We start from the raw sequence: 144,179 nt of genomic DNA, 5'->3' as shown, positions 1-144,179 counted from the left end.
TTGGCCGTCCGTCACAATGAAAAACCTGGTACGGCCAAACTGACCAGACCTCACTCACACAACCTCTCTGACGTCACTCCCAAAATCCGTCTGCAGTGTCGTTTCGCCGTCCGTCACAATGCAAAACCCTGGGACGGCTAAACTGACCAGACCACACTCACATAACGTAACCTAACCTAACCTTTTCCCCTTTTACATTCCCTTAGGGGGAAAAGGTGCCCATTTTAGAAGACTCTTACTTCATGCATAGGCTGCAGTGGTGGTATTCTGACCCGCCGCCCACACAGGTGTTACATTCATGGGGAAAAACCCCTGACCATGTGGTCGGTGCCGCGCACCCCGCCCTTCCTTAAGCAGAGAATCGTGGGCGCGGAGAAAGTCTTCTTGGGCGCCACAAAACCCAACTTTAAACGGGAAACTGACACGGCGGCTACAAATCCCCTGGTAACCCCTGGCTTCGGTTCCCGATAACTTTTAGCGGTATAACAAGTTATACCTTTTCCCAACTCGCAAGTTATCCTATCCCGTTCCTCCCGAAAACGTTCCAAACTGACTCCGGAATCTGGATCGTGGTGTAGAGACTTCCTAACTCCTGAAAACGGCAAGGGAACTTCACTCAACTCCGGAAGTACAATCGGAGAACCACTCAGTTCCGGCTGACCAACGCCGACCCGTTCTTTCCCCAAAGAACTTGAATCTACTTCCTGACTTTCCCCTACATCCCTATGAGCTACAAGGTCCACCGATCCCCCAACTGGAAGCAATTTGGGTGCCTTACATCGATTAGCAAAGTGGAATTTGACCTCCGAAGCATGCTTAAAATAAAATTCCTCCTGTGGGATATCTATAATAAGCCCCGTCTCCGCCATGAAATCAGCGCCAAAGATGGCGGGGTTAACCAAACCTTCGACAACCTAGAAACTAAATTCGCAAACTACCTGTCCAACCTTAACTTTCAAACTGACACGACCACTGACCGAAAAAGACTGGGAAGTAGCCAAGAACAACACCATGTTCCCAGGGATAATCTCCTACCCCTTCTTCCACGCTAATTCTAAACTAACCAAAGAAACGACACTGCCTGTGTCCAACAACACCTCCACTAACTCTCCACCTAACTGAGCCCTAGCAATGGGGCACTGACCGCGAGGAGGGACACTTATCTCACGAGACACAACCTGAACGACTTCTTCACTCTTTCTCTGATTTTGCTCCACGTGACCCCGTCGATTACATTCACGGGCAAAATGCCCTGCTTTGTTACAAACAAAACACCTATTGCCCTGTCCCAAAACGACGGATCTAGTCGGGGTGGTTCCCACCAGGGCAGCACTATCTAGTATCGCCTGATTCCGTACACATAACGCGTTGAGCTGAAGGAAGTTCTGCAGCCAGTTGGCGCTTAAGTACTGAGCCCTGACCTCGGGATCGCGCGCCCCTGACAACGCAGCGTCCACTATCTGACTTTCTGTCAACCCAGCTACAAAAACCTTTTCGATGAGTTTTAAATCTTCCACGTATTCAAGTAGAGTCTCACTGTCACCGTGTTTACGGTAGAAATACTCCCCGAACAGAAGATGACGAGTCCTGTCAGGAATGAACTGGTTCAGGATACCCTTATGAAAATCTAGCAAGGTTTCTTCGTCTTTAATGGCCGCCAATACTCTGTTAGTTAACACTCCATTAGCAAAAGGGAAAATCAGATGTAATAGCGAGGCCTCATCCAAATGAAAAGCTCTACATATACCCTTAAGCTGCACTAACACCCTCAGAAAATGCATGACTGCCTGTATACTACTAACGGAGAAAACCATCCCTTTCTTCAGAACGGATTCAAAAGGATTAGGCATGTTAGAAAAAAACAAGCTAAGGTAGTCCTTCTTCCTGTCGAGAATGGAAACTTTCACAGGGACTTGAGCTTCATTGGCCACCCCTGAACCCTGTTTCTGCTCTCTCGTGATCTCCTGGCTCCTACTCTTTTTCAAATTCGTTAGTTCCATTTTCACTATCCCCAATCTCTGCATTTCCTTCTCGAACTTTTCCCTATCTACAACTTCCAACTTAACCTCGAGTATATCTTTCAGTCGTAATTCCCAGTGAATCACCCTGTTCCATATTCTTCTAAAACGATCCTTCTGAAAATCGACTCTCAACTCCTCCAGAATTTCCGAAAAGGACTCCACGATTTCTACACATTTGAAAAGTTCACTAGCGATACAGTACTGGGGGTATTTCTGCGGAGTCTGCTGGGAAACGAACCCCGGTTCCCTAGCTTTGGCTAGGAGAGTAGTGACATCCACGTTCGAGTCAACCTCCGCACCATATGCTCTCAGCTGATATAGCAACTCATCTTTACAGAGGGCGCTCCACTCCACCATTCCAGCATCCATCTTGAAACACAAAAAACAACAAAACAGCACAAACCCAAGTACCTCGGCTTTGAGATTCCAAACGCCGATCATAACCACGCAACTCTGCTAACACTGAACCGTCGCTGGGTCTGGTTGGTCATCTTTGTTAATGAAATAAAAGATAAATATCTTAATAATACCAAATAACCCTGCCGTGAAACGTTATGATCAGGATGGTAATCTACGTGTCGAAGTAGTTCAGTAACAACACACACTCCCTATGTTAAACACAACCATTTATTTAGAATAAACAAAAAAAAATAAATAAATAAATTCGTAGCACAGAAAATATCTTCTTCACAGAGTAATGTTAATAAAATCCAGCTAATTATCTTACATAGGTAGGTACTCTCCCTCGCTGGCATCCATCTTGTCATACAACCTTGACATAACCAACACTCAGCACACACATAGCCGTTACACTCAAATTGGCCACCCCTCAAACGTCACACAGCAATGGGTGCCTTCATTGTGAATTTCATACTCGTCAAATTCGTTCTGCTGCAATAACTAAGTAAAACGTAAACCAAAACCATCTCACTGAACTCCTTGTAGTTTGTGGTAGACACAGCTAGAGAAACAATAACCTGAAATAAAAATACCGACCGGTATTTAACCAGAGTTGACTGCACGCTAGTCAGACAGAAAAATGAATGCAGTTCAAGATAATTAGTACGTCACAAAACTCTCCGCTAAACTCCACACGAATATCTTCTGCGATACACTCGCAGGTTCCCACAACACGTTGGACTACGCAGCTACTAGTAGACTTATCGAACCCGGTTCGATCCCCGGCCTACATAGGAGCTCATGCCCATCACAACACACGTACTACCTCCAAGTCATCCCTCTAGCGTACTGACGCCACTGCTGCAACCTCTGCGATACACTCGCAGGTTCCCACAACACGTTGGACTACGCAGCTACAAGTAGACTTATCGAACCCGGTTCGATCCCCGGCCTACATAGGAGCTCGTGCCCATCACAACACACATACTACCTCCAAGCCATCCCTCTAGCGTACCGATGCCACTAGCTGCGAACAACCCGCTTCGCAGGCGAAAAAACCAAAACCGTGTCTCTATCTTAACCAATCGGATAACGTAATGAAAAATACTAAATTCTCCCCAGGATATCAACCAATCAGCAATAAATACTAAATTCTCCCCAGGGAATCAACCAATCACTCGCCAGCCATAGGCTAGGCCCTTGTTTTCAACTCATCACAGATTACAAGAACGAACACCATAGACTACGGGGAAACAGAAAGGTGAGAGGAAAGAAGCCATCTACGAGAAGTAAGAAGAACTAGATCAGAAAGGAAAAAACTACAAGCCATCTATGAAGAGTTAGAATAATTAAAACTAACAGTGAAAAGTATAAAGATAGAAAAATGTAAAAGAAATAGAAAGGAAAAGAAAGACGTGCCGAAATAAAACGGCACAGAACTCGGGCCACCTGATTTCACGGCCAGACATGCTAACCATTACTCCACAGGTGTGGACTGAGGCGTTCAGATTCAAAGGCAATGTTATCCATCTGACATAGTTTTGAGTAAATAGCAAGAGTCATTTATAAAATCTGATTCAATCTTTGAATAAACTGAAAATTATAATTGAAATTTCATAGGAATAAAATTGATTATGGTAGGTACTTAAAACTTGACAGAACTGTGCAAAAGTACCAACAAAATATAAATCAATTTATATCTCAATTCTTTGGAATAAGAATGCCTTTGAAACTAAACTCCTCAAGCATTCCCTCTCTTGTCGAATTAAATTTTTTATCTTTTGAGTCTATGCCATTCTAGTGCTACAGTGGAGCAAGTGTTTCTGTTGATGAACTTCATAACAATAAAAACAACAAAACCGACTACTGACCGTCCATTGTAAATTGACCAGTGTTGATTCCATGAACTAGCAGTGTGTCACTCCTCTCCACAAATACTCTGATCCTTCCAAATTCCCACACTCCGTAATCATCTACAATGTCTTGTATATAAAGACAATGGCAATATTAGAGCTGAGTAGTTATGGAACATTAAATGTGTAGTACATACAAAGACATTGTGCTGGTCAAAATACTTCTATCAAATCCCAAATGCCATTAATTTAATGTGACACATATTCAAAGATAAACCACACATGTTGGGCCAATTATACAGTGTTCATAGATTTGATAAGAAACGTAAAAAATTATATATTACAGTTATATGAACACTAATAAATATAATATAATTATTAAAAAATTAGTAAAAGTCAGACATGTTTCGGAGATGCTTCTCCATCCTCAGTGACTTTACCACGACGGCTGGTTCAGGTGATCGAACCGCGTTGTTGCTTGGCTTAAAGGAGATTAAAAAATTCTATTTTAAAATGCACGTCATAGTAAAAGTTGACCAATTTTTCTTCACTAGCTTTTTTCATATTCAAAGATAAACCACACATGTTGGGCCAATTATACAGTGTTCATAGATTTGATAAGAAACGTAAAAATTATATATTACAGTTATATGACCACTAACAAATATAATATAATTATTAAAAAATTAGTAAAAGTCAGACATGTTTCGGAGATGCTTCTCCATCCTCAGTGACTTTACCTTTAAGCCAAGCAACAACGCGGTTCGATCACCTGAACCAGCCGTCGTGGTAAAGTCACTGAGGATGGAGAAGCATCTCCGAAACATGTCTGACTTTTACTAATTTTTTAATAATTATATTATATTTATTAGTGTCCATATAACTGTAATATATAATATTTTACGTTTCTTATTAATGTAACACATTTGCTACTGAAAAAAGGCTAAAACTGACCTATATGATACTAAATTGCTTGGGAATAGCTGTGATTATCAGCTGTGTTTTATTATGGAAATTTAAAATCTGTAACTTGAAATTTCTACTGCAATCTACTGTTTTTTTTTTTTTTCCTCCCAAGTTTGAATATCCTGCTTTTATAACTGGTAGAGCTGGTAACACTCCACATACATCACAACAACCGTTAACTGCACTGCACACGAAAAAACTCCCATGCACTGAATTACATGTTCAGATGGTAGGCCTACGCCTACCACATAGCATTCCTCATGAAGTCTTAATACAATTAGCATATACCTGCATAGAATTGGAATATATCAGTCCCCTAACTGCCCATTGTGCAACTAAAACCAAGAAATGGATTCGGAATACCTCAAAATCTGTGCTTCTGTGGCTAGCCATGACAATATCTTTGAAAAATATTGGAATGCAAGAGGTCAAATGACTTTATTGTCAAACACCTGGCATTAGAAAACAACAACAACAATTAGCATATTTAAAATTTGTTCCGTCAGATGCCTTGGTGTCCGATATTGTTAAGACAACATTCTGCAACATTTTCATAACAGTAAAGTCACTGGATCGAAACCACATGAAGTTATACATTAATAACATGTCGTAATTACAGGACGTAATAGAGAAGAAACAAATGATTAGGGAAAACACGAACATTTTACTTGAAGCAAGTAAAGCGATAGGTTTGAAAGTAAATCCCGAAAGGACAAAGTATATGAGTATGTCTTGTGACCAGAATATTGTACGAAATGGAAACATAAAAATTTGGAGATTATCCTTCGAAGAGGTGGAAAAATTCAAATATCTTGGAGCAACAGTAACAAACATAAATGATACTTTGGAGGAAATTAAACGCAGAATAAATATGGGAAATGCCTGTTATTATTCGATTCAGAAGCTTTTGTCATCTAGTCTGCTGTCAAAAAATCTGGAAGTTAGAATTTATAAAACAGTTATATTACCAATTGTTCTGCATGGTTGTGGACTCTCACTTTGAGAGAGGAACAGAGATTAAGGGTATTTGAGAATAAGGTTCTTAGGAAAATATTTGGGGCTAAGAGGGATGAAGTTACAGAAGAATGGAGAAATTTACACAACACAGAACTGCACGCGTTGTATTCTTCACCTGACATAATTAGGAACATTAAATCCAGACGTTTGAGATGGGCAGGGCATGTAGCACGTATGGGTGAATCCAGCAATGCATATAGAGTGTTAGTTGGGAGACCGGAGAGAAAAGGACCTTTGGGAAGGCCGAGACATAGATGGGAAGATAATATTAAAATGGATTTGAGGGAAGTAGGACACGATGATGATGATGATGATAGAGACTGGATTAATCTTGCACAGGACAGGAAGTGATGGCGGGCTTATGTGAAGGTGACAATGAACCTGCGGGTTCCTTAAAAGCCATTTGTAAGTAAGTAATAGAGAAGAAACAAAGAGAAACTTGAAAATGGCGAAGGAAGGACTGTGAAGAAAGAAGAAATGAGTAAGCTACGAGGTGGGAGGAAAAGGAAGAGAGAAAATAAGACAGAAGAGCTAGTGCTCTTTGCAATAAAGGTGGGTTTACACATGCAGGGTCAGTTAACATGCCAGTCGTACTTTTGTGCCAGTAAAGATTTACACAGATTTCTTTATTTTGCCTCGCCAGTGTCCTTTTCAAGAGCAAGCTGCTGACTGAATATTTCAAATGAAGTGAAACATGTTCATGCACTTTTCTGAAATTCGCAAGTTTGCTGATTGAGGTGATGATTTCTGACACTTGGGATAACGGGAAAAAAAAAACCAAACAAACAAAAGAAATGATCATATATGAGTGAAAAAAATGAATTGTTCGGGGGTAGCAAATATAATGAAATCTTCATCTTACGATGTTTGGTGACGTATACACGTCCGTTGATGTGACATATTAATGAATTTAAATACTATTATAGTCACAATCATGCCATGGTATGAAAGAAAAATTTCACAACCTCGAGCAGGAATCGAACCTGCGACTTCCTGTTCTCCGGTCAGGCGCTCTACCACTGAGCTATCGAGTTCGTCTCACGCCAAAGGCTTGGAATTATCCTTTCATACTGGCGACTCTGTTGCATGACCGGAGAACAGGAAGTCACAGGTTCGATTCCCGCTCGAGGTTGTGAAATTTTTCTTTCATACCATGGCATGATTGTGACTATAATAGTATTTAAATTCATTAATATGTCACATCAACGGACGTGTATACGTCACCAAACAACGTAAAGTTTCTTTCAAACCCATAAGCAGTGCTGACTAGACCAGACGCTATGGACAGTACTCTATAACAGAGTCGCCAGTATGAAAGGATAATTCCAAGCATTTGGCGTGAGATGAACTCGATAGCTCAGTGGTAGAGCGCCTGACCGGAGAACAGGAAGTCGCAGGTTCCATTCCCGCTCGAGGTTGTGAACTTTTTCTTTCATACCATGGCATGATTGTGACTATAATAGTATTTAAATTCATAAATATAATGACTTTAAGAGGAATGTAAAGGATCACCATTACTTGTAGATGGGTTGTTTACAATTAATATATCAATGTAGGTGACTTTATATTTGTTTATTTTATGTTGACTGACATGTAAGGGAGCCTGGGGAGGTTTGACCCATTATTTTTATTTTATTTTTATTTCCAAAAATAAATTTCCTTAGAGGTGATGAAAACATACCATTAGATAGACTAAGATCTCAGACATATATGGTAAATTACAGAACAGCCTATTCTTAATGTATTAAATTTCATATATGTTTTTTAATTATACTACTTTCTGGGTCAAACCTCCCCGCATAAGGGAGGTTTGGCCCACATGTTTGGAGGTTTGACCCAAGCCTACAAAACAGTACAAGTCTGCAATATTTAAATAAATTAGGAACATGAATACAAAGAACACTATTTCTAACAAAAGTACCAAACACAAATATTATAAAAATATAGAAAATAGTAAAAGTTCCACTGAGAAATAGCACTGTTTTCACTTAACGCACATTTAAATTAATAAATCTCACTGAGAACCTAAGTTTTGAAGACATTCTTTCAGTTCCATCTTGAAAAACTGGTTTTGGAAGAATTTTCATATCTTCAAATGGCACATAACTAGTGTCTTCAACATCAGGATACACAAAGCAGTCTGACCCGAATCGGTAGCACCGCATGAATTTCACTTTACACTCATATTCTCTGATCTGTATAACTTTTCCAACATAATGGCATGCTGTCGACTTGGTGCAGAACTTAACCAAGACGAAATCACCACTTTTAGCAGACATCACTCCCCAATCTTCATTATTCACCTCCTCGCAGTCGTCATCATCAGTTATATTTTCAGAAGCCTCGTCCTCATCAGCCGTAGGAGTAAAGTGAGATTGTCTTCTCTTTTTCCTCTCCTTTTCAATTGATACAGAGTCCTCACAGTCATTAGGAAATATTTTCCTAATAGTTTTGGAAGGAAGGGTAGCCTGATTTCTCTTCCTATTGACGCGTTCTTCGTACTCTTTCTCAATAGCTGCTTTGACAGGTGTGTCTGTCAACACACGACTAACAACCCTTTTGCGGCCATTTTTACTTTTCTTTGGACCAGCTTTCGGGAAAGGTCTTACTTGTTCTGGTGAAATTCCACTACAACTTGGCTGGGTAATCAGTGTTGGATGGGGTTCTTTGCTTATGGCTGCTGCATCTTCACTGGCAGGACTTGGTCGATAAGTTACATATGAGCTCATAAAATCAGTAGAATTGAAAATAGTGGAATCAAATGGCCAGATCCCAGTGCATTTAAAGCCACTGATTATATTGGCAGGAGTGAAAGAAACAGGAAATGCATTTCCAACAAATTTTGGGATCTGGTAGATAGTTGCAGTCTCTCCTGGATGAGTGGTCATGAAGTCATCAATAGCTTGATTGTAAACAGTTTTGAAGGGCCCAAATACAGTTCTATCAAGTGGTTGAGTTTTATGGCTTGTGTGGGGTGGCAATGTTATTAGTGTGATACCATTGTCCTTAGCGATCTGAAGTGTCTGTGGTGTTACGTGAGATTCATGGTTGTCTAAGATGACAAGCACAGGACGTTCTTTAGAGCACTTTGTGTGTTTGATAAAGTGTTCCCAGTAATGAACAAAGGTCTCTCCAGCCATCCACCCACTTGGACTAACACCAGCACAAGAACCCACAGGAGCACCATCAATCATTTTATCATTTAATCTCTGTCTTGGATAGACAAAGAATGGTGGAACAGCATTTCCTGTTGCACTTACTGCACAGCAAAGTGTAACAAGTGTCCCCCTCTCAGCGGATGTCATTTTTGAGACCTGTTTTTCCCCTTTTGGTGCAATTACCTTGCCAGGTTTCTGTACATTTGTTACCCCAGTTTCATCCAGATTGTAAATTGATTCTGGGCCAAATTTATTGGTGTGATACACAGAACGAAGATTCTGGAAGAACTCGCCTACACTTGTTGGGTTAAAGGCTGTCCCTCTCCCTAGACTTTTTCCCTGGGGATTCCGCAGTGACAGTCTTGGGTGACGATGCATGAATCCTCTCTCCCAATCATAACTGGCTTGATTGTTTTTCTTCCAATTATCACCGATTGGTTTACCTCTAGCGACTGCATATTCATAAGCAAATCTTCGCAACTCTTTAGGAGTAAGACCATAATTCAACCTAGCTGCTGTTAGAAGGTACTTTTCTAAATCATTTTCCTCTTCTGAACTAAAAATCTGAGAGCTGTTGTGGTCTGCCTTGAAAGCTGTTTCATTTCCTTCCTTTACTTTAGTAACATACCTCCCTAAAGTCTTCCTATCAACTTCATATTCAACTGCAGCTGCTCGAATGCTCACATTATCATCGAGGACACACTTTACAGCAGCTTTCATTACTCCTGGATCTACTTTCTTCCTTGGATTTTCAGTAGGTTTCCACTTGAAAGGCATCCTATTAAGAAATAAAAAAAATGTTATGAAATCACACACCATAACATGGGTCACACCTCCCTGCAATTTTGGGTCAAACCTCCCTCATGGGACTTTTTGTATATACTAAAATATTTATATACTTAATAATAAAGAAAACTACACAATAAATATATGAAATTGAACCTAAAAGGATGTAGAATCAAATGTAACTATCACTATTACCATTAAGATTGCAATTACTTACTTGGATTCTTATAAACAAGAGCATCAAACCAACATCAGCAAGCAACAAATCAAACAGGAAGTAGAATCTCAGCTGTTCTTGGTTTCACTGCCTTGATGAGCATAAATATTACCTCTGACATTAAAAGCAAAGAGAACCATGACAAATAGCAGAGATAAAAATGGCGGGATTTCAAATTATAGAGATGGGTCAAACCTCCCCAGTCTCCCTTACTATATTATGTGTTTTCAGTGTGATAGTATTTCTGTTAACAGTGACTTATTTAATATTTTTCTTCTTTAGAGATCACCAATTCTGGCCATCCTGTAGCTTCATCAAATTTTCTCCTGAAATGCATATCACATATTTCTCCTAACACCACCTCGGCTGTTGTGTGGACAATGAGATCACCCACAACATATCCAGACACTGTGTTCCCGTTGCTATCACCAAGTGTAATGTGGAGATGAGCACCATCCTTGCAAACTGTTCCAACCAATGAAGAAATTTCAAAATACTTGTTAATTGTCTCTACCTGTAAGGAAATAATAATTATTGTTAAAATTCATTAATATAATTTAAGAACTGTTTTTCAGTGAGCTATACAATGCAATTAGAATAATAGTAGCACTTCATTTGCTGTACGTATGAGTGGCAAAATTTGAAAATTGAAAGAACTTATACAAGAAGTAAGGAATGCCTGTTCATAGAAGAAGTCCTAATTTATTTTATTAACACTGAAACACCACTTATATGGAAGCTCCGAAAGTTTCTGTTAAACTTCGAGCATGAATATACCTAGAGAGACCATGCCATATGGGCCACTGGCGTAACTCAATTGGCTAAGATGCTTGCTTACCAATCCGGAGTTGTGCTTAGGTGGGGGTTCGATTCTTGCTTGGGATAATTACCTGGTTGGGTTTTTTCCGAAGTTTTCCCCAAATGTAAGGTAAATGTCAGCTAATCTATGGCAAATTCTCGGCCTCTTCTCGCCAAATATCACCTCGTTATCACCATTCCCATCAATGCTAAATAACTTCATAGTTGATACAGCTTTGTTAAATAACCAAGTAAAAAATTAAAAAAAAAATCATGCCATATGCCGACACCAGACGGAAGTGGAACCAATATTACGGGGCTTTCGATCAGCTGATGTTGAGCAAAACATATGTTTTGTATACAGTGTTTATATGGCAGGGTTTGTGTTCATTTTTTTATCTTTATACGATAGTGCCTATTATTCTTCTGATTCCAGAATGTCATTATACTATTACTGAGAGCAGAAGAGCTGTAAAATAATGTAAATTTTAAGATTACAATTTAAATTATGTGAATGCAGCACTGAGTAAGTGGAACATTTCGGAGATATGATTAAATGTGCTCTTTTTTTTTTTTTTTTTTTCAAGAATTCAGTTTTAATATATGTAATTTTCGACCATGAAGCATATCATTTTGTGTAGATCAGTGGTTGCTGCGCTAAAAATTCAAATTCCTCACATTCTACAGAATCATAATCCATACCATGAGTTCTGATTGTTTCAGTTTTCAACCTTGTAAGAAGAAGAAGGCATTTTAGGTAAAAGTTCTGTTATGTCTTAAAGCTAAGTTCTTCATTGCTATGAAAGTGCACATAGTTACAGCTACCCAATGTTAATCCAACACTGAGCTTGTAGGATTTTATGGGAGGTTTGTGTTTATAATTAAATGATATAGTCATACTCAGTGGCGGCCAGTGAAGTTTGGGTCTAGGTGTTGCACTTTCTGTGATTTTAATCCAATGCTGGTACTAAAAGATTAATATCAGTAATGCCCGTTCTTGTCCATGACTGTTCCCCATCAAACAAAATACACGGAAAACAAAACAGTGAGTTTTTCACTTCACAACCACAAAGCTAGTCATGATTATTGTAAATTTCCTTTCTAAAAATTCCCTTGAACTGTCTTTTCCCCGTAGTAACTGTGTGGACAATATTTAGATCAGGCAATGGTCTACCAAGTTCTTTAATTTTTTTATTTTTCTTCGTCAGAAAGTACAGAGAAGTTCTTGTTTTGTAAACTATTTACAGAATTCGTAATGGTAAAAGCATGTATATCACAAACTTGAAGAAAACATCACTTCACAATGCACTATAAAAATTGTGATAGCTACCACATTTCACATAAAACTCATTAAACTCCAAAAAAGTTCCTGTTCTTTAAACAACTTACAAAATTCATAACGTTATATGCCTATGTACTTATGTCACAAACTTGACGAAAATATCACATCCAATAAAAAAAAATTGTATTATGCAGCACAATTCACATAAAACTATTTAAATTCCAACAAAAACTAAGGGCCGTATTCATAGACATTTTTAGCGCGGGTTTTCGGTGGATGATCAGCGTTTTTCGTATTCATAAACCAGTGTTAGCGATAGGATATGATTTGAATTCTGTACTAGTAACCAGTGGATAGTCGGGGCTAGCTTAGTACGCTCGTAGCGCGTGCTGCGAAATGTCTATGAATACCACCCTAAATATTTAAGAGAGGATTAAATGGATTTCACATGATTATAAAACGACTGGACCACGTGCTCCCCTAGCTATACGTTGGTCAGGAAACAGGAAGTCAGGAAGTGAGAAACCACGTAAGAAACGAAGACTCGGAAAAAATCTGAAAATTTCGTCTCAAGTCACTATTCATTCAGCGAATGTGTCCATTTGGAATGGTCACTTCTGCAATCTACGGGCAAATACAAGAACTATTTGCTTCCAGTTGTTGCAGGAGCTTTGCCGCGACCAGCTGTGTTAACTGCTGGGATAGGGAACTCTGAACTGAGCCTAACTTCAATACCAGCCGCTACACGAATCTGGCTGTTACTTGAGCCTCACAACGACCACTTCTGAAGTATTCACAATTTGATGAATTTTATAAATTCTGATTATTTTATACTCGAATTCTGTTGTTGTTGTTATCTAATGCTGGGCTTTGGCAACGAAGCCATTAGCGTTCTTGCTCTCCAATATTTCTCTGTGGTGGATCCATCAGGTAGAACTTCACAGGTTATGAGATGATCTTCAGTCATTTCTTCTTCTTTGTTGCATAGAGGGCAATTTGGATTTGTGTAAATTCCTATTTTATTCAAGTGTTTGGCCAAATAATCGTGTTCTGTAAGCAGTCTGAATTTTGCTACTGCAGATTTACGTGGGATTTCTGGAATAATTTCTGGTTTTTTTATTAAAATGCTCCATTTTTTTATCTTTGGCTTTGGTACATAGTGCTTGGTTTTGCTTGATTTTATATTTATTTTTAATTAGTCTTTTGATGGATGTAAAAGGTAGGCTTGTATTTGTATTCTGCATTAAATTGGATCCTTTTTTGGCAAGAAAGTCAGCAGTTTCATTTCCAGCAATTCCGCAATGTGCAGGTATCCATTGCAATTGAATTCTTTTCTGTAGTTTTTGAAGTTGTTGGATCATTTTGTGACATTCTTTAATTTGGATTGACATCATTTTATATGAATTTATTGTATATAATGCTGCTTTAGAATCAGAGAGAATGACAGCATTTTGAAATGTATCTATTCTGTATAGTAGATGTTGGAGTGAGATATGAATAGCCATTATTTCCGCATCAAAATTTGTTGTATGATGTCCTGCTGGTTGATAAAATGAGAATAACGCACACATAATTCCTGATCCTGAGTTGTTATCGATAGTAGACCCATCTGTGTAGATATGTAACCATTTTTCTGGTGGGTATCTATTGTTCACAGCTTCTAATGCCAGCACTTTTAGTACAGGTTTGGAAGTTTCAGATTTTGTAACTGGTTCTTCTAAATCTAGTTGAATGTTAATTGGTTCGAAGGTTAGAGGGTTTTCTCTGCTTAAAATGTTTTCTTTAGATTTAGGGAGATTCAATTCTGTTTTTATTTCCGTGACTTTGGACAGGAAACTTGTTTGTGTTTTCAACTTGGTTGGTTGTAACAGTCTTTTTTCCCATTTTGTTGTTGTTAACCGTAGCATTTTTTCATGGTGTGTTAGTGCCTGCTCCTCTAGAGTGAGATATATTGGAGGGTTCTGGGTTAGGGCTTGCATTGCCGTGATTGGGGTTGATTTTGCTGCACCAGTTATTAGTCGCAGGGCCTGATTTTGGCATACTTCTAGTCGATTCAGGTTGAAATTATTTGCTGTAATTAATACCTCCGCATTGTAGAGAAGTATTGGCTTGATGAATGTTTTGTACGTGATGTTCAAAGTCTGCCGATTACTACCCCACTTGGCTCCAGCTAATCTCTCTCGAATTCTTGAATGATATAAGATAAATAAAAATATGTATATATTTCAATTGGACGAGAAGGAAACTTAAAATCTGTTTAGTTATTTAATATAAACAAAATTTTAATGTGCGGGAAAAACTTTGTCGTCATGCAACACTGCAACATGATCAGCGGCCGCCACTGGACTACGTTTTTAAGAAATGTATTTCATTATAAGCAGAATGTTACAGTGTCCTCAATCCAACATAAATTTAATCCCTTAAAGTTTTTTGAGCGAGCTTGTTAAATTTATAAGTGAAGCCAGATCAGAATTGGTTAGGATACAACTTTATCTAATAAAGGAAAGATTTGAAAAATCTGAATGATTGTAATAGTATATTTAAATTTCTTTGTGAATTCAGAGAAATGACAGAGGATTAAATAAAAAAATCTTGTTCTGATTTAGTCGTTTCCCTTCAAATGAATACAGAAGGTTCAACTTTCAAACAGAAGTATTCTATTTTGAATCTTGCGTACACCACTTTTAACACTTGAATATAATTAATTGATGAACTAGTGGACTTACTCGTGTTAAATATGTAATATTTGTCAGACTTACAGCTGTTTCAGTGCTTCACGCACCATTATCAGAGCCTACTAGATCGCTGCGTCATCTCGAACTTCTCTGCCTGTTAGGAGGGTGTGTTTTATTGTTGGAAGGTGTTGAAGTGTGGAGTCGAATAATGTGTGTGTACTGAAATTGATCTGTGTATTGAGGATTTGATCGGGGTGTGTTTTAGTGTGTTTGTATATTTCGTATTGTACTAGTGTGTTGAGTTTTTGGTTCTTGGGTTGTGTGTGTAGGATTTCCATGTCCGTATTTATGTTATTGTATGTATGGTTAGTATTGGTTATGTGATCGGCATATGTAGATGTATTGTGTCCTCTGGTTATAGCTTTAATGTGTTCTTTGTAGCGTGTTTGGAATGATCTGCCTGTCTGTCATATGTAGAACTTGTCGCAACTATTACATGTGAGTTTGTATACATCTGTGTGGTCGTATTTATTTGTTTGTGTTTTTTGTGTGTTGAGATGTCTTTGTAGTGTGTTTTCTGTTGTGTATACACAAAACAGAACAAGAACACAAGAAATACATCACACTAACATATGAAAACAAAAGCACACATAAGATCGCATCTTCATTCAGAAAACAGAAATACAACATAACATACACAACAGAAAACACAAACAAATAAATACGACCACACAGATGTATACAAACTCACATGTAATAGTTGCGACAAGTTCTACATATGACAGACAGGCAGATCATTCCAAACACACTACAAAGAACACATTAAAGATATAACCAGAGGACACAATACATCTACATACGCCGATCACATAACCAATACTAACCATACATACAATAACATAAATACGGACATGGAAATCCTACACACACAACCCAAGAACCAAAAACTCAACACACTAGAACAATACGAAATATACAAACACACTAAAACACACCCCGATCAAATCCTCAACACACAGATCAATTTCAGTACACACACACTATTCGACTCCACACTTCAACACCTTCCAACAATAAACCACACCCTCCTAACAGGCAGAGAAGTTCGAGATGACGCAGCGATCTAGTAGGCTCTGATGATGGTGCGTGAAGCACTGAAACAGCTGTAAGCCTGACAAATATTACATATTTAACATGAGTAAGTCCACTAGTTCATCAATTAATTAAGAAGTATTCTGGTACATGTCACAACATTCGGACTCCCGAGAATATTGCAGCAGTGAGGCATGCTGTCACCAAATCTCCACGATGCGACGTTTTCAGCCATTAAACATGCTCTGGTATTGGGAATATCTGATCGGAGTGTCAGACGAATCTTACACCTAGCCCTCAAGTTCCATCTCTACAAAGTTACGGTGGTTCAGGAACTTCAACAATGTGACTGGCTCATCCGCCAAGATACTTGCGAGACCATATTGAAAAAAATGTGCCAGTAGCAGTGGCGGCTCCTGCATGTTTCTTAAGAGGAGGAAAGAAGTTAACAGCACGAAATGATACCTTCTTGAATGAAACATGCTACAAATTAGCCTACATGCATACATGTAAGACCAGGTAGTGTTGGAGTTGGCCTTCCCTTCTGTATAGCAATAATCTGTGCTTGTAAACTGAGTTTCCTAAATTGTCTAAAATATATTATGTTTTCACTTCCATTCATTGTTGAATAATTGCACAAATTAACAATTACAAGGAAATTCACAACCTCGTAGCATTTTTCGAGCACACTACAGCATCACACGTGTTGGAAGAGACCAACTACTAACTTGTAACTGGAACTGTTTTACGGAAATAGAAATGGGAATGGGAAATAATCTGAGGAAAGCGAGAACACTGCACCCATCTACGTGGTCTGTGTTGCCACATGTACATTTTACAAGTTCAGTATCACATGCTTTTGAAGAATGTCAGTTCTTGTAAAGTCATACTATCATTATTGTTCAAAGCTGCCGGTGGCCGATTAATTTTTTATGTTGAAAATGATGTAGTTTGGAGTACCTACTTTCAATTTCAAATATATTTATACAAAACTGACAACTTGGCTCTTGCCCTGTCTAGTAAACAATGAATAGAAGTGAATTTCAGGGGCCAACTACGTAGAACTACTTCCTCTTTGTTTTACATAAACCCGACTTTAACTTTCAAATATCCACGAAAGTTTCAAACCATGAATAGTAGCCTATATAAAGTACAATGAATAATGTTTTTGATTTATAATTTAAAAAAAGTTTACATGGTGTCTTTCTGTTTTTATTGTGGTTCCTCCTAGATGTGTTATAGTCCGGTTGAATGCAACATCGTTAGATGGCAGCGGTAACGAGCTTGCTGCACAACCAGTCGGTTTCTATTTCCCGCCCATGCGCTGATTCAGAGGAGGAGCTCCTCCCTCTCCGTTCATTTACTTGCTTTAAAACTCTGCTTCTTTCTCTGGCCGCTAGTGCGCTGTTGTCTATGTGTGTTAACTGCAGTAGAGGAGGAATGGAGTTCCTTTCCTCCACACAGACAATCTCGCATCTTTCTCACAGTTTTCTACAGCACATGAGCTCGCGTCGTTTAAAACTCGATCAACCGAGTTTTTCATATAGCTGTGAACTTAAAAATTATTGAATCTTCCTCGAATTTCAAGGCACATATTTTATTTGGTATTTACTTTCAAAAGAAGAAAGTGTGAGGAGGACGTTCCTCCCTTCCCTCCCCCGAGGAACCGCCACTGGCCAGTAGTAACTAAGCTTATTCCTATTTGTCGGGCTGTGTCAATAAACAAAACCTTCGGTATTGAGCCCCAGAAATACATCAGTGACCTCTCCACAGAGTGCGTGTTACAGTTTGGGGTGCTTTTTTTTTTTGAGGAAGAAAGACGCATAGTCACTGTTCCAAGAGTGTATAGCTCGTGAAGGCAAGCATTTGGACGATATTTTTTTTTTAAACAAAGTGATGTCAAAATGGCAAGTATTCTTCTGTAAAATATTGTTGTTGTTTTCTAATGCCAGGCGTTTGACAATGAAGTCATTTGACCTCTTGCACTCCAATATTTTTCAAAGATATTATCATGACCAGCCACTGAAGCACAGATTTTGAGATGTTCCGAATCCATTTCTTGGTTTGAGTTGCACAATGGACAGTTAGGGGACTGATATATTCCAATTCTATGCAGGTGTTTGGCCAAACAATCATGGCCTGTTGCCAATCTAAATGCAGCTACAGACGATTTTCGTGGTAAATCGGGAATTAACTGTGGAGTTTGATGCAGAGAGTTCCATTTTTTTCCCTTGGGATTGTGTTATCAAATTTTGTTTGTTGAACACAGAGTAATACGTAGATTTAGTAACAGGTCTGTAAGTAGCAGTGCTGCCCTTCTTTGCTAAAGCATCCACATTCTCGTTTCCCAGGATTCCACAATGGGATGGTATCCATTGGAATACAATTCTTTTATTGAGTGATATTAATTGAGAGAGCATTTTAGTTATTTCTGCTGTTTGAGATGAAGGTGTGTGTTTAGAGACTATTGATAGAATAGCTGCTTTGGAGTCTGACAATATAAATGGTAAAATAAAATGTTGAATGGGATCTATGTTGTTCTCTTTATTTATGTTTCAAATTGAAGAGATTATTCTGCCGGACCCTGTGTTTTCCAATTTAAGTCCTGACCTGCAATTTACTTATTTTTAGATTCTGCAATGTTTCACAGTCCTGTTCCTGGCTATATTTTGTATTTTGAAGAGATAATATAAAAGCAGTAGCAGCTATTGCAATCATAATCTGAATATAAAATTACAATAAGGTGGAAATTTTATGAGCATAATATATATACATTAGAACCTCTATTATCCGTGGTAATGAAGGGGATGGACTGAACTGTTAATCGAAAAAATCGGATAATCCGTAAATAAAAGATTTTCATAAATTAAACTACAATTTCGTAATTTCCTCCATGATGATGTTTAACATGCAAGGTAATGAAACAGAACTTCAGTGATTTAAGTATCGTTGTCAATGACGGGTTTTAAGGACCGATAATAGGATAAATAGGAAAAGAAGAATTCTCGTGTTGTAGATTTACGTACTCGTACTTTGTACAATTTTATTCTTGTATTTTTTTAATAAATAGTGCACAGTAGTAACGTCAATCTCGTATTCTAATGCGAAATGAGCCACAGTTTCTTCCTCTAACCTCTCAATTATTTGTATTTTTTTTTTTTCGATAATTAGCAGAACACGTTTTCTTTTGACATCCATGGAAGATATTTTGCATAGAAGTACACAGTACGGTCACTCAAATAGTAAGGATAAGGTCTGAATGGTACATGAGTTGAAAGTTCTTGAGGTAATTTCTTTTAAAGCTTGCAGTGACTATTTTACAAGTTGTGGGGAAAAACACCCCCTCCCACAAGTAACTGTTCCTGTTGCCAGTAACGAAAGCATTCCTACTACATATTACGAGTATGTAAGAGTAAAGGCTTGTAATTAATAACTCTCTGCAGAACAAATATGTACTAACATAACGTACAGCACTTCATTTGTTCTCTGCAATAAAAGGAGCTAGAGAAAGACAGTTGGATAATCCGCCAATCGGTTAATAGGGTGACGGATAATCGGGGTTCTACTGTACATATGCAGAAAACAGGAAAGATTGGAAAATGCTGGGTTTGCAGTGAACGACCTGCCATTTTACAGAATACTATGTATGTATATGTAGATATATACAGTCGTCCTTTCCTACTTTTTCATTAGGAACAGCAATAAATTTCGCAGTAATATAATTGTATTGTATTGTACCGGTATTTCTTCATTCCCTGTACAATCTATTACAGATTATAGGTTCGTCATTAGATACAAACACACAAAATACATATACAGACACACACAAATAAGATTTATAGTATGAATTTAATTAATTTCAAATATGAATTTAATTTTAACACTCTTAAGTTTTCCAAAGAATAGTAAAACTACCAAAGACACAATAAATAACAACATTTTCCGTTTACAAGACATTAAATAAATAAATTAAGAGAGATTAGGTAAAAACAAGATAGTTCTACATTATTATTAATATTGTTTGGAGAAAAAATTATGTGCACCAGTAATGAAGGTAGGTATTTTACTTTATAGCTTTAATGCAAGAAATCAGTGATTTTGAATGGCATGGACTGGAGCAGAATAGTTTTTACCCTGGTTTTGAAACCTTCGTAATTTAAGTGTTTAATATCCCCTGGTATCTTGTTATATAATGAGATACCTGCATGAGAAGTACTGTTGAGACTTTTGGTAGTATTATGACAGTTTATATGCAAATTGTTGGCAGTTCTTGTGTTATGGTTGTGAGTTTCAGAGTTCCTTTTAAAATAGTTAAGATTCTTATGTACAAAGCAAACAGTTTCTAGGATGCAGATGCAGGGGAGTGGTAAAATATTTAATTCTTGAAAAATTTCTTTGCTTGGAGTGCATATAGGAACTTGTTTTATTATTTTTATTATTTTCTTTTGAAGTTTAAATATTTTCATAGCTTCAGAGGACATGCCCCAAAGCATTACACCATATGAAAGAATGGAATGTACATGGGCATAGTAGACTACTTTCAAGGTTGGAAGAGATATGCTTTTCGTAAGAATTCTAAAAGCATAACATAATTTGCACAGTTTTCCAGAGAGAAAGCTTACGTGTTGAGTCCAGGACAAATTCGAGTCAATCCATACTCCCAAGAATTTTGTGCACTCGACTTCTTTTATATTCTGATTGTCAATATATATTTGCAAGTTTTTATGCGTTTTATTTCGATTAAAATTAATAAAAACTGTTTTGTCGATGTTTAGATTAAGTCTGTTATGTATTAACCACTCTTTTAATTGATTATTAGCTTCATTTATGTTATTCTGTAGGATATGAATTAGAAGATGACAACACCCTTTGTTTTTTCAAGTAAATATATATTTTTTTAATTATTACAACAAAACGGTCGTTATTTCCTGGATCCCCCTCGTATAATGAATTAGAAGATGACAACACCCTTAAGAGAATTGTCACTTTGATTATCTTTCCCTTGTATGCTGATCACTGATCACAAAGTAAGCTCCATTTCTGTGTAGCATGAGAAGTAGTGGGAGAACAACGCCATTTTGCACGGCAATACAGAGTGGATCAGTAGCATCCAGCAGGGTGAGGGAGAAGGTCGTGCTGCTGTTTGTCTGCTTGTGAATGCCATTCAAAATGAGTCCTGCAATACAAAATCCCTCCAAGTGTTAATTGCGGGCAGTGATAAGATATCTGCTAACGAAAAACTTAAAGGCATTTGTACTTTGTAGTGTTTATGAGCAAAATGTAATGAGTGAGGGTGTTGTGGGACAGCGGTGCCTAATGTTAAAAAATGGACGAACAAATATTCATGATGAAGAAAAAAGTGGCTGGCAGAGTGTTGTCAATGATGACTTCATTCAGAAAGTTGATGAAAAAGTTTGTGAAAAACGTCATTACCATATCAGAACTCTCCAAACAATTTCCTCAAATTTCTCGAATCCTTTTGTATGAGATCACTACAGTAAATTTAGGGTACCGAAAATTCTCTCCTCATTGATTTTCAAAATTGTTTTCTGAACAACACAAGTCACATTGGATGGAATCTGCTTTAACCTTCCTGTCATATTACCACATCGAAGGATAATAATAATAATAATAATAATAATAATAATAATAATAGTAGTAGTAGTAATAATAATAATAATAATAATAATTATTTATTTACACTGGCAGAGTTAAGGCCATAGGGCCTTCTCTTACACTCTACCAGGTCACAAAGTATACAAACAATGAAAATTTAACAAAAAGTTAAAGAACAGAATACTAGCATATTACAAATAATAATAATAATAATAATAATAATAATAATAATAATAATAATAATAATTTATTATTACTGGCAGAGTTAAGGCCATAGGGCCTTCTATTACACTCTACCAGGTCACAAAGTATACAAACAATGAAAATTTAACAAAACGTTAAAGAACAGAATACTAGCATATTACAAATAATAATAATAATAATAATAATAATAATAATAATAATAATAATAATAATAATAATAATAATTTATTTACACTGGCAGAGTTAAGGCCATAGGGCCTTCTCTTACACTCTACCAGGTCACAAAGTATACAAACAATGAAAATTTAACAAAAAGTTAAAAAACAGAATACTAGCATATTACAAATAATAATAATAATAATAATAATAATAATAATAATAATAATAATAATAATAATAATAATAATAATAATAATAATTTATTTATACTGGCAGAGTTAAGGCCATAGGGCCTTCTCTTACACTCTACCAGGTCACAAAGTATACAAACAATGAAAATTTAACAAAAAGTTAAAGAACAGAATACTAGCATATAAACAAATAATAATAATAATAATAATAATAATAATAACAATAATAATAATAATAATAATAGCATAACAAAATCGATACTAAACAACATGAAAATAATATCATAATAGAAAAAGAAAGTAAAATACACTGGAATATAAAAAAAGCAACTCATTTAGTACAAGTAGTTAATATGGAAGACGTAAGGAAGAATATAACAAAATGGAATGTAATAAAATAATAATAAAAAAGAAAGAAATACGAAAATTAAATAAAATCCACAATAAAAAGGGTATGATAATAAATTCATCTGGTGATCAAGAGAACAAAAAAGGGGAAAGGAAAGAAAAGAAATATATATATATTTTTACAACACTATCGCAGAGAAAAGGGCTTATAATTGAAAGGAATCTGAATTGAAAAAGTGAAATTCTAGTTTATTTTTGAAACTAGACAATGTCCGACAGTCTCTGACATGTTGTGGTAGAGAGTTCCAGAGATGAGCTGCAGAGACGGTGAAAGATGAAGAGTGGAAGGATGTTCTGCGTTTAAAAATGGAGAGTGTGATATGGTGTTGTGAGCGAGTATCTATTTCGTGATATGAGGACAAATGTTGAAAACGAGAAGCTAAGTAGCTAGGGTTAGAGTTCTAAAGAACATTGAAGAGTAAAATGAGAGAGTGAATACTTCTTTGCCCTTTGAGACGGACCCAGGACAGCATATTTAGTGAAGGTGTGATACGGTCAGATCTACGGACGTTGCAAAATAAATCGAACACATGCATTATGAACACGTTGTAGTCTGTCTGTCAGTCTCATATTAAGGTCAGTGTAGAGAGTGTCACAATAGTCAAAATGAGGTATCAAGAGCGACTGCACTAAATTCTTCTTGAGACCCAACAGAAGGAAATTTCAGATTCTTTTTAGTGTGAAGAACTTCTGAACAAGGTTGTCACCAATGACGAGATGTGGGTTTTGTATGTAGGCCTAAACGTTTAAACAAAAAGTCAGTCAATGGAATAGGGGTCACACACACTCACCAAGAGAGCCAATAAAGTGCTGACCAGAAAACTCAAGGCAACTGTTTTTCGGAACAGTCAAGGGATACTGTCAGTGGACTTTATGGAGAGAGGTACAACAATCAATTCACGAGACTATTGTGAAACTTTAGAAGAGCCATACAGAACAAGTATCACAGTTTGCTGAGTTCGGGTGTGTTGTTTTTGCATGATAATGCCCGCCTCCATACTGCCTCTTTCACTCAGCAACTTCATTAACACTTCAATCGGGAAGTGTTCGATCATCCCCCATATAGCCCGCATTTGGCTCCCAGAGATTACCATCTCTTCACAACATGAAGTGGCTTGCTTCTCAGTGGTTCAATGAAGATGAAGTGAAAAGTAGTGCTCAACGGTGGTTAAGTCCCAGGTGGCAGAGTTCTATGGATAGGGGATTTCATGATAAGTACTTCAATTTGAAGGGTGACTATGTCGAAAAGTAGTGTAAAACTATAGCTTCAAGTTGTTATGATAAAATGTTCTATACCTAGATTTGCATTTTTTTTAATTACCAAACGGAGATTACTTTATGAACAGTCCTATATGTACAGTAACATAATAACTAGAGCAGTGGCGGTTCCTGCATATTTCTTAAGAGGAGGAAAGAAGTTAACAGCGCAAAATGACACCTTCTTGAGAGAAACATGCTAAAAATTAGCCTACAGGCATACATGTAAAACCAGGTAGTGTTGGGGTTGGCCTTCCTTTTTGTATAGCAATAATCTGTTCTTGTAAACTGAATTTCCTAAATTGTCCAAAATATGTTATGTTTTCAGTTCCATTCATTGTTGGATAATTGCACAAATTAACAATTACAAGGAAATTCACAATCTTACAGCATTTTTCGCGCACACTACAGCATCACACGTGTTGGAAGAGACTATAGCTACTAACACGTAACCGGAACCGTTTTACTGAAGTGGGAATGGGAAATAATCTGTTAGGAAAACGAGAATACTGCACCCACCCACGTGGTCTGTGTTGCCACATGTACATTTTACAAGGTCCGTATCACATGCTTTTGAAGAATGTCAGTTCTTGTAAAGTCATACTACCATTAATGTTCAAAGCTGCCAGTGACCGATTAATTTTTCTTACGTTAAAAATAATGTAGTTTGCAGTACTTTCAATTTCAAATATATTTGTATAAAACAGACAACTTTGCTGTTGTTCTGTCCTGTAGGCAATGAATGGAAGTGAATTTCAGGGGCCAAAAAGATCTGCGATAATAACGTAGAACTACTTCCTCTTTGTTTTTATATAAATCCAACTTCAACTTTCAGATATCCTCGAAAGTTTCAAACCATGAATACGAGTAGTAGCTTAAGTTATATAAAGTGAAATGAATAATATATTTTGATTTATAATTTAAAACAAGTTTATATGTTGTATTTCATAGATTTGCGTTAAAACTGTTTTTATTGTGCCTCCTCCTAGATGTGTTATAGTCTGGTTGAATGCAGCATTGTTAGATGGCAGTGGTAGCGAGCTTTGCTGCATGACCAGGCGGTTTCTATTTCCCGCCCATGTGCTGAGGAGGATCTCCTCCCTATCCATTCATTTACTTGCTTTAAAACTCTGCTTCTTTCTCTGGCCGCTGTCCACGTGTGTTAACTGCAGTAGAGGAGGAATGGATTGACTTTCCTCCACACAAACAATCTCGCATCTTTCTCACAGTGTTCTAGCAGCACATGAGTGCGCGTCGTTTAAAACTCGATCAACCAGGGTTTTCTTATAGTTGTGAACTTAAAAATTATCGAATCTTTCTCGAATTTCAAGGCATATATTTCATTTGGTATTTACTTTCAAAAGAAGAAAAACGTGAGGAGGACGTTCCTCCCTTCCCTCCCCCGAGGAACCGCCACTGAATTAGAGAACGGAATTTAGGCAAAAACCTATTTTTTTCTTGATACATATAGGCTTGAGATTTAATATTTACATATTTCATGGAAATATAGGTATAAATAAAGGGATTTTATAGTGCCTAAAATGCTTATTTCGATGTTAGTGCCTGTTTTTAAATTTTGCATTTTTCGTAACTGTTTACTGTTATTCTTTACATCCTGTACCGTTCACATTTCAAGACGGATAACAACGACTCCTTCCTAGCAGTGAACAACACAACAGAGAAATACCTCCGAGCCACTCCTTCTCATTCTTACAATACTTCAATCCTAAAATTCCAACTTTCAGTCGGGCTGGGTATCATAGTCGGTATAGCGTTGGCCTTCTGTGCTCGAGGTTGGGGGTTCGATCCCAGCCAAGGTCAATGGCATTTAAGTGTGCTTAAAAGAACACCTGCGGGACAAATTATTATTATTATTATTATTATTATTATTATAGCTTCCTCTGTCTGTCAGTAATTAACACAAATTTGCTGGGTTGTACCCGAATAAGCATTTTCTTACGTTCCAAGACAGATAACAACCCCTTCCTTTTTTCTCACCATTTGTAAGTACAGCAGTGAACGACACAACAGCCACAATAGATGCTGATCATCTACTGTGAAGCAAACTATAGAAATGTGATTGGTGAATGAAAAACACTCGTAGTGACATTCTTTAACAAAAAAAAAACCTATTTCTTATTTTATAGAGCCTAAATAAAAGAGTTTAAGAGCCTATTTTAGGCGCCTAAAATGTCACTTTTTAGGGCTTAAAATTCCCCTCTCTAATAATAACTTAATGCATCAGCATACCTTATGTTTCTGTTCTTCATTTGTGGCATAACGAAGAGTTGCTTTCCTTACACTACCACAGCAGGTGAGAATGAACACAGCTTTCAGTTGACGGGATATTACGAAGTCAAGAAGTTGAGATTTTATTTCCAGTCCTGGTGTAAGTCGCATTGCGTGGATTTTCATGTGTCCTTCATGTACTGCCTTAAAAAGAATGATAAAATTATGGAAAAATATGAAGTAATCAGAACCGATCCTTAAGTAGATACTTCAAAAGAATGAATATCGACGAGACCCTGGATATTATTAAAGTCAAACTCGCTGAAGTCCAATTAGATTCGGTTTTAATAAACCAAGTGATACATCTCCTCAAGATTTCATTGAAACAAAATTATTTCAAGTTTAATAACGTTGTATACCAACAGAACAAAGGCTTAGCCATGGACGACCCACTCCCTGGCTTATTGGCTGAAATTTTTCTACAAAATTTGGAAAACAACAATGTCCCAGCCCTTTCGAATAAGTTTAACATTACTGCCTATGTTAGATATGTAGACGATACACTACTCGTGTATGAGAACGATAGTAATATCAGTGATAGCATTACCAATGCTTTCAATCAGCTACATTCTAATATAAGTTTTACTTCCGAACAAGATATAAACAGATCTATAAATTTCTTAGCCTTGCGTATATTTATAATGAATTCCAAGATAAATTATGACATCTTTAGAAAGCCTATTTCTACTAACCATACCATAAATAGAGAATCAAATCATCCCGAAATACATAAATTCAGTAAATTTAGATACCTCTTTGATAGATTATTAATGGTGCCTTTAAGCAAAAAACGATTCAACAAAGAATTTGCCTATATCACAAAATTAGAAAGGTCAAATGGTTTTAATAAGCTAGAAATAAATAAACTGTTTCATAAACGAAAAAACAAGTTGTTACACAATCAGCATACCACATGTTCGGCAACTGAATCCACTACAGCTAAGAAACGAGTTAGCATGACATACTTTGGAAAAGTTTCCAACCAGCTTAATAACCTTTTTAAAAAAACATGGCATTGAATTAGCTTTTCGTACAAACAATAAACTCAATAATATTATTCCCAACAAGCTCAACACAATTGACAAGTATCAGAATAGGGGCATATATATGCTACAGTGTAAAAATTGTCCACATAAATACATAGGGCAGACTCGTAGAAATTTTAAAACTAGATTCAGTGAACATGTCGCAGATTTTAAATACAACAGGAGAAAGTCTAAGTTCGCGACCCATCTAATTGAGAATGGTCATGAGTTAACTAACATCAACGAAGCATTACGTGTAATACTCCCCTTAAATAATTGTTCACACATTACTGCAGCAGAAGATTTTCACATAGCCCGGGCATTTAAATTAGGCACACCTCTTCTAAACGAGCATATTCCAAATTTACATAACCCTTTATTTAACCTGAACGCACACAACTCACGTGATGGCTTTTCAACCTATCACCATTCTCCCCCCCCCCTTTCATCGTCAGCTGTGACATAGTTTACGTAATTTCTGTACACGCTGCGCACGAAACAGTTGCCTCCTACTCTCCTCGACCACAAGAACACCTCCGCAACACTTAACATTATAAGTTGAATTCGTATAGCTTTACTCTACAATATAGTCAATTAATTCCCCTTGTTTAACTCTTACACAAAATCCGGTCTTATAAAGTTTCAATAACATTTCATTTAACAGACAACTGCTCCATGCGCTTGCGTACACATAATCTCTCTACAAGATGTTCTCTATTTAGATTCATGTAACTTATTAAGATCATGGTAATAATAATAGCATTGTGATTTATATATGCACTTTGTTCTGGTATTGTACATCACTTTCTTTGTATTTTGAGTATAGATATTACATTTGATATTTTCTTCCCCCACAGTTGTTGCATCTAACCACTATCAGTTTTGGAATTCCACACAGACATCAACCCGATAACTACAATTGTTTTACAATTTTTAAAGCTTATTATGTAATAATTTTAGCATCAATATTTTAACACCTGAATATGGCTTATATAGCCAGTTTTATATAATAATGTAATATCGACATATATTTAATGTTTTACATAGAATCATGTTATTTGATATTATTTGGGTTTATTTGTATTGCATTATATGTGTACCTTTTTCATGCATATGGGCATAAATGGTTTTGATGATGGCTCAATAGAGCCGAAAACGTTCAATTCAAAGTATATGTAACAAAGTATTGAAAACCAATAAATTTGTTAAAAGGATAAGCATAGATGGTATATGAAATAAAACCTTGATTGTTATTATTAATTTCATTAACAGGCAAAGATTGTGCTATTTGTCACTAATATAAGGAGACTTTTAGCAGTTCTTAAAAATTCTGAACTTTTAATTGTCTTCAAAGTTTCAAAGTTCTCAAATTTTGCTAAAAACTGTGAATTACAGTTTTTGTCAATTGGTAATATCACAGTGTTATTTTGTGTTGATGATTTTTGAATTGAATGTATTGTGTAATAATAATGATGATTCCATTCTATTGGTATATCACTGTCATCTTTGTAATAAAACAGATATATTAACTTCTTAAAATATAATTATTTATTGTATTTAAATTATATTTTAAGAATGTATTCCTGAACTCTGTTGAATAATGACCACATTGCATATTTATTTGTCAGTGACATTAACCTTCCAATAAATCATTTTGGAATTAATAGACCTGTAATAATAGGGCCTGCAGTAGCCTACATATAGTTACAGATTAAGCAGCATGTGAAGTTAGTGCTAATTCTCAAGTAAAATTCTGTGCTTCCCGTTTTTTCTTGTTCCTGTACTTAAATGGAAGCTGTCAGAGATGCAATAATGTGCATTTTCTTTTTATTTAATATTACATATTTTGTAACAATTAGGGAAAACGCGGAAATTCTTGTTGAAGCAAGTAGAGCGATAGGGTTGGAAGTAAATCCCGAAAAGACTAAGTATATGATTATGTCTCGTGACCAGAATATTGTACGAAATGGAACTATAAAAATTGGAGATTTATCCTTCGAAGAGGTGGAAAAATTCAGATATCTTGGAGCAACAGTAACAAATATAAATGACACTCGGGAGGAAATTAAACGCAGAATAAATATGGGACATGCCTGTTATTATTCGGTTGAGAAGCTTTTGTCATCTAGTCTTCTGTCAAAAAGTCTGAAAGTTAGAATTTATAAAACAGTTATATTACCGGTTGTTCTGTATGGTTGTGGAACTTGGACTCTCACTCTGAGAGAGGAACATAGGTTAAGGGTGTTTGAGAATAAGGTTCTTAGGAAAATATTTGGGGCTAAGAGGGATGAAGTTACAGGAGAATGGAGAAAATTACACAACGCAGAGCTGCACACATTGTATACTTCACCTGACATAATTAGGAACATTAAATCCAGACGTTTGAGATGGGCAGGACATGTAGCACGTATGGGCGAATCCAGAAATGCATATAGAGTGTTAGTTGGGAGGCCGGAGGGAAAAAGACCTTTGGGGAGGCCGAGACGTAGATGGGAAGATAATATTAAAATGGATTTGAGGGAGGTAGGATATGATGGTAGAGACTGGATTAATCTTGCACAGGATAGGGACCGATGGCGGGCTTATGTGAGGGCGGCAATGAACCTACGGGTTCCTTAAAAGCCAGTGAGTAAGTAAGTATTACATATTTTGTGAATTGTTTATTTATTTTTCCAAGTTAATACATATTGTGAGCATGTACTTATAGTTATTCACCACCAGAGGCACTAGTGATGCTCAGCTAAGACTGTCACAGCACTATTAACACATAATTTCATATCTGTATTAATACTTATACTGTGATCCAATACCTCTGACTGAGGTTCTGGCTGATATAGACCTATACATCTATTATCAGGCAGTACATCTCACTTGACGCTATAACCAGAGGAAGAACAATTTTGTTTGTATGCATCTGAAGTCTGATTAGTGTAATATGTATATAGTCAACGATGTATGCAATGGAGGCGCAAAGGAACTAACCACCCTACCCCATTGTCTTCTGGCTTAGTTACCTCATCAGTGATGTCTTGTTGGTGTTACTTGTGGGGTCCAACCAGACTTCGGAACAACTGAGGTCCAACTATTTCGTGGTTGTCCTGATATTGTCTTGATTTTAGGCAGTGTATATTCAAGTCTATACAGCAAGAGAAACGAAACAAAACAACTATCTTTGAGCAGTAAAATTACGCTTATCGGTAAGGTTGTAATTATTAAACAAGGTCACCGTATTTGTTGCAACACTCAATCGGAACAAACTAGATGTGCATACTACTTTCGCAGCCAACAGCATAGCTCAGTCGGCTAAGGCGCTTGCCTGCCAATCCGGAGTTGCGTTCGGGCGTGGGTTCGATACCAGCTTGGGTTTTTACCCCAAATTTTCCTCAACCATAAGGCGAATGTCAGGTAATCTATGGCGAATCCTCCGTCTCGTCTCGCCAAATACCATCTCGCTATCACCAATCCCATCGACCCTAAATAACCTAGTAGTTGATACAGCACCTTTAAATAGTCTAACCAGGTAAAAGAAAAACTACTTTACATCGCGATCAAAGATAGATCTAAACCAGTGCATAGCAAGAGGAGTTCTGAAAACACTGACGGTATTGTAATTGCAAAAAAAAAGTTTATGGCTAAAGATAATAAAAAAAAAAAAGGGATTGTAATAGGGATGGTTACATTTCAAACATTCATGTTAATATGAATGTAACGGGGATGTGCAAACAAGTATTTTGAAATTCCCGCTATTTCCTGTGCAGGAAGTCGTTTGAAAATCCCGCCATTTTTGTGCATGTGGTGCTCCACTGCTGGTAAAAAGAAGCTTCTTGACAGATTACACTTAATCCGCCTTTTCAGCCTCTCTCTTCTATTCTATTCTACTCCTCTTGTGCAGTTAATACTTCATACTGACATTCCGCTTATAAATTTTCAAGTGTTTAGAACTCTCCGCTCAGTCATACCAATATAACTTTGGTGACATTACAAAAGTTTCACGCTAGTCTACACTCGCATATACGAATCTGTGAGAGGTTAGGTTAGGTTAGGTTACATTAGGCTTTTGTTATGCCTTGCAAATACGAATCTGTCCAGGATTTTTCAAGAACTGGGCAAAAACTGGTGGTTTTTTGTCTTATGACGTCAGTACTGGGCACTGGCAATTCCGAAATCACAGAACTTCGCTGATTCACCAAAGACAGTCTCAACACGTCTTTGGTCTCAACGTCGCTAATTTCAATTCATGTTGTTCATGAAAGTCTGAACTGGCAGTATCATTATTTCTTTAAATGAAGAACATGTAGGCTATTATGACTGTAAAGTGTATACCTACTACTTACCATTATTTGTTTTAAAATTATTTTGAGAAGTCTTATCCAAGATTACTAGATTTAAACGCCTATGTTATTTACCCTTATTACGTGTATCAATGAGGGTAGTTCGGGAGTTATCCACTTCAGAGTTGGCAACTATTACCCAGCCGTTGTAACCTTGGACTCCTGAGCAGTTAATATGTGACCTGACAGTGTTATTTGCGTTGGCAATCCTTTCTTTGAAAAAGTTGAAGAATGCTGTACGGTAGCCTTCTGAACCAATCACAACGCAGTATTTTCTATCAGCTGTCTCTGCAGCAAGCAGTGTCACCAACGCAATAGTACAGGGAACCTACGCTTGATTCTAGGGAAATTTCTTTAGATCGTATTTTGAGATTTTCTCGCTCGATGTATGCAATGGAGTGGGAAAGAAACTGGCCACCCTACCCCATCTCCTGGCCTAGTTGCCTCATAAGTGGTGCCTTCGTGGTATCACTTATGATGTTCAGATGTCTTTGGACAGTTAATTAAAAACAAAACACTCGTTTCCTGTAGGACTTCCCCAGCATTTGATATGGAATAATTCTTTTCGGGTTCTCAGCCAGGTGGGTTGGATACTTGCTTCCAGGCTTTTGAGGACTAGCTCTGCCATCTTCTTCAGGGATTTAAGTGTTGTGGGACCATGTCTAGCTGGTATGAGCGTCATGCTGTTAGCAGGGCTTGCTTCCCACTGCGAGCCAATCAGGAGCTAGTTCCTAATCCCGATCACCTGCTGTGTCCTAGTTGGTCGAAGTGTGTTGGATAATCAGGAGCTAGATCCTAGTCCCGACTGACTGCCTTGTTCTGGTTGGTTGAAGCGTGTTGATGGCAGGTTTCCATGCTGTACTCAGCTATAGGCCCCCATCTCTGTTGAAATTATTGCCATCTATAAAGAAATAGCTGGATTTCGATGGTTTCCTTGATGATCAGGCCCCTTTAACCCCGATGTCTTGTCCAAGACAGTGGTGGCATCAAAATCTATCTTGTGGCCCATTTCCAGTCTGTTTTGCACTACTGCCGACTTATCAGGGTAGTATAGTCTTATGCTGCATTGATGTACCTTGCTACATTCCATAATGGTGCATCCCATCTGCCCAATCTTCCCACACACACACACACAAGGTATTTTGTAGACACCAGGTGTCGTAAGACCAAGGTCGTCTTTAACTGGTCTCAGCAAGTTCTAAATCAGTGGTCGTCAGCACTCACTGAAATGTGTGATGGGTAAGTGGTGCTGTCCTGTGTGCACTGTCGTGCAGCAGGAAGAGGTAGAGAGCATACCCGCTAGCAGCTACGAGTGCACCACGGTCCACTGCGTTGTCCGTGGGTAAGAGACGCTAGCCCCAGGGTGCTCTGTGCTGACGACCCTTTGTGGGTGGCTTATGGATAGATGTTTTCTTAGCAGCCTGCCAATCTTGACTGAGGTAGGGCCTTAAAACTAGCTCCTGATTGGCCTGCAGAGGGAAGCCCTACTGACAGCTTATACACAGCTAGAAATGGTTCCACGACACTTCAATCCCTGAAGAAGATGGCAGAGCTAGTCATCGAAAGCTTGGAAACAACTATCCAACTCATTTGGCTGAGAACCTGAGAAGAATTATTCCACTCTTTTCCTGATTGAAAGTGTACACCCGACTTTATAAAAATTTTCATTTTAATGAGATGATATGAAAAACATGGCGTAATTATTCCACATTCTGTTCTTATCAAACCATGTACATGTCAATTGCTCTATTAGCAGCTAAATTTCAACTCGAGCAAAAAACGTAGGCGAAATGTTGTGAAAGATTTAGTTACTTCATACACTGAAGTGTATCACTCAACCATTTTTCTAATTACAGCTGGGTAAAACAGTTGTGCTTCTGGAAGGAAAACTTTTTCAATAATAAGACACATTTTTCATTAATTAAATGTTTCCTGACTTTTACCAACATTTTCTCATAGTGAGATTATTGCCAGTTCAGGACTTATCCAATAATAGACATTTCTCTATATCTTTCTATTTGAATGATATACTTTGCTCGCCAACCAACAATATCACACAGATTAGAAATGTCCTTTTATTTTGCACTCGTTTTCATACAGATCTTTGAGATAGAATTTTATTTATTATTTGGATGTATTGAAGGGCAGATCTGAAATAGAAACTATTTATTTTCTTTTAGTATTACCTGCTATAATTAAGCATTCTTCTGTCAGGATCTTCCTCTGAAAGTTCCTGTAAAAGTTGAATTTTATATGAATGTTGCTTGGCATTTTTAAGAATTTTCATCACGGAACTTTGGTTTATATTAGATTCTAACGTCAAATATGTAGTAGGGTCATTCCATAGTAACACTTTCGAAGTAACTGACGTGATCTTCGCAGGATATTTAATTAAAAAACTTAGTAGTTCATGAAAAAGACATTGCTAAATATAAACACAAATTCTTAATGAAAAGGAAAAATTAATACTGTAAAAAATATGAAATATTATATGATGTGACACACGAACATTTTCTTGCTACTTAATTTATTACCAAAATGAAAATGTTCATATTATTGTGTCAAATGATATAAAAGCATTCAGTTGTTTTCCAAACTATTAAGACACTTGTGTAGTACACATAACTTTGTCGAAAATCAACACATGGTAACAGGAGGGAATAGTAATGAGTTCAGGAACCCACATACTGACGTACGAGGAAGTGTAAAGATGTTGGTGCAGCAAGGAGAAGAAAACAGTAACATGAGCGTGCAACGTAAGAGGATTCCTAGTCTCCATACGATGGCGGTAAGGTTAGCGCACTCCAGAAGGAATGCTGACAATAACGGAACAAACAACACAGGTGCTAGAAAAAAGGCGAGAGGTGATAAAAAGAGAAACCAAGAGTCGGGAAGTGATAGGGAAGAAAGTAGTGAAAAGAATAAGGGTGCAAGTGTAAGTGGAAATCTACAGGGGCGGACGCAGGATTTTTTTTCGGGGAGGGATTTGAGGAGATAGTAAAAATGGAGTAATGAGAAATAAGTTTATATACTCACAATTTGTTTCTGAGTCACAAACATTTACAAGTTGGCCTGAGTAGCGTAGTCGGTATAGCCTTCTGTGCACCCAGCTTGATGGCATTTAAGTGTATTAAAAAGCGACAGGCCTCATATCAGTCGATTTACCGGCATGTAAAAGAAGTCCTGAGGGAAAAAATTCTGGCACACCGGCAACGCTGATATAACCTCGGCAATTGCAAGCATTGTTAAATAAACCATAATTTTTTAATTTTAACATTTACAATGACTGCAATACAAAAACAATGACAGAATGACATTTGCAGAAGAAGGCGACGAGGCTTCTTAGACATTTCGTCTAGTACTTCATGAGCTTTTACTTCCACATTTTTATGTACAGTATATACATCAAGGCCAGTCCATTTAATTTGTCTGCTCCCATCGTGCTCCTCAAGTAAGTCTTCAAATACCGCAATGTTGAGAACGATCGTTCTGGTGTTGCTGTAGTTACAGGCAATGTGCAGAAAAGTTTCAGCGCCTTGTGAGTGCAGGGAAAAATAATTTCATTGCACCTGTTCAAAGATGATATAAAGTCAGTAAGTATTAGGTGAAGATTTTTCTGATCAAGGAAATTTCTTCTCCACATCTTCAATTCATTGAAGAAAGACTCTGATGATGCATCAACATCATTGGGCCACTGATTTACTATAGCCTCAACAGCAGTTTCTAATCTTCATCTGATGCTCGTACTACGTTTTTAGGCAGAAAAGTTTGTATGGACTTTAGGATTCCCTTATGATTTAAAAACCTGTCCTTGAGCTGACCAATGAAATAGTCTAAGAAGAGAAGGAAAATTAAAAACCTAAAATACTCTTCATGACTCTCTGTCTTGAAGTAACAACGCTGTGTTTGTCTTCCTGCAGTTCTTGGAATGTAACACTTTAGCAAAGAGAATTTACGTGGAAAACTCTCTAATTCCTATGTACATTCACGAAGTAAAATTAATATTATTTTTGTTTCTTGTTTCGTATTTTTCTCAAAATTTCGGGAGGGGATATATCCCCTTAATCCCCCCCCTTGCATCCGCCCCTGGAAATCTAGTATGTGAAAGTGAAAGCATGGGGGGGGGGAAATAAAAGAGGAATAGAAGAAGAAATAAATAGAAAGGAAGACAAAGTCAGAAATAAGGCAGAGACGAACAGTAAAGAAAGGTCAGAATTTGCGACAGTTGAGGATTTAGCAGAGATATTTGATATGTGTAAAAAAAAAGTGGGGTTGTGATCAAAAAGTGCAAGTATAGTGAAACTGGAAAAAATCGAGAAGTATAGGGGAGAGAGAAAGTGTATAAGCAGATGTGTAAAATAAAATATAAGTATTTATAGGAAGTGAGAATAGTGACAATGGATTAGGTGTAAGCAGAATAGTGTGAAAGTGAAAGTGAGCGCAAATAGAAATGAGTGAAAATAGTGAGAAAGGGTTTAGAGAAAGAAACAAGTGTCAGCACAAAATTAGTACTAACATTTGAATGTTGGAACAGTAATTGAATAAAAGGTCAAAGAGCAAATAGGCAAGTAATTCAATATGATAATTTATAGAGAAAAATTGAAATTGAGATTTTAGTGAATAGTAGTTAGAGGAAAAGGAGGGTGTGAAACAGGGGCGTATTTTGCGGGCTACCAAGGAAATTACAAAAGAAAAAGTTTATAATATAACATAATGTAATAATTTTGTATTATTAGTTTTACCATAGTAATTAAAATTAAAGTAATTGTTAGATATATTTTGTGTAATAATAGGGTCAGCGGTAGCCCAAACCCTTTAACCAGTATACGCCCCTGGTGTGAAAGGAGTATATAATATTAGATATATTAGGATTAATGAACAAATAGAGAATAGCAAATGAAATGTAGAGAAATAATGAAGGGGAGATTGACCAAGTAATGAAAAAGGTATATAGCGGAACTGAGAGTATGTGTGCAGACGTGTACTGCAAATAATGTGTTATTGTAATAATATGTTAATGGTGGCACCAGATACAGAAATTTGAGGTACACCATTACATGTAAAGAAGTGCTGTGAAGAAATATATATCATATCATATCAGTACACATAACTGTTAAATCACAAACATAAAAAAAAAAATAACAGTGCCATTAACAAATAAAATATTGCAAATATGTTGTGACACACAAACATTTCTGTCATGTTGATTACTAATTGTTTTAAATGCACTATAATGCATCACTTCTTGTGAAAGACACTGTGCCTACAGTTCTTATACAAAAACACTTGATTTACTAAAATACACTTTAAGATTTAAAATATTCACGGTTGTTTACAACCATATGTGGGATGATATCTCCTGTGTAATGTCACGTGATGAATACACCAATATGTCCACTTTTTCTGCCATTTGTAATACTTCTCTTCCTTGAACATCACAGGCACTTTAAATCCTTCGCCACCACAAGCTTTTGTAACTTCCCCAGGATATATGATGTCTTTTTTTTTCACTTTTTTTTTAATTGGTTATTTAAGGCTGTATAAACTACTAGGTTATTTAGTGTCGATGAGATTGGTGATAGTGAAATGGTATTTGGCGAGATGAGGCCGAGGATTTGCCATAGAATACCTGACATTCGTCTTACAGTTGAGGAAAACTTCGGAAAAAACCCAACCAGGTAATAAGCCCAATCAGGAATCAAACCCGCACCCGAGCGCAACTTTGAATCAGCAGGCAGGCGCCTTAGCCTACTGAACTGCGCCAGTAGCGTATTTGATGTCATCATATGTTACAGCACATCAATCTCCTCCTAAGTTACTTTCTTTATTGTTCTATTACTGCAAAAATCATCAAGTTTTCCTTTGTTAAAAATTTTTGCCTAAGGTGTTGTGTGTTTTGAAACATTAGATATAACTGAGTAACACTGAGTGCACAGTTGATCATGTTGCCTGTTGTTTTTGTAGTAGAGTAGACCTACTGTAGCATTTATGGTAACTGGAGAAATTGGACCAGTTATCCAGTGGGCTGATATTACCTCATTTTTTTGTGCTCACTCAAAGTAAATTTATCTAACTTAAATTCTTGAAAATATTACTTACTTACTTACTTACAAATGGCTTTTAAGGAACCCGAAGGTTCATTGCCGCCCTCACATAAGCCCGCCATCGGTCCCTATCCTGTGCAAGATTAATCCAGTCTCTATCATCATACCCCACCTCCCTCAAATCCATTTTAATATTATCCTCCCATCTACATCTCGGCCTCCCTAAAGGTCTTTTTCCCTCCGGTCTCCCAACTAACACTCTATATGCATTTCTGGATTCGCCCATATGTGCTACATGCCCTGCCCATCTCAAACGTCTGGATTTTAAGTTCCTAATTATGTCAGGTGAAGAATACAATGCGTGCAGTTCTGTGTTGTGTAACTTTCTCTATTCTCCTGTAACTTCATCCCGCTTAGCCCCAAATATTTTCCTAAGCACCTTATTCTCAAACACCCTTAACCTATGTTCCTCTCTCAGAGTGAGAGTCCAAGTTTCACAACCATACAGAACAACCGGTAATATAACTGTTTTATAAATTCTAACTTTCAGATTTTTGGACAGCAGACTGGATGATAAGAGCTTCTCAACCGAATAATAACACGCATTTCCCATATTTATTCTGAATTTAATTTCCTCCCGAGTGTCATTTATATTTGTTACTGTTGCTCCAAGATATTTGAATTTTTCCACCTCTTCGAAGGATAAATCTCCAATTTTTATATTTCCATTTAGTACAATATTCTGGTCACGAGACATAATCATATACTTCGTCTTTTCGGGATTTACTTCCAAACCAATCGCTTTACTTGCTTCAAGTAAAATTTCCGTGTTTTCCCTAATCGTTTGTGTATTTTCTCCTAACATATTCACGTCATCTGCATAGACAAGAAGCTGATGTAACCCGTTCAATTCCAAACCCTGCCTGTTATCCTGAACTTTCCTAATGGCATATTCTAGAGCGAAGTTAAAAAGTAAAGGTGATAGTGCATCTCCCTGCTTTAGCCCGCAGTGAATTGGAAAAGCATCAGATAGAAACTGACCTATACGGACTCTGCTGTATGTTTCACTGAGACACATTTTAATTAATCGAACTAGTTTCTTGGGAATACCAAATTCAATAAGAATATCATATAATACTTCCCTCTTAACCGAGTCATATGCCTTTTTGAAATCTATGAATAACTGATGTACTGTACCCTTATACTCCCATTTTTTCTCCATTATCTGTCGAATACAAAAAATCTGATCAATAGTCGATCTATTACGCCGAAAATCGCACTGATGATCCCCAATAATTTCATCTACTTACGGAGTTAATCTTCTCAAAAGAATATTGGACAAAATTTTGTACGACGTCAACAAAAGTGATATTCCTCGAAAGTTACCACAGTCGGTTTTGTCCCCCTTTTTAAAAATGGGTACAATTATGGACTCCTTCCATTGTTCTGGTACAATTTCCTTTTCCCAAATAGCAAGTACAAGTTTATAAATTTCGCTATATAATGCACTTCCACCCTCTTGTATTAATTCTGCTGGAATTTGATCGATACCTGGAGACTTGTTCTTGAAAATATTATTACAAAAATATTCAAAATGTATAAATATTTATATCAATAAAACAACAAACATAGATTTTAAAAAAAGGCCCAACTTTTAAAATTGCTAAATGTTACCTTGGGTAAGGTAATTAATGTTATTAATTAAAACAATTTTAAATACATATCAGAAATGATTTTATTACAGCAGAGATGGAAGCAGAAGAAACTGTAGTAAACAGGATTGAGGAACGGCTACTGCAGTGGTACAGACATGTACAAAGAATGGAAAAGGAGGAGAGATAGCCCAGACAGATAATTCATTGGTCCCCCACAGGAAGAAGGGAAAGAGGACGTACTCGTTTAAGTTGGTGTGGTAGTGTGAAAAGTTATGATTAAATTCGACTTAGAAGATGGCCAGTGGAATGATAGATCCTTATGGCGGACAGGAATTAGAAGCAACCGCTGAAAAGTGGATAGCTGAATTAAGAAGAAGATCAGAAATTTAGTTACCATTTACCTAATGTGAAAATATATACACCACCAATTTATTTATACATAGGCCTAGTATGGTAGCTACCTACTTACTATAATTATGTATAAACTTGTTTTTTATATGAAATAAATTAACATAACCAATTTTTGTAAGTTTTTAGTTCAAGGAATTTAAAAAATGAAATATTTTATACGAACTTTAGGCATAAATTAAATGTTTTATACGAACTTTAGGCCTATACACTATATTTTTATAACTGTTGTTGTTTAGTCAACTGTCCAAAGACAGGTCTGAACCTCACAAGTGATACCAAGAAGGCACCACTTATGAGGCAACTAGGCCAGAAGATAATGGGGTAGGGTGACCGGTTCCTTTTTCCCTTACAACAATATGGAACCGTATTTTCAAGAATGTTTAACCTACAGTATAATGTACATTGAAAAAAAAAACGCACAGGAGCTCATGCACGTGCACGCACGCACACACACACACACACATACACACACACCCACACCCCCCCTCTATTAATGTATGGAGCATCTGTTTGGAGAGAAGCAGTGTCAAGAGAATACAATAGACTAAAATAAAACAATACAAATAAAACCTAAAAACGTGTATGACTGCCGGTTTAAAGGTTAATGAAGTTAAACGCATTAACTCCTTAGTAAAACTAGAGACACAGAGAAAATAAATCTAAACTGCTCTTCTTTCACTAAGGATTACCTTGTCATATCACTCATTATAAACAAAGAAAATAATTAATAAAGACAAAATATAGTATAAAAAGATAAAGTGACGAAGGAAGATTATATTCCTTTCATCCTAAGGATTTAGTGTGTGAAGTTACTGTTACTGAGCACTTTCTATCCTGTTTATATTTTTGTGCAAACATTCACAGTTGAGATGCAGCTTTTTGCTTGTTTCATTCTGTTTGAACCAGCGGCAGATTTTCAGGGGAGACAAGGGAGGCCATGCTTCCTCTAATATTTTACCAGAACACAATATAACAGTATTAATTCCAGCTGAATTTAAGATCACAGACAAGTTATAGCAAATGACAAACATTTTTCCTTTTATATTAATTTTACTATTCACTACAACTGAGGGGCTTAGAACAAAAAGCAGGTAAGTGACATAAACCTAGTTTTGAGGAAATTACAGTTAAAGTCCTACATGCAATGAAATATTATACACTAGTTTGGTGAAATGATGCCCATATAGCAGCACTGCACAGTGTGATCACTTACCTGATTTTATCCCAAAGAAATATCCTTTTGGGCTATCACAACACGCACTGACCTCATTTTTTTAATAATTTCACTTACCTGCTTTTTGTTCTAAGCCCCTCAATTAAGATGTAAGTTACATAAAGTCGACCACATCTAGTTGGTGATGCCCACTCGCTATCCTGTAGATAGTACAAACAATTCGTACCGAAAAATAACAAATAGCGCTGTAAACTGTACAGTCGACATCTAGCAGCCTGCAGTGTCTATGCGAGAGCGGGAGAGAGGAGACAGCTACATCACTCTGCTCCACAGTAACCATGACAACAGCAGTTCAACCAATAAGATAGCTGGTTAGTGGAGTGTTTAAACTTAACTAGAACACACGAGGGGAGCCGAATTTGGAGATGTCCTACCCACCACTGATAACTGTACTGCTGTACTGCTTATAGTCACAGCTAGTTGCGGCTGTATTGGGAAGTTCTTTCTCTTTCTCTCTTCTTGGTTTTAGAATATTGAGTCATGTGTTGTTAGTCTTCTCTCCCTGCATAAAGGTTTTTTTTTTATATTGGTAGATTTTTCTTTTGTTTGCGGGTGTTCCTGTTTTTTCTTCTTTTGTGTTACGAGATACATTTATTTATACAGTATTATAATATATCGAGAGTTTAGAAACAAATGCAGATTTGTCTCTAGCTTCTTCTAGTAGCAGTTGCTCAGTATGTGACCTAATTGATCGGCTTGCGAAGAAAGAGGATCGTCCAGTGAATTTGCAGTAAAATTAGGCTATGTAATAGCCCCAGATTCTTAGGTTCGAATCAATTTTGTTGCTATCGCATTACTCTCGAAATATTGCTTTTCTTATTCGTTTTATGTAGCAAGACGTAACATTCTTAATTTTAATTTGACCTAAAAAGATCTAATTCGTAGGTTAAGACTTATAATGTCCTAAAGAGAGGCAATCTTTAGGCCTACCAACCTGTTGTAATATATTAACAGTATGTTGTTTATTTTTATTTATTTTTTTTTTCGTAAAATACTATAAATTCCTAAACATAAAATTTTAAATCATATACAAATCCTAAATCATAGATCAGAAAACCTAATTTTAGTTTCTTAAAACCTATAAACTCTGTGCTTGGTAATGAGGTATGTCAGAGGCCTTATACTTTTAATACATGTAATGCAAACTCATCAATCACGACTTGGCCTCCTCAACTTTCAAACCCATCGTCCGCCACTGGTATGAAATGAAACAACCCAGAACTCACCGCGTGGAGGTAGCTGCATGTCGAGTTCCGCCCTGCCCAACCCAACCTCCCAACCATAATGGGCAAGAGCATTCAATTAATCATTCTTTGTCACTTTCAATTAATGTTCACTCCCTTCGACTTGTAAACAAATAAATAAGTAAACAAATAAAAAAGAAATAAAGAAATAAAAAAGAAATAAACAAACAAAATAAACAAAGAAATAAGTAAATAGGTAAATAAATAAATAAATAAATAAAGAGATAAAAACAAATAAAAAAGAAATAAACAAATAAATAAGTAAACAAATAAAAAAGGAATAAAGAAATAAAAAAGAAATAAACAACAAATAAACAAATAAATTTTAAATAAAGAAATAAATAAATAAATAAATAAACAAGTAAGAAAGTAAATAAATAAAAAGTAAATAAACAAATAAAAAAGGAATAAACAAACAAATACACAAACAAACAAATAATAATTAAGTAAATAAGTAAACAAATAAATAAGTAAACAAATAAAACAGAAATAAATAAACAAATAAACAAATAAAAATATAAACAAATAAATAAATCAACAAATAATTAAACAAATAAATAAATAAACAAATATATAAACAAGTAAATAAATAAACACTTAAATAAGTAAGCAAGTAAATAAGTAAACAAATAAATAAGTAAAAAATAAATAAACAAATAAAACAGAAATAAACAAATAAAAAAGAAATAAACAAACAAACAAATAAACTAACAAATAAATAAATAAGTTAATAAGTAAATAGGTAAAAAATAAATAAATAAATAAGCAAATAAATAAAGAGATAAAAAAGAAGAACAAATAAACAAGAAATAAACAAACAAATACTAACAAATAAATAAACAAACAAACAAATAAATAATAAATAAGTAATGTAAGTAAACAAATAAAAAAGAAATAAACAAGTAAAAAAGAAATAAATAAGCAAACGTAAAAATAAACAAATAAACAGTAAATAAGTAAAAAGTAAACAAATAAAAAAGAAATAAACAAACAAGCAAATAAATAAACAAGTAAATAAATAAACAAGTAAATAAGTAAACAAATAAATAAGTTATCAAATAAAAAAAGAAACAAAGAAATAAAAAAGAAATAAACAAACAAATAAATAAACAAATATATAAATAAGTAAATAGGGAAACAAATAAATAAGTAAACAAATAAAAAAGAAAGAAACAAATAAACACTTAAGCAAATAAATAAGTAAATAGGTAAATAAGTACATAAATAAATAAAAAGAAATAAACAAATAAAATAGAAATAAACACATAAACAAACAAACAGAAAAATAAACAAATAAAAAAATAAAAACATAAATAAACAAATAAATAAAAAATAGACAAACAAATAAATAAACAATAAATAAATAAGTAAATAAGTAAACAAATAAAAGAGAAATAAACAAGCAAACAAATAAACAAATAAAGAAGTAAATAAATAAACAGGTAAATAAATAAACAAGTAAATAAGTAAACAAATAAAAAATAAATAAACAAATAAAAAAGAAATAAACAAATAAACAAAGAAATGAATATGTAAATAGGTAAACAAATAAATAATCAAACAAATAAATAAGTAAACAAGTAAAAAAGGAATAAACAAATAAAAAAGGAAATAAAACAAACAAATCAACAAATACATTTTAAATAAAGAAGTAAATAAATAAACAAGTAAGAAAGTAAACAAATAAAAAATAAATAAGCAAATAAAAAAAGAAATAAACAAACAAATAAATAATTCAGTAAATAAGTAAACCAATAAATAAGTAAACAAATAAAAAATAAATAAATGAACAAACAAACGTATCAAAATATAACAAATAAATAAACAAACAAAAAATAAACAAACAAGTAAGTAAACAAATAAATAAATAAACAAATATATAAACAAGTAAAAAATAAACAAATATATAAACAAGTAAATAAATAAACACTGTAATAAGTAAGCAAGTAAATAAGTAAACAAATAAAAAAAGAAATAAACAAATAAAAAAGAAATAAACAAGCAAATAAATAAACAAATAAACAAATAAATAAACAAACAAGTAAGTAAACAAATAAATAAGTAAAAAGAGAAATAAATAAAAAAGAAATAAACAAACAAATAAACTAACAAATAAATAAATAAACAAATAAATAAATTAGCAAATAGGTAAAAAATAAATAAAGAAGCAAATAATAAAGAAATAAAAAAGAAAAACAAATAAAAAAGAAATAAACAAACAAACAAATAAATAATAAGTAAGTAAATAAGTAAATAAATATATAAACAAGTCAATATGTAAAAAAATAAAAAAGAAATATCCAAACAAACAAATAAAAGTAAATAAACAAACAAGTAAATGAGTAAATAGGTAAATAAGTAAACAAATAAAAAAGAAATAAACAAATGAAAAAGAAATAAATATACAAACACATAAACAAATAAAGATACAAGCAAACAAACAAGTAAATAAGTAAACAAATAAAAAAGAAATAAACAAACGTAAAAATAAACAAATAAACAGGAAATAAGTAAACAAATAAAAAAAAATAAACAAATACATAAACAAACAAGCAAATAAATAAATAAACAATAAATAAATAAACAAGTAAATAAGTAATGAAATAAAAAGGAAATAAAGAGGAAATAAACAAATAAACAAATAAATTAATTAACAAATAAATAAGTGAATAAGGAAATAAATAAATAAGTAAACAAATAAAAAAGAAATAAACAAATAAAAAAGAAATAAACAAATAAAAAAGAAACAAACAAATAAACACTTAAACAAATAAATAAACAAATAAATAATAGGTAAATAAGTAAATAAATAAATAAACAAATAAGAAAATAAATAAAATGGAAATAAACACATAAACAAACAGACAGATAAATAAATAAATAAATAAGTAATGAAATAAATAAATAGACAAACAAACAAACAAATAAACAATAAATAAATAAGTAAATAAGTAAACAAGTAAATAAGTAAACAAATAAAAGAAATGTAAACAAGCAAACACACAAAGAAATAAATAAATAAAGAACTAAATAAATAAACAGGTAAATAAGTAAACAAGTAAATAAGTAAACAAATAAGAAAGAAATAAACAAATAAAAAATAAATAAATAAACAAAGAAATAAATAAATATGAAAATAGGTAAACAAATAAATAAGTAAACAAATAAATAATTAAACAAATAAATAAGTAAACAAATAAAAAAGGAATAAACAAATAAAAAAGAAATACGCAAACAAATAAACAAATAAATTTTAAATAAAGAAGTAAATAAATAAACAAGTAAGAAAGTAAACAAATAAAAAAGAAATAAACAAACAATATAAACAAATAAATAAGTAAATAGGTAAACAAATAAATAAGTAAACAAATAAAAAAGAAATAAATAAACAAACAAACAAAAAAATAAACAAATAAATAAACGAATAAATAAGTAAAGAAATAAATAAACAAATATATAAACAAGTAAATAAATCAACACTTAAATAAGTAAACAAGTAAACAAATAAAACACTAATAAAGAAACGTAAAAATAAACAAATAAACAGTAAATAAGTAAACAAATAAAAAAGAAATAAACAAATAAATAAACAAACAAATAAATAATAAATAAGTAAATAAGTAAACAAATAAATATATAAACAAGTAAATAAGTAATCAAATAAAAAAGAAATAAAGAAATAAAAAAGAAATAAAGAAATAAAAAAGAAATAAAGAAACAAATAAACAAATAAATAAATAAACGAATAAATGAGTAAATAACTAAAAAAATAAATAAGTAAACAAATAAAAAAGAAACAAACAAATAAAGACTTAAACAAATAAATAAATAAGTAAATAGGTAAATAAGTAAATAAATAAATAAACAAATAAAAAGGAAATAAACAAATAAAATAGAAATAAACACATAAACAAACAGATAAATAAACAAATAAATAAACAAATAAATAAATAGACAAACAAACAAATAAATAAACAATAAATTAATAAGTAAATAAGTAAACAAATAAATAAGTAAACAAATAAAAGAGAAATAAACAAGCAAACACACAAAGAAATGAATAAATAAATAAGTAAATAAATAAACAGGTAAATAAGTAAACAAGTAAATAGGTAAACAAATAAAAAAGAAATAAACAAATAAAAAAGAAATGAACAAAGAAAAAAGTAATAAACAAATAAACAAACAAATAAATAAATATGTAAATAGGTAAACAAATAAATAAATAAAAAATAAATAAATAAGTAAACAAATAAAAAGAAATAAACAAATAAACACTTAAAGAAAGAAAAAAAATAAGTAAATAGGTAAATAAGTAAATAAATAAATAAATAAGAAATAAAGTAATAAAATAGAAATAAACACATAAACAAACAAACAGATAAATAAACAAATCAAAAATAAACACATAAATAAACAAATAAATAAAAAATAGACCAACAAACAAATAAATAAACAAAATATATAAATAAGTAAATAAGTAAACAAGTAAATAAGTAAACAAATAAAAGAGAAATAAACAAACAAACAAATAAATGAAGAAGTAAATAAATAAACAGGTAAATAAATAAACAAGTAAATAAGTAAAAAAATAAAAAAACAAATATAAAAGAAATAAACAAATAAACAAAGGAATAAATATGTAAATAGTTAAACAAATAAATAAGTAAACAAATATGAAAGGTATAAACAAATAAAAAAATAAATTTTAAATAAAGAAATAAATAAATAAACAAGTAAGGAAGTAAATAAATAAAAGTAAATAAACAAATAAAAAAGAAATAAACAAACAAATATATAAACAAACAAAAACAAACACACAAATAATAATTAAGTAAATAAGTAAACAAATAAAAAATAAATAAATAAACAAACAAACAAATCAAAATATAAACAAATAAATAAACAAACAAATAAGTAAACAAATAAATAAATAAACAAATATATAAACACGTAAATAAATAAACACTTAATAAGTAAGCAAGTAAATAAGTAAACAAATAAATAATAAAAAAGAAATAAACAAATAAAAAAGAAATAAACGAACAAATAAACTAACAAATAAATAAATAAACAAATAAAGAAATAAGTTAATATGTTAATAGGTAAAAAATAAATAAATAAATAAGCAAATAAATATAGAGATAAAAAAGAAATAAACAAAAAAATACTAACTAAATAAATAAACAAACAAACAAAAAATAAATAAGTAATATAAGTAAACAAATAAAAAAGAAATAAACAAGTAAAAAAGAAATAAATAAACAAACGTAAAAATAAACAAATAAACAGTAAATAAGTAAACAAGTAAACAAATAAAAAAGAAATAAAGAAACAAGCAAATAAATAAATAAACAAGTAAATAAGTAAACAAGTAAATAAGTTATCAAATGAAAAAAGAAATAAAGAAACAAAAAAGAAATAAACAAAGAAATAAATAAACAAATAAATAAGTAAATAAGTAAACAAATAAATAAGTAAACATATAAAAAAGAAACAAACAAATAAAAACTTAAACAAATAAATAAATAAGTAAATAGGTAAAAAAGTAAATAGCTAATAAATAAATAAAGAAGAAATAAACAAATAAAATAGAAATAAACACATAAACAAACAAACAGATAAATAAACAAATAAAAAAATAAATAAACAATTAAATAAAAAATAGACACACAGACAAATAAATAAACAATAAATAAATAAGTAAATAAGTAAACACGTAAATAAGTAAACAAACAAAAGAGAAATAAACAAACAAACAAACAAATAAATAAATAAAGAAATAAAGAAGTAAATAAATAAACAGGTAAATAAATAAACAAGTAAATAAGTAAACAAATAAAAATGAAATAAACAAATAAACAAAGAAATAAATATGTAAAAAGGTAAACAATCAAATAATTAAACAAATAAATAAGTAAACAAATAAAAAAGGAATAAACAAATAAAAAAAGAAATAAACAAAGAAATCAACAAATAAATTTTAAATATAGAAGCAAATAAATAAACAAGTAAGAAAGTAAACAAATAAAAATAAATAAACAAAGAAAAAAGAAATAAACAAACAAATATATAAACAAACAAATAAATAATTAAGTAAATAAATAAACAAATAAATAAGGAAACAAATAAAAAATAAATAAATAAACAAACAAAAAACAAAATATAAACAAATAAATAAACAAACTAATAAATAAACAAACAAATAAGTAAACAAATAAATAAATAAACAAATATATAAACGAGTTGTGGAAGACGCGGCAGCACAGTCAACACAAGATTATGTTTGGCAGTTTCATTGACATTGTAGATCAGTGATATTGTAACAATAAGAACGGTTCAAAGATCACAGGGAAAGTGTTAAAGTTATACATTAATTTACGTTTATTGTTGTATTCATTCATATTTTATGTATAGTGTGAGAATGGTGTATAAAAAAAAAAGTAAATAAATAAACACTTAAATAAGTAAGCAAGTAAATAAGTAAACAAATAAAAAAGAAATAAACAAATAAAAAATAAATAACAGGCAAATTAATAAACAAATAAATAAACAAAGAAATAAACAAATAAATAAACAAACAAATAAGTAAATAAGTAAACAAATAAATAAGTAAAAAGAGAAATAAATAAAAAAGAAATAAACGAACAAACAAACTAACAAATAAATAAATAAGTAAACAAATAAATAAATTAGTAAATAGGGAAAAAATAAATAAATAAGCAAATAATAAAGAAATAAAAAAGAAAAACGAATAAAAAAGAAATAAATAAACAAACAAACAAATAAATAATAAGTAAATAAGTAAACAAATAAATATATAAACAAGTAAATAAGTAAACAAATAAAAAATAAATATCCAAACAAAGAAATAAAAGTAAATAAACAAACAAGTAAATGAGTAAATAGGAAAATAAATAAACAATTAAAAAAGAAATAAACAAATGAAAAAGAAATAAATATACAAACAGATAAACAAATAAAGAAACAAGCATACAAACAAATAAATAATAAACAAGTACATAAGTAAACAAATAAAAAAGAAATAAACAAACAAACAAATAAACAAATAAACAAACAAATAAATAAATAAGTAAACAAATAAATAAATAAACAAATGAAAAAGAAATAAACAAATAAAAAAACAAACAAACAAATAAACAAATAAAAAAGAAATAAACAAACAAATATATAAACAAACAAATACACAAACAAACAAATAAATAATAATTAAGTAAACAAGTAAACAAATAAACAAACAAATAAATAAACAAACAAATAACTAACAAATAAATAAATGAACAAATTTATAAACAAGTAAATAAATAAACACTTAAATAAGTAAGCAAGTAAATAAGTAAACAAATAAAAACGAAATAACCAAATAAGAAAGAAATAAACAAACAAACAAATAAAAAAACAAACAAATAAGTAAATAAGTAAACAAATAAATAAGTAAAAAAATAAAAAATAAATAAACAAATAAAAAATAAATAAACAAATAAATAAATAAACAAATAAATAAGTAAATAGGTTGAAAATAAATAAATAAATAAGCAAATAAATAAAGAAATAAAAAAGAAAAACAAATAAAAAAGAAATAAACAAATAAACAATCAAACAAATAAATAAACAAATACATAAATAAACAAATAAAGAAATAGACAAATAAATAAATAAACAAATAAATAAATAAATAAACAAATAAATAAATAAACAAACAAATAAATAAATAAATTACCAATCTAGGAATATAAATTACTAATTATTATATCCAACAAAATCATTTTTATAATAACCATAAAACACAGAAATAAAAATTTAAAAAAATTGAAACCAAAGGTAAAGTTCCAACAAAATCATTTTTATAATAACCATAACACACAGAAATAAAAATTTAAAAAAAGGTAAAGATACTCATGAAAATAAGAATAAAATGTGAATAACATAAAATATAATAATTTGGAACTCAAGATATAGTAAATTAGGCTTCGAATTGAATTTCATATCCTGGAATTTTCGTGACACAGACTACCAAGGGAGGAGGGGTAACAAGATCAACGCACATGAATAATGCCAATTACTTCTTTTTTTTTTAATTTAAATGTTCAATTAATACTTCTTATTACTATTTTAAAGATATTACATTTGTTTAGAATATTTGTTTTAAATAAATATAAATAAATAGAAAAAATCAAATAATGGAAGCCTTATGAAAAATATCCCACAACGTTTCAGAAAGTACTTTACAAGTCTTCAATAAGATTGCTAAAGAGGTATTCCAAAACACAAAATGACTTTTATACATTATTAATAATAAAGCCCATTTCAAATCAATTATAAAAGTTCACTAACTATTGACCTAACACTTCAGGAAATATCACGTGTTATGTGAATCTCGTCTTCTACTCCTTGTTCTTTTACTGAATGCAAATCAGTCGTTTCCATTTCTGTGCATGAATGAGCATCAGGTAACCTGCTCTCAGTTTGTGATTCAGTGTGGTGTTTGCCTGACTTCCTGCACTTCCTCCTCTTGCTGATTTCCATGTCCTCCTGCAGGTACAAAGGTGCCACTGACACACCCAGCGTGGCTGGCATCATATGCGGTTTCAACCATCCAACCAGAGGTGTGACACCAGGAATATAGTGAGCTTGTGAGTGGTAGAATAACAAACCATCCAATTTGGGGCCGTCACATCCAAACAAACTCTCTACGCTCATAACATTCATCATTGTCAGTGTGTCACTCTTGTAATACTCAAGTGACATAAATGGATAAGCATTATCACTTGCGTGATTGGAGAGACAAGACGTTTCCTCCATCTTCGACTTCAGCCAATAGAATCTGAACTCTGTCTCGCAATCATTAAGTTGCTGGTTGTTCCAAGCCAGTACATCCAGTACATAGTAGGTGTGATTTTTGAAACTCCATATACAATCAAGAATCGTACATCCTCTGCAGTCATTATGGTTACCACCAGGAAGAAGACTCTGGAATACTGCCATCTGATATCCACTTTTCGAATAAGCTCGTGTTTTTCCTGCAGTAGCCACAATTAACGTTCTGCGACCCACTGGACATGGAACCATGTACCATAACTGTTCAAAATCCTCTGGAATATGCAACAGTCATTCAGAGAACATCAACAGGTTTTTATATACATTGTGTTGTTTTCGATTGGCCTGAACTTCTGACCATTCCATATCATTTTCCTCAGCAAGGGCGACTACTTCCTCTATCAGCCCACGGTTCTCATTAAATAACTCCCTTCGCTTCGCTTTTTGTTCTTCAAGGAGGCGTCTCCTTCTTTCTTCTTGATCGGGCATACTGTCTCGTGCTTTGTATTGTGACAGTCTAGGATAAACTGTCTGGCTGCTTTTTAATGAAGGTGACGTACATAAATTACTTGGATTCTCTGCCAATGAGTCCATAATTATCCGATATTGACAATCCTTACAAGAAAAAGTATTTTATGCTTTTAAATGTAATTTCTACACAGTTCAAAACTATACACATTACTGACTCAAAAGCTCTCCAACGACTATAAGATCGGAAGGAGCAACCCTTTCTGCGGGGATAATACACAGAAGACCATGTCCAGAGGCTCTAAGGTGGCAGCCCCACCACTAGACTTGTCCTGTGCAACGCCCGTAACGTGGCCAGGAGACATCTATATTACTGATAATCATCAAGTGAATAGCCGGACTGATCAATTTAAAACGACCAAGGCAAGAGATAGGAATAAACGATTAGGACTTGTGGAAAATTTGAGAACTGCTACTTGGAATGTTAGAGGACTAACGCATAAAGAAGAAGAACTTCAAAACGAATTAAAAAGAGCCAATGTAGATATCTGCCTACTCACTGAAACGAAAAAGAAAATGAAAGGTACAATTGAACTAAAAGATTATATATTATTGTATAGCGGAGTTGCCCAAACCAAAAGAGCATCTGCAGCTACAGCGATTTTAGTAAAGAAGCAATTTAGGAATAAAATACATAGCTATAATTTTGTGAGCGAAAGAAAAATGAACGTTCGTTTGAAAACAGCAAGAGGACATTTGACAGTGGTTTGCATATATGCACCTGAGAAAGGGCGCAAAGAAGAAAGTGCTCAATTTTATGAATGCTTACAAACACACATGCACCCTCTTAATAAGACAGATTTTATAATCCTAGGAGGAGATTTTAACGCCCGTGTAGGAAAACAAACTATAGAGAATCTGATTGGTAGTAACGGCGAGAATATGCTAAATGAGAATGAAAAAATGCTGAGAAATTTTGTCAGTTTTAATGAATTAAAAATAACTAACACCTTCTTCCGCCATAAAGATATCCACAAATATACTTGGGCAGCGAGAGACACTAGATCAATAATAGATTACATACTCTGCAATAAAAAATTATCATCCCATGTAATAGACACTCGTGTGTATAGAGGATACGATATTAGTTCAGACCATTTCATCGTTATCTCCACCTTTCACATGCCAAATAAATGGATTTATAAGAGAAAAGAGAACATAACAAAAGTGAAAAGAAACTTCAAAGTGCATCTACTACAGCAAGAGAGCATAAGGAGATTATACTCTCTACGACTATTAGATTATATAGATCAAAGAGCTGTAAGCACTAAAATTAACGAAGAATGGCACGATCTTAAAGAAATCATAATAAAATCTGCTGGAGAAGCCCTAGGGACAAGATCAACTAAAAGAGGGAAAAAGGGTTTATATATATGGAATGATGAAATTCAAGAAATTATTGAAAATAAAAAAAGAGTATACCTAAAATATATACAATCAAAATCAGAGGATGATAGAGCCGAATATAAATACAGAAGCGCCATTGCTAAAAAAGAAGTGAGGAAATTAAAAAGGCTTAGCTGAGATAACTATATCTCAAACATAGAATATGATTGCCATGGATCACAGGATATAGCCTATAAAATTCTGAAACACCTAAACTCGACTGAAAAAGATACGGCTAAAATAAATAACATAACAGAAAAAGAATGGCTTAAATACTATGAAACTTTATGGACAAATACGTCCGAAGTAAACACTGACCCCACATTAAAGGAACTGGCGAATGTAGACCTTATTGAAATAGAAGAATTAGATAACACTCTTACAACATTAAAAAATAAGAAAACTCCAGGTATAGATTGCTTAAATATTGAACTTCTAAAATATCCTCCAAAAGAAGTTAAAGAGAGATTCTTAGATATAATAAATGTATGTTGGAGAATGTGTATACTTGCGGATGAATGGAAAAAAGGACTTATATGCCCTATATTTAAGAAAGGAAATAGACACGAGTGTACAAGTTAGAGAGGAATTTGCTTACTAAGTATAGCTTACAAGATATATGCTAAGATTATCACTAGACGACTAAATATAATCAACGAGCATATGTTAACAGAAGAACAATGTGGCTTTCGAAAAGGAAGATCATGCTCAGATGCCATATTTACAATAGAACAACTTATCCAGAAGAGAAGAGAGTTCAATTTACCAACTTGTACACTTTTCATCGATTATGAAAAAGCATTCGATAGATTGTCAAGAAATAAACTCTGGGAAATAATGTATGATAAAGGATTCCCAGAACATATCATCAAAGTTGTACACAGCTTATATTTTAAATCAAACATAATTATTGACAAAGGAGACCCAATAAGCGACAATATATTAGAAATCAATCAAGGAGTCAGACAGGGCTGCCAATTATCTCCCGCACTTTTTAGCATATACATTGACGAAATAATTGTACAATGGCAATCAGTACTAACTACGGATTTTAAAATTAACAATAAAATCTTAAACACTATACTGTTCGCAAATGTTCAGACAATTTTTAGCGGTTCTGAAAATGATTTACAATTAGCAGTTTACAAATTAAATGAAATAGCAAAGAAATTCAATATGACAATCTCTGAAAGCAAATCGAAAGTAATGGCATTCAACGGAAAAGATCATATGAGATGTAAAATCAGCATTAATGACAGCATAATAGAACAGGTGAACAATTTTAATTATTTGGGATGCAACGTATCATACTGCCAGAAAGAAGATATTAATATTAAATTAAATAAATTCTACGGAACTATAAAAAGAACACTGAAAAATAAAACACTACAGAGTACACAATTAAAATTTTATAAAGTGATGGCGGTACCTACCTTAACATATGCAAGTGAGAATTGGACTCTTAATCGTGCAGACAGAAGAAAAATAGAAACTGCAGAAATGAAGTTCTTGCGTTCAATAGCAGGTGTGACAATATTAGACAGGAAACGAAATGAAGATATTAGAAAAGACTTAAATATTTTTAATTTAACAAATAGAATCGAAAGCATGAGAAATGACTGGTATGAGCACATTCGAAGAATGCCTACAGACAGAATTCCCCAACAGTTACTACAATACAAACCAAGAGGATGTAGAAGTGTTGGACACCCAATCACTAGATGGGAGGACTCATTAAATTTTGCTTGATGTGAAAACAGGTCAAAAGGCCTAATTTCATGACGCAGAAGAAGAAGACTTCTTAAATCACATTAAACTATTTCTGTTATTCTTATTTTAAAATGTTAGTAGGCATATAAGGGGCAAATACGTGAAATTTGAAAAATAAATGTGGAGAAAAATTAAAATAATATTGAAAAGTCATCAGTAGGACAATCTTATTACCTCCATTGGTAAGAGGACGGTTAAAACAATTTAATTTACCATCACTAGTTAAGAAAAACGTAAATTAAATCAAATGAATCCTTCAGGTCCTAAATTGAAAGCCTTACATAAAATATATAAACGAAATATTCCAATTAGACTCATAAACTTTCGTACAGCTCCCACATACCATATTGCAAAATTTTTACAACCTATTTAAAGAAAAGTTTTAAATTTCACATTATAGGGTAAAAAAAACAAGTAACTTTATAGAAACATAGGTAACAAGAATTATTCATGAACGAAAACTGCAAAACTGCATCTTTCGATATTACTAATATGTACACCAACATCCCAGCAAATGACACGATACAAATCATAAAATCAAATCTAAGGACACATAATATAAACAGAACGGAAATTGAAGAAATAATAAAATTACTACGTATCTGTACCAGTCAAAATTATTTCTCTTTCAATAATAAATACTACAAACAAAACAAAGGTCTTCCAATGGGTTCACCACTATCTGGCATCTTAACTGAGATTTTTGTAAACAATTTAAAAAAGAAATTCATATAGTTTAATCAACAAAAATAGTCAAGTGGGTTCGTTATATTGATGATACTTTATTAATATATCACAACACTACCTCACAACAATTATTAGAGAATATAAGCACCCTACATTCTGATATTCAATTCACGAAAGATGAAATAGATAATAAAATAAATTTTTTGAACTTAACAAAAGAAAGAAAAGATAATAATTTACAGTATAGTATTTACAGGAAACCTACTCAAACAGACGCACTAACCATTACTCCACAGGTGTGAGCTTTAATGTAATCAGTTTTAATCATAATTAACAATTTATTATCATATCATTGCAGTTCCCACACAAGATGAGGTAGCATACAACACCGAAACCTGTCTGTATTTTAAATTTTTAATGATTTTTATGAATGTGATCATACAACTGTTCCATTGATTTTTATTTATTATCATATTGTAAAAATAAACTGTACAAACTATGCTTTCGACAGTATTACTATACCTAATACAGTTACTTTCTTTTATTTTGAAAATCCTATTTGACACAGTGAGACAAAATTGTACAACTAATATAGTTGGTTCTCAATACACAGTGTGGCTCTGACCACGGTAGAGTACGGTTGAATGGTGTACGCTCGAGATGCTGAATGAGTACAGTGCCGAGTCGTTTGGTCGCGTAATAAACAACAGTGCACATCCAGTGTATTTGTTCTTACATATATAGTGTTTTTGCGTTCATATATTTATTTTGTAAGTTTTTTTTTGTGTGTTTTATTTTTCCGAGTGTTATAAAGACAGTGCAATGAACAATTTGAACAGAACATGGCTACTATACGTCGTGTTAACACAATAAAAGTTCAATATGAAGCAAGTGCCCCACGCCCAAATGGCGATGGAGTTACACGTGTGGATACAACAAACTCTGAACATAAACACAGATCAAGTAGATATGTTGCAGATGAATATGCAAGAAAAATCGTTGTATATAAAAGTGATATCGCCAACTGTGTATGAGAAAATAGTGCAAAAACATGAAGGTGAAACAAAGTTTAAATACGGCAATGGTGAACAAACGCAAATTAAAATTAGTAAAGCTGATTCTCCTGCTATAGCAGTTAGAGTATTTAACCTTCCTCCCGAGGTGCCGAACTCAATGGTGACGACAGCTTTCACTAGGTATGGTGTTATCCATTCAGTGAGAAACGAACAATGGAGCACAGCATTCCCATTTCCCGTTAATAACGGTATCCGTGCTTTAAAGATGGAAGTGAAACAAAATATTCCAGGCTCAGTGCCGATAGCAGGCTATAATGCACATGTCACATACACTGGTCAACCGATTTTATGTGTTGTGTGCCATGAGCCTGATCACAAAAAAGAAGAGTGCCCACGAAGGAAAACAACTTTACCAGTGAGTGTTCAGTCACGGAAATTGTTATTGAGTGACATTGTTATGGGAAGATCTTCACAAGGAACATCGACATCAAAAGAAGAGCGAACGATGACACGGCCCGTGGAGCAAAAGGAGGACGATACAGATACATCTTCCGAGACAGCAGAGGTCACAAATGTAGTGACCGACAGGACAGAGCAGCCTACGTTGGAGACAATAGACCGGACAGAGGATACAACAGCAGAGGAGGTCAAAACAGATGGACGAAATGCAGCTCTGGAGTTAATGGAAACAACAGTAATCCCGCCAGAATCGAAGTCACCCTCGCAGTTCGGAGAGCCATCACTCGAGGTAAGCCGTACTTTACAAGTAGAAGAACCAATGGAAACTCCATCGAAAAAACTAAAACCCACAACACAACAGGAAACTTCAAGGGATACATGTTTGCGAAGTCGAGACGCGGGGCCCAGTAATGCAGCCACAGATAAAAACTCGCCACATGTAAATCCGAGTAGTAAAACAAAGAATAGTCCAACAAGACCACATCCATATGCTATATATGGACGTACCAAAGAGAGCAACAAGAAACAGGGTGCTGAAGGGAAATCGACTCAGAAGGGGAATATAAACAATACAACCACTGTCGAGGGTATTACTGACTTGGACATGTTAGATGTGTAGGAGGTATGTACGTCCGCGGTCCTGTTTCTTTATGTTTACAGCATTATGTATTTTCCATTCGATGGTAATATTACGCAAATACGGTACCTTAAATGTCAATTATATTCAAGGGAAACATAAACAACAGTCAGTCAAAGAGAGCAACCAGAAAGAGGGTGTAGAAGCAAAATCGATTCAGAAACGACATATAAACATTACTACCACTGTTGAGGTATACAGACTTGGACATGTTAAATATGTAGGTTGTATGAACGTCTGTGGTCTTGTGTGTTTGTTTATGTTGCCAGCTTGCTCGATTCCCATGCGACGGTAATAGTACGAAAATACGTTACTTTAAATATCGATTGTATGCAAGGGAAACACAAACAACAGCTATTCAAAGACAGCAACAAGAAAGACGGTGCTGAAGCAAAATTGACTCAGAAAGGGCTTTATAATCTTTACCACCACTGTTGAGGTTATTACAGACTTGGACATGTTAAATATGTAGGATGTATGTACGTCCATTGTCTAGTTTGTTTATTCTTACAGCCTTCTGGATTTTCAATTCGATGGTAATATTACGCAAATATGCGTAAAATATGTCAATTGTATACAAGGTAAACACAAACAACACTTACTTAACGCTTTAATTAGGCAAAATGATATCGATGTGTTTTTATTGCAAGAAGTAAACAATGATAATTTCGATTTTTTGGGTCCGCAATATGAATATGTTGTAAACACCGACGAGAATAATCGTGGCACTGCAATTATTTATCGTGCGGGAATGAATATTGTGCAAGTGGAAACACATCCTAGTGGCAGAGTCATTTCCATGAATATTAACAATACACAATTTATAAATGTTTACCTGCCTTAGGGAACGAACTATCGTCAGGAGAGAGAGAATTTTATTAGTAAAGAAATTCCTTTCTACCTTCGCCATCGATACAATCGATTACTTATAGGTGGAGATTGGAATTGTGTATTACACGCAAAAGACCAGACAGGCAAATATAACCCATCGCCAGCATTAGAAAATTTAACAAGAGAACTACAATTAATGGATACCTGGGAACTCTTTCATGGTAATGATGTAGAATATACTTTCCGTCGACAGAATGTTTCGTCCAGATTAGATCGATTTTATATCACGCGACCGCATTCAACAGACGTATACAGAATACAAGTGATACCGACACCTTTTTCGGATCATGATTGTGTCTGTCTTTCCATGCAGACAAATACACAACTTCCCCTCTTTGGGAAAAGCTATTGGAAACTGAACGACTCTTTATTGTTTATACCGGAGTATACAGACCAATTTGTTCAATATTTCGAAACATTAAACAGAAGGGTCAGAAATTCAAAATTCAATATAATGGAAAAATGGATTAAAAGTAATAAAGCCAGGTTTCAAATCCTTTTATCAGGCCGCAGGGATTCAGCGAGCTCAGGAAACGAGAGCAACTTTGAATTTTTACTACCAGATGTTAGCGGAACTGTATGAGACACAAAAAACGGAGGGAAATAAATGGAGAGACATCGTGGAAACTAAGTTGAAAATCTGTGAGATCCACAAAAAACTGATGCATGGCGTGATGGTTAGGGCCCGTGTTAAGTTTTAATGGTTGGAAACATTAAGGAGTGTAGGTCTACATAATTTACCATTAGCGTAACCAAATTGCTTAACTATGGACAAATGGGGAGGGAAACACATGAACACACCCAGGGTGATCTATCTGAAAATGGCTCTTATTGTTAGACATAAAATTTATGACTTGCGCCTAAAAAGACGACGAAGTCTACGATATACATACCTGAAACACGTACAGCAGCCACTCTTCCTACTTCTGTCCTTACCTTGTTCTCCTTCTTCTGCTGATACGGCTAGCATGAGATCTGGCATGGCCGTTAGCACAGGACCTGGCAAGGCAGCTGGCACACGGTCAGGCTCGGCATCTGGCACAGTATCTGTCATGGCAGCTGGCACAGGATATGGCACAGCAGATGGTACAAAATCTGTCACGGCTGCTGGCTCTGCATCTGGCACGGCTGCTGGCACAGTATCTGTCACGGCAGCTGGCACAGTATCTGGCACGGCAGCTGGCACAGGATCTGGCACAGCAGATGGCACAGATTCTGTCACAGCTGCTGATTCTGCATCTGGCACAGCTGCTGGCACAGTATCTGGCACAACAGCTGGCACAGGTTCTGGCACAGCAGCTGGCACAGAATCTGTCACGGCTGCTGGCTCTGCATCTGGCACGGCTGCTGGCACAGTATCTGGCACGACAGCTGGCACAGATTCTGGCACGGCAGCTGGCACAGAATCTGTCACGGCAGATGCCACAGAATCTGTCACGGCTGCTGGCTCTGCATCTGGCACGGCTGCTGGCACAGTATCTGGCACGACAGCTGGCACAGATTCTGGCATGGCAGCTGGCACAGAATCTGTCACGGCAGATGTCACAGAATCTGTCACGGCTGCTGGCTCTGCATCTGGCACGACAGCTGACACAGGTTCTGGCACGGCAGATGGAACAGAATCTGTCACGGCTGCTGGCTCTGCATCTGGCACAGTATCTGTCACGACAGTTGGCACAGGCTCTGGCATGGCAGCTGGCACAAGATCTGGTATGGCAGATGGCAAAGAATCTGTCACGGCTGCTGGCACAGAAGATGGCACGGCTTCTGGCACAGTATCTGGCACGGCAGTTGGCATAGGATCTAGCATGGCTGCCGGCACGGAAGCTGGCACAGGATCTAGTACAGGTGCTGGCACAGCAACTGGCACTGTATCTGGCTCGGCAGGTGGCACAGCACGTGGCACAGGATCTGGCACAGCAGCTGGCACAGGACCTGGCATGGGTGTTGAATCTCGCATTCCATTTTGCGTCTCTGTGATCATAAACTCTGCAAGAAACAAAATAAACTTGATCGTTAAGCATGTGTAATTCCATTCACTGGCTTTCAGTGAATGGCACAACTTATTAATAGGGCGAGGAGTCGTATGCAACTGCATATTTTTGCTCCCCCCCATTTTATACATGTTTTGAAAGACTGTAATGACGAATACTCAAAATTAATTGTATAGAGGAGAGTAGCGATCGATGAACCGCTGCTTTCAACGGACCGTTGCCATATTCTTGGTCATTTTGCCTGCGTATGCGTTAAACGTCACCTCAAGGCTCCCCCTCATGTATGTCACTCCTGAGTTGTCTTTGGTGGTGGCAGCAAACACGTGGGCTGAACATGAAGCTCAGATATGTTTTTGTCATTTCTACTGTAATTTTAAAGTAACTTTACGTGCAAAGTAGATTGGCTTAATGACATTTAGTTATGAAATTACGTATATAGTGGAAGCAGTATTCTGTCTGCTTCCTTTTAGTTGTATATTCATACATTTTGTATAACCTCTTCAGCACTCTTGAAGTGTGATTAGAAAATGGCGAAGTCACTATGGAAGGACCAGCTGGAGTTCCCATGAATGGACTGCATTTTAAAATGGATGGAAACCAATTCCCTTCAGGAAGTAATCAAAATCAAGACTCCTGGTTTTGTTTCATGTGTGAAGAAACCTTCGAGGAAAATGTAATTCAGTATATGTCTTGCAGGAAATGGTAAATGAAGCTTGTACAAATATTAGGCAGGGTCAAAAGAAATTCTTCGTGTGGCATGTAATGTATGTCTTGAAAAGGAAGACTGTTTTATTTACAGTATAGGAATAATCTAAGACTTCAGAAAATAATTTTATATGTACAATCACATCATTATGTTGTAACTTAAAGTTGTGTACTAACATTTTTAACTAATTTATTAGCTAATTTGAAATAGCCTAAAATTTTAAAATATTGAAATGGCAAGGACTGTGTTTTTCATATTTTCAACTTCAAAATACGATTACAATTGGATTGAAATTAAGTTCAACATCCATTAATCGAATCTATATTATTATGACTTTTTCTTTGTTGACATTATTTTGATATATTTTTAAAATTTATCTTTTGGTCCAGTCATAGGACCCTGTCGCCTTCATTGAACCAATAGCTGAATATTAAATGACCCAATCTTTAAACAGATATAAGTAGGATGTAGCCCTGAAACTTTATTTTATCATTCCTTATTAGTAATGTAATTGTTCAAGCCTATGAACAGAATTTTAAGGCACTGTCTTTGTTAGATAAAATAAGAAATTGGTAGGTGGTCCATTGATAGCTACCTTCCCCTATATTTTTGCATATTTCAGGTGTTCGTGTATGTAATACATTATTTATCATGCAATGTACCATATTTTCAGGATTTTGTGGCATAAAGCCCCAAATTAGCATATTTTGTAAAAACAATAATATTCTGAATTGTTGTCAACTTACTTACTTACTGGCTTTTAAGGAACCCAAAAGTTCATTGCTGCCCTCACATAAGCCCACCATAGGTCCCTATCCTGAGCAACATCAATCCAGTCTCTGTCATCATATCCCACCTCCCTCAAATCCATTTTAATATTATCTTCCCATATACGTCTTGGCCTCCCCAAAGGTCTTTTTCCCTCCGGCCTCCCAACTAACACTCTATATGCATTTCTGGATTCGCCCATACGTGCCACATGTCCTGCCCATCTCAAACGTCTGGATTTAATGTTCCTAATTATGTCAGTTGAAGAATACAATACGTATAGTTCTTCATTGTGTAACTTTCTCCATTCTCCTGTAACATAATCCCTTTTAGCCCCAATATTTTCCTAAGCACCTTATTCTCAAACACCTTTAACCTAGTTCCTCTCTCAAAGTGAGAATCCAAGTTTCACAACCATAAAGAACAACCGGTAATATAACTGTTTTATAAATTCTAACTCGATGGTGGGAAATTCCTTATATATGCAAGAAGTCTAAGGATAAAGAGAAAATTATCCTGCACGCTTTGGTACAGAAGATAATGATATCTTCAGTAGAATGTCAGTACTCTAAGTATCTAATTATTCTCTTTTCCTATTTTATTATTTAATTGTATCACATATTCATTCCTTCGACCACCACTTCAGGATGTAAACAATTACTATACCTTCAGGAAGCATGTAACAACTCCACAACGTGATGAGGCTCGGTGATCTATATTCACTTGTGTGGGCGTCACTCTCTCCATGTCCATCTAAAATGCAATATAATTCTGAATTCAAATCGTCGTAATAAACTGTTAGAATAAATAGGTTGCATATTAAGTAAGTAGACAATATGTACATCATCAAACTATTAACAATAAGTAAATCATAAAAGTGAAGTTTGAAATGAATCAAAAGCTGAAGTGTGTACTTTTAACACACATATAGCCTTAAAGAAAAAAAAAGAAAAATAATAATCATAATAAATAATAATAATAATAATAATAATAATAATAATAATAATAATAATATTTATTTATTTATTCTGGCGAAGTTAAGGCCATCAGACCTTCTCTTCTACTTAGCCAGAAAAAAAAGAAGCTGATGCAATTTTACAGATTAACATTTATAGAACACTAATAAAAAATTTACATAGTCATACAAGCAAAAGTTGAGTAAAATAATGCGAACATATTAAATAATAAATACAAAATAATATAAGGCTAGAAGTTACATTCAATGAATATGCAAGCGGTAAGTGAACCATTACTACAAATTACAAAAATAACAAATTCAAATGTTGTTGTTTTCTAATGCCAGGCATTTGACAATAAAGTCATTTGACCTCATGGACTCCAATATTTTTCAAAGATATTATCATGGCCAGCCACTGAAGCACAGATTTTGAGGTGTTCCGAATCCATTTCTTGGTTTGAGTTGCACAATGGGCAGTTAGGGGACTGATATATTCCAATTCTATGCAGGTGATTGGCCAAACAATCATGGCCTGTTGCCTATCTAAATGCAGCTACAGACGATTTTCGTGGTAAATCGGGAATTAACTGTGGATTTTGATGCAAAGAGTTCCATTTTTTCCCTTGGGATTGTGTTATCAAATTTTGTTTGTTGAAGTCTAAGTATGTAGATTTAATAAATTTTTTCACAGAGTAATACGTAGATTTAGTAACAGGTCTGTAAGTAGCAGTGCTGCCCTCTTTGCTAAAGCATCCGCATTCTCGTTTCCCAGGATTCCATAATGGGATGGTATCCATTGGAATACAATTCTTTTATTGAGTGATATTAATTGAGAGAGCATTTTAGTTATTTCTGCTGTTTGAGATGAAGGTGTGTGTTTAGAGACTCTTGATAAAATAGCTGCTTTGGAGTCTGACAATATAACTGCATTTTTAAATTTATTGATGTGGCATAGAAGATTCCTAAGACTTTCACTTATTTCAATGATTTCTCCATCAAAACTTGTTGTTTCATTCCCAAGACATCTATAAAGTGAGTAGAGACAGCACGTAATACCTGCACCGGCACCTTGTTCTCTGGAGTTCAAGGATCCGTCAGTGTATAAATGAAGCCAGTTTTGTGGAGGGTACCTAATATTAATTGTCTCTAAAGACAATTGTTTTAGTATTTCAGTGTTTACTTCTTCTGTTAAATTTAGATTATATTCTATATTTAATAGAGTTAAAGGGTTTGGTTTAATTTGTAGGTTTTCTTTTAAATTCGGAATATTGATACAAATTCAAATGTAAATCGTTCGACAGTTCCTGAGAGAGCTTGGTAGGGAATTCCAAAAACGAATTGCTGATAAACTGTGAAAGAGGAAGAATAGTGAGCTGTTTTATGGCAAGGCATTGAATTTTATTTAAGAAATGAAATTAATTTATCCTTCTTCATTTATTTACAGCTTCTAACTGTAGAGTGCCTGTGTATAAACTGGCGTTCAAAGGCATCTGGCCTACAATTTTATGATCATGTAAGAGTGAGCGAACTTCCTAACCGTGGGATAGATCAGAATCAAATATATAACAAACTGAGAAACTATGAAATAGTTCTACTAGTTTTCAATAGGTGAATCTATTACAGGGACGGATAAAAAAGTGTTTGGAAAAATATTGAGGTTGTTATTCTGTATAGGTAAACTACACAAATCCACAGTACCTGAGCTATTACAGGACATCTGAAACAGAAAATGAGTCCCGCACAGTGGCACCGAGGTCTAAGGCATTCTGCCTAGGACTCACATTATGGATGCACGCTAGTTCCAGTCCTCATGGGGGAACAAATTTTCTCATGAAATTTTGGACAGTGTATGGGACCAGTGCCCACCTAGCATTGTCATGCACATGGGGAGCTACGAAAATGAGCGAAATCTGGTTGCGAAAGTGAGCTATAACAGCTGAGGGGATCATTGCGCTAACCACATGCAAACTCCATTCTAGTTGGATGATCGTCCACCTCTGCTTCGGCATCTGAACGTGAGGCCAACAGCTGACTGCTGGTCTGAAGCCTTCAAGGGCTATGGCGCCACGGGTTATTATTATTATTATTATTATTATTATTATTATTATTATTATTATTATTATTATTATTAGCAGTAATTGACTTTTGACATAAGGATGTGAAAGTAATTCCAGGAAGAACGTTAGCGATAACATCATCACGCTGCAAAGAAACATCTGAAAATGTGAAATTTTCACTATCCTCGCAAGAATAAATACGCGACTTTCTGATTTAAAAAAAAAAAATGTAAAAGTGAGCTTTGCACTTGCTTAGACCAGGATGAATAGAAGAAATAGTGTACGCACTCTGTGAGTTTACACTGCTGTTACTGCTAAGCGCGGACTCGGAAGGAATTCACAATACTTGTTACGCTGATTGTAGTCCTTTTTAAAAGCAAATTTCTTCCAGTTAACCCGGCTATTCGTAACTTAAGAAATACCTTTATAGTCTGTTATTCATAATTAATAGTCTTCTGTGAGGTATTACTATTTTATTGGGTTATATTACGACGCTGTATCAACATCTAGGTTATTTAGCGTCTGAATGAAATGAAGGTGATAATGCTGGTGAAATGAGTCCAGGGTCCAACACCGAAAGTTACCCAGCATTTGCTCATATTGCGTTGAGGGAAAACCCCGGAAAAAAACCGCAACCAGGTAACTTGCCCCGTCCGGGATTCGAACCCGGGCCACCTGGTTTCGCGGCCAGACGCGCTGACCATTACTCCACAGGTGTGAACAGGTATTATTATTATGAACGTTTGTAACAGAAAATATAATGGGAAAATGTTGTGAGAGCAATTATAAGTTCAATATTTAAATAATCTTTTCGTAACAAGTTGCGAATTCAGGGACAGAAAAACCTACGAAATGCTAGTAAATAAAGAGTTGAATGTTATTTTATGTGCCTATAAATGAATTAAATTAGTCACCATGATTAGTTGCCTGCTACCTTTGAGAGTTTGCGAGATGACTTGACGGATTTACGAGCTTGTAAAAATCTTCGGATTTACTTTGTCCTGAAGAAGAATCGGCACTTTAAATAGTGGTAGACTAATTTAAGAATAATATCGATCCAAGACTGGATCGAAAGAGCATCAAGATAGATGTCATCCCACATTGCATTTGTTGAGCTAATCTTTTCTTTTATTTTCAATTCTGTTTGAATAAGTACGTCATACACAGCTTGGGAGGGATGAGTTAAAAAACCGACGTTCCTACCTGATCCGTAGTCTTTGATTTGGGTGAGAGCTGCACAATATTTAGACCTATTACATTCCTGTCGAAGGGCACAGAAGGTACACGCAATAAACTTAAAGGAATGATTTACGACATAACCGGCCACATAATACACTAAACATCTGTCAATCAACACCAGCAGGAATGGTATTCACCAACTTGGGCACAGCACTTTCCCAGTATTGACCATGTATTTTTTCATGAATAACACTTTTTTTTTATACAAGTTTCTACAGACTTCTTAATTGTCTTGTTGAGTAATTCCACATTTTGCGCTAATGTTTGAATTTGGTTCACAAACGATGTGAGTAGTAGTTCATCATCACTTTTTGTTTCAGAGTTTCCAGCAATGTTAAGAAGGATCTGCTTTGTAGTAAATGCATATGGAGGAAATCTATCGTCAAAGGATGGTCATCTGAACTGAGTGAAGACAAAATTCCGAAGTGATGTTCCAAGGGGTCTTGGGAGAGTTCCCTGTTAGGATATATTTGTATCATTTGCTCCAGAGCCATTCGCTCATTTCTAAGGTACTCTGCAAGGTTACTACTAAACATTGTTGTAGCAGACGCAAATGTGTTGGTTGTAATTGTGAGACACTGAAGAAAATCAGTAAGGAATTAGTGATCAGAAGAGTCTTTATAAAGAACCTTAGCAGAAATATGGGAATTTAATGTGGCGGCAATACAGTTTAAATTCCTTGCAAATTCTTCAGTGCCCTCACTGCCTTGGAAACCCGATGAACCTACTTCCTGATAAAATTTGAGGCCTTTGGCGACACTGTTGGTGAAGAGTTGGAACGCGAGTCTGGTGGCATACTTTCTTTTAAAGGACGAGAGATCTAAATGAGCTGTTGTCAACTTGGGACAAACCCTACACATTCGCACAAGCAAATAAGTTTTCCTTAAAAATTCTCCTATAAAAACTAAAATTGATATTTTTCTCCTTGCAAGAGAGTTCGATTTTAGCACGGAAATAATTTCTTATGCATTTCAGTATGTGCACAAAATCTGAGAATGCCCGTATCTTTCTTTTTATCGTCGAACAGATTAGGAATATAGTATTATGCTGGAAATTTTTTCTATTGATTTCTAACACTTCCAGGCCTTTCTATTTGTTTGACTGCCATCACAAGTGAAACCGACTACTCTTGTCCCAACTGCTTCTAATTGTAGTATAACTTGTATAAGAATTTTAGCGAGAATATCACCTGGAGTAGCGTTTCTGCTAGTGTAAATAGCAATTGGTTGAATCCAATCTTGCATAAATACTAATGCATGATTTGCTAATTGTTTCTCTTGGACATCAGATGTGAGATCTCTGAAATCAACGAATACGTCCACTTTAAGGGAATAATTATTAAATCGAATTTCTTCTCTGAATTTCACCTCCTCGAATATTATCACTCTGCAACGTTTATTTTCATATACTTATTTAATCATTTCGGTAAATTAGGAAAAATGTGAGGTACAACTCTTGGTTGTAATTTTCAACGCACATGCAGTATTTCCGTCTTATGACTTTTTTTTTTATTAAAACAGTCTTATTGGTTATTTACTGAAAGTCGCCTATCTTTCCTCTCTGGCCCACTTTCCAAACTCATCTCTTTCTTCGGGAGATGAAAAGAAATGTCTTGTTACACTATTTCCACTGTATTCCTATCTATAACCCAGAACAAAACAGTACGGAATTTATGTAATTAATTTTTAAACCACCCGCAATATTCTTTTGTCACTGGTTAATTCAAAGCACAACAAATTGAAGACATCTACACAACTCTCAACAACAAAGGATATTATCAACCTCTAGCAAGTTTCATCATTAAACGCGCGAGAAATATATTTTCGAGGTGTCCGACTTCAGACAACAGATGGAGCCTAGTGATCAAAGCGCCACTCATTGTCAGGTCTGCCACTGACAAAGGGAAAGCATAGAAGTGTGTACACTATTTCTTCTATTCGTCCTGCTTAGATGATCAAAGAACCCAGAACGATAATGTGAAGTTTACATTAAAAATATGAACTATCAAATGCACAAAACGTTAAACGAATGTTTCACAATTATGTCATAACGCCAACAAACTGGTGAATATCACTCCTAAATTCAGTATAATAAAATCGACAGTGCACAATATTTAACATCTGCACTACAGAACTGTCAAAACAACCTTTTCAGTTTCATATTGTGTCAGCTTCAGTTTATTACAGGGTTGGTAGGAGGCAGTAGGTCTCCCTGTATAAAAAGATAGCATTGTTATAATTCGTATGTGTCGCAGCACCTAGCACAGGGATTATACTGAAGAAGGGGTAGGAAGACTGTGCCTTATACTGATGTAGATTTTGTTACTCAGACAGTGAAAAATTAGAAATAGAAAAAAAATTGTGGCTAAAAAAATATTCAAATCTAAATACTGTAAGTCATTTTTTTTTTCAAAAAGTTCAGAGTGGGTTCAAACCCTTTTAGCCCCCCTTTTCACAACATAAAGCTTAAAAATGCAGGTTTCTCAGAGCTTTAAATTTTGAGTTAAAACAACTCAAAATGGGCCTTCGATATTGTATTCCTGTTTTGACTGACTGCACACTGTGATAAGAAACGATTTAATACTATGATATGATTATGTTTACTGTCTTATTAAAAAGATAAAGAATTTCGTGTTAAAATGTTAAATTAATGGTCGTCTTCCTTTCACTTTTAAATTTAATATTCTCTTTGGCAGTCCCTCCCTTTCCATTTTTTAAGGTGCCCAAACCTTTGCAATCTCTTATTTCTAATTACCGAGGCATGCTTGCACCAGTAATCATTCAAATCTCTTGAACTTGTGCATACCCTGAAAGCACAGCTACTTAAGAATGTAAACAGTTACTGTACCTTCCTTAAGCTTCCTCACGTTCAGCCTCACTCTTTCCACGGATGGGGTGTCACTGCCGCTACTTGAAGTGTCGCCTTCTATCATCATCATCATTCTTGTGAGTTCATCAGCACGTGTTTCATCTTCTGCTAAAAGGCAGTGTATTTCTGGGTTGAAATCTTTGTAACACAGTGATTGCTATCTATGAAAAGGATAAATACTCGTAGGTACTGTCCGGCTGAATGGTTATGTCGCATCCCGGTTTGTCCCACTCCTCTCTATAATGGCTAGTGGCTGTTAGGCTCTTCTCTGCAAATATTTGCTGTACGGAATTGAAAGTCTATGTAGTATTATATAACTGTTTAAAATACTTTGAGGAAAAGGGCTTCCTTAAGTAAGTAACTTTCATGTGATTTCCCCCTTTTGACGACCGACATAACCACTTGGATGGACTGTAGTATGACAACATGTACATCACCAAACTGTTAACAATAACTGAATCATAAAAGTAAAAAGGAATCAAAAGATGAAGCACGCAGTGACGGTTACTTCTAATATAGGTATAACTTCAAGGAAAAATTAATTCAACAAACTGAAATAAAGGAAGTTTAGACTTTTATTTAAAAAATGAAATTAATTTATCCATATTCGTTTAGTTACAGAAGGCTCCCAAATGTTGTGTGCTTGTGTGTACCAGCAATTATCAGAGTGCTGTAAGTGCGTGTTGTATGTAACAGTTCTCAAATTTTCAACTGAAAAGGATAAGTTATGTGGCTAGAAGCTACTCGTAGGCCTATGCTACAAAATGGCCTAAAAATTCTAAACAGAAGAGAAAAAGAGGTATATTAAATGGGATGATTTTTACAATGAAAAAAACTTGAAGATGAAATAGAATATAAAAGAAAGCGGACAATTGCAAAATGGAGAAAAAAGGGAGTGGCAAAGAGAGAAATGGAATGATTTTGTTTCAAGATTAGAAAAGATGTATCATTACCAAAACTCAAAACTTTAAAAATTTTAAAGAAAATAAACTCGGAGATAAAAGAAAATCTTGTTACAAATCCTATCCCAAATGAATCTCTTCTTAATCACTTTAAAAATACAGGATGAATCAAAAGTCTGGAACCATACAAATATCTTCCATATGTTTGATTTTCCATTACTATAGGTGTTACCAGTATTTGTAAGACCAAATATTCTACCAGTGACACATTCAATTCTAGCCCTCAGCTATCTCAAAAACCGCCATTTTGGATGCAACTTTGAAATTTTAAAAGGAAAGGGGGTCATGTAGGTACTCAAAATCATGTGTAATTTTCTTAAAAAAATCAATGTCGCAATCCGTTTAGAGATATCTCAAATCATTTTCAAGTTATTTAAAGATCACGTCATAATGACACAAACATTAGTTACTGCATCTACAGATATTTTGTAACAATATGGTAAGTGTTAAGGGGGCTTTGGAAAAGGTATTTTTACGCAATTATTGTAATTAACTTTTTCTGTTTTACTGCTTGATTAACCTGTGACAGTTTCAATGCATTGTTGTGATTATTTGAAGCTTTCCTATAACAAATTTCTTGATTTTCATGATGGCATTATCGAAAGAGGGAAAAATTGATATCATTCTTCATTCTGGTGGGTTTAGCCACAGAAATGTTGCATCAGACTGGACGAACAGTACCCTGGACATTGGATTGGTCAGCGTGGACCAGTAGAATAGTCAGTCAGGTCTCCAGATGTAACACCCCTTGATTTTTTCTTTTGGGGTTACATAAAGAACTTGATATATGATGAGAAAATTGAGAATGTGGAACATTTAAAGAACCGTATCATTGAAGCTTGTGCTAAAGTGCTACAAAATGTTCTCTCCACATTCTCAATTTTCTCTTCATATATCAAGTTCTTTATGTAACCCCAAAAGAAAAAATCTAGAGGTGTTACATCTGGAGACCTGACTGACCATTCTACTGGTCCACGCCGACCAATCTAATGTCCAGGGAACTGTTCATCCAGTCTGCTGCAACATTTCTTTTGCTTACCTACCAGAATGGACAATGATATCAATTCTTTCCTCTTTCGATAATTCTATCACGAAAATCAAGAAATTTGTTAAAGGAAAGCTTCAAATAATCACAACAATGCATTGAAACTGTCACAGGTTAATCAAACAGTAAAACAGAAAAAGTTGATTACGGTACCAGAATTGCATAAAAATACCGTTTCCAAAGCACCCTTAGCACTTATCATATTGTTACAAAATATCTGTAGATGCAGTAACTAATGTTTGTGTCATTATGACAGTGATCTTTAAATAACTTGAAAATGATTTGAGATATCTCAAAACAGATAGTGACATTGATTTTTTCAGAAACTTTCACATGATTTTGAGTACTTCCATGACCCCCTTTCCATTTAAAATTTCAAAGTTGCATCCAAAATGACGGCTTTTGATATAGCTGAGGGCTAGAATCGAATGTGTCACTGGTAGAGCGTTTTATTTTACAAACACTGGTAACATCTATAGTAATCGAAAATCAAGCATATGGAAGATATTTGTATGGTTTCAGACTTTTGATTCACTCTATATATGGTTCCAGAAAAATATGCCTCTTACATTAACAAACTCCAACAACAACACAACGGATGTTATTACTTATGACGAACTCACTAAAGTATATAAACGCTCAAAAAATGGATAAGCTCCAGCTGGAGATGGTTTAAATATAGAGCTTTTCAAATGCGCTGGGGAAGGATTTACTTATAGATTTTTATACTTCTTAAACAATATTTGGAGAGGATCAAAACTCCCAGAAAGTAGGCAAAAGGCTGTTATAATACCCAGCTATAAGAAGGGGAAAAGAACAATGTGGAAGTTACAGACGCATAGGCCTTCTCAATTCAGGTTATAAAATCTACACAACCACAATCAAAAATAAATTATTACACCTTTATGAAGACAAAATCACTGAGGAACAAAATGGATTCCGAAAAGGAAGATCATGTTGTGATAGCTATTTTACTATGAAGAATTTAATAGAAAAGCACAGAGAGTTTAATATCGAAACACACTTAGCATTTATTGATTTCGTGAAAGCATTCCATAATGTTAACAGAAATAAACTTTTACAGATTTTATGCCATGATAATGTACCAAATTCAATCAGTTTTTCCATTTATAATTTATATCAACAAAATGAAATTGCCATAAGAACTGAATGTGGAACTACTAGCTGGACTTCAATAAACCAAGCTGTGAGACAGGGGTGAGATCTTTCCCTCTCCTATTTATCATATAAATATGAACCATATTTTATACATTTGGAGGCAAAGTCATCATGCCGGGATTCAAATTAATCGAAACACGCTTCTCGATACATTACTGTTTGCTGACGATCAGGTACTCATCGCTAAAACAGATAAACAAAAATCCGTTTATAATCTAGAAATAATTGCTTCAGATTTCAATATGCAAATCTCTATAGAGAAAACAAAAATCATGGAATTTTGGGACCAGAGCCAATTCCAAGTACTGTTGTCACGCCAGGAGAAGGCGGCTGAAGTACTTAGACGGGGCGGAGGGGAAACAGTCGCGCATGCGCACCGCGCTGTTCACTGCAATATTCCTGTTTCACAAACATCTACTGCACGTATATTTGAGAGTGTCTGCGGGTCTGTGAAATAATAGTGGCGTTTGGTTGTTTTATTTGTTTCAACAAGAATAGTTTCAATATATCGCAAGTCTTTGATAATAGGTTTTTTTTCTGGTATTAATATAGTTGATTATAATACAGTTAGTGGAGTTTTTATTATTGTATAGTGGTAGTTTAGGCTTACATAGCGGTTTATTAATTGCAAATAATTGTAAATATGTCGACAAAGAGGAAACAAGGACTGACAATCCATAGCGGAGAAAGAAATATTATTGCAAATGTGATAAAATGCTGTGATGAAGAAAAAGAACAACAATGTCTTAGCATTCCTGTTACGAAATCTGCAGAAAGGGCAAAAAAGTATTGTAATGTATCTATAAGAACGATACAGCATATAAGGAAAGAAATGAAAGACTGCAAAGAAGAAGAAAGTGTTTTGTCGACACCTGGAAAAAAACGGAAACGTCCAGACTATCGGAACGCAAATGTAGATGACTTTGACCGGAGACTGATAAAGGACATAATTGAGAATTTTTATCTGAATAAGGAAGTAGTACCAAGCTGCAAGAAACTTTTGCCTGTGTTAAAAAACAGAATTGATTTCAAATGGAAGGCGACAACATTACGACGAATACTAAAGGAAATGGGTTTCAGATGGAAGAAGTGTGCATCGAGACGAAAATTTTTAATTGAAAGGGAAAACATTGTAAATTGGAGGTGTAGATACCTACAGACAATTAGAAAGCTTAGGGAGGAGGGTAAACCAATATTGTACCTGGACGAGACATGGGTAGACACCAATTTAACGTTTCACAAGTCCTGGCAGCATAAAGACGTTACGGGAGTTTTGACTACCGTTAATGCGTCTAACAGATTCATTGTTGTCCATCTGGGTGGGATTAATGGCTTTGTTGAAGGATGCGGATTAGTATACAAGGCGGGGACAGCAACAGGCGACTATCATGGACAGATGAACTCTTAACAATTTCGAAAAGTGGGTGATTGAAAAAGTTATTCCCAATCTGTCTACTCCATCTGTAATCGTCATGGACAATGCGCCCTATCATGGAAAACAATTAGATAAGGTACCAACCAAATCAGCGGTAAAAAAAGAAATGTTGGACTACCTGCGAAGGCATGGAGTGCCATGTGAAGAAAATATGAGGAAGTTCACTCTTTTTTCGTTAATTGAACAAATTCGTCCTAAGCAAAAAGTGTACCAAATAGATACGATATTTGCAAATCATGGTCACACTGTCGTCAGGTTACCACCGTATATGTGTGACCTAAGCGCTATTGAATTAGCTTGGAGTAGTGTTAAGAACTATGTAAGGTCACATAACACAACGGGTGATATGTCACTGAAAAGACTGCAAGAACTTGTGCAAGAAGGACTCAAATCTGTAACTAAAGAAGACTGGACTGGATACTGTAAACATGTGAGTGATATTGAAAACTACTACTGGGAGAAAGACGCAATAATGGAGGACGTTATAGACGAGTTCATCATTAATGTTGGCAACGCAGACACCAGTGACGATGACAGCAGTGATGAGAGTGATGATGACAGCCATAACAACAGCAACACCGAAGATGAAGATGAAGAATCTTTTATGTCTGACTTCGTTCCCCTGTACCCAGGTAAGTGGACTGACATTTTCAGGTCAGAGTGTAGCATGAAGTTCCCCCGTCCCGCCTATCCACTCCACCCGCCAACTCGTAGCGCGAAGACAGTAAAATCAAGATAAATAATAAACTAATTGAACATATCAATTCATTTAACTATTTAGGCTGCAATTTATCTTATATTACTGATGAAGGTATAGCAAGCAAAATATGTAAATTTATAAAAACCACTGGAGTAATCAACACCGTCTTCAAACCCTCCCAAGTTCACAAACATATGAGGCTAAAAGTCTACAAAACACTAGCTCTACCAGTTCTGACTTTTGACAGTGAAACAGGGATATTCACTGCATCTAGAGTTGGTAAGTGAAACATGAAATTACAAGTGTGGTCCAAATTGGACAGCATTATTCTGAAGTGTGTAAATTGTTCCCTAATAATTATTACAACATAATGAACTTATTGGTAACATTGAAATCATGTTGGCCACATATGTATGTTTACTGAAGTATAATGATTTATAGGAGGAAGATTTCAAAAAACGCTTTTTATGTTTATTGGAACAAATTTCAAACACATTAAGGGGTTAGGTACAGCTTACAGTAGTAAAATTTTGGAAATATTCAACATTTTTTTCCTCCATTACTGTATCTTGTACAATAATGAAAATTAGTGTGTGTAAAACATTGTCCTTCTGCTATATGAAAAAAATATTTTTATGATTAAAAAAATCAGTAAGAAGAGGGAAATTGTTACGTGTGTTACGTTGGGAATACTGAATGTGGTATTTCACACTTACAGCATATTGGTTCTGTGCGGAAAACAAGCAAATACGCACGATCTTGCACAAATATTTTTTTTTCATATAGCAGAAAGACAGTGTTTTACACATACCAATTTTCATTATTCTACAAGATACAGTAATGGACGAAAAAAATGTTGAATATTTCCAAAAATTTTACTGCTGTAAGCTGTACCTAAACCCTTTACTAAAATTCCAATATACTTATGTGATGCACTGTACTGTAGTGCATTTTTGTTGTACGAACAGTCATCTTCCTCCTACAGTGTTATCAGAAACCGTCAATATTATACACTAGTAGAATATTGAAGTCTTCTGACAAATGCAGTAAATCAATAATAATGACCAATTTTTTCATTCTTGAACCCATGTGCTAGTAAACTTCTCTAATGGGTTATTTTACGATGCTTTATCAACTGCTATTATTGTCTAGTGTCTGAATGAAACGAAGGTGATGTCAGCTAAATGACCGCAGGAACAAGCGCCAAAGAGATCCAGCATTTCTTCTATATGGGTTGTATTTAGCTACTGCTTCCTACATTCAAAATTTACTACACACTACTGATGTAAACAATTACTGTACCTTCAGAGGAAGTCGATGAGTTACCCTCTGTGATCTTGATTATTCCTGACTTCATGCTTAGGCTCGACGATCGCGGCTGAATCCCTGATGGTCCGGGTACAGCTAGAAAGCAATAATATTCTGAATTAAAATCGTCGTTATCACACTGATTACACTTGACAACAAGAATTTTGCTCTGACTTAAAACAATGGTTTGGTGTCCCCTGAATCCGAAAATGCATTTCTTCTATATGGGTTATATTTAGCTACTGCTTCTTCCTACTTTCAAAAATTACTACATGCTACTGATGTAAACAATTACTGTACCTTCTGAAGAAGTCGAGGAGCTAGCCTCTGTGACATTCATGATTATTTCAGATTTGCTGCTATGGCTCGATGTCCCTGATTTTCTGGATCGAGCTAAAAAGCAATATTATTCTGAATTAAAATCGTTATCACACTGATTACACTGAACAACAACTTCAAACAATGTGTCCCTTATGGTTTGGTGCGCACTGAATCCGAAAATGAATTCCTTTTTTTTTTTTTTTTTTTTTTTTTTTTTTTTTTTTTTCTCGTAAGGTTTTTAAGATTTACTATGATTTCACTTTTCGATAAGTGCTCCCCCAGGAAATATATGCCACAAGTTCGGGGGTTGTAAACCAAAACAAAAGCTAATGCAATTTATGAGTGCATGATTTATTTCCAATTTCTTATGGTTGTTGGCGTGTTGAACAGGGTAGGTGATGAAGGGCATTCTCGACGTACTCCTCTCCCAATTTCACTTCCTTCTAACATTTTATATACTGTATATGTATATATCCGACAGAGTCGAAAAGACGCAACTGAATTTTCTATCGCTAACCCTTGTAACTTTACTTCAAGGTTGAGCCTAATAATAACCCATACGAACTGAGCAGTAGGGAGGCTAAGGCTAAACTACAAGGGCCGTAATGCCAATGATGATGATGATGATGACGAACTGAGCAGTAATAAAATTCTATTATTCCACGTTGTTCAAGAAAAATAAATACTCCAATAAGGCTCGAACTCTCTCCCATCCTCATGACAGGCTCATTTTCTCTTTCCATGTACTTCATTTTCATTTGAATTTACTTAGAAAATGTGGGGGAGCATACCGGTATTTTGGTTTAATGACTTGCAAATGTGAAATCAAAATGTTAAAGTTTTGCCCTGATTGTACTACTATTAGCCGTAACACTGTATATGGTTGACTTACTATAGTCACTGTGAACAGAGCGTAACTCTTCACCATTATTCGAAATATTATCTGTATCACTTGCATCTAAGCTGGTTTTCTGCATCAGTAGAGCGGTACTGATGTCAATCTCGCTCGTTGTGTCCACCGAACTTGTCAAGCAGTACAAACTCAATATAACAACATAACTAAATTCCTTTCATCAACCATTTTACTTGGTTCGCATTACTATGTTCTAATTTAGAATTTTAAAATCCAGGAGTACAAGAAGAACAAGTTGAAAACAAAGGAAACTTGTGGAATACAAGGAGAACAAGGTGAATTGCAAATAGAAAAAGAGCAATACATGGAGAAAACGGGGTATACAAAGAGAACAAGGGAAATTCAAGAGACATTGGACATTCAAAGAGGAAAAGTGAAATGGAAGAAGGGAAATATAGGAGAACAACGGAATACGAAGGGAATAGGGGAATATAAGGAGAACAAAGGGAATGCAAGGAGAACAAGAGAAGCGCAATGAAAGAAAGGGGAAAACAAGAAGAACAAGGAAAACAGTAGAACAACAACAGAAATGCTGCAATGCGCACAAGGTAAATATAAGGAGAACAAATGGGAGGGAATCAAGGATAACAAGGGTAATAACGAGGCGAAAATGAAGAGGAAAGTTAAAGACATGGAGGAAAAGAATACGAGGAGGAAAAGTTCAGGCAGTGAGAACATGAGATGCAAGAAGAATAAGATTAATAGAACGAGAACAAGGGGAATAAGAGGAATACAAAGAGAACAATTAGAATACAAGGACTACAAGAGGAATACAATATTAACAATTAAATTAAAACGACAGGACAGTGAATGCAAGCAGAAGTAGCTGAAGACGAGGAAATCAAGGCAAATGCGTGGAGAAATAAGGTGAATATAATTGTTATTGTAAGTAGAATAGAGGAAATGCAAGGAGAACAAGTGGATTGAAACGAAAACGATATAAGCTGAGGAAAAAAGAGGAAGACGTGAGAAAGGAGAAGACGAGAAGAATATTAGTAGGAAAGGAAATACAAGGAGAATAAGAAAAATTCAAGGAGAACAAGGAAGCAGAAAACAACAATAACAAAGCGCATACAAGCGTTACTTAGGGAATACAATGGCAACAAGAGAAATATAAGGAGAATAAAAGGCATTAAAGGACAGCATAGTAAATGCGAAGAGAATAAGAGGAATACTATGGGAACCAGGGGAATCCAATGAGATCAAGATTAAAACGGAAGGACAAGGAGAACAAGAAGAATACAGGAAGCATAAGGGAGAGCCCTTCCATTCGCTAAATTGGGGATCGATCGTTACATTTTTTTGGAGCCTTCTCTTACACCCAGCCAGATTCTAATTCTAATTGAATACAATTGGTTACATAATTACTACATTAATATCTAGACCGTAAAATAACATGAAAGTGAATAATGAAAGTAAATGTAAATAATAAAATTTAGATAAGTAATGTTAGTTAATAAACATAGCTATGAAATAGTAATGATAATAATAATAATAATAATAATAATAATAATAATAATAATAATAATAATCAAAATAATAATATAATAATAATGAGATAACTTAAATGTTTATTTATTATATATATATATAAATATATATATATATATATATATATATATATATAACCACTAAACATTGAAAAACTTGTCACAGTTATATTTGTTAACGAGAATTGTTTGAAAAATATTTCCTTATTCTTAAATTGGTTTGATGTCTGACAGTCTCTGACATTACTCGGTAGGGAATTCCAAAGTCGAGGAACAGACACAGTGAAAGAAGATGAATATGAGAATGTTAGATGGGAAGGAATGGAAAATACTGGGGAGTGTGGTGATCGTGTGTCTAGATTATGGTGGGTGGATAAATTTTGAAAACGAGACGCAAGTTAGACGGGAGTGGAGAAAAGCAATATGTGAAAGAGGAGGAGAAGACAGTGGATTTTCCTACAATCTTCTAGTCTGAGCCAAGACAACATTTCGAGGGAGGGTGTTACGTGATCAGACAAGCAAATATTGCAGACGAAACGGACGCACATATTATGAACACGTTGCAGTCAGTAAACAGAATATCACAGTAATCAAAGTGGGGCATCACGAGTATTTGCACTAATATCTTTTTCAGGGAAAAGGAAACAAAGTTCTTCAATGGACTAAACGAGTGGATCAGTGAGAAGTTTACAAGTTTCTGCACACTGAATGTTCCAATTTAAACTCTTGTCCATTTAAACACCTGGGTTCTTTACTGATTCATTGAATGGAATTTCGGTGCCGTATATTTTAATCTGAGACTAATTTGGTAAGGTAATACTGTTTAACAAACGTGAATGACTCACAATAATTATTGACTGTGATTTTTCTGGATTTAGTTTAAGTCGGAATTTCCGTGTCAAGATAATCATTAATTTTAGTTATTAAGTCATTTATTTTGTCAGTGTAGAATTTTATGTAATACTTGAAGGTCATCTGCATAGAGATGGTATCGGCAGTTCTTTAAAGATTCCCGACATGTCATTTATATAGATTGAAAGTAATAGAGGGTCATGAACTGATCCCTGTGGGCTCCTGCCAGTCAAGAGGAAGAACGATTTCCAGGTATCACACTTTGCAGTTTACATTGGACTACAGTTATAGTATGTCATTTTTAACTCTATTTTCGCCTCTAATTTAATAAGTAGAGATGAAACAATTTCTTCGTAAACAAGTATAACAGTATTATAGTGTCTACTTAGGTGAACAGTTTTGTAGTTAGTGAGTGAAGTTACGTTTCTGACGTGCCTAGCAGTATTATTAAGATGGAATAAGTAAGCACTAGCACATATTATTCAAATTTAATGACATGGTTGTCCTGCTAGCTTGTTTAGGAGGGAATTGTTCCAGCTCTATTCATCACTACATACTTAAAAAAAAACATGCTACATACATCACTATTACTTACCCCTCCAACAACAGCAAAAGAACCGGGAACAAAATTTCTTCCATCTCGCCATCGTTTTTCGTCCTTTTCTTGTTTTCTTCGGTGGTGGTGATGATGTATCTTCTACAGCAACAAAAAATATAACATTTTCTATAAAATGACTAGTGAGCAACAAAAGACCAAAAAATGCAAATAAACGCAAAATAAAAGTAGGCTACATTTATTGGTTCGTGTTGAAGTGAAACGAGTATATACTGTATCCCGCATTGTCTGTGATTCTAAGAAAAATATGATGTCATCAACTTCCGAGCCCTATTATCAATCATCAACTCACCACTATTTTCCCACCTCACTTCTGATATTCCCATCACATTCACTCTGTTTCATCTCATTGCTTCCTTCATGTTTTCTAACTTACCTGGTAACTGATGATCCCGCGTTGCTCTCTTCAATCTTCTTTTCTTCTCTTCAGTTTCTTCTACCATGATGTGCTCGTCCCAGGTATCCCCCACCCGGACATCCGATTGGGGGGAGAGTTTACGTCCGGAGTTTTTTACCCGGGCCGAACTCAACATGGCATACAAAGGAAAATTACTTTGGGATATATATAAATGCGGTAGCCTCCCATTGCTATCCGCACACCACTCTCTCTTTCGCATCTCAAAAGATCCCAGGGGGCCCCAGCGTGGAGGTGAGGAGAGTGGATTTGGCTAACTAGGCCCTCCGGACTTCACCGAAATTCACCACAGGGGTTAAATATCAATTCCATCAGGGTTTTTGACCCGATCAGAATCGGGAAATCCCAATTAGCCTTTGCCCCCCTTATTGAGTCTAAAGATCATCAATGTTACAAGACCAACTAAGATACTTATCGAACATGACACCAGGAAAGTTAGTCTTCAAGATTTAAGATTTATTTTTTTTTTAGTAGGTCATTTTACGAAGCTTTTATCTAGGTTATTTAGGATCTGAATGAGATAGTGATAATGCCAGTGAAATGAGTCCGGGGTCCAGCACCGAAAGTTACCCAGCATTTGCTCATATTGGGTTCTTTCACGTCACACAAACCTGTTGATGAAAATAGACCTCCGACAGGTAGGAAACGAAAGTGTAATAAGAGAAGACAGTTTTTTCAGGTAACTATTTCACAGTGAGTCACAACTAATCAGTCTGGTGGCTGCCATGTTGATATTCATGTCATGTAAATGAACATCAATTTAACTCATAAAATTTAAGGTGATGACAGACTATTGGCCCATATTGCTTAGTGTATTTATCATTATAGGAAACTGACATCCATACTAGGGTTACCATGAGAAAAAAAATTCTATAGGAGGACATGGAATCTAAAATAAGAGAACATTGCTGAAAAAATGAGGACTTTTCAAAAATTGGTATGAACAATATTAAAGATAAAAACAATGGCTCACTTTAGTCAGTTTTCTCACTAGTTGCTGGATCAGTATTACATCTGTACCCTACGTATCGATGGAGCCCATTTTGTGCACAAGAGCCTGAAGAGACAAACTTATATTTTGTACCAAATAACTATGGAACTGTTCACAGGACATCTCCTTGAAATTATATTTCACCATGATGATACCTCGACTGTCTCCGTTAGCATGTGATTTCGTTCTTTTGTCCATTGAGCAGGTATTAGGGAAAATACTCTCTCAACACTTCCATTGTGACTTGGGATAAATAAATAGAATTGACATATTTTTAAGAGTTTTGAGAAAGTTTCAGTGCTCGCAGAACTATTGGAATTGAAGAATTTGCACTATTGTTTATCTGAACTTAAATCTTTGTCCAAATTAACTTGATTGGCATATCTTTGTATACTGCAGAATAAAATTGATAAATTAGCTTAGAATCATGAATAGTGACATTTTTAAAGTGCAAGAATTCAATGCAATGTCAAATAGCTCATCATATTTTATGTTTTTTTTATGTGCTCCAGCTTCAACTATTCAAAACAGTTAAATTCTTTCATAGATTTTCACCATTTGTGCATTATTCTATGCATAATATCGCACATTATTTAATATTCATATTAATTCTAGTTGAAATGGGAAATGCCAGACATTTCAAATTTTTTTTAAAACACCTGCCGGACAGGATAAAATGATTAAAAAAGAGGACATGTCCTCCTTTTGCCGGACGAATGGTAACCCTACATCCATACATACATATATACATATACATATATGTATACGCATATGAAGACAATATAACAAGAACTGACAGGTTATACTTATTCAGAGAAGAAATGAGTCCTATTTTACATTTCTTTGTTTCAGGATGATGAATGCAGGATCGCAATTCAGCACATGGCTCAAAAGAGATCTGAAGAACTGCTGGTGCAGCAGGAGAAAGAACACTTGGAAAGAATAGCAAACATGAAAAAAGAAATGGAAATGAAGGAATTGGAACATAAAGAAAGAATGAGAAATATAATGGCAGAAATGGACATGAGGAGGAAAGAATATCAAGAGAGAATAAGAATTAGTCAATTGAAATATGAAGTAATACATTTAAAAATGAAATATACAATGTAATATTCTCAATTAGGGTCAACTGTTCCATCTTCTTTTGCAGGGTCGCCTACAGAATTTATGGGCCCCTATACAATACTGAACTGGACCCCGTTGAAAAAAGTAACAATTACAAGTTACCAGTTATTCTAACCATAATAATTATTTGCAAAATAAATAAAAGATACCCCATACACAGATATGAATTTAAAAATATACACTTTTATTACGTTGAAAAGTTTTAGCAAAACTTCACATTGTATATATTATATTCATAAAACATTATTCTTGAATACCTGTAATTTCTAACTTGCAGTCCAACATCAACAGACAACTCTCCTTGACTTCATTGATGCAAAATCATCAATTATATCATCAAAATTTAAAGACCTAGCAAGATTGCTCTCCAGACTAAGGAGGCCAAGGTTACTCAGTCATTCTTGACACACTGTTTATCTGAATACATATTTTATTTTCTCCATTTTGCTGAAGGATCTTTCAGCATCAGCAACTGTCACAGGAATTGTAGAGAATATTCTAATGGCTATACAAATATTTGGAAATAAATTGTCCAGTTTTAATTCCCTCAGACTATTTAGGAGATTGAAAGGTTTCATAGGTTGGCCCTAAATTAGAGGCATGAATTGATTTTAAATATTTCGGCTCATCATGATCTCTTTCAGGGGAGGCTTTCGAAGAGGGGCTGCAGAGCTGCAGCACCCCCAGACATTTGTGGCTCTTGTCCCGTTTTATGTTGTATAATACCTTTATTATACAGTCTCTATTTAGCGGCTCGAATGTTTTAAAAAATTTCGCTATCAACGACATGCACGCAATCGTTAGTGAAGTCACTTCCTCCCCTGGAGCTGCCAGTCTCGTCTCGGATGCTTTGCGCATTAGTTTTACCCCTCCTCCCTGCTGCCCCTTGCCGTGAATCCAGAGTTTCCAGGCGCTGCAAAATTTGCACCAGTTTGTCAGTAGCACGCAGTTTTAAATACATTTTCTTTAATGTTGTGAGTATAACAAGTGCACCAATGTTTAATTCTGTACAATATTTACAGTCTATTCAGTTCAGTACCTTAACAAATCAGGAGAAATGTGAAATTAAGTGCCCATCAGTTGAATATCATAATGGAAAAAGCCGCTAAACAAAATACAAAGGCTCGCATATTTTTTGCTAATTTATCCAGTATCCCTTTCTTCTCTCGTTATCCACACAGTCTGTATTAGATTAATGTGTTTCAAAGACAATTCCATGAGCTGGGGCAACAAGATGGATTTAGAATAAGAACAGTAAATGTTGTTCATGAGAAGAAGGCGCCATTGCTAGAATGTTTTCAAACCATAATGGAATCTGAAACATCTAACAACATCACAATAAATGAGGCAAGCGCCCTGGTGCGTACTCTTGAAGATCCTGAATTCAATTTCTGGCTCAGTTATTTTTTTCATTTATTGATGTATCATGTATTATATATTATACAACCAACTACAACATCGCCAGTTAGATATTTCAAATCTGCATATAAAAAATTAAATTATGGTTTATTTAACGACACTCGCAACAGCAGCGTCGCCGGTGTGTCGGAATTTTGTCCGCAGGATTCTTTTAAATGCCACTAAATCTACTAACATGAGCCTGTCTCATTTAAACACAACTTACAAGATAAGGCGCATGGAACTAATCTTCAAATAAAGTAAGTTGCTTGGTTATTTTTGTATGCAGCCCCCCTTAATTCAATACCCACGAGCCGTCACTGATCTCTTTGTTAATATCTTCATAATATTTTTCACGCAGTCTAGCACCCATATTAATATCTTACAATTTTTTCTGTCTCTCCTTGTGCTTCTCAGCTCCCGACTTATGCCTGTACTTGTCCATTGTGCAGTTAAACTATAACCGGTAACACTAATGAACAGAATTTACTAGACAAACGACAACAAAAAGACGAAAGTTGCGACACGAAACATACAATGTACTGAAAAAGAAACGTATCCTGCGACTTTGGTTTGGGAGAGTCCACTAGCATATCGCGGTGAGCCAGCGGGGGTTTGGTAATTAAAAAGAACAAGCCAATAAATAATTGAACGTGTTTGGTACAAGCGATGGGAACACAGTTCAAGCAAATGCCAGGGCCGTCAATTTTCGTGTCAGTGAACGTTAATGCGGGAAACTGATATTCTATTATATAAAAGTCAAATATTTACATATGAAGTGATAATTGGTATTAATTCTACTATTGTTGAGTTAATATGTCAAATTTATGTAACAAATGTTCTTACAAAATTTTATAGTACCCGTATGTATCTACGAATAATTATTCATGATAATAAAAAGTAAACGGACTCACTTAATCTGACGGGCCCTTATTGCTCACGGGCCCATATGCACTCGCCCCCTTTTACCCCCCTCCCCCCTTCTTGGCGGCCCTGTTCTTTTGATTTTGAAAATTTCACTTATGTTTGTCTCTGTGTGTTACTATGTTTGTCTCTGTGTGTTACTCTACAGTGAACTTCTTTTCAGCAGCAACTTGAATGTCACACAGTTTGCAATAAAATATGTTGCCATCCATACTAAATACATTTTATGCACTGTACTTTTTACTTAACATATTTTACACCAATATACCTTCCTCCAACCACACTGCACAATGACTGTGGATTTCCTACCTGCAACAATCTGGATAGATGGTGAGAAGAGAAGCTGGTTTTGAAGTGATTTTGTTGTTTGAAGGGTAGGGGTGATAAGAAAATAGAAGTGGAAATATCTACACAATGAAGGTGGAAGAAGGTGTGGCGCTGAAGACAGAAGAAGGACAAAGAGGGTAAATGAATGCATAAAAAATTATGGACAAGTTCATATTACCAATATAAGGAGGATAGTAAGTACATGGAAAGTAGGGTGACCAGGTGTTCTGCATTTTGCATGATACTTTGTTTTTAGCTCATCCTGCAGCATGTGTAAAAGCTTGAAACCCCTACAAATAACCTGCTTCCTAAGTTTTTCTTGCTAAAAGTCTTGCAAAATAAAATTTGAAGTGAAAGTTCTGTTTTTTAAAACACTCTGTATAAATTGTCAATACTGTTGTTGTTTAGTCAACTGCCGAAAAAGACAGATCTGAACTCACAAGTGACACCAATAAGGTACCTCTCATGAGGCAACTAAGCCAGGAGATAATGGGGTAGGATGGCCAGTTCCTTCCCCTCTTTGTCTTTACTATTCCTTACAATTACATAATGTCGTCATTACCTCGTTTACTCATGTGACCAAATACTTGCAAATTTGAAATACAAATATTAAAATTTTCCCTTGAACGTGATATTATTAGCCGTAACTGAATGTTTAAGGTGGATATAGTTGAACAGAAGGTAACTCTTCCAAGTGTGGAATGTTGTCTGTGTCGTCTTCATCTCCTGCATTTATGAACGTAAGCCAGTATTTGGTGTTCTCTGTCTCAACAGCCCTCCGGATGTTAGTTAGGCTGTTGGTCTCCACCGAACCTGTTAAGCAGTGCAAACGCAATATAACATTGAACAACATATAACTAAATTACACACTTTTAAGTTTGCTTTCCTCAAACATTTCACTTTGTTCGCATTACTATGTGTTATTCAACATTTTAAAATCCACACGTAGCCAGTGGCTAAGTCTAAATAAATAATAAATGTTTATTTACTTGGCTTACAAGTCGATGCATTGTGGTGGAGGGTATATATTTTACAATTATTTGTAATTAGGGCTCGGAAGTTGATGACCTAAAAATCACAGGCTTACAAAATGGCCTTAAAATTGTAAAAATATGACATCAAAATGATTTGTAGGTTCTCAGGTTTGAAGGATTGCCGGTTGTCTTGAAAGACATTCCTGTGTATTGAAAACTGACGTCATGGGCACATACTTGAAGTGACCAAGGTCCGCTGGTGAAAAATCTTCATCAAAAACACCAAAGTCAGTGTTTTTACCTGCACAACTTTCTCGACTTTATACATTGACTGATATGCAATGCTATTTTTCAATACTTTTTTTCATTTTCTCTCTTACTTCTTGTCCAAATTTTCCTATTCATTGTTGCAAATGTTCTTCGAAACCTTTAATATTTTTGACAGCTGAATGAATTTCTCTAACCATGTTATTATTGTTGTTGCCAAAATTGAAAAGTTACTATTGATATATGAATTTGAGGATCAGACAGCAAGCCTTGAGAAACTGCTATAGAAGCAACACTTTCTCTATCAATACTGTCTTCACTTGCTAAGATGCGGTACAATATGCTGACTGTGAGCACTGCTGCTGCAGTATTTGTACTGTTGTGTTGAAGGGGGACAAGTACGTTACACACATGATCAGGAGTTAAGGTTCATACAACCGTAAGACAAATTCCTGCAAGATGCAATCTGCAGTAGGTTCTGGAATGTAGACTACGATTACACCATAAAAAATTCCGTTCAAAAGAAGGAAAGGGCAATAATGCTGCAAAAAGCAGAACATTTCCTAAAAAATGATCAGTAAATAATAAAGAACAAAAAATGCAAATAAATCCAAAATAAAAGTAGGCATAGACTATATTGGTTCATGCTGAATTGAAACGAGTTTATATTGTATCTTGCATTGTCTGTGATCTCAGAAAAAATATGATATTTCATCATCTTCCAGCCCTATTCATCACTCATCAACTCTCCACTATTTTTCCACCTCCCTTCTGATATTCCCATCACATCCACTCTGCTTCTTCTCCTTGTTTCCTTCAAGTTTTCTATCTTACCTGGCAACAGATCTTCTTTCTTCTCCTGTGCTGGGTTGCGCCATGATATCCTCAGTATCCCCCACCCGGACATCCGATTGGGGGGATAGTTTACGTCTGGAATTTTTTACCAAGAAACAACTCATCATGATTAACTTTTTCCATATCTTGTATGAAACACATGCGAAGCTAGCGTTTTAAGCATTTGTAGTGTTGCCCACCTCCTCTTCAGTTCGGTAGACAATCTTCACTGCTCATGCTTAAAACAATATCATTTCACAACTTATTGTATAAATAACTATATTATTTTTGATACTATCACCTTTTAAACAAATTTACAAACACACATTTTGTGAAATGTCTACATTACACTTTCCAGTTGCAACAAATAATTTTGCATAATGTTGTTGTTACATTTACGGCTTAAGAGTAACTACTTTAATATTAATACTTCAATTAATAATAAATCAGTTTAAGTAATGGGTACTTTGTAACGCCGTTACAAGAGCGTACTTCACCTTAAGCCAGAGCACCGTGGGGACAGGATATAAGGGCAATCTCGTGGTGACTGCCATGGGTGCTGCATGGAAGAGTGTTTCCGTCTGTTGGCAAGTGCTACTGAATTCACTGCGATGTAGCAAATTTTCCTAGAAAAAAAAATATATTTCTTACCAAATAAAAAGATAAAGTGACGAAGGAAGATTACATTCCTTTCATCTTAAGGATTTTGTGTGTGAAGTTACTGTTACTGAGCACTTTCTATCCTATTTATATTTTCGTGCAACCGTTCACAGTTAAGATGCAGCTTTTTGCTTGTTTCATTCTGTTTGAACCAGCGGCAGATTTTCAGGGGAGGCAAGGGAGGCCGTGCCTCCTCTAATATTTTACCAGAACACAATATAACAGTATTAATTCCAGCTGAATTAAGATTACAGACAAGTTATAGCAAATGACAAACATTTTTCCTTTTATATTAATTTTACTATTCACTACGATTAAGATGTAAGTTACATAAAGTCGACCACATCTAGTTGGTGATGCCCACTCGCTATCCTGTAGACAGTACAAATAATTCGTATCGAAAAATAACAGATAGCGCTGTAACCTGTACAGTCGACATCTAGCAGCCTGCAGTGTCTATGCGAGAGAGGAAGAGAGGAGACAGCTACATCACTCTGCTCCACAGTAACCATGACAACAGCAGTTCAACCAATAAGATAGCTGGTTAGTGGAGTGTTTAAACTTAACTAGAACACACGAGGGGAGCCGAATTTGGAGATGTCCTACCCACCACTGATAACTGTACTGCTGTACTGCTTATAGTCACAGCTAGTTGCGGCTGTATTGGGAAGTTCTTTCTCTTTCTCTCTTCTTGGTTTTATAATATTGAGTCATGTGTTGTTAGTCTTCTCTCCCTGCATAAAGGTTTTTTTTTTATATTGGTAGATTTTTCTTTTGTTTGCGGGTGTTCCTGTTTTTTCTTCTTTTGTGTTACGAGATACATTTATTTATACAGTATTATAATATATCGAGAGTTTAGAAACAAATGCAGATTTGTCTCTAGCTTCTTCTAGTAGCAGTTGCTCAGTATGTGACCTAATTGATCGGCTTGCGAAGAAAGAGGATCGTCCAGTGAATTTGCAGTAAAATTAGGCTATGTAATAGCCCCAGATTCTTAGGTTCGAATCAATTTTGTTGCTATCGCATTACTCTCGAAATATTGCTTTTCTTATTCGTTTTATGTAGCAAGACGTAACATTCTTAATTTTAATTTGACCTAAAAAGATCTAATTCGTAGGTTAAGACTTATAATGTCCTAAAGAGAGGCAATCTTTAGGCCTACCAACCTGTTGTAATATATTAACAGTATGTTGTATATTTTTATTTATTTATTTTTTTTCGTAAAATACTATAAATTCCTAAACATAAAATTTTAAATCATATACAAATCCTAAATCATAGATCGGAAAACCTAATTTTAGTTTCTTAAAACCTATAAACTCTGTGCTTGGTAATGAGGTATGTCAGAGACCTTATACTTTTAATACATGTAATGCAAACTCATCAATCACGACTTGGCCTCCTCAACTTTCAAACCCATCGTCCGCCACTGGTATGAAATGAAACAACCCAGAACTCACCGCGTGGAGGTAGCTGCATGTCGAGTTCCGCCCTGCCCAACCCAACCTCCCAACCATAATGGGCAAGAGCATTCAATTAATCTTTCTTTGTCACTTTCAATTAATGTTCACTCCCTTCGACTTGTAAACAAATAAAAAATAAATAAAGAAATAAAAAAGAAATAAACAAACAAAATAAACAAATAAATAAGTAAATAGGTAAATAAATAAATAAATAAACAGATAAAAACAAATAAAAAATAAATAAACAAATAAATAAGTAAACAAATAAAAAAGGAATAAAGAAATAAAAAAAATAAACAACAAATAAACAAATAAATTTTAAATAAAGAAATAAATAAACAAGTAAGAAAGTAAATAAATAAAAAGTAAATAAACAAATAAAAAAGAAATAAACAAACAAATAGACAAACAAACAAATAATAATTAAGTAAATAAGTAAACAAATAAATAAGTAAACAAATAAATAAACAAACAAATAAATAAACAAATAAGTAAACAAATAAATAAATAAACAAATATATAAACAAGTAAATAAATAAACACTTAAATAAGTAAGCAAGTAAATACGTAAACAAAAAAGAAATAAACAAATAAAAAAAGAACTAAAAAACAAACAAATAAATAAGTAAAAAAGAAATAAACAAACAAACAAATAAACTAACAAATAAATATAGAAACAAATAAATAAGTAAATAGGTAAAAAATAAATAAATAAATAAGCAAATATATAAAGAGATAAAAAAGAAAAAATAAGAAAAAAAGGAATAAACAAACAAATACTAACAAATAAATAAACAAATAAACAAATAATTAATAAATAAGTAATATAAGTAAACAAATAAAAAAGAAATAAACAAGTAAAAAAAATAAACAAACGTAAAAATAAACAGTAAATAAGTAAACAAGCAAACAAATAAAAAAGAAATAAACAAATAAATAAACAAACACGCAAATAAATAAATAAACAAGCAAATAAATAATCAAATAAAAAAATAAATACAGAAATAAAAAAGAAATAAACAAACAAATAAATTAACAAATAAATAAATAAGTAAACAAATAAAAAAGAAACAAACAAATAAACACTTAAACAAATAAATAAATAAGTAAATAGGTAAATAAGTAAATAGATAAATAAAAAAGAAATAAACAAATAAAATAGAAATAAACACATAAACAAACAGATAAATAAACAAATAAAAAAATAAAAACATAAATACACAAATAAATAAAAAATAGACAAACAAATAAATAAACAAAATATATAAATAAGTAAATAAGTAAACAAGTAAACAAATAAAAGAGAAATAAACAAACAAACAAATAAATAAAAAAGTAAACAAATAAACAGGTAAATAAATAAACAAGTAAATAAGTAAAAAAATAAAAAAATAAACAAATAAAAAAGAAACAACAAATAAACAAAGAAATAAATATGTAAATAGGTAAACAAACAAATAATTAAACAAATAAATAAGTAAACAAATAAAAAAGGAATAAACAAATAAAAACGAAATAAACATACAAATTAAAAAATAAATTTTATATAAAGAAATAAATAATTAACAAGTAAGAAAATAAATAAATAAAAAGTAAATAAACAAGTAAGAAAGAAAATAAATAAAAAGTAAATAAACAAATAAAAAAGAAATAAACAAATAAATATATAAACAAACAAAAACACAAACAAACAAATATTAATTAAGTAAATAAGTAAACAAATAAAAAATAAATAAACAAACAAATCAAAATATAAACAAATAAATAAACAAACAAAATAAGTAAGCAAATAAATAAATAAACAAATATATAAACAAGTAAATAAATAAACACTTAAAAAGTATGCAAGTAAATAAGTAAACAAATAAATAAGTAAAAAAGAAATAAACAAATAAAAAAGAAATAAACAAATAAAAAGGAAATAAACAAACAAACAAATAAACTAACAAATAAATAAATAAGTTAATAAGTAAATAGGTAAAAAATAAATAAATAAATAAGCAAATAAATAAAGAGATAAAAAAGAAAAACAAATAAAAAAGAAATAAACAAACAAATACTAACAAATAAATAAACAAACAAACAAATAAATAATAATTAAGTAATGTAAGTAAACAAATAAAAAAGAAATAAACAAGTAAAAAATAAATAAATAAGCAAACGTAAAAATAAACAAATAAACAGTAAATAAGTAAACAAGTAAACAAATAAAAAATAAATAAACAAACAAGCAAATAAATAAATAAACAAGGAAATAAATAAACAAGTAAATAAGAAGACAAATAAATAAGTTATCAAATAAAAAAAGAAACAAAGAAATAAAAAAGAAAAAAAAACAATAAATAAACAAATAAATAAATAAGTAAATAAGGAAACAAATAAATAAGTAAACAAATAAAAAAGAAACAAACAAATAAACACTTAAGCAAATAAATAAATAAGTAAATAGGTAAATAAGTAAATAAATAAATAAATAATAAATAAAAAGAAATAAACAAATAAAATAGAAATAAACACATAAACAAACAAACAGAAAAATAAACAAATAAAAAAATAAAAACATAAATAAACAAATAAATAAAAATAAAAGACAAACAAATAAATAAACAATAAATAAATAAGTAAATAAGTAAACAAATAAAAGAGAAATAAACAAACAAATAAATAAATAAAGAAGTAAATAAATAAACAGGTAAATATATAAACAAGTAAATAAGTAAACAAATAAAAAATAAATAAACAAATAAAAAAGAAATAAACAAATAAACAAAGAAATGGATATGTAAATAGGTAAACAAATAAATAATTAAACAAATAAATAAGTAAACAAGTAAAAAAGGAATAAACAAATAAAAAAGGAAATAAACAAACAAATCGACAAATAAATTTTAAATAAAGAAGTAAATAAATAAACAAGTAAGAAAGTAAACAAATAAAAAATAAATAAACAAATAAAAAAAGAAATAAACAAACAAATATATAAACAAACAAATAATTATTTAAGTAAATAAGTAAACCAATAAATAAGTAAACAAATAAAAAATAAATAAATAAACAAACAAACATATCAAAATATAAACAAATAAATAAAGAAATAAATAAACAAACAAATAAGTAAACAAACAAATAAATAAACAAATATATAAACAAGTAAATAAATAAACACTTAAATAAGTAAGCAAGTAAATAAGTAAACAAATAAAAAAGGAAATAAACAAATAAAAAAGAAATAAACAAGCAAATAAATAAACAAATAAACAAATAAATAAACAAACAAATAAGTAAATAAGTAAACAAATAAATAAGTAAAAAGAGAAATAAATAAAAAAGAAATAAACAAACAAATAAACTAACAAATAAATAAATAAACAAATAAATAAATTAGTAAATAGGTAAGAAATAAATAAAGAAGCAAATAATAAAGAAATAAAAAAGAAAAACAAATAAAAAAGAAATAAACAAACAAATAAATAATAAGTAAGTAAATAAGTAAATAAATAAATATATAAACAAGTCAATAAGTAAAAAATAAAAAAGAAATATCCAAACAAACAAATAAAAGTAAATAAACAAAAAATAAATGAGTAAATAGGTAAATAAGTAAACAAATAAAAAAGAAACAAACAAATGAAAAAGAAATAAATATACAAACACATAAACATATAAAGATACAAGCAAACAAACAAATAAATAAATAAACAAGTAAATAAGTAAACACATAAAAAAGAAATAAACAAACGTAAAAATAAACAAATAAACAGTAAATAAGGAAACAAATAAAAAAGAAATAAACAAATAAATAAACAAACAAGCAAATAAATATATAAACAATAAATAAATAAACAAGTAAATAAGTAAAAAAAAAGAAATAAAGAAATAAAAAAGAAATAAACCAACAAATAAACAAATAAATTAATTAACAAATAAATAAGTGAATAGGAAATAAATAAATAAATAAACAAATAAAACAGAAATAAACAAATAAATAATAGGTAAATAAGTAAGTAAATAAATAAACAAATAAAAAAAGAAATAAATAAAATGGAAATAAACACATAAACAGACAGATAAATAAATAAATAAATAAATAAATAAATAAATAAATAAATAAATAATGAAATAAATAAATAGACAAACAAACAAATAAAAAAACAATAAATAAATAAGTAAATAACTAAACAAGCAAATAAGTAAACAAATAAAAGAAATATAAACAAGCGAACACACAAAGAAATAAATAAATAAGGAAGTAAATATAAACAGGTAAATAAGTAAACAAGTAAATAAGTAAACAAATAAAAAGAAATAAACAAATAAAAAAGAAATAAATAAACAAAGAAATAAATAAATATGTAAATAGGTAAACAAATAAATAAGTAAACAAATAAATAATTAAACAAATAAATAAGTAAACAAATAAAAAAGGAATAAACAAATAAAAAAGTAATAAATAAACAAAGAAATAAATATGTAAATAGGTAAACAAATAAATAAGTAAACAAATAAATAATTAAACAAATAAAAAAGTAAACAAATAAAAAAGGAATAAACAAATAAAAAAGAAATACGCAAACAAATAAACAAATAAATTTTAAATAAAGAAGTAAATAAATAAACAAGTAAGAAAGTAAACAAATAAAAAAGAAATAAAGAAATAAAAAAGAAATAAACAAACAATATAAACAAATAAATAAGTAAATAGGTAAATAAATAAATAAGTAAACAAATAAAAACAAATAAATAAACAAACAAACAAAAAATAAACAAATAAATAAACAAATAAATAAGTAAACAAATATATAAACATGTAAATAAATCAACACTTAAATAAGTAAACAAGTAAACAAATAAAACACTAATAAACAAACGTAAAAATAAACAAATAAACAGTATATAAGTAAAGAAATAAAAAAGAAATAAACAAATAAATAAAAAAAAAATAAATAATAAATAAGTAAATATTTAAACAAAAAAATATATAAACAAGTAAAAAAGAAATAAAGAAATAAAAAAGAAACAAATTAACAAATAAATAAATAAACGAATAAATAAGTAAATAATTAAAACAAATAAATAAGTAAACAAATAAAAAAGAAACAAACAAATAAAGACGTAAACAAATAAATAAATAAGTAAATAGGTAAAAAAGTAAATAAATAAATAAACAAATAAAAAAAATAAACAAATAAAATAGAAATAAACACATAAACAAACAAACAGATAAATAAACAAATAAATAAATGAACAAATAAATAAATAGACAAACTAATAAATAAACAATAAATTAATAAGTAATTAAGTAAACAAATAAATAAGTAAACAAATAAAAGAGAAATAAACAAGCAAACAAACAAAGAAATGAATAAATAAAGAAGTAAATAAATAAACAGGTAAATAAGTAAACAAGTAAATACGTAAACAAATAAAAAAGAAATAAACAAATAAAAAAGAAATAAACAAATAAACAAACAAATAAATAAATATGTAAATAGGTAAACAAATAAATAAATAAAAAAACAAATAATTAAACAAATAAATAAGTACACAAATAAAAAAGAAATAAACAAATAAACACTTAAAGAAAGAAATAAATAAGTAAATAGGTAAATAAGTAAATAAATAAATAAATAAATAAAAAAGAAATAAAATAGAAATAAACACATAAACAAACAAACAGATAAATAAACAAATAAAAAATAAAAACATAAATAAACAAATAAATAAAAAAACAGACAAACAAACAAATAAATAAACAAAATATATAAATAAGTAAATAAGTAAACAAGTAAATAAGTAAACAAATAAAAGAGAAATAAACAAACAAACAAATAAATGAAGAAGTAAATAAATAGACAGGTAATTAAATAAAGTAAATAAATAAAAAAATAAAAAATAAATAAACAAATATAAAAGAAATAAACAAATAAACAAAGAAATAAATATGTAAATAGGTAAACAAATAAATAATTAATCAAATAAATAAGTAAACAAATATAAAAGGAATAAACAAATAAAAAAATAAATTTTAAATAAAGAAATAAATAAAGAAACAAGGAAGAAAGTAAATAAATAAAAAGTAAATAAACAAACAAATATATAAACAAACAAATAATAATTAAGTAAATAAGTAAACAAATAAATAAGTAAACAAATAAAAAATAAATAAATAAACAAACAAACAAACAAATCAAAATATAAACAAATAAATAAACACATAAATAAGTAAACAAATAAATAAAGTAAATAAATAAACACTTAATAAGTAGGCAAGTAAATAAGTAAACAAATAAATAAGTAAAAAAGAAAGAAACAAATAAAAAAGAAATAAACAAACAAATAATCTAACAAATAAATAAATAAACAAACAAATAAATAAGTTAATAAGTAAATAGGTAAAAAATAAATAAATAAGCAAATAAATAAAGAGATAAAAAAGAAAAACAAATAAAAAAGAAATAAACAAACAAATACTAACAAATAAATAAACAAACAAATAAATAATAAATAAGTAATATAAGAAAACAAATAAAAAAGAAATAAACAAGTAAACAAGAAAAAAATAAACAAACGTAAAAATAAACAAATAAACAGTAAATAAGTAAACAAGTAAACAAATAAAAAAGAAATAAACAAATAAATAAACAAACAAGCAAATAAATAAATAAACAAGTAAATAAGTTATCAAATAAAAAAAGAAATAAAGAAATAAAAAAGAAATAAACAAATAAATAAATAAGTAAATAAGTAAACAAATAAATAAGTAAACATATAAAAATAAACAAACAAATAAATAAATAAGTAAATAGGTAAAAAAGTAAATAACTAATAAATAAATAAAGAAGAAATAAACAAATAAAATAGAAATAAACACATAAACAAACAAACAGATATATAAACAAATAAAAAAGTAAATAAACAAATAAATAAAAAATAGACAAACAAACAAATAAATAAACAATAAATAAATAAGTAAACAAGTAAATAAGTAAACAAATAAAAGAGAAATAAACAAACAAACAAATAAATAAATAAAGAAGTAAATAAATAAACAGGTAAATAAATAAACAAGTAAATAAGTAGACAATTAAAAAAGAAATAAACAAATAAACACAGAAATAAATATGTAAATAGGTAAACAAACAAATAATTAAACAAATAAATAAGTAAACAAATAAAAAAGGAATAAACAAATAAAAAAAGAAATAAACAAACAAATCAACAAATAAATTTTAAATATAGAAGTAAATAAATAAACAAGTAAGAAAGTAAACAAATAAAAATAAATAAACAAATAAAAAAGAAATAAAGAAACAAATATATAAACAAACAAATAAATAATTAAGTAAAGAAGTAAACAAAGAAAAAATAAATAAATAAACAAACAAAAAACAAAATATAAACAAATAAATAAACAAACTAATAAATAAACAAACAAATAAGTAAACAAATAAATAAATAAACAAATATATAAACAAGTAAATAAATAAACACTTAAATAAGTAAGCAAGTAAATAAGTAAACAAATAAAAAAGAAATAAACAAATAAAAAAGAAATAAACAAGCCTATTAATAAACAAATAAATAAACAAACAAGTAAGTAAATAAGTAAACAAATAAATAAGTAAAAAGAGAAATAAATAAAAAATAAATAAACGAACAAACAAACTAACAAATAAATAAATAAGTAAACAAATAAATAAATTAGTAAATAGGTAAAAAATAAATAAATAAGCAAATAATAAAGAAATAAGAAAGAAAAACAAATAAAAAAGAAATAAATAAACAAATAAAGAAATAAATAAACAAACAAATAAATAATAAGTAAATAAGTACACAAATGAATATATAAACAAGTAAATAAGTAAACAAATAAAAAATAAATATCCAAACAAAGAAATAAAAGTAAATAAACAAACAAGTAAATGAGTAAATAGGTAAATAAATAAACAAATAAAAAAGAAATAAACAAATGAAAAAGAAATAAATATACAAACAGATAAACAAATAAAGAAACAAGCATACAAACAAATAAATAAATAAACAAGTAAATAAGTAAACAAATAAAAAAGAAATAAACAAATAAAAAAGAAATAAACAAACAAACGTAAAAATAAACAAATAAACAGTAAATAAGTAAACAAATAAAAAAGAAATAAACAAATAAATAAACAAACAAGCAAATAAATAAATAAACAAGTAAATAAGTGATCAAATACAAAAGAAATAAAGAAATAAAAAAGAAAGAAACAATCAAATAAACATATAAATTAATTAACAAATAAAGAAGTAAATGAGGAAACAAATAAATAAGAAAACAAATACAAAAGAAATAAACAAATAAAAAAGAAACAAACAAATATACAAACAAATATATACACAAACAAACAAAGAAGTGATAATTAACTAAATAAGTAAACAAATAAATAAGTAAACAAATAAAAAAGAAAAATAAATAAATAAACAAACAAACAAATAAATAAACAAAGAAATAAGAAAACAAATAAATAAATACACAAATATATAAACAAGTAAATAAATAAACACTTAAATAAGTAAGCAAGGAAATAAGTAAACAAATAAAAAAGAAATAAACAAATAAAGAAATAAACAAATAAACAAACAAGTAAATAAGTAAAAAAAGAAATAAAAAAGAAATAAACAAACAAACAAATAAACTAACAAATAAATAAACAAATAAATAATTAAGTAAATAGGTAAATAATAAATAAATAAGCAAATAAATAAAGAAAAGCAAATAAAAAAGAAATAAACAGAATAAACAAATAAATAAATAAACAAACAAACAAATAAATAATAAATAAGTAAATAAGTAAACAAATGAATATATAAACAAGTAAATAATTAAACAAATAAAGAAATATCCAAACAAACAAATAAAAATAAATAAACAAACAAATAAGTAAATGAGTAAATAGGTAAATAAATAAACAAATAAAACAGAAATAAACAAATGAAAAAGAAATAAATATACAAACACATAAACAAATAAAGAAACAAGGAAAGAAACAAATAAATAATAAACAAGTACATAAGTAAACAAATAAAAAAGAAATAAACAAATAAAAAAGAAATAAACAAACAAACGTAAAAATAAACAAATAAACACTAAATAAGTAAACAAGTAAACAAATAAAAAAGAAATAAACAAATAAATATACAAACAAGCAAATAAATAAATAAACTAGGAAATAAATAAACAAGTAAGCAAGTAAATAAGTAATCAAATAAAAAAGAAATATAGAAATAAAAAAGAAATAAAAAAAAACAAATAAACAAACAAATAAGTAAATAAGTAAACAAATGAAAAAGAAATAAACAAATAAAAAAGAATCAAATAAACAAATAAAAAATAAATAAACAAACAAATATATAAACAAACAAATACACAAACAAATAAATAATAATTAAGTAAACAAGTAAACAAATGAATAAACAAACAAATATATAAACAAACAAATAACTAACAAATAAATAAATAAACAAATTTATAAGCAAGTAAATAAATCAACACTTAAATAAGTAAGCAAGTAAATAAGTAAACAAATAAAAAAGAAATAACCAAATAAAAAAGAAATAAACAAACAAACAAATATATAAACAAACAAAAGAGTAAATAAGTAAACAAATAAATAAGTAAAAAATTAAAAAATAAATAAACAAATAAAAAATAAATAAACAAAGAAAAAATAAATTAACAAATAAATAAATAAACAAGTAAATAAGTAAATAGGTTGAAAATAAATAAATAAATAAATAAATAAATAAAGAAATAAAAAAGAAAAACAAATAAAAAAGAAATAAACAAATAAACAATCAAACAAATAAATAAACAAATACATAAATAAACAAATGACTAAATAAACAAATAAATAAATAGACAAATAAATAAATAAACAAACAAATAAGTAAATAAACAAACAAATAAATAAATAAACAAACAAATAAATAAATAAATTACCAATCTAAGAATATAAATTACTAATTATTATTTCCAACAAAATCATTTTTATAATAACCATAAAACACAGAAATAAAAATTTAAAAAAATTGAAACCAAAGGTAAAGTCCCAACAAAATCATTTTTATAATAACCATAACACAGAGAAATAAAAATTAAAAAAAACGAAACCAAAGGTAAAGATACTCATGAAAATAAGAATAAAATGTGAATAACATAAAATATATTAATTTGGAACTCAAGATATAGTAAATTAGGCTTCGAATTGAATTTCATATCCTGGAATTTTCGTGACACAGACTACCAAGGGGGGAGGGGTAACAAGATCAACGCACATGAATAATGCCAATTACATCTTTTTTTTTTTAATTTATATGTTCAATTAATACTTCTTATTAATATTTTAAAGATATTACATTTGTTTAGAATATTTGTTTTAAATAAATATAAATAAATAGAAAAAATCAAATAATGGAAGCCTTATGAAAAATATCCCACAACGTTTCAGAAAGTACTTTACAAGTCTTCAATAAGATTGCTAAAGAGGTATTCCAAAACACAAAATGACTTTTATACATTATTAATAACAAAGCCCATTTCAAATCAATTATAAAAGTTCACTAACTATTGACCTAACACTTCAGGAAATATCACGTGTTATGTGAATCTCGTCTTCTACTCCTTGTTCTTCTACTGAATGCAAATCAGTTGTTTCCATTTCTGTGCATGAATGAGCATCAGGTAACCTGCTCTCAGTTTGTGATTCAGTGTGGTGTTTGCCTGACTTCCTGCACTTCCTCTTCTTGCTGATTTCCATGTCCTCCTGCAGGTACAAAGGTGCCACCGACACACCCAGCGTGGCTGGCATCATATGCGGTTTCAACCATCCAACCAGAGGTGTGACACCAGGAATATAGTGAGCTTGTGAGTGGTAGAATAACAAACCATCCAATTTGGGGCCGTCACATCCAAACAAACTCTCTACGCTCATAACATTCATCATTGTCAGTGTGTCACTCTTGTAATACTCAAGTGACATAAATGGATAAGCATTATCACTTGCGTGATTGGAGAGACAAGACGTTTCCTCCATCTTCGACTTCAGCCAACAGAATCTGAACTCTGTCTCGCAATCACTAAGTTGCTGGTTGTTCCAAGCCAGTACATCCAGCACATAGTAGGTGTGATTTTTGAAACTCCATATACAATCAAGAATCGTACATCCTCTGCAGTCATTATGGTTACCTCCAGGAAGAAGACTCTGGAATACTGCCATCTGATATCCACTTTTCGAATAAGCTCGTGTTTTTCCTGCAGTAGCCACAATTAACGTTCTGCGACCCACTGGACATGGAACCATGTACCATAACTGTTCAAAATCCTCTGGAATATGCAACAGTCATTCAGAGAACTTCAACAGGTTTTTATATACATTGTGTTGTTTTCGATTGGCCTGAACTTCTGACCATTCCATATCATTTTCCTCAGCAAGGGCGACTACTTCCTCTATCAGCCCACGGTTCTCATTAAATAACTCCCTTCGCTTCGTTTTTTGTTCTTCAAGGAGGCGTCTCCTTCTTTCTTCTTGATCGGGCATACAGCCGCGTGCTTTGTATTGTGACAGCCTAGGATAAACTGTCTGGCTGCTTTTAATGAAGGTGACATACATAAATTACTTGGATTCTCTGCCAATAAGTCCATAATTATCCGATATTGACAATCCTTACAAGTTTGTGATTCAGTGTGGTGTTTGCCTGACTTCCTGCACTTCCTCTTCTTGCTGATTTCCATGTCCTCCTGCAGGTACAAAGGTGCCACCGACACACCCAGCGTGGCTGGCATCATATGCGGTTTCAACCATCCAACCAGAGGTGTGACACCAGGAATATAGTGAGCTTGTGAGTGGTAGAATAACAAACCATCCAATTTGGGGCCGTCACATCCAAACAAACTCTCTACGCTCATAACATTCATCATTGTCAGTGTGTCACTCTTGTAATACTCAAGTGACATAAATGGATAAGCATTATCACTTGCGTGATTGGAGAGACAAGACGTTTCCTCCATCTTCGACTTCAGCCAATAGAATCTGAACTCTGTCTCGCAATCACTAAGTTGCTGGTTTTTCCAAGCCAGTACATCCAGCACATTGTAGGTGTGATTTTTGAAACTCCATATACAATCAAGAATCGTATATCCTCTGCAGTCATTATGGTTACCTCCAGGAAGAAGACTCTGGAATACTGCCATCTGATATCCACTTTTCGAATAAGCTCGTGTTTTTCCTGCAGTAGCCACAATTAACGTTCTGCGACCCACTGGACATGGAACCATGTACCATAACTGTTCAAAATCCTCTGGAATATGCAACAGTCATTCAGAGAACTTCAACAGGTTTTTATATACATTGTGTTGTTTTCGATTGGCCTGAACTTCTGACCATTCCATATCATTTTCCTCAGCAAGGGCGACTACTTCCTCTATCAGCCCACGGTTCTCATTAAATAACTCCCTTCGCTTCGCTTTTTGTTCTTCAAGGAGGCGTCTCCTTCTTTCTTCTTGATCGGGCATACTGTCGCGTGCTTTGTATTGTGACAGTCTAGGATAAACTGTCTGGCTGCTTTTTAATGAAGGTGACATACATAAATTACTTGGATTCTCTGCCAATAAGTCCATAATTATCCGATATTGACAATCCTTACAAGAAAAAGTATTTTATGCTTTTAAATGTAATTTCTACACAGTTCAAAACTATACACATTACTGACTCAAAAGCTCTCCAACGACTATAAGATCAGAAGGAGCAACCCTTTCTGCGGGGATAATACACAGAAGAGCATGTCCAGAGGCTCTAAGGTGGCAGCCCCACCACTAGACTTGTCCTGTGCAACGCCCGTAACGTGGCCAGGAGACATCTATATTACTGATAATCATCAAGTGAATAGCCGGACTGATCAATTTAAAACGACCAAGGCAAGAGATAGGAATAAACGATTAGGACTTGTGGAAAATTTGAGAACTGCTACTTGGAATGTTAGAGGACTAACGCATAAAGAAGAAGAACTTCAAAACGAATTAAAAAGAGCCAATGTAGATATCTGCCTACTCACTGAAACGAAAAAGAAAATGAAAGGTACAATTGAACTAAAAGATTATATATTATTGTATAGCGGAGTTGCCCAAACCAAAAGAGCATCTGCAGCTACAGCGATTTTAGTAAAGAAGCAATTTAGGAATAAAATACATAGCTATAAATTTGTGAGCGAAAGAATAATGAATGTTCGTTTGAAAACAGCAAGAGGACATTTGACAGTGGTTTGCATATATGCACCTGAGAAAGGGCGCAAAGAAGAAAGTGCTCAATTTTATGAATGCTTACAAACACACATGCACCCTCTTAATAAGACAGATTTATAATCCTAGGAGGAGATTTTAACGCCCGTGTAGAAAAACAAACTATAGAGAATCTGATTGGTAGTAACGGCAAGAATACGCTAAATGAGAATGAAAAAATGCTGAGAAATTTTGTTAGTTTTAATGAATTAAAAATAACTAACACCTTCTTCCGCCATACAGATATCCACAAATATACTTGGGCAGCGAGAGACACTAGATCAATAATAGATTACATACTCTGCAATAAAAAATTATCATCCCATGTAACAGACACTCGTGTGTATAGAGGATACGATATTAGTTCAGACCATTTCATCGTTATCTCCACCTTTCACATGCCAAATAAATGGATTTATAAGAGAAAAGAGAACATAACAAAAGTGAAAAGAAACTTCAAAATGCATCTACTACAGCAAGAGAGCATAAGGAGGTTATACTCTCTAAGACTATTAGATTATATATATCAAAGAGCTATAAGCACTAACATTAACGAAGAATGGCACGATCTTAAAGAAATCATAATAAAATCTGCTGGAGAAGCCCTAGGGACAAGATCAACTAAAAGAGGGAAAAAGGGTTTACATATATGGAATGAGGAAATTCAAGAAATTATTGAAAATAAAAAAAGAGCATACCTAAAATATATACAATCAAAATCAGAGGATGATAGAGCCGAATATAAATACAGAAGCGCCATTGCTAAAAAAGAAGTGAGGAAATTAAAAAGGCTTAACTGAGATAACTATATCTCAAACATACAATATGATTGCCATGGATCACAGGATATAGCCTATAAAATTCTGAAACACCTAAACTCGACTGAAAAAGATACGGCTAAAATAAATAACATAACAGAAAAAGAATGGCTTAAATACTATGAAACTTTATGGACAAATACGTCCGAAGTAAACACTGACCCCACATTAAAGGAACTGGCGAATGTAGACCTTATTGAAATAGAAGAATTAGATAACACTCTTACAACATTAAAAAATAAGAAAACTCCAGGTATAGATTGCTTAAATATTGAACTTCTAAAATATCCTCCAAAAGAAGTTAAAGAGAGATTCTTAGATATAATAAATGTATGTTGGAGAATGTGTATACTTGCGGATGAATGGAAAAAAGGACTTATATGCCCTATATTTAAGAAAGGAAATAGACACGAGTGTACAAGTTAGAGAGGAATTTGCTTACTAAGTATAGCTTACAAGATATATGCTAAGATTATCACTAGACGACTAAATATAATCAACGAGCATATGTTAAGAGAAGAACAATGTGGCTTTCGAAAAGGAAGATCATGCTCAGATGCCATATTTACAATAGAACAACTTATCCAGAAGAGAAGAGAGTTCAATTTACCAACTTGCATACTTTTCATCGATTATGAAAAAGCATTCGATAGATTGTCAAGAAATAAACTCTGGGAAATAATGTATGATAAAGGATTCCCAGAACATATCATCAAAGTTGTACACAGCTTATATTTTAAATCAAACATAATTATTGACAAAGGAGACCCAATAAGCGACAATATATTAGAAATCAATCAAGGAGTCAGACAGGGCTGCCAATTATCTCCCGCACTTTTTAGCATATACATTGACGAAGTAATTGTACAATGGCAATCAGTACTAACTACGGATTTTAAAATTAACAATAAAATCTTAAACACTATACTGTTCGCAAATGTTCAGACAATTTTTAGCGGTTCTGAAAATGATTTACAATTAGCAGTTTACAAATTAAATGAAATAGCAAAGAAATTCAATATGACAATCTCTGAAAGCAAATCGAAAGTAATGGCATTCAACGGAAAAGATCATATGAGATGTAAAATCAGCATTAATGACAGCATAATAGAACAGGTGAACAATTTTAATTACTTGGGATGCAACATATCATACTGCCAGAAAGAAGATATTAATATTAAATTAAATAAATTCTACAGAACTATAAAAAGAACACGGAAAAATAAAACACTACAGAGTACACAATTAAAATTTTATAAAGTTATGGCGGTACCTACCTTAACATATGCAAGTGAGAACTGGACTCTTAATCGTGCAGACAGAAGAAAAATAGAAACTGCAGAAATGAAGTTCTTGCGTTCAATAGCAGGTGTGACAATATTAGACAGGAAACGAAATGAAGATATTAGAAAAGACTTAAATATTTTTAATTTAACAAATAGAATCGAAAGCATGAGAAATGACTGGTATGAGCACATTCGAAGAATGCCTACACACAGAATTCCCCAACAGTTACTACAATACAAACCAAGTGGGAGGACTCATTAAATTTTGCTTGATGTGAAAACAGGTCAAAAGGCCTAATTTCATGATGCAGAAGAAGAAGACTTCTTAAAGCACATTAACTATTTCTGTTATTCTTATTTTAAAATGATAGTAGGCATATAAGGGGCAAATACGTGAAATTTGAAAAATAAATGTGGAGAAAAATTAAAATAATATTGAAAAGTCATCAGTAGGACAATCTTATTACCCCCATTGGTAAGAGGACGGTTAAAACAATTTAATTTACCATCACTAGTTAAGAAAAACGTAAATTAAATCAAATGAATCCTTCAGGTCCTAAATTGAAAGCCTTACATAAAATATATAAACGAAATATTCCAATTAGACTCATAAACTTTCGTACAGCTCCCACATACCATATTGCAAAATTTTTACAACCTATTTAAAGAAAAGTTTTAAATTTCACATTATAGGGTAAAAAACACAAGTAACTTTATAGAAACATAGGTAACAAGAATTATTCATGAACGAAAACTGCAAAACTGCATCTTTCGATATTACTAATATGTACACCAACATCCCAGCAAATGACACGATACAAATCATAAAATCAAATCTAAGGACACATAATATAAACAGAACGGAAATTGAAGAAATAATAAAATTACTACGTATCTGTACCAGTCAAAATTATTTCTCTTTCAATAATAAATACTACAAACAAAACAAAGGTCTTCCAATGGGTTCACCACTATCTGGCATCTTAACTGAGAATTTTGTAAACAATTTAAAAAAGAAATTCATATAGTTTAATCAACAAAAATAGTCAAGTGGGTTCGTTATATTGATGATACTTTATTAATATATCACAACACTACCTCACAACAATTATTAGAGAATATAAGCACCCTACATTCTGATATTCAATTCACGAAAGATGAAATAGATAATAAAATAAATTTTTTGAACTTAACAAAAGAAAGAAAAGATAATAATTTACAGTATAGTATTTACAGGAAACCTACTCAAACAGACGCACTAACCATTACTCCACAGGTGTGAGCTTTAATGTAATCAGTTTTAATCATAATTAACAATTTATTATCATATCATTGCAGTTCCCACACAAGATGAGGTAGCATACAACACCGAAACCTGTCTGTATTTTAAATTTTTAATGATTTTTATGAATGTGATCATACAACTGTTCCATTGATTTTTATTTATTATCATATTGTAAAAATAAACTGTACAAACTATGCTTTCGACAGTATTACTATACCTAATACAGTTACTTTCTTTTATTTTGAAAATCCTATTTGACACAGTGAGACAAAATTGTACAACTAATATAGTTGGTTCTCAATACACAGTGTGGCTCTGACCACGGTAGAGTACGGTTGAATGGTGTACGCTCGAGATGCTGAATGAGTACAGTGCCGAGTCGTTTGGTCGCGTAATAAACAACAGTGCACATGCAGTGTATTTGTTCTTACATATATAGTGTTTTTGCGTTCATATATTTATTTTGTAAGTTTTTTTTGTGTGTTTTATATTTCCGAGTGTTATAAAGACAGTGCAATGAACAATTTGAACAGAACACGGCTACTATACGGTGTTAACACAATAAAAGTTCAATATGAAGCAAGTGCCCCACGCCCAAATGGCGATGGAGTTACACGTGTGGATACAACAAACTCTGAACATAAACACAGATCAAGTAGATATGTTGCAGATGAATATGCATGAAAAATCGTTGTATATAAAAGTGATATCGCCAACTGTGTATGAGAAAATAGTGCAAAAACATGAAGGTGAAACAAAGTTTAAATACGGCAACGGTGAACAAACGCAAATTAAAATTAGTAAAGCTGATTCTCCTGCTATAGCAGTTAGAGTATTTAACCTTCCTCCCGAGGTGCCGAACTCAATGGTGACGACAGCTTTCACTAGGTATGGTGTTATCCATTCAGTGAGAAACGAACAATGGAGCACAGCATTCCCATTTCCCGTTAATAACGGTATCCGTGCTTTAAAGATGGAAGTGAAACAAAATATTCCAGGCTCAGTGCCGATAGCAGGCTATAATGCACATGTCACATACACTGGTCAACCGATTTTATGTGTTGTGTGCCATGAGCCTGATCACAAAAAAGAAGAGTGCCCACGAAGGAAAACAACTTTACCAGTGAGTGTTCAGTCACGGAAATTGTTATTGAGTGACATTGTTATGGGAAGATCTTCACATGGACCATCGACATCAAAAGAAGAGCGAACGATGACACGGCCCGTGGAGCGAGACGCACCGGTGGAGGATGATACAGATACATCTTCCGAGACAGCTGAGGTCACAAATGTAGTGACCGACAGGACAGAGCAGCCTACGTTGGAGACAATAGACCGGACAGAGGATACAACAGCAGAGGAGGTCAACACAGATGGACGAAATGCAGCTCCGGAGTTAATGGAAACAACAGTAATCCCGCCAGAATCGAAGTCACCCTCGCAGTTCGGAGAGCCATCACTCGAGGTAAGCCGTACTTTACAAGTAGAAGAACCAATGGAAACTCCATCGAAAAAACTAAAACCCACAACACAACAGGAAACTTCAAGGGATACATGTTTGCGAAGACGAGACGCGGGGCCCAGTAATGCAGCCACAGATAAAAACTCGCCACATGTAAATCCGAGTAGTAAAACAAAGAATAGTCCAACAAGACCACATCCATATGCTATATATGGACGTACCAAAGAGAGCAACAAGAAACAGGGTGCTGAAGCAAAATCGACTCAGAAAGGGATTTATAAACTTTACCACCACTGTTGAGGTTATTACAGACTTGGACATGTTAAATATGTAGGATGTATGTACGTCCATTGTCTAGTTTGTTTATTCTTACAGCCTTCTGGATTTTCAATTCGATGGTAATATTACGCAAATATGCGTAAAAAATGTCAATTGTATACAAGGTAAACACAAACAACAGTTACTTAACGCTTTAATTAGGCAAAATGATATCGATGTGTTTTTATTGCAAGAAGTAAACAATGATAATTTCGATTTTTTGGGTCCGCAATATGAATATGTTGTAAACACCGGCGAGAATAATCGTGGCACTGCAACTATTTATTGTGCGGGAATGAATATTGAGCAAGTGGAAACACATCCTAGTGGCAGAGTCATTTCCATGAATATTAACAATACACAATTTATAAATGTTTACCTGCCTTAGGGAACGAACTATCGTCAGTAGAGAGAGAATTTTATTAGTAAAGAAATTCCTTTCCACCTTCGCCATCGATACAATCGATTACTTATAGGTGGAGATTGGAATTGTGTATTACACGCAAAAGACCAGACAGGCAAATATAACCCATCGCCAGCATTAGAAAATTTAACAAGAGAACTACAATTAATGGATACCTGGGAACTCTTTCATGGTAATGATGTAGAATATACTTTCCGTCGACAGAATGTTTCGTCCAGATTAGATCGATTTTATATCACGCGACCGCATTCAACAGACGTATACAGAATACAAGTGATACCGACACCTTTTTCGGATCATGATTGTGTCTGTCTTTCCATGCAGACAAATACACAACTTCCCCTCTTTGGGAAAAGCTATTGGAAACTGAACGACTCTTTATTGTTTATACCGGAGTATACAGACCAATTTGTTCAATATTTCGAAACATTAAACAGAAGGGTCAGAAATTCAAAATTCAATATAATGGAAAAATGGATTAAAAGTAATAAAGCCAGGTTTCAAATCCTTTTATCAGGCCGCAGGGATTCAGCGAGCTCAGGAAACGAGAGCAACTTTGAATTTTTACTACCAGATGTTAGCGGAACTGTATGAGACACAAAAAACGGAGAGAAATAAATGGAGAGACATCGTGGAAACTAAGTTGAAAATCTGTGACATCCACAAAAAACTGATGCATGGCGTGATGGTTAGGGCCCGTGTTAAGTTTTAATGGTTGGAAACATTAAGGAGTGTAGGCCTACATAATTTACCATTAGCGTAACCAAATTGCTTAACTATGGACAAATGGGGAGGGAAACACAGGAACACACCGAGGGTGATCTATCTGAAAATGGCTCTTATTGTTAGACATAAAATTTATGACTTGCGCCTAAAAAGACGACGAAGTCTACGATATACATACCTGAAACACGTACAGCAGCCACTCTTCCTACTTCTGTCTTTACCTTGTTCTCCTTCTTCTGCTGATACGGCTAGCATGAGATCTGGCATGGCCGTTAGCACAGGACCTGGCAAGGCAGCTGGCACACGATCTGGCTCGGCATCTGGCACAGTATCTGTCATGGCAGCTGGCACAGGATCTGGCACAGCAGATGGTACAAAATCTGTCACGGCTGCTGGCTCTGCATCTGGCACGGCTGCTGGCACAGTATCTGACACGGCAGCTGGCACAGTATCTGGCACGGCAGCTGGCACAGGATCTGGCACAGCAGATGGCACAGATTCTGTCACAGCTGCTGATTCTGCATCTGGCACAGCTGCCGGCACAGTATCTGGCACAACAGCTGGCACAGGTTCTGGCACGGCAGCTGGCACAGAATCTGTCACGGCTGCTGGCTCAGCATCTGGCACGGCTGCTGGCACAGTATCTGGCACGACAGCTGGCACAGATTCTGGCACGGCAGCTGGCACAGAATCTGTCACGGCAGATGTCACAGAATCTGTCACAGCTGCTGGCTCTGCATCTGGCACGGCTGCTGGCACAGTATCTGGCACGACAGCTGGCACAGGTTCTGGCACGGCAGATGGAACAGAATCTGTCACGGCTGCTGGCTCTGCATCTGGCACAGTATCTGTCACGACAGTTGGCACAGGCTCTGGCATGGCAGCTGGCACAAGATCTGGTATGGCAGATGGCAAAGAATCTGTCACGGCTGCTGGCACAGAAGATGGCACGGCTTCTGGCACAGTATCTGGCACGGCAGTTGGCATAGGATCTAGCATGGCTGCCGGCACGGAAGCTGGCACAGGATCTAGTACAGGTGCTGGCACGGCAACTGGCACTGTATCTGGCTCGGCAGGTGGCACAGCACGTGGCACAGGATCTGGCACAGCAGCTGGCACAGGACCTGGCATGGGTGTTGAATCTCGCATTCCATTTTGCGTCTCTGTGATCATAAACTCTGCAAGAAACAAAATAAACTTGATCATTAAGCATGTGTACTTCCATTCACTGGCTTTCAGTGAATGGCACAACTTATTAATAGGGCGAGGAGTCGTATGCAACTGCATATTTTTGCCCCCCCCCCCATTTTATACATGTTTTGAAAGACTGTAATGACGAATACTCAAAATTAATTGTATAGAGGAGAGTAGCGATCGATGAACCGCTGCTTTCAACGGACCGTTGCCATATTCTTGGTCATATTGCCTGCATATGCGTTAAACGTCACCTCAAGGCTCCCCCTCGTGTATGTCACTCCTGAGTTGTCTTTGGTGGTGGCAGCAAACACGTGGGCTGAACATGAAGCTCAGATATGTTTTTGTCATTTCTACTGTAATTTTAAAGTAACTTTACGTGCAAAGTAGATTGGCTTAATGACATTTAGTTATGAAATTACATATATAGTGGAAGCAGTATTCTGTCTGCTTCCTTTTAGTTGTATATTCATACATTTTGTATAACCTCTTCAGCACTCTTGAAGTGTGATTAGAAAATGGCGAAGTCACTATGGAAGGACCAGCTGGAGTTCCCATGAATGGACTGCATTTTAAAATGGATGGAAACCAATTCCCTTCAGGAAGTAATCAAAATCAAGACTCCTGGTTTTGTTTCATGTGTGAAGAAACCTTCGAGGAAAATGTAATTCAGTATATGTCTTGCAGGAAATGGTAAATGAAGCTTGTACAAATATTAGGCAGGGTCAAAAGAAATTCTTCGTGTGGCATGTAATGTATGTCTTGAAAAGGAAGACTGTTTTATTTACAGTATAGGAATAATCTAAGACTTCAGAAAATAATTTTATATGTACAATCACATCATTATGTTGTAACTTAAAGTTGTGTACTAACATTTTTAACTAATTTATTAGCTAATTTGAAATAGCCTAAAATTTTAAAATATTGAAATGGCAAGGACTGTGTTTTTCATATTTTCAACTTCAAAATACGATTACAATTGGATTGAAATTAAGTTCAACATCCATTAATCGAATCTATATTATTATGACTTTTTCTTTGTTGACATTATTTTGATATATTTTTAAAATTTATCTTTTGGTCCATTCATAGGACCCTGTCGCCTTCATTGAACCAATAGCTGAATATTAAATGACCCAATCTTTAAACAGATATAAGTAGGATGTAGCCCTGAAACTTTATTTTATCATTCCTTATTAGTAATGTAATTGTTCAAGCCTATGAACAGAATTTTAAGGCACTGTCTTTGTTAGATAAAATAAGAAATTGGTAGGTGGTCCATTGATAGCTACTTTCCCCTATATTTTTGCATATTTCAGGTGTTCGTGTATGTAATACATTATTTATCATGCAATGTACCATATTTTCAGGATTTTGTGGCATAAAGCCCCAAATTAGCATATTTTGTAAAAACAATAATATTCTGAATTGTTGTCAACTTACTTACTTACTGGCTTTTAAGGAACCCAAAAGTTCATTGCTGCCCTCACATAAGCCCACCATAGGTCCCTATCCTGAGCAACATCAATCCAGTCTCTGTCATCATATCCCACCTCCCTCAAATCCATTTTAATATTATCTTCCCATATACGTCTTGGCCTCCCCAAAGGTCTTTTTCCCTCCGGCCTCCCAACTAACACACTATATGCATTTCTGGATTCGCCCATACGTGCCACATGTCCTGCCCATCTCAAACGTCTGGATTTAATGTTCCTAATTATGTCAGGTGAAGAATACAATACGTATAGTTCTTCATTGTGTAACTTTCTCCATTCTCCTGTAACGTAATCCCTTTTAGCCCCAATATTTTCCTAAGCACCTTATTCTCAAACACCTTTAACCTAGTTCCTCTCTCAAAGTGAGAATCCAAGTTTCACAACCATAAAGAACAACCGGTAATATAACTATTTTATAAATTCTAACTTTCAGATTTTTTGACAGCAGACTGGATGATAAAAGCTTCTCAACCGAATAATAACAAGCATTTCCCATATTTATTGTGCTTAATTTCCTCCCAAGTATCATTTATATTTGTTACTGTTGCTCCCAGGTATTTGAATTTTTCCACCTCTTCAAAAGATAAATTTCCAAATTTTATATTTCCATTTGTTTGTCAACACGTAAAATATTTCTCTGAACTGCACTCGATGGCGGGAAATTCCTTATATATGCAAGAAGTCTAAGGATAAAGAGAAAATTATCCTGCACGCTTTGGTACAGAAGATAATGATATCTTCAGTAGAATGTCAGTACTCTAAGTATCTAATTATTTTCTTTTCCTATTTTATTATTTAATTGTATCACATATTCATTCCTTCGACCACCACTTCAGGATGTAAACAATTACTATACCTTCAGGAAGCATGTAACAACTCCACAACGTGATGAGGCTCGGTGATCTATATTCACTTGTGTGGGCGTCGCTCTCTCCATGTCCATCTAAAATGCAATATAATTCTGAATTCAAATCGTCGTAATAAACTGTTAGAATAAATAGGTTGCATATTAAGTAAGTAGACAATATGTACACCATCAAACTATTAACAATAAGTAAATCATAAAAGTGAAGTTTGAAATGAATCAAAAGCTGAAGTGTGTACTTTTAACACACATATAGCCTTAAAGAAAAAAAAAAAAGAAAAATAATAATAATAAATAATAATAATAATAATAATAATAATAATAATAATAATAATATTTATTTATTCTGGAGAAGTTAAGGCCACCAGACCTTCTCTTCCACTTAGCCAGAAAAAAAAGAAGCTGATGCAATTTTACAGATTAACATTTATAGAACACTAATAAAAAATTTACATAGTCATACAAGCAAAAGTTGAGTAAAATAATGCGAACATACTAATAATAAATACAAAATAATATAAGGCTAGAAGTTACATTCAATGAATATGCAAGCGGTAAGTGAACCAATACTACAAATTACAAAAATAACAAATTCAAATGTTGTTGTTGTTTTCTAATGCCAGGCGTTTGACAATAAAGTCATTTAACCTCTTGCACTCCAATATTTTTCAAAGATATTATCATGGCCAGCCACTGAAGCACAGATTTTGAGATGTTCCGAATCCATTTCTTGGTTTGAGTTGCACAATGGGCAGTTAGGGGACTGATATATTCCAATTCTATGCAGGTGCTTGGCCAAACAATCATGGCCTGTTGCCAATCTAAATGCAGCTACAGACGATTTTCGTGGTAAATCGGGAATTAACTGTGGATTTGATGCAAAGAGTTCCATTTTTTCCCTTGAGATTGTGTTATCAAATTTTGTTTGTTGAAGTCTAAGTATGTAGATTTAATAAATTTTTTCACAGAGTAATACGTAGATTTAGTAACAGGTCTGTAAGTAGCAGTGCTGCCCTTCTTTGCTAAAGCATCCGCATTCTCGTTTCCCAGGATTCCATAATGGGATGGTATCCATTGGAATACAATTCTTTTATTGAGTGATATTAATTGAGACAGCATTTTAGTTATTTCTGCTGTTTCAGATGAAGGTGTGTGTTTAGAGACTCTTGATAAAATAGCTGCTTTGGAGTCTGACAATATAACTGCATTTTTAAATTTATTGATGTGGCATAGAAGATTCCTAAGACTTTCACTTATTTCAATGATTTCTCCATCAAAACTTGTTGTTCCATACCCAAGACAGTAGTAGAGACAGCACGTAATACCTGCACCGGCACCTTGTTCTCTGGAGATCAAGGATCCGTCAGTGTATAAATGAAGGCAGTTTTGTGGACGGTACCTAATATTAATTGTCTCTAAAGACAACTGTTTTAGTATTTCAGTGTTTACTTCTACTGTTAAATTTAGATTATACTCTATATTCAATTTGTAGGTTTTATTTTAAATTCGGAATATTGATACAAATTCAAATGTAAATCGTTCGACAGTTCCTGAGAGAGCCGGGTAGGGAATTCCAAAAACGAATTGCTGATAAACTGTGAAAGAGGAAGAATAGTGAGCTGTTTTATGGCAAGGCATTGAATTTTATTTAAGAAATGAAATTAATTTATCCTTCTTCTTTTATTTACAGCTTCTAAATGTAGAGTGCCTGTGTATAAACTGGCGTTCAAAGGCATCTGACCTACAATTTTCTGATCATGTAAGAGTGAGCGAACTTCCTAACCGTGGGATAGATCAGAATCAAATATATAACAAACTGAGAAACTATGAAATAGTTCTACTAGTTTTCAATAGGTGAATCTATTACAGGGACGGATAAAAAAGTGTTTGGAAAAATATTGAGGTTGTTATTCTGTATAGGTAAACTACACAAATCCACAGTACCTGAGCTATTGCAGGACATCTGAAACAGAAAATGAGTCCCACACAGTGGCACCGAGGTCTAAGGCATTCTGCCTAGGACTCACATTATGGATGCACGCTAGTTCCAGTCCTCATGGGGGAACAAATTTTCTCATGAAATTTTGGACAGTGTATGGGACCAGTGCCCACCTAGCATTGTCATGCACTTGGGGAGCTACGAAAATGAGCGAAATCTGGTTGCGAAAGTGAGCTATAACAGCTGAGGGGATCATTGCGCTAACCACATCCAACCTCCATTCTAGTTGGATGATCGTCCACCTCTGCTTCGGCATCTGAACGTGAGGCCAACAGCTGACTGCTGGTCTGAAGCCTTCAAGGGCTATGGCGCCACGGGTTATTATTATTATTATTATTATTATTATTATTATTATTATTATTATTATTTCTATTATTATTATTATTATTATTATTATAATTATTATTAGCAATAATTGACTTTTGACATAAGGATGTAAAAGTAATTCCAGGAAGAACGTTAGCGATAACATCATCACGCTGCAAAGAAACATCTGAAAATGTGAAATTTTCACTATCCTCGCAAGAATAAATACGCGACTTTCTGATTTAAAAAAAAAGAAATGTAAAAGTGAGCTTTGCAGTTGCTTAGACCAGGATGAATAGAAGAAATAGTGTACGCACTCTGTGAGTTTACACTGCTGTTACTGCTAAGCGCGGACTCGGAAGGAATTCACAATACTTGTTACGCTGATTGTAGTCCTTTTTAAAAGCAAATTTCTTCCAGTTAACCCGGCTATTCGTAACTTAAGAAATACCTTTATAGTCTGTTATTCATAATTAATAGTCTTCTGTGAGGTATTACTATTTTATTGGGTTATTTTACGACGCTGTATCAACATCTAGGTTATTTAGCGTCTGAATGAAATGAAGGTGATAATGCTGGTGAAATGAGTCCAGGGTCCAACACCGAAAGTTACCCAGCATTTGCTCATATTGCGTTGAGGGAAAACCCCGGAAAAAAACCGCAACCAGGTAACTTGCCCCGTCCGGGATTCGAACCCGGGCCACCTGGTTTCGCGGCCAGACGCGCTGACCATTACTCCACAGGTGTGAACAGGTATTACTATTATGAACGTTCGTAACAGAAAATATAATGGGAAAATGTTGTGAGAGCAATTATAAGTTCAATATTTAAATAATCTTTTCGTAACAAGTTGCGAATTCAGGGACAGAAAAACCTACGAAATGCTAGTAAATAAAGAGTTGAATGTTATTTTATGTGCCTATAAATGAATTAAATTAGTCACCATGATTAGTTGCCTGCTACCTTTGAGAGTTTGCGAGATGACTTGACGGATTTACGAGCTTGTAAAAATCTTCGGATTTACTTTGTCCTGAAGAAGAATCGGCACTTTAAATAGTGGTAGACTAATTTAAGAATAATATCGATCCAAGACTGGATCGAAAGAGCATCAAGATAGATGTCATCCCACATTGCATTTGTTGAGCTAATCTTTTCTTTTATTTTCAATTCTGTTTCAATAAGTACGTCATACACAGCTTGGGAGGGATGAGTTAAAAAACCGACGTTCCTACCTGATCCGTAGTCTTTGATTTGGGTGAGAGCTGCACAATATTTAGACCTATTACATTCCTGTCGAAGGGCACAGAAGGTACACGCAATAAACTTAAAGGAATGATTTACGACATAACCGGCCACATAATACACTAAACATCTGTCAATCAACACCAGCAGGAATGGTATTCACCAACTTGGGCACAGCACTTTCCCAGTATTGACCATGTATTTTTTCATGAATAACACTTTTTTTTTATACAAGTTTCTACAGACTTCTTAATTGTCTTGTTGAGTAATTCCACATTTTGCGCTAATGTTTGAATTTGGTTCACAAACGATGTGAGTAGTAGTTCATCATCACTTTTTGTTTCAGAGTTTCCAGCAATGTTAAGAAGGATCTGCTTTGTAGTAAATGCATATGGAGGAAATCTATCGTCAAAGGATGGTCATCTGAACTGAGTGAAGACAAAATTCCGAAGTGATGTTCCAAGGGGTCTTGGGCGAGTTCCCTGTTAGGATATATTTGTATCATTTGCTCCAGAGCCATTCGCTCATTTCTAAGGTACTCTGCAAGGTTACTACTAAACACTGTTGTAGCAGACGCAAATGTGTTGGTTGTAATTGTGAGACACTGAAGAAAATCAGTAAGGAATTAGTGATCAGAAGAGTCTTTATAAAGAACCTTAGCAGAAATATGGGAATTTAATGTGGCGGCAATACAGTTTAAATTCCTTGCAAATTCTTCAGTGCCCTCACTGCCTTGGAAACCCGATGAACCTACTTCCTGATAAAATTTGAGGCCTTTGGCGACACTGTTGGTGAAGAGTTGGAACGCGAGTCTGGTGGCATCCTTTCTTTTAAAGGACGAGAGATCTAAATGAGCTGTTGTCAACTTGGGACAAACCCTACACATTCGCACAAGCAAATAAGTTTTCCTTAAAAATTCTCCTATAAAAACTAAAATTGATATTTTTCTCCTTGCAAGAGAGTTCGATTTTAGCATGGAAATAATTTCTTATGCATTTCAGTATGTGCACAAAATCTGAGAATGCCCATATCTTTCTTTTTATCGTCGAACAGATTAGGAATATAGTATTATGCTGGAAATTTTTTCCATTGATTTCTAAGACTTCCAGGCCTTTCTATTTGTTTGACTGCCATCACAAGTGAAACCGACTACTCTTGTCCCAACTGCTTCTAATTGTAGTATAACTTGTATAAGAATTTTAGCGAGAATATCACCTGGAGTAGCGTTTCTGCTAGTGTAAATAGCAATTGGTTGAATCCAATCTTGCATAAATACTAATGCATGGTTTGCTAATTGTTTCTCTTGGACATCAGATGTGAGATCTCTGAAATCAACGAATACGTCCACTTTAAGGGAATAATTATTAAATCGAATTTCTTCTCTGAATTTCACCTCCTCGAATATTATCACTCTGCAACGTTTATTTTCATATACTTATTTAATCATTTCGGTAAATTAGGAAAAATGTGAGGTACAACTCTTGGTTGTAATTTTCAACGCACATGCAGTATTTCCGTCTTATGACTTTTTTTTTTATTAAAACAGTCTTATTGGTTATTTACTGAAAGTCGCCTATCTTTCCTCTCTGGCCCACTTTCCAAACTCATCTCTTTCTTCGGGAGATGAAAAGAAATGTCTTGTTACACTATTTCCACTGTATTCCTATCTATAACCCAGAACAAAACAGTACGGAATTTTTGTAATTAATTTTTAAACCACCCACAATATTCTTTTGTCACTGGTTAATTCAAAGCACAACAAATTGAAGACATCTACACAACTCTCAACAACAAAGGATATTATCAACCTCTAGCAAGTTTCATCATTAAACGCACGAGAAATATATTTTCGAGGTGTCCGACTTCAGACAACAGATGGAGCCTAGTGATCAAAGCGCCACTCATTGTCAGGTCTGCCACCGACAAAGGGAAAGCATAGAAGTGTGTACACTATTTCTTCTATTCGTCCTGCTTATATGATCAAAGAACCCAGAACGATAATGTGAAGTTTACATTAAAAATATGAACTATCAAATGCACAAAACGTTACACGAATGTTTCACAATTATGTCATAACGCCAACAAACTGGTGAATATCACTCCTAAATTCAGTATAATAAAATCGACAGTGCACAATATTTAACATCTGCGCTACAGAACTGTCAAAACAACCTTTTCAGTTTCATATTGTGTCAGCTTCAGTTTATTACAGGGTTGGTAGGAGGCAGTAGGTCTCCCTGTATAAAAAGATAGCATTGTTATAATTCGTATGTGTCGCAGCACCTAGCACAGGGATTATACTGAAGAAGGGGTAGGAAGACTGTGCCTTATACTGATGTAGATTTTGTTACTCAGACAGTGAAAAATTAGAAATAGAAAAAAAATTGTGGCTAAAAAAATATTCAAATCTAAATACTGTAAGTCATTTTTTTTTTTCAAAAAGTTCAGAGTGGGTTCAAACCCTTTTAGCCCCCCTTTTCACAACATAAAACTTAAAAATGCAGGTTTCTCAGAGCTTTAAATTTTGAGTTAAAACAACTCAAAATGGGCCTTCGATATTGTATTCCTGTTTTGACTGACTGCACACTGTGATAAGAAACGATTTAATACTATGATATGATTATGTTTACTGTCTTATTAAAAAGATAAAGAATTTCGTGTTAAAATGTTAAATTAATGGTCGTCTTCCTTTCACTTTTAAATTTAATATTCTCTTTGGCAGTCCCTCCCTTTCTATTTTTTAAGGTGCCCAAACCTTTGCAATCTCTTATTTCTAATTACCGAGGCATGCTTGCACCAGTAATCATTCAAATCTCTTGAACTTGTGCATACCCTGAAAGCACAGCTACTTAAGAATGTAAACAGTTACTGTACCTTCCTTAAGCTTCCTCACGTTCAGCCTCACTCTTTCCACGGATGGGGTGTCACTGCCGCTACTTGAAGTGTCGCCTTCTATCATCATCATCATTCTTGTGAGTTCATCAGCACGTGTTTCATCTTCTGCTAAAAGGCAGTGTATTTCTGGGTTGAAATCTTTGTAACACAGTGATTGCTATCTATGAAAAGGATAAATACTCGTAGGTACTGTCCGGCTGAATGGTTATGTCGCATCCCGGTTTGTCCCACTCCTCTCTATAATGGCTAGTGGCTGTTAGGCTCTTCTCTGCAAATATTTGCTGTACGGAATTGAAAGTCTATGTAGTATTATATAACTGTTTAAAATACTTTGAGGAAAAGGGCTTCCTTAAGTAAGTAACTTTCATGTGATTTCCCCCTTTTGACGACCGACATAACCACTTGGATGGACTGTAGTATGACAACATGTACATCACCAAACTGTTAACAATAACTGAATCATAAAAGTAAAAAGGAATCAAAAGATGAAGCACGCAGTGACGGTTACTTCTAATATAGGTATAACTTCAAGGAAAAATTAATTCAACAAACTGAAATAAAGGAAGTTTAGACTTTTATTTAAAAAATGAAATTAATTTATCCATATTCGTTTAGTTACAGAAGGCTCCCAAATGTTGTGTGCTTGTGTGTACCAGCAATTATCAGAGTGCTGTAAGTGCATGTTGTATGTAACAGTTCTCAAATTTTCAACTGAAAAGGATAAGTTATGTGGCTAGAAGCTACTCGTAGGCCTATGCTACAAAATGGCCTAAAAATTCTAAACAGAAGAGAAAAAGAGGTATATTAAATGGGATGATTTTTACAATGAAAAAAACTTGAAGATGAAATAGAATATAAAAGAAAGCGGACAATTGCAAAATGGAGAAAAAAGGGAGTGGCAAAGAGAGAAATGGAATGATTTTGTTTCAAGATTAGAAAAGATGTATCATTACCAAAACTCAAAACTTTAAAAATTTTAAAGAAAATAAACTCGGAGATAAAAGAAAATCTTGTTACAAATCCTATCCCAAATGAATCTCTTCTTAATCACTTTAAAAATACAGGATGAATCAAAAGTCTGGAACCATACAAATATCTTCCATATGTTTGATTTTCCATTACTATAGGTGTTACCAGTATTTGTAAGACCAAATATTCTACCAGTGACACATTCAATTCTAGCCCTCAGCTATCTCAAAAACCGCCATTTTGGATGCAACTTTGAAATTTTAAAAGGAAAGGGGGTCATGTAGGTACTCAAAATCATGTGTAATTTTCTTAAAAAAATCAATGTCGCAATCCGTTTAGAGATATCTCAAATCATTTTCAAGTTATTTAAAGATCACGTCATAATGACACAAACATTAGTTACTGCATCTACAGATATTTTGTAACAATATGGTAAGTGTTAAGGGGGCTTTGGAAAAGGTATTTTTACGCAATTATTGTAAGTAACTTTTTCTGTTTTACTGCTTGATTAACCTGTGACAGTTTCAATGCATTGTTGTGATTATTTGAAGCTTTCCTATAACAAATTTCTTGATTTTCATGATGGCATTATCGAAAGAGGGAAAAATTGATATCATTCTTCATTCTGGTGGGTTTAGCCACAGAAATGTTGCATCAGACTGGACGAACAGTACACTGGACATTGGATTGGTCAGCGTGGACCAGTAGAATAGTCAGTCAGGTCTCCAGATGTAACACCCCTTGATTTTTTCTTTTGGGGTTACATAAAGAACTTGGTATATGATGAGAAAATTGAGAATGTGGAACATTTAAAGAACCGTATCATTGAAGCTTGTGCTAAAGTGCTACAAAATGTTCTCTCCACATTCTCAATTTTCTCTTCATATATCAAGTTCTTTATGTAACCCCAAAAGAAAAAATCTAGAGGTGTTACATCTGGAGACCTGACTGACCATTCCACTGGTCCACGCCGACCAATCTAATGTCCAGGGAACTGTTCATCCAGTCTCCTGCAACATTTCTTTTGCTTACCTACCAGAATGGACAATGATATCAATTCTTTCCTCTTTCGATAATTCTATCACGAAAATCAAGAAATTTGTTAAAGGAAAGCTTCAAATAATCACAACAATGCATTGAAACTGTCACAGGTTAATCAAACAGTAAAACAGAAAAAGTTGATTACGGTACCAGAATTGCATAAAAATACCGTTTCCAAAGCACCCTTAGCACTTATCATATTGTTACAAAATATCTGTAGATGCAGTAACTAATGTTTGTGTCATTATGACAGTGATCTTTAAATAACTTGAAAATGATTTGAGATATCTCAAAACAGATAGTGACATTGATTTTTTCAGAAACTTTCACATGATTTTGAGTACTTCCATGACCCCCTTTCCATTTAAAATTTCAAAGTTGCATCCAAAATGACGGCTTTTGATATAGCTGAGGGCTAGAATCGAATGTGTCACTGGTAGAGCGTTTTATTTTACAAACACTGGTAACATCTATAGTAATCGAAAATCAAGCATATGGAAGATATTTGTATGGTTTCAGACTTTTGATTCACTCTATATATGGTTCCAGAAAAATATGCCTCTTACATTAACAAACTCCAACAACAACACAACGGATGTTATTACTTATGACGAACTCACTAAAGTATATAAACGCTCAAAAAATGGATAAGCTCCAGCTGGAGATGGTTTAAATATAGAGCTTTTCAAATGCGCTGGGGAAGGATTTACTTATAGATTTTTATACTTCTTAAACAATATTTGGGGAGGATCAAAACTCCCAGAAAGTAGGCAAAAGGCTGTTATAATACCCAGCTATAAGAAGGGGAAAAGAACAATGTGGAAGTTACAGAGGCATAGGCCTTCTCAATTCAGGTTATAAAATCTACACAACCACAATCAAAAATAAATTATTACACCTTTATGAAGACAAAATCACCGAGGAACAAAATGGATTCCGAAAAGGAAGATCATGTTGTGATAGCTATTTTACTATGAAGAATTTAATAGAAAAGCACAGAGAGTTTAATATCGAAACACACTTAGCATTTATTGATTTCGTGAAAGCATTCCATAATGTTAACAGAAATAAACTTTTACAGATTTTATGCCATGATAATGTACCAAATACAATCAGTTTTTCCAATTTTATAATTTATATCAACAAAATGAAATTGCCATAAGAACTGAACGTGAAACTACTAGCTAGACTTCAATAAACCAAGCTGTGAGACAGGGGTGAGATCTTTCCCCTCTCCTATTTATCATATAAATATGAACCATATTTTATACATTTGGAGGCAAAGTCATCATGCCGGGATTCAAATTAATCGAAACACACTTCTCGATACATTACTGTTTGCTGACGATCAGGTACTCATCGCTAAACAGATAAACAAAAATCCGTTTATAATCTAGAAATAATTGCTTCAGATTTCAATATGCAAATCTCTATAGAGAAAACAAAAATCATGGAATTTTGGGACGAGAGCCAATTCCAAGTACTGTTGTCACGCCAGGAGAAGGCGGCTGAAGTACTTAGACGGGGCGGAGGGGAAACAGTCGCGCATGCGCACCGCGCTGTTCACTGCAATATTCCTGTTTCACAAACATCTACTGCACGTATATTTGAGAGTGTCTGCGGGTCTGTGAAATAATAGTGGCGTTTGGTTGTTTTATTTGTTTCAACAAGAATAGTTTCAATATATCGCAAGTCTTTGATAATAGGTTTTTTTTCTGGTATTAATATAGTTGATTATAATACAGTTAGTGGAGTTTTTATTATTGTATAGTGGTAGTTTAGGCTTACATAGCGGTTTATTAATTGCAAATAATTGTAAATATGTCGACAAAGAGGAAACAAGGACTGACAATCCATAGCGGAGAAAGAAATATTATTGCAAATGTGATAAAATGCTGTGATGAAGAAAAAGAACAACAATGTCTTAGCATTCCTGTTACGAAATCTGCAGAAAGGGAAAAAAAGTATTGTAATGTATCTATAAGAACGATACAGCATATAAGGAAAGAAATGAAAGACTGCAAAGAAGAAGAAAGTGTTTTGTCGACACCTGGAAAAAAACGGAAACGTCCAGACTATCGGAACGCAAATGTAGATGACTTTGACCGGAGACTGATAAAGGACATAATTGAGAATTTTTATCTGAATAAGGAAGTAGTACCAAGCTGCAAGAAACTTTTGCCTGTGTTAAAAGACAGAATTGATTTCAAATGGAAAGCGACAACATTACGACGAATACTAAAGGAAATGGGTTTCAGATGGAAGAAGTGTGCATCGAGACGAAAATTTTTAATTGAAAGGGAAAACATTGTAAATTGGAGGTGTAGATACCTACAGACAATTAGAAAGCTTAGGGAAGAGGGTAAACCAATCTTGTACCTGGACGAGACATGGGTAGACACCAATTTAATGTTTCACAAGTCCTGGCAGCATAAAGACATTACGGGAGTTTTGACTACCGTTAATGCGTCTAACAGATTCATTGTTGTCCATCTGGGTGGGATTAATGGCTTTGTTGAAGGATGCGGATTAGTATACAAGGCGGGGACAGCAACAGGCGACTATCATGGACAGATGAACTCTTAACAATTTCGAAAAGTGGGTGATTGAAAAAGTTATTCCCAATCTGTCTACTCCATCTGTAATCGTCATGGACAATACGCCCTATCATGGAAAACAATTAGATAAGGTACCAACCAAATCAGCGGTAAAAAAAGAAATGTTGGACTACCTGCGAAGGCATGGAGTGCCATGTGAAGAAAATATGAGGAAGTTCACTCGTCCTAAGCAAAAAGTGTACCAAATAGATACGATATTTGCAAATCATGGTCACACTGTCGTCAGGTTACCACCGTATATGTGTGACCTAAGCACTATTGAATTAGCTTGGAGTAGTGTTAAGAACTATGTAAGGTCATATAACACAACGGGTGATATGTCACTGAAAAGACTGCAAGAACTTGTGCAAGAAGGACTCAAATCTGTAACTAAAGAAGACTGGACTGGATAATGTAAACATGTGAGTGATATTGAAAACTACTACTGGGAGAAAGACGCAATAATGGAGGACGTTATAGACGAGTTCATCATTAATGTTGGCGACGCGGACACCAGTGACGATGACAGCAGTGATGAGAGTGATGATGACAGCCATAACAACAGCAACACCGAAGATGAAGATGAAGAATCTTTTATGTCTGACTTCGTTCCCCTGTACCCAGGTAAGTGGACTGACGTTTTCAGGTCAGAGTGTAGCATGAAGTTCCCCCGGCCCGCCTATCCACTCCACCCGCCAACTCATAGCGCGAAGACAGTAAAATCAAGATAAATAATAAACTAATTGAACATATCAATTCATTTAACTATTTAGGCTGCAATTTATCTTATATTACTGATGAAGGTATAGCAAGCAAAATATGTAAATTTATAAAAACCACTGGAGTAATCAACACCGTCTTCAAACCCTCCCAAGTTCACAAACATATGAGGCTAAAAGTCTACAAAACACTAGCTCTACCAGTTCTGACTTTTGACAGTGAAACAGGGATATTCACTGCATCTAGAGTTGGTAAGTGAAACATGAAATTACAAGTGTGGTCCAAATTGGACAGCATTGTTCTGAAGTGTGTAAATTGTTCCCTAATAATTATTACAATATAATGAACTTATTGGTAACATTGAAATCATGTTGGCCACATATGTATGTTTACTGAAGTATAATGATTTATAGGAGGAAGATTTCAAAAAACGCTTTTTATGTTTATTGGAACAAATTTCAAACACATTAAGGGGTTAGGTACAGCTTACAGTAGTAAAATTTTGGAAATATTCAACATTTTTTTCCTCCATTACTGTATCTTGTACAATAATGAAAATTAGTGTGTGTAAAACATTGTCCTTCTGCTATATGAAAAAAATATTTTTATGATTAAAAAAATTATTTACAATTTTTCTTTTCAAAATTCAGTTCACTGAAGCGTTTCCCACATAACTCAAAATTATCCAACATTCTGTGATGAAATTTTTGTGTGTATTTATGCATGTCATATCTACAATATGATGCAAGATCACTTCCCTATCTTTGAAATATTGTCTGATAAAAAATAAATTCATCTAAAAAAATGGTTTTCTAACACAAAATGGAAAAAAATATATTATTTATTAAGGAATGTAGTTCAAAGAGCATGATATCGTAAACATGAGTTTCAGCAATAAAATAAAAGAGCGAGAACATGAAAAAGTTATCAAGTTTATGAGTTATGAAGGAAACGCTTTATCACTGCACAGTGAACTGCCACCATTATGAATTCTGAAAAAAATATACAAGTAACTTTTTAAATCGTAAAATAGTAATATACATTACAAGAGCGGTATGTTGACGTTTTCATGGTCGAGGAAAAGATTGAAAAAGCGAAACGTAGTTGAGCTTTTTTAATTTCCGAGAACATGAAAACAAACATACCGCTCGTGTATTGTACATTATTTTGTGCGAAGATCGTTTATTACATACCTGAAAGTCGAATTTCTAATTAGTTGCAATGAAATCTCCAACTTCGGAACACTAATATATCTTTCTTCAACATTGTTGCCGTAAAATGTTTTCTGTGTTTACTATACTCTAGCACACCGTGATATACGTCTGTCTTTTTTTTCCCCCAGTCTATAAATGCGAACTTAAAACAAACGGTAAGGTTATGTAATGATTTATTTTTCATTTTAATATTTTAACAATATTATTTATATAACATATTGCAGTAATAACATCGGCATCTGGAATCTCGTTGATTTTTTCACGGCTTCCTTAATGTTACTTGTATCAGGAATGCAATAAGTTTCGTGGAGTAGTAGACTTTACTTAATTTTTGCAAATATTTAAAAACAATAATTAACATTGCAATTTAGGTGAAATTGCAGTGGTAAGTTTCCAATTTATAATTATTACTATGTTAAACGTCTCTAAAAATAATATGTTAAAAGCCTAAAGCAGTAAAATGAATGTCGCGCTTAAGCAGTAAGAAGAGGGAAATTGTTACGTGTGTTACGTTGGGAATACTGAATGTGGTATTTCACACTTACAGCGTATTGGTTCTGTGCGGAAAACAAGCAAATACGCACGATCTTGCACAAATATTTTTTTTCATATAGCAGAAAGACAGTGTTTTACACATACCAATTTTCATTATTCTACAAGATACAGTAATGGACGAAAAAAATGTTGAATATTTCCAAAAATTTTACTGCTGTAAGCTGTACCTAAACCCTTTACTAAAATTCCAATATACTTATGTGATGCACTGTACTGTAGTGCATTTTTGTTGTACGAACAGTCATCTTCCTCCTACAGTGTTATCAGAAACCGTCAATATTATACACTAGTAGAATATTGAAGTCTTCTGACAAATGCAGTAAATCAATAATAATGACCAATTTTTTCATTCTTGAACCCATGTGCTAGTAAACTTCTCTAATGGGTTATTTTACGATGCTTTATCAACTGCTATTATTGTCTAGTGTCTGAATGAAACGAAGGTGATGTCAGCTAAATGACCGCAGGAACAAGCGCCAAAGAGATCCAGCATTTCTTCTATATGGGTTGTATTTAGCTACTGCTTCCTACATTCAAAATTTACTACACACTACTGATGTAAACAATTACTGTACCTTCAGAGGAAGTCGATGAGTTACCCTCTGTGATCTTGATTATTCCTGACTTCATGCTTAGGCTCGACGATCGCGGCTGAATCCCTGATGGTCCGGGTACAGCTAGAAAGCAATAATATTCTGAATTAAAATCGTCGTTATCACACTGATTATACTTCACAACAAGAATTTTGCTCTGACTTAAAACAATGGTTTGGTGTGCCCTGAATCCGAAAATGCATTTCTTCTATATGGGTTATATTTAGCTACTGCTTCCTACTTTCAAAAATTACTACATGCTACTGATGTAAACAATTACTGTACCTTCTGAAGAAGTCGAGGAGCTAGCCTCTGTGACTTTTATGATTATTTCAGATTTGCTGCTATGGCTCGACGTCCCTGATTTTCTGGATCGAGCTAAAAAGCAATATTATTCTGAATTAAAATCGTTATCACACTGATTACACTGAACAACAACTTCAAACAATGTGTCCCTTATGGTTTGGTGCGCACTGAATCCGAAAATGAATTCCTTTTTTTTTTTTTTTTTTCGTATCACGTAAGGTTTTTAAGATTTACTATGATTTCACTTTTCGATAAGTGCTCCCCCAGGAAATATATGCCACAAGTTCGGGGTTGTAAACCAAAACAAAAGCTAATGCAATTTATGAGTGCATGATTTATTTCCAATTTCTTATGGTTGTTGGCGTGTTGAACAGGGTAGGTGATGAAGGGCATTCTCGACGTACTCCTCTCCCAATTTCACTTCCTTCTGACATTTTATATACTGTATATGTATATATCCGACAGAGTCGAAAAGACGCAACTGAATTTTCTATCGCTAACCCTTGTAACTTTACTTCAAGGTTGAGCCTAATAATAACCCATACGAACTGAGCAGTAGGGAGGCTAAGGCTAAACTACAAGGGCCGTAATGCCAATGATGATGATGATGATGACGAACTGAGCAGTAATAAAATTCTATTATTCCACGTTGTTCAAGAAAAATAAATACTCCAATAAGGCTCGAACTCTCTCCCATCCTCATGACAGGCTCATTTTCTCTTCTTTCCATGTACTTCATTTTCATTTGAATTTACTTAGAAAATGTGGGGGAGCATACCGGTATTTTGGTTTAATGACTTGCAAATTTGAAATCAAAATCTTAAAGTTTTGCCCTGATTGTACTACTATTAGCCGTAACACTGTATATGGTTGACTTACTATAGCCACTGTGAACAGAGCGTAACTCTTCACCATTATTCGAAATATTATCTGTATCACTTGCATCTAAGCTGGTTTTCTGCATCGCTCGTTGTGTCCACCGAACTTGTCAAGCAGTACAAACTCAATATAACAACATAACTAAATTGGTTTCCTCAAACATTTTACTTGGTTCGCATTACTATGTTCTAATTTAGCATTTTAAAATCCAAGAGTACAAGAAGAACAAGTTGAAAACAAAAGCAACTTGTGGAATACAGGAGAACAAGGTGAATTGCAAATAGAAAAAGAGCAATACATGGAGAAAACGGGGTATACAAAGAGAACAAGGGAAATTCAAGAGACATTGGACATTCAAAGAGGAAGAGTGAAATGGAAGAAGGGAAATATAGGAGAACAACGGAATACGAAGGGAACAGGGGAATATAAGGAGAACAAAGGGAATGCAAGGAGAACAAGAGAAGTGCAATGAAAGAAAGGGGAAAACAAGAAGAACAAGGAAAACAGTAGAACAACAACAGAAATGCTGCAATGCGCACAAGGTAAATATAAGGAGAACAAATGGGAGGGAATCAAGGATAACAAGGGTAATAACGAGGCAAAAATGAAGAGGAAAGTTAAAGACATGGAGGAAAAGAATACGAGGAAGAAAAGTTCAGGCAGTGAGAACATGAGATGCAAGGAGAATAAGATTAATAGAACGAGAACAAGGGGAATAAGAGGAATACAAAGAGAACAATTAGAATACAAGGACTACAAGAGGAATGCAATATTAACAATTAAATTAAAACGACAGGACAGTGAATGCAAGCAGAAGTAGCTGAAGACGAGGAAATCAAGGCAAATACGTGGAGAAATAAGGTGAATATAATTGTTATTGTAAGTAGAATAGAGGAAATGCAAGGAGAACAAGTGGATTGAAACGAAAACGATATAAGCTGAGGAAAAAAGAGGAAGACGTGAGAAAGGAGAAGACGAGAAGAATATTAGTAGGAAAGGAAATACAAGGAGAATAAGAAAAATTCAAGGAGAACAAGGAAGCGGAAAACAACAATAACAAAGCGCATACAAGCGTTACTTAGGGAATACAATGGCAACGAGAGAAATATAAGGAGAATAAAAGGCATTAAAGGACAGCATAGTAAATGCGAAGAGAATAAGAGGAATACTATGGGAACCAGGGGAATCCAATGAGATCAAGATTAAGACACAAGGACAACGGAAGGACAAGGAGAACAAGAAGAATACAGGAAGCATAAGGGAGAGCCCTTCCATTCGCTAAATTGGGGATCGATCGTTACATTTTTTTGGAGCCTTCTCTTACGCCCAGCCAGATTCTAATTCTAATTGAATACAATTGGTTACATAATTACTACATTAATATCTAGAACATAAAATAACATGAAAGTGAATAATGAAAGTAAATGTAAATAATAAAAGTTAGATAAGTAATGTTAGTTAATAAACATAGCTATGAAATAGTAATGATAATAATAATAATAATAATAATAATAATAAAAGTAATAATAATAATAATAATAATAATAATCACAATAATAATATAATAATAATGAGATAACTTAAATGTTTATTTATTATATATATATATATATATATATATATATATATATATATATATAACCATAAAACATTGAAAAACTTGTCACAGTTATATTTGTTAATGAGAATTGTTCGAAAAATATTTCCTTAGTTTATTCTTAAATTGGTTTGATGTCTGACAGTCTCTGACATTACTCGGTAGGGAATTCCAAAGTCGAGGAACAGACACAGTGAAAGAAGATGAATATGAGAATGTTAGATGGGAAGGAATGGAAAATACTTGGGAGTGTGGTGATCGTGTGTCTAGATTATGGTGGGTGGATAAATTTTGAAAACGAGACGCAAGTTAGACGGGAGTGGAGAAAAGCAATATGTGAAAGAGGAGGAGAAGACAGTGGATTTTCCTACAATCTTCTAGTCTGAGCCAAGACAACATTTCGAGGGATGGTGTTACGTGATCAGACCAACAAATATTGCAGACGAAACGGACGCACATATTATGAACACGTTGTAGTCAGTAAACAGAATATCACAGTAATCAAAGTGAGGCATCACGAGTGTTTGCACTAATATCTTTTTCAGGGAAAAGGAAACAAAGTTCTTCAATGGACTAAACGAGTGGATCAGTGAGAAGTTTACAAGTTTCTGCACACTGAATGTTCCAATTTAAACTCTTGTCCATTTAAACACCTGGGTTCTTTACTGATTCATTGAATGGAATTTCGGTGCCGTATATTTTAATCTGAGACTAATTTGGTAAGGTAATACTGTTTAACAAACGTGAATGCCTCACAATAATTATTGACTGTGATTTTTCTGGATTTAGTTTAAGTCGGAATTTCCGTGTCAAGATAATCATTAATTTTAGTTATTAAGTCATTTATTTTGTCAGTGTAGAATTTTATGTAATGCTTGAAGGTCATCTGCATAGAGATGGTATCGGCAGTTCTTTAAAGATTCCTGACATGTCATTTATATAGAATGAAAGTAATAGAGGGTCGTGAACTGATCCCTGTGGGCTCCTGCCAGTCAAGGGGAAGAACGATTTCCAGGTATCACACTTTGCAGTTTACATTGGACTACAGTTATAGTATGTCATTTTTAACTCTATTTTCGCCTCTAATTTAATAAGTAGAGATGAAACAATTTCTTCGTAAACAAGTATAACAGTATTATAGTGTCTACTTAGGTGAACAGTTTTGTAGTTAGTGAGTGAAGTTACGTTTCTGACGTGCCTAGCAGTATTATTAAGATGGAATAAGTAAGCACTAGCACATATTATTCAAATTTAATGACATGGTTGTCCTGCTAGCTTGTTTAGGAGGGAATTGTTCCAGCTCTATTCATCACTACATACTTAAAAAAAAACATGCTACATACATCACTATTACTTACCCCTCCAACAACAGCAAAAGAACCGGGAACAAAATTTCTTCCATCTCGCCATCGTTTTTCGTCCTTTTCTTGTTTTCTTCGGTGGTGGTGATGATGTATCTTCTACAGCAACAAAAAATATAACATTTTCTATAAAATGACTAGTGAGCAACAAAAGACCAAAAAATGCAAATAAACGCAAAATAAAAGTAGGCTACATTTATTGGTTCGTGTTGAAGTGAAACGAGTATATACTGTATCCCGCATTGTCTGTGATTCTAAGAAAAATATGATGTCATCAACTTCCGAGCCCTATTATCAATCATCAACTCACCACTATTTTCCCACCTCACTTCTGATATTCCCATCACATTCACTCTGTTTCATCTCATTGCTTCCTTCATGTTTTCTAACTTACCTGGTAACTGATGATCCCGCGTTGCTCTCTTCAATCTTCTTTTCTTCTCTTCAGTTTCTTCTACCATGATGTGCTCGTCCCAGGTATCCCCCACCCGGACATCCGATTGGGGGGAGAGTTTACGTCCGGAGTTTTTTACCCGGGCCGAACTCAACATGGCATACAAAGGAAAATTACTTTGGGATATATATAAATGCGGTAGCCTCCCATTGCTATCCGCACACCACTCTCTCTTTCGCATCTCAAAAGATCCCAGGGGGCCCCAGCGTGGAGGTGAGGAGAGTGGATTTGGCTAACTAGGCCCTCCGGACTTCACCGAAATTCACCACAGGGGTTAAATATCAATTCCATCAGGGTTTTTGACCCGATCAGAATCGGGAAATCCCAATTAGCCTTTGCCCCCCTTATTGAGTCTAAAGATCATCAATGTTACAAGACCAACTAAGATACTTATCGAACATGACACCAGGAAAGTTAGTCTTCAAGATTTAAGATTTATTTTTTTTTTAGTAGGTCATTTTACGAAGCTTTTATCTAGGTTATTTAGGATCTGAATGAGATAGTGATAATGCCAGTGAAATGAGTCCGGGGTCCAGCACCGAAAGTTACCCAGCATTTGCTCATATTGGGTTCTTTCACGTCACACAAACCTGTTGATGAAAATAGACCTCCGACAGGTAGGAAACGAAAGTGTAATAAGAGAAGACAGTTTTTTCAGGTAACTATTTCACAGTGAGTCACAACTAATCAGTCTGGTGGCTGCCATGTTGATATTCATGTCATGTAAATGAACATCAATTTAACTCATAAATTTAAGGTGATGACAGACTATTGGCCCATATTGCTTAGTGTATTTATCATTATAGGAAACTGACATCCATACTAGGGTTACCATGAGAAAAAATTCTATAGGAGGACATGGAATCTAAAATAAGAGAACATTGCTGAAAAAAATGAGGACTTTTCAAAAATTGGTATGAACAATATTAAAGATAAAAACAATGGCTCACTTTAGTCAGTTTTCTCACTAGTTGCTGGATCAGTATTACATCTGTACCCTACGTATCGATGGAGCCCATTTTGTGCACAAGAGCCTGAAGAGACAAACTTATATTTTGTACCAAATAACTATGGAACTGTTCACAGGACATCTCCTTGAAATTATATTTCACCATGATGATACCTCTGACTGTCTCCGTTAGCATGTGATTTCGTTCTTTTGTCCATTGAGCAGGTATTAAGGAAAATACTCTCTCAACACTTCCATTGTGACTTGGGATAAATAAATAGAATTGACATATTTTTAAGAGTTTTGAGAAAGTTTCAGTGCTCGCAGAACTATTGGAATTGAAGAATTTGCACTATTGTTTATCTAAACTTAAATCTTTGTCCAAATTAACTTGATTGGCATATCTTTGTATACTGCAGAATAAAATTGATAAATTAGCTTAGAATCATGAATAGTGACATTTTGAAGTGCAAGAATTCAATGCAATGTCAAATAGCTCATCATATTTTATGTTTTTTTTTATGTGCTCCAGCTTCAACTATTCAAAACAGTTAAATTCTTTCATAGATTTTCACCATTTGTGCATTATTCTATGCAAATATCGCACATTATTTAATATTCATATTAATTCTAGTTGAAATGGGAAATGCCAGACATTTCAAATTTCTTTAAAACACCTGCCGGACAGGATAAAATGATTAAAAAAGAGGATGTGTCCTCCTTTTGCCGGACGAATGGTAACCCTTCATCCATACATACATATATACATATACATATATGTATACGCATATGAAGACAATATAACAAGAACTGACAGGTAATACTTATTCAGAGAAGAAATGAGTCCTATTTTACATTTCTTTGTTTCAGGATGATGAATGCAGGATCGCAATTCAGCACATGGCTCAAAAGAGATCTGAAGAACTGCTGGTGCAGCAGGAGAAAGAACACTTGGAAAGAATAGCAAACATGAAAAAAGAAATGGAAATGAAGGAATTGGAACATAAAGAAAGAATGAGAAATATAATGGCAGAAATGGACATGAGGAGGAAAGAATATCAAGAGAGAATGAGAATTAGTCAATTGAAATATGAAGTAATAAATTTAAAAATGAAATTATTACAATGTAATATTCTCAATTTGGGTCAACTGTTCCATCTTCTTTTGCAAGGCCGCCTACAGAATTTATGGGCCCCCTATACAATACTGAACTGGACCCCCGTTGAAAAAAGTAACAATTACAAGTTACCAGTTATTCTAACCATAATAATTATTTGCAAAATAAATAAAAGATACCCCATACACAGATATGAATTTAAAAATATACACTTTTATTACGTTGAAAAGTTTTAGCAAAACTTCACATTGTATATATTATATTCATAAAACATTCTTGAATACCTGTAATTTCTAACTTACAGTCCAACATCAACAGACAACTCTCCTTGACTTCATTGATGCAAAATCATCAATTATATCATCAAAATTTAAAGACCTAGCAAGATCGCTCTCCAGACTAAGGAAGCCAAGGTTACTCAGTCATTCTTGACACACTGTTTATCTGAATACATATTTTATTTTCTCCATTTTGCTGAAGGATCTTTCAGCATCAGCAACTGTCACAGGAATTGTAGAGAATATTCTAATGGCTATACAAATATTTGAAAATAAATTATCCAGTTTTAATTCCCTCAGACTATATAGGAGATTCAAAGGTTTCATAGGTTGGCTCTAAATTAGAGGCATGAATTGATTTTAAATATTTCGGCTCATCATGATCTCTTTGTTAATATCTTCATAATATTTTTCACGCAGTCTAGCACCCATATTAATATCTTACAATTTTTTCTGTCTCTCCTTGTGCTTCTCAGCTCCTGACTTATGCCTGTACTTGTCCATTGTGCAGTTAAACTATAATCAGTAACACTAATGAACAGAATTTACTAGAGAAACGACAACAAAAAAGCGAAAGTTGCGACACGAAACATACAATGTACTGAAAAAGAAACATTTCCTGCGACTTTGGTTTGGGAGAGTCCACTAGCACATATTTTGGTGAGCCAGCGGGGATTTGGTAATTAAAAAGAACAAGCCAATAAATAATTGAACGTGTTTGGTACAAGCGATGGGAACACAGTTCAAGCAAATGCCGGGGCCGTCAATTTTCTTGTCAGTGAACATTAATGCGGGAAACCGATATTCTATTATATAAAAGTTAAATATTTACATATGAAGTGATAATTTGTATTAATTCTACTATTGTTGAGTTAATATGTCAAATTTATGTAACAAATGTTCTTACTTACTTACTTACTGGCTTTTAAGGAACCTGGAGGTTCATTGCCGCCCTCACATAAGCCCACCATTGGTCCCTATCCTGGGCAAAATTAATCCATTCTCTATCATCATATCCCACCTCCCTCAAATCCATTTTAATATTATCTTACCATCTACGTCTCGATCTCCCTAAAGGTCTTTTTCCCTCCGGCCTCCCAACTAACACTCTATATGCATTTCTGGATTCGCCCATATGTGCTACATGTCCTGCCCATCTCAAACGTCTGGATTTAATGTTCCTAATTATGTCAGGTGAAGAATACAATGCGTGCAGTTCTGCGTTGTGTAACTTTCTCCATTCTCCTGTAACTTCATCCCTCTTAGCCCCAAATATTTTCCTAAGAACCTTATTCTCAAACACCCGTAATCTCTGTTCCTCTCTGAAAGTGAGAGTCCAAGTTTTACAAGCATACAGAACAACCAGTAATATAACTGTTTTATAAATTCTAACTTTCAGATTTTTCGACAGCAGACTGGATGATAAAATTTCTCAACCGAGTAATAACAGGCATTTCCCATATTTATTCTGTGTTTAATTTCCCCCCTGAGTATCATTTATATTTGTTACTGTTGCTCCCAGATATTTGAACTTCTCCACCTCTTCAAAAGATAAATTTCCAATTTTTATATTTCCATTTCGTACAATATTCTGGTCACGAGACATAATCATATACTTTGTCTTTTCGGGATTTACTTCCAAACCTATCTCTTTACTTGCTTCCAGTAAAATTCCCGTGTTTTCCCTAATCATTTGTGGATTTTCTCCTAATATATTCACGTCATCCGCATAGACAAGCAGCTGATGTAACCCGTTCAATTCCAAACCCTCTCTGTTATCCTGGACTTTCCTAATGGCATACTCTAGAGCAAAGTTAAAAAGTAAAGGTGATAGTGCATCTCCTTGCTTTAGCCCACAGTGAATTGGAAACGCATCTGACAGAAACTGACCTATACAAACTCTGCTGTACGTTTCACTGAGACACATTTTAATTAATCAAACTAGTTTCTTCGGAATACCAAATTCAATAAGAATATCATATAAAACTTCTCTCTTAACCGAGTCATATGCCTTTTTGAAATCTATGAATAACTGATACAAATGTTCTTACAAAATTTTATAATACCCGTATGTATGTACGAATAATTATTCATAATAATAAAAAGTAAACGGACTCACTTAATCTGACGGGCCCTTATTGCTCAGGGGCCCATATGCACTCGCCCCCTTTGCCCACTCCCCCTTCTCGGCGGCCCTGTTCTTTTGATTTTGAAAATTTCACTTATGTTTGTCTCTTTGTGTTACTCTACAGTGAACTTCTTTTCAGCAGCAACTTGAATGTCACATAGTTTGCAATAAAATATGTTGCCATCCATACTAAATACATGTTATGCACTGTACTTTTTACTTAACATATTTTACACCAATATACCTTCTTGCAACCACTTTGCACAATGACTGTGGATTTCCTATTTGCAACAATCTGGATAGAAGTGAGAAGAGAAGCTGGTTTTGATGTGATTTTGTTGTTTGAAGGGTAGGGGTGATAAGAAAATAGAAGTGGAAATATCTACACAATGAAGGTGGAAGAAGGTGTGGCGCTGAAGACAGAATAAGGACAAAGAGGGTAAATGAATGCATAAAAAATTATGGACAAGTTCATATAACCAATATAAGAAGGATATTAAGTATACATGGAAAATAGGGTGACCAGGTGTTCTGCATTTTGCATGATACTTTGTTTTTAGCTCATCCTGCAGCCTGTGTAAAAGCTTGAAACCCCTATAAATAACCTGCTTCCTAAGTTTTCCTTGCTAAAAGTCTTGCAAAATAAAATTTGAAGTGAAAGTTCTGTTTTTCCTGTTCTCTCAGATAAAATAAGTGAAAAGAAAACACAGAAAATACTTTGCAGCAGCAAATAATATGTAGACATCTAGACTGGAGCCAGAAATATTAAAACTAAGCTATGTTCAATTCTGTACTTCCTTCTTGGAGAGCAGCAGTTCAAAGCAATATATAGATATCAGAAAAATGCTGTTGGTCAGTAGCTGAATCATGCTACAGCAGCTACATTTTGTATGTGTGTTCTAAGTCGCGTGAGCATGAGTAATAAACAGTGGCGGCTCGAGGGTATTGAATTCAGGGGGGCTGCATACAAAAATAAACCATGCAACTTATCTTATTTAAAAATTAGTTCCATGCGCCTTGTCTTGTAGGTAGCAAACCTTTGAATCATCTTCTTATTAAAATCTGACATGTCGTTTAACATAGTCTTTACAATGGAAAACATAGCTAATGCGGTCAGTCTCTCTTCTCTCATCATATTTCTAAGATAGGATTTCACTCTTTTCAAACACGAAAAGCAACGTTCTGGTTCGGAAATTTTCATTTTTTTATGGTGATAGCTATACGTAGTAGTTTCATAACTTCTGAAAACGAGGCCTGCAAGTTCTCAGATAGAAGAAACTGCAAGAGTTTGACTCCGCCACTGATATTTCTGAATTCTTGTCTCTGATACAACACAGTGAGTTACATTTTTAGTTTGTCTTTATTGAACATTAGAAAAAGCTTCACAGATACATTTAGGTCATTTTCAGGATATGAGCTTTTGTAGCATTCAAATTTTTCTTGATACAGAAAAGAAGATAATATCAGATTATCTATGAACTGGAATCTGGTGTTAGCTTGTGTGATAATGAGGTCACACACTTCCATGGCTGCCGCAACCCTTGTCTGAATCCCTTCGATCTTACGACGCTTTTTAGGGTTTTCATTTTCACAGATCTCGCTGCTCAACTGTGCACTGTTCCGTATTGTCTGTATGGCATTAACAAAGCTTGATATGCAGAGTCGGCCTCGGTAGCATAGTCGGTTGCGGGTTCGATCCCGGCCCAGATCGATTGCATTTCAATGTGTTTAAATGAGACAGGCTAATGTCAGTAGATTTACTGGCATTTAAAAGAATCCTACGGGACAAAATTCTGGCACACCGGCGACGCTGAAATAACCCCTGCAGTTGCGAATGTCGTTAAATAAACCATAATTTAATTTTTATATGCAGATTTGGACCTTAGAAATATCTAACTGGCGATGTTGTAGTTGGTTGTATAATATATCTATTTGGTACATCAATAAATGAAAAAAAAAAAAAAAAAAAACTGAGCCAGAAATTGAATTCAGGATCTTCAAGAGCAAGCAAAAGGCCGCTTGCCTCATTTAGTGTGATGTTGTTAGATGTTTCAGATTCCATTATGGTTTGAAAACATTCTAGCAATGGCTCTTTCTTCTTATGAACAACATTTACTGTTCTTATTTTAAAACTCCATCTTGTTGCCCCAGCTGATAGAATTGTCTTTCAAACATATTAATCTCATACAGACTGTATGGAGATCGAGAGAAGAAAGCAGGGATATTGGATAAATCAGCAAAAAATATGCGAGCCTTTGTATTTTGTTTAGCGGCTCTTTCCATTACAAGATTCAACTGATGGACACTTAATTTCACATTTCTCCTGAATTGTTAAGGTTCTGAACTTAATACACTGTAAATATTGCACAGAATTAAACACTGTCGCACTTGTTATACTCACAACGTTAAAGAAGATGTATTTATAACTGCGCGCTCCTGACAAACTGCTGGAAATCTTGCAGCGCCTGGTGACTCTGGATTCACGGCCAGGGGCAGGCGGGGGAGGGGTAAAACTAACGCGCAAAGCATCTGAGACGAGACTGGCAGCTCCAAGGGAGGAAGTGGCTTCACCCATAGTCCTTGTCGCTGACTTCGCTCTGGCAGCACCAGGGGAGGAAGTGACTTCACTAACGATTGCGTTCATGTCAATGAGAGCGAAATTTAAAAAAATTCGAGCTGCTAAATAGAGACTGTATAATAAATGTATTTCACAACATAAAACGAGACAAGTCACAAATGTCTGGGGGTGCTGCAGCTCCGCAGCCCCTCTTCGAAAGCCGCCCCTGGTAATAAATATATGTAAGGCATATAATAAAAACGTCAGACAGCTCTTTACAGAACAACTTTTAGGAAAGGGTCCTGCTCTGTGTGTCTGAAAATTTGGTCACCCTAATGCAAAGTTTTCTTACCTCACCTTAGGTGTACATTTTCTTGTTGAAAGTTCTTATAATGCTGATAATTTCACTCAAATCAGAGAAATGCAGTTTTTTGGAAAAGCAAACAAATAATGCATTATTTATCTCTAATAACATTCCAAAATTCACTAAAAAAATGTGGCTAACATTTCAGCTTCTCACCACATTTTCAAACTAATGCACTAACACTCAATCTTATATGAAACATGTAATGTTAAATCAAGCAACTTTTCTATCAGAAGGAAAACCGATGCAAAATCGTAGCTTTAGTGGTAAATAAATTTTATTAATATTGCTTTGGTTTTGGTCATTAGGCCTATATGATATATGAAGACTATTGCAAAAAGGGGGGTTTTCATAATTTCGTAAAATATGAGTTCAAGATTCGGTATTAAACATGTCATTATTCCAATACATTAAATTCACTGTAAAAACAATTATAGTTTCATTAATATTAAAAGTGTTAAATTAGTATATCTTCGCTGCACCTCCTAAACCTGCCATGTTTTTTTTTTTTTTGCAAAGCATTTCCACTTTTAATTCCCTTCATTTCCAAAGCTACTTTCGGCATAATTTCAATCATTACAAGAAAATACCGGAAGTAGCTTTCAAAATCAAGGGAATTAAAGGTGACAATGTTTCTTTCTTTGTCCTACAAAATCTTTTCAACAGCACATAGGAGATATAGGAGGCACAGCGACAATAAAACACAAAAAAGAAAATGTTATAGGAAAACAAGGACTGGGTTTTAAATTAAACAACCAAGAATACTATTGTTGTCAGTCAATAGTGTTTAATTATTCGATTTTTTTTTTTGTTTACTTTTATTGTGATGTCACAAAGATCACTTCTGTATATACACACAGAGACTTAAACTAAAAATGATTCCAAGTAACCTCCTTGGAGTATCACAATGGTTTTCAGTCTTTATACAATACTGGCTTACATATAAAAATTTTTTCCAGGTTACCTATTTAATTAATAATAATAATAATAATAATAATAATAATTTGTTTTTGCATTATAATTAATTAAAAAGAAAAGGAAAGATTACTCAGAATATAATTTCAAAGTTACAAGTGACGTAATAACATATATATCATACAATAACAGTTAAAATCCCAAAATAAGAGACACCTCAATAAAAATAAAAGCAATGAAAAACATAATAAACAAAAAAAAAAAAAATACACACGCACGCACACACATACACACACATATCTAAATATATGATTTGAACTGGTAATGGAAATTATGGGAAAACGGCTGAATGGATTTTAATGACCCATCATTTTGAGGCTTGGCATCCAAGAATTTTCAGAAAAGTAGTAACTTTCAGTGAAGCATTAGTTTTCCTACATAATTTTCCTATTTTCCAAAATCCATCTTTCGTCAGTTTTGAGAACTAATTACATTTCAGAATGAAACAAAACGCACACTTCAATAAACAATAGGCTATTACACGAAGGCAGGATTGATGACATATTTAGAGCTCCAATTCAAATGGTTATTAAAAACTTCAAGACTTACTAAAAATAATTTACAGGTTTGATTCTACAGTGTGTAATTTTCTGAATACAGCTGTGTATTGGATATTAAAATCTACAAACTTGAGGTGGTTTGATGACATTATTACCACTAGAAAGAAATATTATTATAGTTAATGCCATGATGTGACTATTTTTCATTAATTATACATACTACTTACTTACTTACTTACTGGCTTTTAAGGAACCCGGAGGTTCATTGCCGCCCTCACATAAGCCCGCCCTTGGTCCCTATCCTGAGCAAGATTAATCCAGTCTCTACTATCATATCCCACCTACCTCAAATCCATTTTAATATTATCTTCCCACCTACGTCTCGGCCTCCCCTTTGCTGTGGTTGTGCTGGAGAATCAGTCCCATTCCAAGGCTTACTGTTAGGTTTCGTAACAAGCTATTTTTTACGGTGATGGGTTGTTAGCCCTTCGCCCAACCCCAAGCTGGAGGACCACCCCTTATTGGCTGTCCATGACTGCTTATTCAATATATTCGCAGCTACCCTCCATATCTGGAGGCCGTCTCCTCTATCTGCAACCTGAGAACGTACCATGCCGTGGTGATAGGGACCCACTATACATGGAATAATTATACATATTAATGCTATATTGATGATACGAAAGTGAAACGTTTCGGGTTATATAAATAGATGTAGAGAATATCTTAAATTATATCTTCATTTCTATAATTTACTGAGTGGCGGCTATATATAAAACTACAAAACTTACGTAAGATAATACAGTTACCAAAAAATCAAATATTTTTATAGTTATTAATCAAGTGGGGTTGGGTCTTTTTCATATACCTAATGGTGGTGTGGTGTAGATATATTTATATTCGTCATTCTCTTCAATATTGGCTCGAGAGAGCACAAAAATTACAGTTCCTAAGGAAAGACCAAAAGGTATTAGGCCTACTTACTGATAAAATAAGAGGCCTACAAAATTAGTCCCCCGGTCATTTCAATAAGATCACTAAGAAGGATAAAATTATTTTACCCTCTACATTTCAAGCTCTACATGCAGCAGCTATACCAAGATGCTATGTCTATTGTTCGAAAGCATAGCAAACCTGACTTAACTTTCACGAACAGTACAATCCACAATGACCTGAATAGCTATTGCTTTACTCCCATATGAAAAACCCACTGACCATCCTGACATTGTTAGGCTTACTTGCGTTTTCGCATTGAAACTCAAAAACTGAAGGTGGATAGATTCAGGAAAAAGTATTTGACATAAAAAATCATTCAGAGGGAGTATGTTTCATTATTATCGAAGCAAATAACTTCATTGAAAATAAATCTGAAAAATTTTTATTTTAACGTACCTAATGAATTTAGTTTGCAGCATTTGCTGCACAAGCCATATACATATGTTGTATATTTGTTTTGCTATACCTATATATATATATATATATATATATATATATATAGGTATAGCAAAACAAATGTACAACATAGCATACAAAGCAACACATTACAGAAAAATCTCAATATTCACACCAAACAAAAAATAAATACCTACAGTTCAATTGGAGTCTAAAAGTTGAAATGCAATAAGTTTGTTGCCCAGCTTTCCAAATAAGACACAACAAATATGTTGTTGTTTAGCCAACTGTGCGAAGACAGGTCTGAACCTCATAAGTGATACCAATGAGGCAACTAGACCAGAAGATAATGGGGTGGAGTAGCCAGTTTCTTTCCCCCTCCATTGCATACATCACCGACTAGCTACATATTACAGTTGGGACGTTCGTTCTGTGCCGGTGAGAATCATGTGGTAGCTAGCCAGTGAGCCTACACTCTCGCGCATGCGCAGAATATGGCAAGTGGCCAGTCTCGTAGAAAGCCTTGGCTGTGTAACATCGTCCTGCCACGTGCGTGATAATTGCTGTTTGTTAGTTTAGTTAGTTCATATTCATGGCAAATTGCAGTTGTGTGTGTTTGTGTAGACTAAAATGCCTCCTATTCAGTCTAAACTTGGCGCAAAAACACTGCATAGCCAAACTCGGGAAGTTGTGAACAATATACATTCTTTCATGAAGAGTGAAGCAGCTTCTGGAGACTTTTTAATACCGCTGAAAAAGGTCCAAGAACGAGTGAGTGCAGCAACTAAAGTGCCCGAAAGAACAATAAGAAAGATAATTAAAGAAGGGAAACAGTGTGAGGAAGAAGGGACCTCTTTTGGAATGCCCGGTAAAGTTCGTGTACCGAAACGCATCACAGATGTTGATGATTTTGATAAAAGAGTTATACGACAGACAATTTATAATTTTTATATAAATGACAAAACAGTGCCCACTGTCAGTAAACTGCTACCTAAACTAAAAGATGCCATAAACTTTAACGGCGGTAGTACAAGTTTAAAGATCATTTTACGTGATATGGGGTTTAAATGGAAGAAGACAAGAAATAATAAAGCGGTATTACAGGAAAGGCATGATATTCGAGAACAGCGCGTATCATATTTACGCGCAATAAAGAAATACAAAGAAGAAGGTAGGCCTCTAATATACAAGGATGAAACGTATATTCATAGCACGCATACAAGACCAAAAAATTGGAGTGATGACAAAACCTCAGATTTACTGGCGCCAATTTCGAAAGTACCTAGGCTTATTATTGTTCATGCAGGGGGTCGAGCGGGTTTTGTACCTGGCGCATTTCTGATGTTTAAATCGAACAGGAAAACTGGAGACTACCATCATGAAATGAATGCCAACAATTACCAGAAGTGGATAACGGAAAAGTTGATTCCGAATTTGCCCCCTAGATCTGTTTTTATAATAGATAACGCACCTTACCATAACGTGCAGTTGCATAAAGCTCCCTCAAGTAATTCAAAGAAAAGTGATATGCAGGACTGGCTTAGAAGAAACAATGTGCAGTTTCAGGAAAATATGCTGAAAGTGGAGCTTTACGGGCTCATTAAAACACATAAGCCACTTCATAAAACTTACGTGATTGACAATCTCTTAGCTATGAATGGACACTGTGTACTCAGATTGCCGCTGTATTCACCTGAGCTAAATCCATTGGAATTGATTTGGGCAGATATCAAGCAGTGGGTAGCCGGTCAAAACACAACTTTTAAATTAGAACAAGTGATGAAATTGTGCCAACAACGGGTTGATGACATTAGTGTAGAAAAATGGGAAAAAGTATGTGAACATGTTGAAAAAATCGAAGATGAATATATTGAACAGGAAGGAATTATGGAAAATGTAATTCAAAGCTTCATAATTACGGGCGGAGACAGCAGTAGTGAAAGCGACAACGATGAAGATGATGATCATAACGAAAATCACGACGACAATGGTGGTGATATATCTGGTATCGAAAGTTTGTCTGATGATTAGATATATTGATTGCGTCTGTTTCTCTTCATTGCTATATAATTGAACCATGGATATCATGTTATGTTTATAATCAGTTTTTATTTATTATGATAACACGTGTGATGTGATAAGTGATACTGGACAACTGTGAGTGGAATGCGCCATTCATCGCACATCCTGGAACCAACTGCGCATGATGTCACTACACGCTGCAGATCCCAGCCGAGGCGGAAAGTCACGTGTTTCTATAAACTCACTCTGTTGCTCAAGTAACCAAGCACACTGGCACAGAACGACTGTCCCAACTGTACTTACTTACTTACTTACAAATGGCTTTTAAGGAACCCGAAGGTTCATTGCCGCCCTCACATAAGCCCGCCATCGGTTCCTATCCTGTGCAAGATTAATCCAGTCTCTATCATCACACCCCACCTCCCTCAAATCCATTTTAATATTATCCTCCCATCTACGTCTCGGCCTCCCTAAAGGTCTTTTTCCCTCCGGTCTGCCAACTAACACTCTATACGCATTTCTGGATTCGCCCATATGTGCTACATGCCCTGCCCATCTCAAACGTCTGGATTTTAAGTTCCTAATTACGTTAGGTGAAGAATACAATGCGTGCAGTTCTGTGTTGTGTAACTTTCTCCATTCTCCTGTAGCTT

The 144,179-nt window shown here is 33.7% G+C and overlaps 5 protein-coding genes across 9 annotated transcripts in view; all 5 read right to left on the bottom strand.

Moving 5' to 3' along the window:
* The window catches only part of LOC138693438 (uncharacterized), a 4,905-nt gene extending 2,394 nt beyond the window's left edge, over positions 1-2,511 (bottom strand). The window contains exon 1 of the mRNA XM_069817398.1: positions 1-2,511. This exon is cut by the window's left edge and continues 410 nt beyond it. Coding sequence (XP_069673499.1) covers positions 1,032-2,462 — 1,431 coding nt within the window. The 5' untranslated portion in view covers positions 2,463-2,511 and the 3' untranslated portion in view covers positions 1-1,031.
* A 5,339-nt stretch (positions 2,512-7,850) lies between these two features.
* LOC138692963 (tigger transposable element-derived protein 4-like) lies at positions 7,851-10,626 on the bottom strand. The gene is made up of 2 exons (XM_069816385.1): positions 10,418-10,626; positions 7,851-10,192 (listed from the first exon to the last, which is right to left on the bottom strand). The coding sequence occupies exon 2, from the start codon at positions 10,189-10,191 to the stop codon at positions 8,245-8,247; it is 1,947 nt and encodes a 648-aa protein (XP_069672486.1). The 5' UTR covers position 10,192; positions 10,418-10,626; the 3' UTR covers positions 7,851-8,244.
* Positions 10,627-10,634: 8 nt separating this feature from the next.
* On the bottom strand, positions 10,635-62,740 carry LOC138692964 (calphotin-like). 4 transcript variants are annotated; one of them, XR_011330180.1, is made up of 3 exons: positions 31,748-33,662; positions 26,350-26,532; positions 10,635-10,931 (listed from the first exon to the last, which is right to left on the bottom strand). XR_011330180.1 is itself a non-coding variant. In XM_069816386.1 (3 exons), exons 1-3 carry the CDS (start codon positions 62,689-62,691, stop codon positions 10,918-10,920), a joined length of 1,080 nt encoding a protein of 359 aa, XP_069672487.1. In that variant the 5' UTR covers positions 62,692-62,740; the 3' UTR covers positions 10,635-10,917. The 4 variants fall into 4 exon arrangements, 1 of the variants encoding a protein (XP_069672487.1); XM_069816386.1 differs by lacking the exons at positions 26,350-26,532; positions 31,748-33,662 and adding exons at positions 59,481-60,533; positions 62,679-62,740; XR_011330181.1 differs by lacking the exon at positions 26,350-26,532 and having other exon boundaries at positions 31,748-33,811.
* LOC138693479 (snurportin-1-like) lies at positions 50,520-51,889 on the bottom strand. Its single transcript, XM_069817470.1, has one exon. The coding sequence runs from the start codon at positions 51,420-51,422 to the stop codon at positions 50,703-50,705; it is 720 nt and encodes a 239-aa protein (XP_069673571.1). The 5' UTR covers positions 51,423-51,889; the 3' UTR covers positions 50,520-50,702.
* A 22,197-nt stretch (positions 62,741-84,937) lies between the features above and the next one.
* On the bottom strand, positions 84,938-131,958 carry LOC138693331 (calphotin-like). Of its 2 annotated transcripts, XR_011330288.1 has the most exons (10): positions 131,188-131,958; positions 130,791-130,892; positions 126,936-127,028; positions 126,633-126,734; positions 118,941-119,066; positions 112,511-112,597; positions 109,186-110,142; positions 87,708-87,836; positions 87,211-87,306; positions 84,938-85,948 (listed from the first exon to the last, which is right to left on the bottom strand). XR_011330288.1 is itself a non-coding variant. In XM_069817231.1 (8 exons), exons 1-8 carry the CDS (start codon positions 131,426-131,428, stop codon positions 87,814-87,816), a joined length of 1,731 nt encoding a protein of 576 aa, XP_069673332.1. In that variant the 5' UTR covers positions 131,429-131,958; the 3' UTR covers positions 87,551-87,813. The 2 variants fall into 2 exon arrangements, 1 of the variants encoding a protein (XP_069673332.1); XM_069817231.1 differs by lacking the exons at positions 84,938-85,948; positions 87,211-87,306 and having other exon boundaries at positions 87,551-87,836.
* Positions 131,959-144,179: the final 12,221 nt, after the last annotated feature.

Source organism: Periplaneta americana, chromosome 17 (assembly GCF_040183065.1).
Source record: "Periplaneta americana isolate PAMFEO1 chromosome 17, P.americana_PAMFEO1_priV1, whole genome shotgun sequence".
NCBI classification, from domain to species: Eukaryota; Metazoa; Arthropoda; class Insecta; order Blattodea; family Blattidae; genus Periplaneta; species Periplaneta americana.
The sequence above is the reverse complement of the archived record's forward strand: the minus strand, read 5'-3'. Positions and strand labels throughout refer to the sequence as shown.

Coding starts and splice junctions, on each gene's coding strand:
- LOC138692963 (XM_069816385.1), bottom strand. CDS start 10,191: ATGCCTTTCAAGTGGAAACCTACTGAAAATCCAAGGAAGAAAGTAGAT.
- LOC138693479 (XM_069817470.1), bottom strand. CDS start 51,422: ATGGTTCCATGTCCAGTGGGTCGCAGAACGTTAATTGTGGCTACTGCA.
- LOC138693331 (XM_069817231.1), bottom strand. CDS start 131,428: ATGCGAAAGAGAGAGTGGTGTGCGGATAGCAATGGGAGGCTACCGCAT. Junction 110,143..112,510: donor TTGTTACATGCTTCCTGAAG/GTATAGTAATTG, acceptor TGTTTCTTGCAG/AGTTTATGATCACAGAGACG. Junction 87,837..109,185: donor AGCAGAAGAAGGAGAACAAG/GTAAAGACAGAA, acceptor TTTTTTTTCTAG/GAAAATTTGCTACATCGCAG.